The sequence below is a fragment of the Sceloporus occidentalis genome, unplaced genomic scaffold (genome assembly GCF_023333645.1).
Source record: "Sceloporus occidentalis isolate IW3139 unplaced genomic scaffold, rSceOcc1.0.p SCAF_5, whole genome shotgun sequence".
Lineage (NCBI taxonomy): Eukaryota > Metazoa > Chordata > Lepidosauria > Squamata > Phrynosomatidae > Sceloporus > Sceloporus occidentalis.
In genome coordinates, this window is record NW_028316985.1 from 139,235,348 (window position 1) to 139,343,075 (window position 107,728).

The window sequence follows — 107,728 nt, forward strand, 5'->3', positions numbered from 1 at the left end:
CCAGTGAAAAGAAGGGTAGAGCTAGTGGTGGTCTAGGAATCCTTGTATCAGCTACATTAAAAGGCAAACTAAGGCCCCATACAGACAGGCCAAAATAAAGCTGCTTCGGGTCACTTTGGAGGTATGCTGTTTAAATGCTGCATGTGTCCTAAGAGTCTAGAAGCTGTGCCAAAGCTGCGCTCTGGTCCTTAGGACTGGATCGTGGCTTTGGCATGGCTTTCGGATTCTTAGTATGCATGCATCATTTAAACAGCATACCTCCAAAGTGACCCAAAGCAGCTTTATTTTGGCCTGTCTGTATGGGGCCTAAATAACCTATCCCCATTACAACCACTGGCAACTGCAGTACTTATAACTTTTAAAATGACATCCTTGATAATTATCAGTGTATACCTTCCGGTGTACCATATTACATTACAGGTCAAACAGGACTGGTTAAAATTGGGAGATTACATAGAAAAGCTTATTATTCAGCATCCAAAGGCATTTATTATAGTGGCTGAGAAGTTTAATGCCTAAAGTGGCCAAAATGATAAGGTACTGTTTGCTTACTTTCATGAAACTCTTCCTCTTATTGATGAGGCCAACCTATTCCAGTGAGATGTTCTAAAGACAAGGGATTTAATCATGCAGGGCGCTATTTAGTAGCTATGACTAAAAAACTTGATTTGGCCATTTTAAATGGAGGTACAGAGGAAGATAAACATGGAGAATATATCTATTTGTCCAGAAAAGGCCCTTCTATAATTGACTATTTCCTAGTTTCTTATAACCTAATGGGTCTGCTGGAGAATCAGTGTGACAGTGACCATCTACCCTTGGTTGCCCATCTGGAATTTAAAGTACAAAGCAATTATGTAATCCATAGCTCTCCTTTGAATATAACATCTGAGGTAAAGGCCTCTCATATTAGGTGATGGTTTAGAGAGTTTAATTACTAAATCTCTTAACTCTGAATATTATCTTGCTTTGCTGAGGACATATTAGCAGCTAATAACATAAAGAGTGTCATAAATTTAGTTCAAAATTTAGTGACGTCTCTGCAACTAATTTTGGTGAATAGCTCACCCCAAAGCTCAAGAGTGATAATGCAGAAATCCAAAACACAGTTTGATAAAGAATGTATTGATATGAAGAATTTACTTGTGGATAAATACCTGTATAGATTTTATAGGAAGTACAATCTGTCTACAGTCCCAGATGACTGGTCTCTTTTAAAGAAAAAATATAAAATCTTAATTAAAGGTGGGGGAAGAGACAACCTCAGTCTGATATATAGCATTGGTTAATTTGTGCTTCTAAAACAGGGGACTCCTCTGCTTTCTGGAATATAGTATCTGTGGATTCTCCAAAATTTAAATTAAGGGCAGATTACGTATTATATTTCTGCATCCACTTGGAAATCCTTTTTTTTTTTGGGGGGGGGGGGAGATTTCCTCAGTGTGGGAATCTGAGAATTATGATAAATTACTTGACAAAAGTAAGTTATCTGATTGGTCTCCAGTTACAGAAGAGGAAGTGCAAAAATTAATCTCTCAATTTAGATCAGGCAAAGCACCAGAAAATAATAACATCCCTCCTGAGCTTTTAAAAAAGAACATGAAATGGTGGATCCCAGATATTGCAGTTATTTACATGGACAGATCAGACAGCTATTTTTCCAAAAGATTGGTGATTGGTGATAATTATTAATTATTATTAATTATTCCTATTTATAAGAAAGGCATTCTGTTTAGATATTTGAAGGGGTCATATTGAGGAGGGAGCAAGCTTGTTTTCTGCTGCTCCAGAGAACAGGTCCCAGAACAATGGATGCAAGCTACAGGAAAAGAGATTCCACCTCAACATTAGGAGGAACTGTTTGACAGTGGAACACACTCCCTCGGAGTGTAGTGGGGTCTCCCTCTTTGGAGGTCTTTTAACAGAGGCTGGATGGCCATCTGTCGAGGATGCTTTGATTTTGAGTTCCTGCATGGCAGGGGGTTGGATTGGATGGCCCTTGTGATCTCTTCCAACTCTACGATTCTATGATTCTATAATTCTATGAACCACTCAGAGCCACTGAATTCTAGACCAATCAGTTTATTAAATGTAATCAGCAAGTTATATGTCAAATTTTTACAGATTAAATTATTGGATTGGATGGAACGGGAAAATATACTGGAAGAAGAAGAAGCAGGCTTTAGAACAAGATGATTAACTATAGATCAACAGCTTATCCTATAACATCTAGCTGAAAAATATGCCGCCCCATCAGGAGGAGCACTTTATGCAGCTTTCATAGAAAATCTTGGAGATTTTCCTATTGACACTGCAACTGATCCTGTTAAAGCCCTGGCTGATCTCTAGAATAGGGAAATAGCCAGAGATGTGAATATGATCACTCCAGAGCATCATAAAGTGGAACGAAATCAGCACCCAATGTTTCAGGGAGCTAGTGGGGATAAAATGAATAAGATGGCAACTAGATCTACATTGGCAGAAGGTTCATAACACATCTGAAAAGCATAGGCTACAGCCTATTTGAAAGCCTATTTTGTGGCGGTGTGGGGAGTGTATATATACATGTACTGGAGTAAATGGTGGCACCCCAGCTTCAAGTATTCATGGATGGGGTGGATTCTATAGATGTGTTTTAATCTGGTATCCAGGCTATAGAATAGTATAGAAATATTCACCTTGGTGGATGACGTATGCCAGCAAACAAACAGGAGGAGTGTGTCCTTGTTGTTCCTTCTGGACCTCTTATTGACTTTTAATACCATCAGTCAAAATATCCTTCTGAGTCTCCTTGTTGGGATGGAAATTGGCAATAATGTTTTACCATGACTATATTCCTTCCTGAAAGGCTGAATTCAAAAAGTGGTGCTGGGGACCTTCTGTTATGGAATGTCTCAGGATTTGTTTGATCCACCATGCTCTTTCACTGTTGAGGAAGGTTGTCCAGAGTTTTCAAGTCTGGTGCTAAGAGTGTGTTGGAACCTAATTGTATCTCCCCTTTCTGCCTAAATTCATAGAAGATGTTTTGGTTCTAAACCCACACCTGTCATTCGTAATGGACTAGATGGAGGTGTACAAATTAAATGTTGATCCAGAAAAGAGAGAAGTTCTCTTGGTTAGCCAAAAGGCAGAGCAGCGAATAGGAGTTAAGCCTTTGGGTAAATTCCTGTCTGAATTGTTGTGATGTACTCTCTGTGAACATCACAAACATTTTGCTGGTCAAAAGTTGCAGACAGACTGTTAACAAGGGTTGGTTACAGGGAGCATATGACATCTTTGTTTCAATTGCTCCACTGGCTACTGGTCTGTTACCAGTCAAAATTTAAAGGCATGGATGTGGTGTATAAACTCTGTGTGGCTCAGATTAATAATCTGAAGGACTATATTTTTTTCCATATAAGCCTGTCTTTACTTTGAAGTTCTTGAGAGAGGCACTTCTCTTGGTCCCACCACCCTCACAGGCACCTCTGGTGGAAGCACAGGAGATGATTTTTCGGTGGCTCCCCTCAGCTGCTGGAAAGCCCTTCCTAGAGAGACTAAGCTGACTCCTTCCTTGGGGTCCTTCCTTCAAAAACCGAATACATCAGCATCAACAACATCATTTTAACAAGCCTTTGGAAACTGAGTATTTATGGAGGTTTTGTTTTTTTTTTAAATGCTGTATGAGTCCTATTTCTTGTTTTTAATTATGTTTTAAATTACTTTTAATTATATTGGTAGGCTAATTATATTTTAACTTTTGTAAGATTTTACTGATACGTGTTTTTATCTGTAGCTTTTCCAGTTTTGGGGTAAAGGCCAGAAGGGGAAGGGAAGAAAAGAAGAGAGAATCATAGCAGTAGTAAAAAAAATCACTTAAGCATTTATGTCTAATAGACATAGATTTGGTTTGCCAATAAAAAGCTACTATGCTCCCTCTGAGGAAACAGGCTGAAGTTTACATAAGCTCATGCTACCAGCTTCTTTCTTTCAGTTATTTAGATTCAAAAGTGCTGCAGGATCTATATGCATACTGATGCTCCCTCTAGTGTCATCCAAGGAAATCAGCTTACAGTCTTAATTTTTTTTTTAAGAATAGCTGGAATCTTTATCTAAAAGGGAGACCAATTACAGTCTGCCCTTCCTTTATGCCGGGGATCCGTTCTGGACTCCCCCTCATAAAGGGAATTCTGCCTATGCTCAAGCCCCATTTAAGTGAATGGGGCTTGTGCACGCGGCGGTGCAGCGGCACGCACGGGACATGCCACCCCTTCTCCCAGCGCAGCTTTCAGCGTATGCTGAAAGCCGCGTATGACACGGGTGCACTGTATTTACAAGTGCTACAAAGTATACAGGACAAATAAAAAAGAATTGATTTGAAAAGGTCTAATTTGCTACAGTAGCTATGTGAACTAAAAACATAATGGGTAAAAATTCATAAATTCAGACAATGAAGAAATGGAAGTAGTCAGAGGATTCCCAAATCTAGTATCAAACACTGACCAGAGTGGTGACTGCAGTCAGGAAATAAGAGGAAGACTAGTAATGAGTAGGGCAGCTATGAAAAAATTAGAAAAGATCCTGAAGAGTAAAGATATACAACTGAGGCCATTGTATTCCCCATCATCATGTAAGGATGCAAGGGCTGGACAGTAAAGGAAGCAAACAGAAAGAAAATCAATGTATTTGAGATATGGAGAAGAGTGCTTAGGATACCGTGGACAACAAAAAAAGACAAACAAATGGGCCCTTGAACAAATCAAACCAAAAATCTCCTTGGAAGCCAAGATGATCCATTGAGGCTGTGGTACCTTGGCCACATAATGAGAAGGCATGGATCACTAGGGAAAGCAATAATGTTAGGAAAGGTATCGGGTTGAAGGAGTGGAAGACCACATGCCAGATGGATGGACTCAGTCAAGGGGGCCACAGGCATGGATTTGCAGAACCTAAGCAGAACAATGGAGGATAGGAAGTCTTTAAAGTATCTCATTCACTGGGTCACCATGAGTCGGAGTTAACTTGAGGGCAGCTAACAACATACAAAAATCTTCTAATATTTGCAGGGAAACTTTGGAGTGCAATGAACTGATGCAGTCCTCCCCCAATTGCCCCATACATATTGATGCAATGGATGGAGCAGAACAAGTGGCACAATGTGATTCCTAAAATATTATCATTATTCCAAATATGTTTCATTTGCTCTCTATGATGGCTTAAATAATTGTGTTAGTGCTGATTTGAGTAGACTGTTGAATAGACTGGAATTACCTACATGTTGATTCACCATTCAACAGCTGATTCAACAGATCTGCTCTAGTTGAGAGAGTCAGTGTGGTGTAGCAATTTGAATGTTGGACCACAACTCTGGAAACTAGGTTTCAAATCCCTGCTCAGCTATGAAAACCTACTGGTTGACCTTGAGCAAGTCACACTCTCTCAACCTGAGAGGACGGCAAAGAAAACCCCATGATAGGTTCACCTTAGGGTAACCATAAGTCAGATGCAGCTTGAAGGCACACAACAGTAAATTCTTGCTGAGATAAGCATGATTCCTGCTGATATTATCATTGAGCCAAATCTGATTTGCTGTGTAGCATTTTTATGTAATTATGTTCACTACAGGATATCTGATTAGCTACAGGATATCTGATTTTCACACAAGGAAAAATGACATAAGCTTTATATAGTATGGAAAAATATGAAGTGGTACCAAAATGCAATACAGTTGGCCCTTCTTATACATGGATTTTTCATACACGGATATAAGCATCCACGGTTTGAAAATGTTCAAAAAAAGTATACATTTCAAATATAAAACCTTGATTTTCCATTTTTTATAAGAGACACCATGTTGTTATGCCATTATATTTAATGGGATTTGAGCATACACGGATTTTTTAGATTGTAAGCCTGAGGGCAGGGAACCGTCCAATTAAAAAGATTGTATGTACAGCGCTGTGTAAATTTACAGTGCTTTATAAATAAAGGTTAATAATAATAATAATAATAATAATAATAATTTAGTTATTCACGGGGGGTTCCTGGAACCAAACTCCAGCATATAACAAGGGTCCACTGTATATCCATGTAGACAACACCAAGGGACAGCTGGTTGGGGGTGGGGTGGTTCAGTCTTTAAGTAGAAAGAAATCTAATCATGTTCCCAAGTAAGGTACTACCAAGTCTCATTATAGACACACCCACCCAGCTCCAAAACTCCCACATACTTATCACTGAGTTCTATGCATATCATAGGTTCACTATAGCTCTGTTAACATAATGTATCACCAACATTTTCACATCCAGTGTTCACATCCTACATTTTGAATGTTCACAAAGCTTCCCTTCCAACAGTACCAATTTGGTATGGACAGTTGTGATTGATTCTCTGTCATTCTACTGTTTCAGCTGCTTTAAAAGTAACCCATTTCCCCCTCTCCTCCTTCCACTTTCCCCCTTTGTCCTCAGCTTACTTCAAGCTGCTGCAAACTGAGTTCATAGCACAAAAATGGCTTGGTCTCAGTTGAGTTAGCAGGGGGGAGAGGAGAGATGGAAGTGGAATTTTGACCTTTCCAATAGACTCAAGTAAATGCAAATGGCTGCAGCCTCTCCTAGCTTGCATGTTCTTCCTCACTAATAACTTCAATCATCTTAAATACACTCTGATGTTACTAAACCAGAGATGTCCCAGTTTTCACCTATCAAATGTTGGTGGGTATGACAGAGATAAGGAGGCTGCATATATACAGTTGCATGCACTCAGACCTCTGCATGAAATCACTTCATAATGTGCATTTCCTCATTAATGCTAAACTAGCTGTAAACATATCAGTCTCTCTGATCATACTGGATACTGTTTTCAGCAGCTGCAAATGCTGTATACAGAGTAAAGCCTGTCAGAATGCACAGTTCAGTTCACATGAAAACTTTCTCCACAATGACCTGGAACAAATTTCTCATGAGGTGTGCAGTTTGAATGGACAGAAAAAAAGTAGAAAATCCTACTCCTGGTCAAAAGTAGCCACTTGCACCTTTAAAAGTCCTCTGACTCCAAGGCCTGTCATTTCAGGGGTTAATTTTTAAATTCCATTGACTCTCCACTTGTATCTATAATATGTTATTAAGCCTATGCATTTATTCTGTTTACTTTTTAGAAAATGCTACTAGTATAGCAACAGAGGTAGGTAAATTGCCTCATGATGTGCATTTAATTTAATTTCCACCCCCTTCCTTCCCTTATAAAAGCCATCAACTGCTGGTGTTCTGTCTTCTAATATGTGTCCAATGGAGCAGCTTAAAAAATTAAATGAATTGCATGGCAGAGGTATGTAACCAGAACTATTGCAATTCATTACCTTACATTTAATGATACTGTCTTGGTGGTTGATTATTTGTTTTCTTAAAATATAATGAAACTATAATGAAAAGAACAAGTATTTTTCTTACTTAAAATATGCATATGAATCTTTTGAATGCAATTTAGGTCTAAATATGTTGCAGCTGTCACAGGAGAAATTACCACTTACATCTGATTATCATAGATACGATTGGGCTTTGTAGAACAAAGCCAAAAAATGAAGCTGAATAATATAATGTAAATGAATGGAGTAAAAAGGAATCATCTCAGTGCTACTTCCAAGATTTTGAATAACAAATGCTAATATTTTTCTCTCCTTCTGCCAACTTCAGATAATCTTCCAAAGGCATTACATACTCCATTATTAATTTTTTTGCATGGAAAGCAAATACCTTCTCTAAAGTTGGTGCTTCTTCAGTTAACTACTCAAAAGCAACTTGTTACAAGTAATGACCTTACTTAGAATGCCATTTTGGGGGGGAATAACAAAGTCATCATTGCATTCCTTCCCTGCAATAGAAACTGATAATGTTATATTTTTAATATGAAAAACAATGTTTTCTTATTGTATTATTTCATTGCTTTTGGGAAAACAAGTGTTATTGTCTTTTCTAGTGAGTCATGTCCAACATATGACAATGTAAGTTCAGTCATCTTGGCTTCTAGGGAAAGTTCAGGTTTGAGGTACTCTACAGTCCATTTATTTGTTTAGCAGAACAGCGTAGCCTCTTGCAAATCCTACCACTGTCGAAAGGTAGTGCCATTGATAGGCTATTCTCTTTACATTATTACTAACATTCCAGTAAAATAATAGACACATAAATATTTGAAGGTGTTTAAATATAATATTTAAACCCACTGTGTTAAATTAGATAATACTGTTTACAGCATATGGGGGGGGGGGGGGGGGAGATTCCCTGAAAGTGTTCCAAAAACCTTTTCGGAAAATTTTCTAATTCTAACCTTTCAAGCAAATCCACATCAATGGCTACAACATTCCTTTGTATCTTTTTATAGTGAAACAAACTGACATAGTTATATCCTTGAATATTTCCAAGCTCTGGTTCATAATATACGATTAAGTAGTGTGTATCAAACATGCAGACCTTTATAATAAATTAATGAAAATTGGCAACAGTACCCAATGGGTTTGTTCTTTGAAAGGGACAGAGTCCACCTTCAGGAGTCCTTCTCATCTGATCTCATAGGGAAACTATTTACTAATAATTTTTCTTCTTGTCAAAATGTTAAGTGCTATTGGAAAAGGCCAGGCTGTATTTTACAAGAAAACCACTGCCAACTTTGGAAGAAAGGAAGAAGTATGATTGTGAATTTGCAACTTCCACCTCATTCCATGGAGTGCATAATATTATTCGCACCAAAAGCAAGACACGTAAAGTGCTATGGATGTTGATAGTGGTGGGCTCAATAGTCCTCGTTTCCTGGCAGATCCGCAGTCGTTTCATCAATTATTTCAGCTGGCCTACCACAACATCAGTAGTAGTTCAGTATGTGGAAAACATTGAGTTTCCTGCTGTAACATTTTGTAATCTGAACAGGTAAGATACCCTTCACATTCGTATGTGATAATACTTTCAACTTGCTACAAATACACATTAGTTTTGTATATAACATATGTAGAATGCAATTTTATGATCTGGAAACCTGTTCTGGCTTCAGTGAGCCATTGGTTTTAGAATGTGTTGAGAGCTGCCTTTGGACTATATAGAGGAAAGTGAGGTTTACACTATATTTTTGATCTGCAGGTTCCAAACCCAAGCAGTTGCTAACCTGAGCATCATTGTCTTCTTATGGAGCATAGTGTCTGAAGTTCTTCATATGTTTCACATTGGTGATACATTTGACCAAGAGCTAACTAAATTCCTTCAAGGTAATCAGAATTTCAGCATCAAAGAATTTACAAGGAATAATGGATTCTATCTCAATGCTAGCACATTGCTGGATTGTGAATTTTTTGGCAAGCCATGTTTTCCAGAGGTAAGGTCTTCGCTTTATGTTTTTGGTTTTTTCACATGCCTTTTGTTTTGGCTTTTACCATATGAGGAAATGTAAATACTGAATTGGGTTTGAAAAGGAAGGAAGGAGAAGCAAACATAGAACTAACTTTGGCCTTGTGATCTTGGAATGATATTGGAGCAGTATAATGAACCCTCATGTCATATAGGAAGGGAAATGCCTATGTGGTTTTCAGAATACATAACTGGAAAGACTGGAAAGGAATCATGCACTTTTGTTTTCTGAGGCCCATTATTATGGCAATAACACTTTTACATGGAGTAGTTTGTACTGGCCAAATAAAGCAGCTTCTAAGCACTTTAAAGGTGGGGTGTTTAGACAATGCACAAGGTGAAACTGGGTGGAAAGTGAATTGCAGTCATGCTCCATGGCTAAAAACCAGATACTCCGACTCAAGGCAGAAAATGGATTTCACTGCACAAGGGGATATAATCAGCTTGGCGCCAGCACAGGACTGCTGCAAAGCAAAAACATAATTGCTAATAATGCAATGGATGTAATTACAACATACACAACTCAGACAGTCCAACAAGGGGGGCATGGGGTGAAGGGGCATGTATGGGGTACCCTCCAACTGAGATATATGACAACCTGCCATTGGGTGTAGGAAGAAACTGAAAGACAGATAAATCTTTTCTATCATTTCTACTCAAGAGGACTTAACACTCTTGCTAATATGCTATCAGAAAACAGAGATCCAAAGTTTAACAAACAATTGGGAGGGGAAAAAAATCAAGCAATGATATTAATGTGGCCTGGCTCAAATCCAGTACATAGTTACTTGAGAATAAGCTCTGCAAAATCCAGTAATACTTTCTTTCAATTACATTGGTTCAGCTTTTAAACCAGATTGAGATTCAACAGAAGGTTGAAATGCAACCTTTAGTTCTTAATGAGAAATAGAAAAAAATATCACACAGAAGTTAAAGTCATACTCCCATGAAGCAGGAACATTTATCAAAAAAATGACGATTGATTGATTGATTGACTGATTTCTTCATTCTCTAACTTCCTCCTTTTCCAGTAGGAAAATCTAAAAGCATTGCTACAGATCCATTTGCCAGAACAAGGAGGACCTCTCAGTTCTCTAGGTTTTTGGCAGATAAGATCTTTGATTCAGTTCCAAAACAAAGTCCAAAAGTTGTTCTCTGTCCACTCTGTCATTGTCTTCTGTTCTCTATAAATAATGTAATTAGTTAGTTATCTGTGGATTTTCCAGGCTATGTGGCTGCATTCTGGAAGAATGTATTCCTGAAGTTTTGCCTGCATCTATGGCTGGCATCTTCAAAGAGTGGTGGCATGGAAGTGTGTGGGATATATATACTTGTGTGACCCCACACACTTCCATGCCACCACCCTTTGAAAATGCCAGGCACCAATACAAGCGAAACTCCAAGAACAAATTCTTCCAGAACATGTCCACATAGCTTGGAAAAAACACAGAAAGCTATGGACGTTGGTAGTGAAAGCCTTAGACTTCACAATATAATTAATTGCTTTTCCCATATTCTTTTGCTTTCTTCATTAAAGGACTTTGAGCATGTGTTCACTGAATATGGAAACTGCTTTACTTTTAATCATATTAATGTTCCAGCAACAAGAAGAGTGACTCTCTCTGGAAGGGGCTTAAGTTTGCTTTTTGATGTCAAACAGGTATGGATACTGCAACATATTTTATCTCTTACTACCCAACATTTTCAGTACCCCACGCCAAACCCTACAACAGGGTTGGAAAATTGCAGTCCTCCAGATTTTGTTGAACTTGAAGTCCCAACAGCCATGGTCAGCAGAGTTAATGCTGAGAAATATTGAAGTTGCAATTCAGCAACATCTTGAAGCCATATTTTACCCAACCTTGCCCTACAACACAAGAAAACAAAGAAAAGCACAAAGCAACAAACAAACAGTTTCTCAGGCCATTGAGATTCTGTATCTGTAGCAGCGAACCTATGACCTCTCTGGCATGCAAAGCCATTTCTGAGGGCATGTGGAGAGTCAGAGGAAGAATAGATATGTTCCTGTTCCTTCTCTTCCTTCTGCCCTCCTGGGCCTTTAGCTTTGGAGAAGTACCACCCCTAGAAGCCCTGCCCTTGGAAACCAGAAGTCCCGCCCACCAGAAGTCCCCCCTACAAAGGGCAACACCCATTGCGGGAATGCCTTTGAGTTTGGGCACTCGGTCTCTAAAAGGTTCATCATCACTGTTCTATATCCTTCCATTAAAGCTGCAGAGTTATTGAAATCTATGTCATTTATATTTTTCATTAGAAGTTGATGTTTTCTCCAAGAAGAGCCAGTGTAACCCACTGTTATCCCTATGACTCTCAGTTGATAATTTCCCACACCCACAAAGGAGTAATTAGAAGGAAAGAAGAAGTGGATCCACAGGGTACTTTATTTATAAAAACGTTAGTGGTAATAGTAAAGATATGGAATTTATACCACCTTTGCTGCTGCATCTCTTGCTTTCTACACTAGGCACAGTTCACTGATGACCCTGCTCTTGGATTTGTTGATGCTGGCATAGCCTTTGCTGTCCATTCACCAAAAGCACCTCCTAGATTTGATGGTTTAGGTATAGCTACACCAGTAGGCATGCATGCTCATGCTACAATTCGTCAGGTAAAGGTAAGGATTAGAAAAATAATAAATAGAAGGAAATTATTTTGATCAATTGATTGACTGCATTTTTAAACCATTCAGTAATCAAAGTTAAAATGCTCATCTATTTAAGAATCTCTCCTCCTCCTCCTCCTCCTCTTGTATACGCATTCTCCATCACCATCACTCCTATTGATCTGTCAATTTACTGTATAGAGCAGTGTAAAAGATAGAAATTACAGCCCCATATATGTAGGTTCAATGGGACTAACTGCAGAGCAAATATTCATAAGAATCTATGGTTAGACTGCACTCAAAAATTGAAAATTCAGTTTAAATCAGTTGGCCTTACTTTTGAGTAAATAACTTAGTATTGCATTATTAATTTGATGTGCTTTAGTAAATCAAATTAATCTCAATAAGAGACTACTGTATTTTAAAACAAATCTAAAAGAGGAAATAATGAGTGCTCCATCACCCTCACATCTGGTGGAAACACGGGAGAGGAGCTTCTCAGTGTCTTCATCAAGGCTCTGGAACTTCCTTCCCAGAGAAGTTCAACTGCCACCATCCCTTCTTTCACAGACAAGTAAAGACTTTTCTGTTTAGATAGATGTTTGATGATTAACTATATAAGGCCCATCTCCTACCAAAATAATGTGCTGGATTTTGCTAATTGTTGTGGAATTTCTGTTTCCTCCCTCATTCAAGACAATTATCCAAGAATATCCTTGGGGAGAATGCAACCCAAACATCAAACTTCAGCACCATAAGCTCTACAGCACCTATGGATGTCTTCAAGAATGCAAGGCTCGGTATATACAGAAGTGGTGTTATTGCTTACCATTCATGCTACCAGGTATAACTTGACACGTGCTGCACTTATTTTTCAAAAGGTGTTCAAAGAAGTCTGTTGAGATGGTAGGAGTCTCAGTTTGAGGAAAATACATTTATCTAGTCTTTCCAAATTTACATTGTGTAAGAAACAATGGCTGGCACCTTGTTAGTGAGCTATCACAGTGGGTATCCAACTTATGATATAGTAGCCCAGGTTTTTGCTCATTGCAGAGGTCAGAATTGCTCCAGCCCACTTGTTAAGCAATACACACACACCCTTGCACATATACAGCCACTTCTGTGTCACAGATGTGTGTGGGATCAGCAGAGACACAGCCAGATATTTTCCTGTAGCTGGACGCAATGATCTGAGATCCCTGCAAGTGCCTGTTGTAGCATGTCTAGCTACGAAAAAGAAATAGCTGGCTATTCGTTGGCTGGTTACCCCATTCTCCAATGGCACGTGAAGGGGCATGCATTTTTTAAAAGGTAGATTGGGGATAGTATGAGAAGATATGGTGATAGAGACATAGCTACATGCCAGACTTAGGTCTCTCAATGCAAGATCTCAGCCAATACCATTACAGAAAGCACAGCTGAAGAAAGAGACCTATTGCTGAGAACATAATTATTTTTACATGTAATGTATCTATATGGCTTCAGTTCAAATGAGGTGGTTGATGAGCTTTCAGCTAGGGTAACACAGATATTCAATTCTTTTTGTTATGCAACAGAGATGTTACATGCTGCCTTTCAAAAGAACACACTGTGAATGGAAATAGAAGTAGTATTTTGCCAGATAGTTATGTAAGCAGAGAAAGAGATTCAAATGTGTGTTATTCATACTATTGTCTTTCTTTTCTTCCTGCTCTCAATCTCCTTTTCGCTTTCCCTTCCTCCACACCTCTTCTGCACAACTGTTGGCAAGGTAATGGCACTGAATGTGACATGGAAAAATTTTACAACTGTGTTTCTCCTGCACTGTGTGAGTAAAATTTAAAGTTTTGACCCAACAAATTACCAGAGTTAACCATCAGGCTGTCATTTTTGCAGCTGCGGTGTCTGCAGTTGGCAACTACATGAATCAAGTGGCACATACATTTCATTTTGGCCTCAATGCCTTTGATCACTAGAGCTAAAACGTAGCAGCAGATTCACAGCTGTCATTCAAAAGCAGCAGCCACACTGTGCCAATGGGAAACAGGCTTAGATTAAACAGCTCTTGGCAAAGTAAATTGCATGAGCTCATAAGGCTAGTTTCTGCAAAAGTTTAGAGTGAAGCAAGGTATGAATACTTGTCCCTCTATACATTTTGATTTTCAGGGTCCATATTCCCTTATCATTGATCATGCTGGGCAGGGCTAATGGAAGCTGAAATCAAACCTTTCTGGAAAACATAGGTTCTCCACTTTATGGGGAGTAGATGAAGAGCTTGGTTGTTCCAGAGTAAGTTTCATTCTCCCAACTCCCAAAACAAATAATTGATTAAATCTGTACCTTCATAATCTATCAATTGTATGGTTTAGTTTTGATTTCATAAATACCAAATAATAATAATAATAATAATAATAATAATAACAACAGGATTTATTTATATGCCACCCAATCATTGGGAATCCAGGCAGCTTACAACAGAGGGGATACTACAGAGCAGGGGTTCCTGAACTTTTTGACTCATGGAGCCCTTATTTCTATGGCGAAGCCTATCCTGTGTCTTACAAGTTAGTGGTGTTTCGGATATATATAAGATTACATTTTTGTCCTTTAATTTCATCCTATTTTTATTTCTTTATTTTCCTGGAGCTGCCATGGAGCACCTGGGAAGTGCCTGAGGAGCCCTAAGGGCTCCTCGGAGCACAGGTTGGGGACCCGTGCTCTAGAAAATTAAGTGGGAAATACCAATAATTGTTTTTAATAGAAACCCCATACTAAAATCTTCCTATGATTTACTGTGAGGTTTCTGATACGGAATTTCAAAACAGAACAAAGTAGCTTCTTGGGATGTTTTCAAAAAAGCTCAAGGAAATTAACTTTTGAATAAGCAGAGTTTATTACTTTCATACTGACCGCTCGTCATACTTTTATCTTCTAACATTGACTGGTCTTTGAACTATTATGGCCAGGGTTACCCTCTGCATATTTCTGTATCTTATTACACTTATAACATACTCATTGTTTCATTAATAACATATTCCACCAGTGTATCTAAGAAAATGGATTGAAATCCATGAAAGTTTATGCTAAAATAAATCTGTTAGTCTTAAAGGTGCTGCTAGATTTTTCCCCACCCCATGTCCTGTTCTATGCTGAAACAAATTACTGTGGCTCTCGCTGAAGCAAATCCCAGAATCCTGCACTTGAGAAAATATTCTAACCAAAAGATATGCATTATTAGATCTATCACATAAGAGGAAAGATCCAGTCACTTAAGATGATAAGATCTTTTGTCTGGTTGAATTCATTAACATTTTGGGGGGAGAGGGAAAGATAATAGTGACTTTTTCTTTTGAGCAGACCTTTCTTTATGAAATTGTTTCTTGTTCCAGATAAAATAGAAATTACGGGACTGTGCTCAGTAGGAACTCATAATTCCACTTGTCCAGTACCATGTGAGGAAACAGATTACCCAACCACCATCTCTTATTCAACTTTTGGAAGTGAAAAGGCTTTGAAGTATCTTTCCACAAAGTTGAGGAAAACAAAAGACTATATTAGGTAAATATGTGTTTATATGTGCCTTCATGTCACATGTTAAGTATATGTTTATATGTACCATCAAGTCAGTTGTCATGTTATGGCAATCCCATCAATTTCAGTGTTTTCTTAAGCAAGGAGATGGTTTTACCAGTCCCTGCCTCTGACATATAGCCTACAGTACCTGATATTCATTGGCAGTTTCCTAATCAGGTACCAACCAAGGCTGACCCTACTTAATGTACAAGATCAGACAGGATCTAGTGCCTTTAGGACCCCCTGGATGTCTGCCCCTACCAATTTCTACTTAGCACCAGACTCTCTGGTTCAGTGTGAAGATGTCTGTAGGAGTGTTGTGCTTATGGAATATAGGTCCACCAAAAAGCCAGGAAGGAGGAGAGGAATGAGAGATTGTGATGTACTTGGTCCCATCATGCTACTGGAAGCAAGGCAGAGGGTGCAGTGCCAGCATTATGACTCATGAACCTTCTTGTTGTACATGTTGTTGCAGCATTTATGTATGGCCTGGCACAGAAATTCCATAAAGGTTGTTGGTGAGCCTTCCTATGGTCTTGAAAGACTCCATACATGTCCTACATGCTGTAGGCATGTCCTGGTGGGATGAAAGCCTTAGTGGAAATGGTGTTAACTGATGCAGCAATTGGACAACATTTTTCACCTGTCCAGCCACACCAAAATCAGGTTCAGGTTAAGAAGAAATATTTCCTTCACCATCTTTCCAAAGAAAGTTGATAGAGAAGGAAGATGGAGGACCCAACAATTCAGGAGAAAAATCTTTAAGTGAGTGAGTTTCCCAAAAGGGGGAGTGATCTAAATCACATGGTTGGTTTGAATGAAAGATTGAGAGCAAGATCAGAGTTTGCATGCAGCAAATCCCTGTCTATGTAAGGTGGGGGGAAGCTTCCAGCACCTATGTAAGGAGGGGGGAACCTTCCAGCACTTTCCAGATTGCCATAGTCACTTGAACCACTAGCAGTTCCAGCCCATCTCTTAGTCTTTGCCTGCCCTGCCTATCTGGCATCACAAGGCTACCTCTGTGCCATTTCGGACCCGCCTGAGGTTTGGGTAGGGATGTAAAGACTACTCTCAAATTTTAATTTGTTGATGGGAAAAGGGTATCCCTATGCCTATCAAGACACCCACTTAAGAAAAGAGCCAGCTGCCACAAGTAGGTGTTGAAGGGTTTTTGTTTGTTTGTTTGTTTGTTTGTTTGTTTGTATTTCAGACTTTAAGTAAAGGTAAAGGTAGTCCCTTGACATGAATGTCTAGTCGTGACTATAGGGGGCGGTGCTCATCTCCGTTACTAAGCCAAAGAGCCAGCACTGTCCAACGACTGCTCTGGTGGTCATCTGGCCAGCATGACTGCACAGAACACTGTTACTTTCCCACCAAAGTGATATCTGTCTACTTGCATTTGCATGCTTTCAAACTGCTAGGTTGGCAGAAGCTGGGACTGGTGATAGGAACTCACCCCATCATGCAGCACTCAGGCCTTGAACTGCCAACCTTCTGATCTTCTGATAGTCAGAATTGACATCTTAACCATGAAGCCATCACATCACATTTCAGACTTTAGTTTGTGTGGAAAAAAAGCAATGTTTTGCAAAGAAAATTATATATTTTGTACAAAAAACACTCTATCTGGCATTAATTTTCAAATATTTGTGAGATTTTAAGCTGGACTTATGATCTCATAACTTTTAGAATTTACATTTATGATAATCAGTGACTGAATCTCCCCCCCCCCCCCCAAAAAAAAAATACCCACTACTGCTTAAGCCAAGCAATGCCCCAGTTGAGAGTTTCTGAGTGTCAGGATCCAAGGCATGAGAGACCTAGATTCCAAGGTGGGCTGCCAGGGCTAAAACCATGGATAGTGAACTTAGAAAGTCCAATGCCCAGAAGCAGAAGATACAGTTAGGAAGCAGACCAAGGCAGAGTTCCATGAGTCCAAGGAACCAGAGGCAGGAGACAGACCAGGTCTAAACACAGCAAGGCTAACCAGGCAAGGTGAAATTCAACCAGAGTAGGTACAAGCAGCACAGAAGACCATGGTACTGAAGCAAGGACTGAGTCCAATGCAGTCCTTTGGCTGCTCCACCTGTCCTGTCTGAACAGAACCAGCTGTGCCTGATGGCTTAGCCCTGATCTTTCCAGGACTCTGGCAGCTCAAGCCAGCTTGGGCCAGCTACTGAAAAGGCTTTGGCAGCAAGACTCCAGAAGCCAGAGGCCCCATCCCACAATGACTTACGCAGGCAGATCCTTACACTGAGATGCTGCCAATTGGTGAGCTGGAAAATCATGACTGCAGCACTTTCCTGGTTGTAGGATAGAAGTTGTGGCTGACCCCCAGGATGTTGTGGCTGAACCCCAAGGGATCTCTCCTTTTACCTGTCTCAATATGCAATCATCATTTCCCAGTGCCCTAATCTGTAGCACCTCAGCAACTCTTTCGATGGGGCACTGTTGCATTACAAAGTAGGCTGGGGTGTGTGTACTGAAATCAGCAGAAGTAACTAGGATGATGGAGCTTCATTATCATAGCTACATTTGAGGATCTCAGCCATCACTGAAAAATGCACAAAAACTTTCACGCATTTGGAGAAAAAGGATATATTTGCTTTTTTATGCAAGAACAAAATAAATGTATATTCCCATATCTAGTTTCAAGGAATGATATGCTACTGACCTGGCAAGCATACCTGAATGTGGAGGATTATATATATATAAACTAAAGATTTCATCAATAATTCATGTTTAAACAAAAAATCATGCTTCACCTGCCATGTCTCACCTACTTGTTGTATCTGCTTTGAAGATATATAAGACACCTGCAATTCAAAATTTTGGGTTATTGCTTGATGCGTTGGTGATGGTGATCAAGTAAAGGTGGACCAGGTCACTAAAAGTTTTCTCCAGTAAGTCAAATATGAAGGGGGATTCTGGGGTGTGTGAAAGCAGAAAAGGTGAGATATAAATAAATATTTTATTATTATTAAGTAGCTGTGGGATACAGACTGAGAAAATGATAATGGAGAAAAGGTACCCCAGTGTCACCACTCTGATGAAAACATCAGATGCTTTAAATAAAGAATGAAAAAAAGACAAATACCCTGGGTCCCCTACATTTCTTGTAGTTTGGCTTTCATAACAACATTTTTATTTAGCCCTTTCGCCATTGATTAGTTGTCAGAAATGGGGCACTATCTAGTAATTATCCAGTGAAGCACAACAAATTGCAGGAAGATGTTTCTGTTCCTAAGTGATTAACCAGTAGGAAGCAAGCAAACATATTAATGAGTGGACATCATAAATGATCTAGCGGAGTCATCAATTGATTTCTCAAAAAAGTAAAAAGGTGGATTCAATGATGTTAAAGATGTATAATATCTGCCTTTTATTTATGTCTGGAAACCTAATGAATACGGCCCATTAACAAACTCATTTAGGGAACTATAACACAAAGTGTTCTGAATGAAAAATGTCCTTGAAGAAGGATGCGGTTGTATCAATCAAGCCTTCATTTTCAAAACCAGGTAAAAATTAGATGACATTGTGTTGTCCAACAAGATCCAATAACCAGACAAATAGGATTAAGTGTAATGGCTCTGAATTCAAAATTCAGACAAAATGTAAATGATGGCTTGGAACCTGCATTTTTAAGAATGGGTTTTAGATAAAGGACATCCTGCTACACAAAAATTGTCACCAACAGTGACACATTGTCACTGTCACCCAGTGACACATTGGCAAAACACAATCATAGAGTCCCTCCCTCCCTCCCTTCACCCCATGCCCCGCCGTTGGACAGTGTGGTTTGTATGTTTTAATTACAGCCATTGTATAATTGGCAACCTGTCATGCTCTGAGTAATTTTGCATCATGGGGTATGTGATGGATTGATGGTGTGATGGGTCGATGGTGCAGCTGGCCATACATGCACTTTTACACTCAACAAACAAAAAATGTATGGCACCAGTAGCTGTGTCTCACCGGTTCCAGGCGCATGCTCCAGACTGCTTCCATATGCTGTCTGGGCTTTCCTGCATTCCCAAGCTCACATAGTGCTGTTTATGGTGCAATAATGTGCACTTTATGGATTAGAGCAAAGTGATTATTTTTTTTTGCCTCTGTTTTTTCACTTTGGAGAGTGGCTTCCTCCCAGATTCACTCCGTTTCGGCCTCGTGCATCATCTAAACAGCTGAGGTTGGAAGCACAGTGAAACCACTTTATTTTGTCAATGTGGACAACCCCTATGTAGCCTTATTGAACAGATAAAGATCCGTAACTCTGGGTTATGAATCTGTAACTGCAATACTGAACAACAACAACAACATCTCATACAATGAACCTACTCTTTCTGGGACTAGCAATTGAATTTAATCAGTAGTGTCAATTAGTTTGCTTGATTTCTCTGTGTATATTTTTTAATAAATAATAAAAATGAACAGGAATGACCACAGTGGAATCATGTTGTAAATAACAAAAGTTACAACTATGTAATTAACATGTCTTTATTACCCTAGGCATAACCTTGTATATATTGACATTAAATATCATGACTTGAATTACAAAATGACCCAGCAGCAGAAGGCATTGAGTGTATCTGAGTTGCTTGGTAAGTAAATCATAATCAAAATAGAAAGAAAAACGTGTCTATTCAAAGCAGTAGTCACAGACAAAACTATTTATCATCTGGTCCTCACTGTTTTCCAACAGAGGGTGAGTCTGGATATCCTATTTTATTATAATTTCTGTACAGTAAATTTCAATTTGTTTGCTAATATAAAATCCAGCCTTTAATATTACTTCAGATCCAAAGCATTTGGATCTGTGTTGCTCTGTTCCACATCCAGAGCAAGTTAGACAACATGGGCCCGTTACAGACAGGCGTAATAGTACGGACTGGGTCCGTACTAGGGTTAGAAAGGGGCGTCACTTTCGGACGCCCCTAACCCTAATAAGGACAGAGTCCATACAAAATGGTGGCGCCTGTTCCACACAGGGGCCACCATTGCTACGTCACCACTGCGCCACCAAACGAGGCGGCGCGGTTGTGATGTACTGGCGCCGCGCCAGAGCGCATAGAGCGCCCTTTCCGCGGCGCCAGAAGGAGCTCCAAAACAGAGCTCCTTCCGGGATTTGCATCACTGGCGCAGCCTTTAGACAGCTGTGCCAACGACGCAAGGCATGATGCCCCAAGGACACCCCTTTCCAGGCCGCGGGGAAGTGGCCATTTGCCACTTCCCCGCGGCCTGGAAAGCAGCAGATTGGGGCCCCAGAGGCTGCCGTTCTGGCAGCTGAGGCCCTGATCCGGCGGGGAAAGGAGCACCTACAGGCCGCCCCAAAGGGGCGGTCTGTAACGTGCCTTGATTTCTAGTGAAATCAGTAGAACCTAAATTGGTTCTTGCATTTCAGTGGGATCACCTCACTTGCACAGGATTTATCCCATTATGTGCACGTCAACATGAGAGAAATGGCCCTGCCTGCTACATATTTTTATTCAGAATCATAGACTGCAATATAAACGGAGCAAATGACTTCAGGGCTGTCCCAATCCTCAATACATATATTTAGTATAAAATTATACTTATTTCAGTGAATTTATTCAAAGCAAAGATGGACTGAATCCCTCTGTTTTTCAAATAAACCAACCAAAAGCTTGAGGGGTAGTTGTGAGATTGATGTGTTTATTGCTTTTGTTGCAGCTGATGTTGGTGGCCAACTGGGTTTATTTTGTGGAGCCAGTGTCATTACAGTCATTGAAATTGTGGAATATATTTTCACAAACTGCTGTTGGATGTGTGTCTTTCTTCTTCTGAAAGCACCGGAGATACCAAACTGGAATACTTCAGATGAAAATCAACAAACCCAGAAGAGAAAAATACAAGAATGCTAAGGGCTTGGAGAAAAAGAATGAAAGATAAATCTTTCTATTTTATAAATGGCACTCATTTTGAGGATAAAACAAAGAAAATTAGGAAATGATTCAACAGATGATATTAGGTCATTCAATTTTTTTGTGTGTGGTGAATCAAAGCTTTGCTTGTTGTAGCAAGGTGCTTTGAGGACATGGGAAAGATAGAACTATGCAATTTGGGCATTGGCATATGTGGGAAACAACTTGAAGGCACACAACAACAACAAAATTGTACACTAGCCTTACAGGCTGTTGTGTATATATGTGATGCAGACAGATCTCAAGAAAGTTAACTTCTAGGCTACCACTCTCAGAATTCTCTAGCCAGCCTGAGTCTTTCTGGGGGACATCATCCAAATTTCCCACCACCACCTCTGGGTTATGGGCAGTGCTGGCATGACGGAGTAGACATACATATTTGGAGAATCTCTGCCATGAGAGTGTGAAATGGCCACCAAATAATACATTGGCATCTGTTATTCCCACTAAATGTGGGATTAAGGGCAGACAGGAGGCCCAATGTCTTTTTTCTTAAAGAATCAGTTATTTCACCTTTCTTTGCGTCAGCCACATAGTGGTGAATACAAATCAGCACAGCATATTTAACTCCAAACATGGTTTTGCCTTTGTTTCCCCCTTGCCTTAAAACAGATCTGCAGAAATATCTGAAACTGTACTACTGTATGCAAAATAAATAAATGTTAGGCACATTCATATATATAAAGTATTGAGAAATATGGAACATGATGTCTTGTGTGCTATTTCAATGCAATTTTGTCTGTTAGGATTACACTTCTAAATAAAATTAGACGATACCCAGGATCCTGCATTGGGAAACATAGCCAAAGTAGTCTCCCATTCAATCCCTCCCTCTGCTACTTCACATCTATGCGAGTTCAGTTGCTCACATCTGTCAGCACTCTTCAAGATGGAGTTGGCGATGCAAATGTATTTGAAATATGTTCATGGCATGCAGAGTTTATCCTGGGTTTAATCACATTGGTCACCCACGCTAATGACGATGTGACTCTTTTTTTAAAACTTAGGGAAAAACCTGAATTGGTTATCCCGGGTTAAGTGGGGTTTTTTGGAAGCCCTCCTCCAATTTAATTGGATGTATTCAAAATGCATGTGAAAAAAAAAGATTCAACTCGAATTCATCCTGGATTATTTTTACCATCTGAATTGGCCCCAGGTGGTTGCACTTAGCCTATGGAACTCGCTTCTGAGGGATGCTTGGTTGGCCCCCTCCCTGGTCTGTTTTCAGTAGCAGTTTCCTATTTAAACTTCAGCCTTTACCTGGTTGTAGTAGCAGGATATGCAATGGGTATGCTGTTTTTTAATAGGGAATATTACAGCCATTTATTACAGTTAATAGGGAATATGTGCTTTACATGTTTTAATTGTTTTAAAATTAATGTCAGTATTTTAATTGGAATGGTTTTTTGTGCTTTTTAAACTGTTTTTATCACATTATTTTAGCTATTTTGTTTGATTTTATAATGTAAGCTGTTTTGAGTCTCATTTTTGGAGAAAGGTGTGATATAAACCAAATAAACAGAGTTTGCAGTAGTAGCTGGTGGGTTCCATGTCAGTGGAGTGTTGAAATCTGCTCTGAGCTTTTGTATTTTTTTAAATATTTTTTTAATTAGAAAACAAAGTACATAATTACTTGGTTATGCCTAGAATAATAAAGACACTAAGGCGGGTTACAAACTGCCATTTTGTACGTATTCATTACGTATTAGGGTTAGGAAGGGGCGTTGCTTCCGCACCCCCCTAACCCTAGTATGTAGTGAATATGTACAAAATGGCGGCGGCTGTTCCACATGGCCGCCGCCATATTGACGTAGCGGACGCTGTGCATCCGCACGTCGCGCGGCGCTTATGACGTCGCGAGTGCGCCATTGGTGCCTTGCGGCGTCATAACTGCGCAGCAGGAAGAAGCCCCATTTTGGAGCTTCTTTTTTGCTCCGCGTGGGAGTCGCACAGTTTGGCTGCTGCGGCTCCCTCGTGGAGCAAACAGCAGTGCTGGCAGACCGCCGCAAAGCGGCAGTATGTAACACACCTAAATTAAATTACTTATAAAAGCAAACATTACTTTGATTGGCAGGGGATCACTATTACATATTACATATTACATGATGATGCGCACGTTTATTAATGTTACAGATACTCTTCATTCATTCCTCACTCAATAACTAGCAGGAGGGAATAGTTTTCTCTAGTTTGGTATCACCATCCATAGCAGCTCATCACCAGCAGATGTCCTACTTACCTTTCTCTTTTCCAAGCATAAAAAGAAATTATTTTCTGAGATAAGCAGACGCTGTCAGAACAATCCTCCATAGGATGATTAATGTGTTTACTATAATGACCCCAATCTAGTGGGGCCAAAGTTACATGATTTATCAAAGAGAAGGACAGGTTGCTTACCTGTAACAGTATTTCTTCAAGTGGTCATCTGCGAATACATACAAATGGGTTGTACTGCGCCTGCGCAGTGCCTTCGGAAACTTCTGGACTCACTAGGCAAAGTACTCTTTGCAACATATAGAAACTTTTTGGCGGTAACTCCGCCCATCCCTTATAAAGCCCCTGCTTTCCCGCTCTTTCTCCAGTTCCGCAATTTTCCGCCAAGTAGGCGATAAGAGTGAGCCAATATAGAGCAGGACACTGAGGGGAGGATGGGCGGGATTTGTATGTATTCGCAGATGACCACTCGAAGAAATACTGTTACAGGTAAGCAACCTGTCCTTCTTCGTGGTCTCTGCGAATCATACAAATGGGTTGAGACTAGCAAGCTAAGGTAAACGGAGGAGGGAGTGTCATATCACCTGTGTCTCTAACACTGTTATTACATTTTAATAAAGTGAAGAAGAGAAACAAACCCAACACAAGGTAGTGGTCTAAGTGGTGTTGTTATTATTATCACCATAAAATTAGAGGTAAAAAACCAAACCAGAGCTCCATGAACTCAAACCAATAGGTCCATGAGCACAAAACCTTGCAGTTAGAAATAATTATCTTGGTATGGAATGATGCAAACAGTTAACACAACATAATGCACCCAGTCCAAGTCAGTGTAACCCAGACAGTAAAACAGCCCTCCCAAAAGCTGCATCCCTCCTGGCCCTGGCGTCCAACCTGTAATGCTTGATAAAGGTAAGAGGTTGAGACCATACTGCAGCCTTGCAGATGTCATCCAGGGGCACACCCGACAAAAAGGCAGAGGATGCCGCAACTGCCCTCGTGGAGTGAGAACGAACCCTAGCAGGCAAAGATTTACCCAAAAGTTCATAGGATAAACAAATGGTGTTAGACACCCACTTAGAGAGTCTCTGAGCCGAGACTGGCAGTCCCTTTTTGGGGTCCGAATAGCACTGGAACAGTCTGTCGGAGCGGCTAGAGTCTCTAGTCCTGTCAAGGTAAAAAGCCAGGGCTCTACGAACGTCCAGGGTGTGCAGTGCCCGTTTGGCATCGGTAGTCGGGTTCGGGGCCAGGGTCGGGAGAATAATGTCCTGACACATATGGAACAGAGAAACAACCTTAGGCAGGAAGGTAATGTCTGTTCTGAGGACTACCTTGTCCCAGTGAAACCTCAGGTATGGTTGGTCTCGGCGGAGGGCACAGAGCTCGCCCGCACGGCGGGCAGAGGTGATGGCCACCAGAAAAACCGTCTTCCAGGTTAGGAGTCTGATGTCCGTGGTGGCTAAAGGTTCAAACGGTTTAGATTGCAATGTTCCCAATACCACATCAAGGCCCCAGGCCAGGGGTGGTGGAGATGCCTGCGGATGGAGGTTGTTGCATCCCTTAAGGAAACTCTTCACCAAGGGGTCCTTGAAAAAAGAGGGCCTTCCATCGAATTGGAAGAAGGAACAAATGGCCGACAAGTAGCACTTGACAGAGGTGAGGCAGAGGCCTGAATCGATCAAAGACATCAAAAAGTCCAAGACCACCGGTGTCGTGACTTGGGTTGGAGACAGTTGTCTGTCGGCCAGGAACCAAAGGAACTTGTTCCATTTTAGAGTGTAGGACATCCGAGTAGCTGGCTTGTGAGCAGCTAGGATGACTCTGCGTACGGGAACCGGTAGTTGAGCTAGGGATGGATCCTCCATGCCACCAGGGGAAGGGTCTCGATGTCCGGGTGTCGAACCCGACCCTCTTGAACCGTGAGGAGATCCGGTCTGTGTTCGATCTGGAGAAAGTTGGTCCGAGAAAGGTGGAGGAGGCAAGGGAACCAAGGCTGTCCCGGCCACCATGGGGTGATCAGGATGGCATTGGTACCATCCGATGTCATCTTGGAGACTGTCCTGGTGATCAGCGGGAAGGGGGGGAAGGCGTAAATCATAACCCCCGACCACTGGAACCCGAACGCGTCCCTGAGGGAGTGTTCGTTCGGCGTCCGGGAGCAGAACCGGGGACAATGGGTGTTGTGGACAGTCGCGAACAAGTCTATTTGTGGGGTTCCCCATCGACTGAAGAGGTCGAGCACCGTGTTGGGGTGCAGTCTCCATTCGTGGCATTGAGACGGAGATCTGCTGAGAAGATCCGCCAGGTCGTTCTGGATGCCCGGCAGGTGTACTGCCTGGAGGAGAATGTTCCGATCTATGCACCAGTCCCAAACCTCGAGAGTGATGTCGAGGAGAGTGCGCGATCTGGTTCCTCCCTGTTTGTTCAGGTAATACATAACGGTGGTGTTGTCCGTCCTGAGCTGAACAACCTTGTTGGATAGGGAGGACTCGAATACTCTCAGAGCCTTTTGTACTGCCACTAGCTCTAGGGCGTTGATGTGTAGCAACTTCTCGTCCTGGGACCACTGGCCTTTGGCCCACAGGTCCAGGATATGGGCTCCCCATCCGTCTTCTGATGCATCGGTGGTCAACACAACCTCCGGTTGGGGTTGCAAAAAAGGCATGCCGGCGCAAACGTTCCGGGAGTCGAGCCACCAGTGGAGGGAGCGGGCGACCGGCCTCGGGATCGTGAGGCGACGTGATGGATGGTCTGTCTCCGGGTCGAAGACGGACAGGAACCAGGACTGGAGGGGCCGAGACCGAAGTCTTGCCCACGGCGTGACAAAGGTTGTTGATGCCATATGTCCTAGGGCTACCTGGATGTCTCTGGCGACGACCCTTCTTTGGCCGACACACCTGCCTATAGCTCGGGCGAGAGTTCGGAAGTGGTCGGAGGGCAAGGATGCTACACAAGTGTTTGAATCGAGGGTCGAGCCGATGAACCTTATGCGCTTGGTGGGCAGTAGTTGGGACTTTTCGAGGTTTACGACCAGTCCCAGGCTTTGTAGGAGCTCTAAGGTTTCGGCAATGTGACGACTGAGCTCTCGGTCTGAAGGCGCTACAATTAGCCAATCGTCCAGGTACGGAAAAACTCTGATGCCGCGGCGATGCAGGTGGGATATTACAGGCGCCATGCATTTGGTGAAAACTCGAGGAGCTGTGGACAGACTGAACGGGAGGACGTTGTATCTGTAAGCGTCGGTCCCGACGGCGAAGGCTAGGAACCTGCGGTGGCTCTCGCGGATGCTCACGTGGAAGTAGGCGTCCTTTAAGTCGATCGTCGCAAACCACAAGCCCTGGTACAACAAAGGCAAGATAGAGGCAAGCGTTACCATACGGAAACGTCTGTAGGACATGTAAACATTTAGAGCTCTCAAGTCTAGTATGGGTCTGATACCACCATCAGTTTTCGGGACCGTAAAATAACGAGAGAAAAAACATCTAGGAATGTCTCTGGCGTCGACCGGTGAGATGGCGCCTTTGGCTAGAAGGGTGCGTACTTCGTCGAGAAGGGTGTCCGAGGGTAGGGTGGAAAGGAAACCCCCAGTTGGTGGGAGTTCTTCGAATTCAAGGGCGTAACCCCTACGGACGATGGTGAGTGCCCAAGAATCGGTGGAAATTGAGGCCCAGACGGTGGAAAATGGCCTCAGTCTATCCAGAAAGACAGGGAAGGAGGGAGCGACGGAGTACGCGGCGTCCCTTCAGTTTCTCTTCTTACTTTGTTCGGGGTCCTGTCTCCTGTAGTTCTTTTTATATTTAGAACCAGAGCGACGGCCTGAGGAAGAAGAGGATTGCGAGGGGTAGCGCTGCCTGGACTGGTCCTGGCGTTGGAATGGACGGTCCTGCTGATAGGGCCTCTGGCCCTGGCCATACCACTGACGGATGCCCGTAAAGCGTTTACGGGAAGTTTGAGGGGAGGCCGACATACCGTGTTTCTTGGCTGCGGTTCTCATCCTGTATTTGAAGTTCAACTTCTCATCCGTCTCACAGTGGAAGAGGCCGTCTTCGTCGAAGGACATGTCCTCGATGGTGGAGCGGGCGTTTTGGTTCAAGTCGGAGGACCTCAACCATGCGTGTCTCCATAGGGCGATGGCCGCCGACATGGATCTTGCGGCGCAATCAGTGGAATGTCTGGCCGATGTAATAATCCAGCTTCCAATTGAATGTGCCTCGTCTCGGACCTCAGAGAGGATGCCCTGGGAGTCGTCCGGAAGGTCCGGGATGAGGGGGGAGATCTTCTCCATAAGCCATTGTATGTATGCGCCCATACACGCATTGTAATTGGCTACCCTCATCCCCAGAGCCGAAAAAAAATAGGCCTTCTTAGCGAGGGCATCAATCTTCTTAGCCTCTCTATCCGAAGGCATCAGGGAAGCTTTCGGTGTGGAGGTACGCTGGGAACCCTCCACGATGGCCGAGTTCTGGCGCGGATGTTCCAACAGCCATGTCGGGTGTGGGGCCACTCTGTACAGGGATTCAATCTTCCTGTTGCTAGCAGCTGTCGATGCGGGGGCTGCCCATGAGCGTTTGGCTAGCTTTTCCAAGGAGGGGAGAAGAGGAATGGCAGGCGGTGTGGGAAGCTTGCCGTGAATTCTCCTCTCAATTGGATCCGAGGCCTCATCCTCCGCCTGAGAGAATTGGATGTCCAGAGCATTTCCCATTTTGATCACATGCTCGGCAAACGTGCGTACGTCGTCCGAAGGGGACACTGCACCCGGCTGGGCGAACTCCTGATTAGACGGCCGGTAGTAGTCGTCCGACGAGGCCTCCGAGTCGTCCCTGGGATGGTAGCGAGCCTGGGAGGATGTCTCCTGTCTCGAGTCAAGATCAACGACCTCGAGGTCGGTGGCTGTCGAGATGCGGCTAGGCGGAGCTGTAGTGGCGCAGGAGGGTCTGGAGGATGCACGTGGTCTAGATCTCTCGACAGGTGCACCGAAGCGGGATCTGATGGAGTCATGGGAGACCGCCATGTAGTAGGTGTTAGTCTCCTCGTCATAAAAATAGTCGGGCTCCGAGGGGCGTGGAGGAGATGGTGAGGCGACCCGATGTACCAAAGCACGGTGGACCACCGACGTGGGCATCGGGGTGGGGGATCGCCTGTCGTCTCTCGGGCTGGCAGGTGAGGCTGGCTCGGAGAGGTCCATAATGATGTCCTCCGGAGCATGGCGGAATGTCGAGAGAGGCCGGGACCCAGATGGGGAAGAGCTCCGACGCCCGGGACGGGTGTCGATGGCCTCGGAAACCGGGAGAGCTCTTGCCGCGGAGCGGGGATCAGAAGGCCTTCGGTCGACATCCAATGGCTCTCGGGGGGCCTCCTTGTGTCTCGACCCATCCATATCCCGTTTCTCGGAGCGGTGGCGCTTGGCGGCCGAGTGTCCTCCCTCCGGGGACCTCGTACGGGATTTTTTGGAGGCCGAAGGCACCTGTGGCACGGTGGCCTGGGCCTTGGCAGGGTCTGGAGATTTCACAGCCTTGGCAGTAGAGGCTTGAGAGACAGAGGATTTCGAGGCAGAACCCTTATGGGAGCTCGAATCCTTGTCTGAAGCGCGGCCCTCCTTCGAGCCCTTCTTGCGCTTCTCCTGCTTGTCCTTCTTCGAGGATCGAGGGGCACCTTCCACCGGGGCCTCAGTCTCCGGAGCATCCAGGGAGGTTCGGGGCGCAGCTGAAGAAGTGGTGGCGACCTCCCCAGTCATCCCAGCTTCGGCGGGCACAAGTTGGGCCGGAGTCTCAGGCAGGGTCGGCAGTGGGTTTACGGCCGTGGAAGAAGATGATAAGGAGGACATAGTGCCCGCGGTGAAGACCTTCATGTAGATAGCGGCCTTCAGTCTAGTCTCCCTATTTTTCCTGGCCTGAGGTGTTAGGGATTTACACAAGGCACAGGATGAAGGAATATGTGCCTCGCCCAGACAGAGAAGACAAGCGGAGTGAGGGTCTTGGCCGGGGATCTTACCCCCACAAACAGAACATTTCTTGAAGGGGACCGATGGCATGGTCCACTTACAACTCGTAGTCAGACAGTCCGATGGTCAGTGCCGGTCCGGGAAGATTGCCAAATCAGAAGGAGCGGGCAGAACGGGAAGTCCAAAGTCAAAGCCAAGTGGTCAGTTAAGGGTCAAGCAAAGAGTGGTCTAATAACAGTCCGAGGTCAGTTTCCGTGATTCCAAACTGAGATTTCTCAAGAGCGAAGTTCCCTAAGCAGCTAACGTGGCGGAAAAAAGGAACTGGGGAAAGAGCGGGAAAGCAGGGGCTTTATAAGGGATGGGCGGAGTTACCGCCAAAAAGTTTCTATATGTTGCAAAGAGTACTTTGCCTAGTGATTCCAGAAGTTTCCGAAGGCACTGCGCAGGCGCAGTACAACCCATTTGTATGATTCGCAGAGACCACGAAGAAGAAGTGGGAAATAACTGTGGTTCCCCTTCTGCAGAACCGATGGACACCTTTGCTCTTTTTAAAGAGGATTCTGTAAACAGGGTCTTGCCATCAGATTCTAGGCAGAGAAGCTCAGGCATTCAAAGTACTCACCTGTGCATGTAGTAGTTTTGCATTCAGGCATTGGTCAGGACCAATGTGTGACAGCAGAAGAAAAGTGTGCTCATAAACAGAGTCCAGGCTTTTATAAAATATACCTTTTTGCTCAGATTAATTTCATGAGGTGAGAGATCAAGATGGGTTCTGCCACTGAAAACAATAACACTTCAGGTTTTTCACTCTGCCTTTTTTTAAAAGATACTTGAATTCTGTCAGTATCTTATGTATGCATACATTTCCCTGCAGAAGTGGTTGAACATTTTTGTTTGATGAGGAAAGTATGCATTCAGTTCAAACCAGGGATAGCAAGAATCATTTAAAATATTTGATCTATGGACCCAACAAGAATTTCCTCTCAATGACAATCTTTGCTGTTTGAGACTCTTCTATAAAAGGAAACCCATGTGATAATGAATGTGATTCAATCCCTTGATGTTTGTTTACACAATATGGAAATGAACACCATTTTAAAACAGGGACATGGAACATGGGTCCCTCCATATATTATTGGATTGCAACTCCCATCACTTAATTACCATAGCCCATGGTGAGGGCTGATGGGAGTTGTAATTCAACAACTTCTGGTGGGCCACATATCTCCCACCTTTGATTTAAAATAAATTAGCTATATTAATGAAGAAAAGACCTGCTACTGTGATCAGTTAGTACGTAGAGGGATCTTGTAGCACCTTGAGACTAACTGAAAGGAATTGGCAGCATGAGCTTTCGTAGACTTTGGTCTACTTCCTCAGATGCATTTGGTGGAGCGTTCTACAGATTAACACAGCTATATCTTTGAATTCTACCAATATGATCAGTTAGTTGCCTCTGAAAACCCTACCAGGAGAATATGATAGTGACTGTGAGCCTTATTGCACAATGGTGTTACAGTGTCATATCAATGTATCAGCAACACTATTGCCTTCCAGGCATTGTTGCATTGTAGTGTCATTGCAAATATGTTTTATTCACAGTCAAAATAATCTGTTAATTACTGCCTTTCCTGCTACAATTCAGTAACCCTTTTGCCTGAAGATATCCCATTGTGTTTACATCAATGAAAGATCCATTAGTGGATGTGGTGTGCATCACCCTGGCCACACTGAATTGCCATTTAATGGTGAGGCATCCATGTTTTGTGTTCCAGGTTACACCCTTTCCCCCTGCTCCCCATCATTGCCATACACAGTTTATTCGGAAGATGGTTCATTGTGCTGGGTGGTGACTCAGATGGGTTCTTCAGCAATGCCTTCAGTTTGCACCTTTCCACACACCTTGTAGAAGACATTTTTTTTTCCTTTTGCTGTGTGTTGTCTTTTACTTTTTTATTCATTTTGTTTTATGTTATTTGTTTGGGCACAGCGCAATTCCACAGAGACCCATGCCCATGCTATCTTTTGTTGGAAAGCTCACAAATATATTGGCATGGGAGTGCCCTTTGCATTGTGTTTTTAATTTCTGGGAAAGAGTATGCGAGTGAGAAAATTACCTTGAGGCTTTTATCTCTTTGCAAACCAATACTTTCATCCATTCCACTGGCCATTTAGGTTGAAAACTGCACGTAGCTGACAGAGCACCATGCTGGCCATTCCCTGGTGCACAAGCTGGTGTCCCACATACTCTCCACAATATTTTTTGCTGTCTCTTGATCATAGTTTTTTTCCTGACTACTGGGTGCTCCAATATGTGCAGGAGGGAATGCTCTCTCCACTGCAGAAATGGGTGCCTGGCTATGCACACAGCAAGATACTATGCAGGTATGTGCACAGTTCAGCCTCTGGCTAATACTGATTTCTGGGCACAGAATGCAGCTGGAAGGCTGTGTTAGTGCATTTTCTTTTACCTGCAGTCAGCCAGATGCAGGTTTTTAAATCTAGCAATCAGCACATGATGATATCACGTAGCCGTGTGGTTTTGTTGTCATGACCTTCCCCCATCTTTCATTTCTAGGCAGTTGTTCCTGTTACAGCCAATGCTGCATGCCCATACAGGCAAGAAGGAGCATGGGCAGCATACATTTACTCACTGCACAATTGGAGTGGACAGCACTCTCACATCATGTCTGGTTCTAATTAACATTGCTTGATTTGTTGAAGAGATCCAGAAAAAATCAGGTGCAGATTGGCCGAAACAGTGACTCCAACCAATCAATGTCCTGGGAGGAATGCTGACCTTCTTGAACACGCTTTAGGAGACCATTGCTTTTAAAGGTTTTCACATGTGGAATATGCACTAGTTCTTAAAAATGTTTTTGCATTATGGCTTTCTGTAATAATTCAGCTAACTCAAGAATTCACACAAACACAGTCTTCAAAGGGTTTTACTGTTCAGTAATGACTTTTCCAAGACCAGGGGTAGGCAACCTTTTTGAGCCGGGGGCCGGGTTGCTGTCCCTCAGACAACTGGGGGGCCGAAGCCAAAAAATAAATAATTAGATAATTTTTTTAAAAATTAAATAAATAAATAAACCGGGATAGATGTAGGACAACATTGTCAAATAGTGGACACTTTGCGTGGAGGACACGCAAAAAACATTGCTGATTTTTAATTTTTTTAAAATATAAATGCATGTTTCTGAGGCATCTATAGACAATTGCCCCCCTTGCCCCTGCACACGAGAGGCCAAAGGCCCCGGCGGCAATCGACGGCAGGACTGGGCTGGGGCCGGTCCCAAGGCGTCGCCGGGCCGCATCCGGCCCACGGGCCACAGATTGCCTACCCCTGTCCAAGACAGACAAATAGGAGTTCAAAGTAATGAAGAAACCTTCCACCTGGCTCCCCCCTGGGTTGTCTTACATAGGTGCAGTACAGACCGCCCCAAAAGGGTGGCCTGCCGGCGCCGGTTTTTCCACCGAAGGGAAGCCTCAGCTGCCAAACCGCGAGGCTTCACACCCACTTCCATAACCCAAAAAAAGCAGGTTCTTTTGAAGCTGCAGTGGCAGCATAACAAGTGCACCACTGATGCACTCGTTACGTAAGTGCCGTGTGGTGCTGCGCAGCACTTACGTAACAATGGCAGGGCCCATGTATACAGGGCGCTGCCATTGTTATGCCCTCGTCATGTGCGAGGGTTGCAGGGCATGTGGGCGCTCCACCCTCAGCCAACCCCTAGCACATGACGAGGACACCTAAAAGGCTCGTATGTACTGGGCCTATAAGAAGTTATTTTCATATTCTTAAGTATTAATCTTAAAATTTGAAGTACCTTTAAGACAGAGGTTTATGCAATGTTCCCTGGAAGTATACAAAGTAGCCTCATTTATAAGGTTCCATAGTTACTCACAAAGATTCTTTGCTTTCTAGAAATCCTCCATGTTTATACTTATTTTTTAAACAATTTTTTTAAAAAATCAGATTCTTAAAAGCTTCCAAAGCAAGAAAATGGCATACAATACTTAATTCTGTTTATATGATTATCTTCGTGACACTATTTTAAATAATAGTATCAACATCACTCCCTGTATGTGATTTTACACAGAGCTGAATTAAAAATCTGACGTAAGTAAAAACTGGACATGCCATGACTGTATTGCCTTAAGAAAAACTTGTTTCTTTTCACTGGACATTTAATGGAAGTTTCTTTGTTCTTGTGTGTGTGTGAATGTGTGTGTTTATAGACAGACTGAAAATGATGACAAAACTATAATGACAACTTAGTATTTCAGACGTGCCTATTTCAAAACATATTGATTTTTCCCTTTCTGGGATAGCATGGAGCTTTAAAGAGTGATTGTTGGTACTGAGCTCTTTAATTATATAATATCATGGTATGGAGTCAGTTATACACCTGTCCTTATTTGGGCATGAGCATTATGAGCATAAGAACTGGTGGGTAGTGGTTTTTGTTCCTTTTCCTTTTTTGCTAGGATTAAGCAGAACAATCTGCTCTACATGTGTCTTCAGAGTATCTGCACTGGAACATAGATTATGGTTCATATGTTTTTTCCTAGAAATTATTGAGAGCAGCCAGGAAATGACCTTTTAAAGATAAAACGTGGTGAGGAAGTGATAGAAGCACTTTTTATTATTAGCCTTCCTCTCTGAACTTCTATTTTCATACCAGTGACCTAATGATCCCCCATATCCTTCCTATCTAGAGATCATTAGGTTAAGCTCAAAGAGTGCACACCAGTAGCATAGAGAAAAATGATCAACCATGCTCTGTATACACACAAATACAGAGAGCGTGAGAGAGAGCTTGATCATTTTTCTGTCAACAGAGTATGAGCTGAACCAACTGTATTCAGTTTTGGCAAGCTGTCTTGACATTAGTTTCTGCATAATTCTACAAGCTAACTTAGATACTAGTATACTATCATTTTTAATTCTTATTTTCATACCCCACTGTTCAACTGACAGTCAGTACTCCTATTGGTAAGCACACATGAATCTACCTGTGAAATTTTGCTGAAACGTGAGCAGATCGTCTTATGAAACGGCTTCTATATGTGTAATATATACAAACCCAGGTCCCTGTTCAAAAAGGAGCCCCGTTAATAGTTCTGTGATAATGCAGAGAAAAATAAAAGGCAAACTCATCAGAGGGGATCACTGCTATGATGCCTGTTAGGGTCAGTAGCAGGACTGGTTGGCTCAGGATGGGGCACAGGATTTGGGAGGTAAACTGGGAAGGATAGTTCCTCCTGTGCTTTGTCTCTTGAGTTATATAACAGCCTAACATCCACATAACCCAGTCTGTGTGCTGGCCCAGCCTTCCTCCACATTCCTCACACATAAAATGCCCTTCCCCTTTAGATAACTCACAGAAATGGAAAGGGCTTGGAATTTTACCTATAGAGATAACTGGGTGTGGGATGCCCTCTTCATTGCAATGTCTACATTCTTGTCATTTTACACTTCTTGTTTAAATATCACAACTTGACCGAGTATACACAGTGGGACCCTTCCCTGGGACTCTCCTTGGGCTAGTCATAGGCTGACAGGGGAGTTCAGGAACACACATACACACTTAAAAGATGAATGGGGTTTTGGTCTTGTGTTGGTCTGGTAGAACTCATCCCTTTGATTATGGTTTCTGTCCCCAATTCAGCGTGTGTGTGTGAGAGAGTAAGAACAGCTCTTTCCCAACAACTGTCACAATTTCCCCCACATTTCCCACATGACTGGATTTCCATGCCAAAAACCATTTTAACCAATGTTGGTGCTATGGATGTCATCAGTTTCCACCCACTAATGCAGGCACCTGATTGTTATATCAACTTCATTACTGTATTAATAAATGCATCACGGGATGCTCAGAGTATTACAGACACATCCTGCAAAAAGCCTGAATTTCTCAGAACTGTATGTGGCAGGATCACATATTTGAACAGAATGAGGAGTATTTTAGGGTAGACAAACCCTGAGTGAGTCAGCAGAGAGGCAAGAAATTCAGAGACAACTCCAGTAGCCCTCACACTGATAATTTGTGCTACTCTATTCAAATGATGCTTGCTGGTACTACTGCTTGTTACTGAACGATGCAGACAAGCCAGGTAGTGTGGTGAGATGCTGGAAGACAGAGGTTACAAATACTTATACAAGGGACACTGTTCCTGTTAAAGTAAGGATATCATATATTTATTGTGTTATTTTCAAAAATTAAAATACAAGTTTTCACTGGGAGAAAAATCCTTCCAAGGATTACTGAAGTGGGAAGAATCCATAATTTAAAACCTTTCCTTGTGCACACATAAACATAAAACATCTATACATATATTTTGTATTGATTTTTATATATATATATATATATATATATATATATATATATATATATCCAACACATTTTATACATAACAATTATATTTATGTATATATACATATATGTACAGATTTATATTTTATAAAGACAGGTATTTTTTAAAAAGTTAATAATGGATGTATTATTCCTATAATATATCTAAAACCAGACTTGACAGTTTGGGTATATTTAGAACTCAGAGCATATGATAAGAGCCGAGGTTCATAAAAATACAAGTGTTGTTTACATGACAGTTACATTTACACAGGTATATATATATGTATTTCATATATGTATGAAAACATGATGAATTGGGACTGTTTTGCTCCTCCTCTCCCTGTCATGCCATCTTGATTCAGAAAGGGCCCTTTCAAATTGCATGTGGGATACAGCCTTTGTCAATTCCCCTTTGTAGGCTGGGTGGGGGGTTTCCAATACTCTGAAGAGCTGTTAAGCTCCACTGAATTCTACATTTCAGGACGACTCCGTTAAGAGACCGGGAATTTCCCATTATTATGGCATTCAAGGCTGGATACCCAAAATTTTGTTTAAAACTCTGTATGACTGTACACACTTGTGCACAGGCAGGAAATATTGTTTCACATGATACAAAAAGTTGTTCAGCAACAGATTATGCATGAATCACCTTTTTCATTTGAAATCAGTAAAAGAAACAGGAAGGAATATGATTAGATTTAGAGCAGTAATTGGCACATACTTCCCAAGAACTTTACATTAAACTGCCTAACTTTCTCTTCCATGTAGAAAATCCATATGTTGCATATGATGACAGCCAATACATAGTAAAAGAGCAACTGATAGTGCATTGAAACTAGCTTCTAGAACAAATGACAATGTCTCACAATAGCAGACTTGAGGGAAGCAGATGGATGTGTACACAAAATACTTTACAGCAAAATGCCAATCATGGTTGTAAAAAATTTCATTCTCTGAGATCATGATTGCTATCAATTAGAATCTCTTTCCTCACAGAAACAGCTATGAGTCAGACCATTGTAAAGATCATGGAGATTAGTCAGTAGATATGAAGATGAAAAGCATATGGGTGATGCACCATATTTCTCACGGTTAGCTAGCACACACATGGCTTAAAAGTTCTCTTTTATGTTAGGATTTAAGATATAGAAACAGAGACACAGGATCTTTGGAGACACATACTCACGGCAGATATACTACAATATCAAAAGCTAAATGTGAATAAAACACAGCAAAGGAACATGAAGAAGGCAGTGATCACATAAGCAAATGGAAGAGGTACAAAATGTAGCAACAGCAGTCACATCTAATTGCTACCAGACTATGTTAGTGGCAGGACACAGTGTTCGACTCTGTTCTTTGTCTTCTTATGTTTCACCTGGTTCAGTTAGAATCGTGTGTTACTTCCTTGTAGGCATGCAAGAGAGGTTTGGAAAGAAAGGAGATGAGCTTACAGTAATAATGAGCAGTGTGAAATATTCTCATGTGAATTGCAAAGAATTAAAACAATGTAAGTATCAATGTTAAGCCATTATCATAAATGCTATGTATCTTGATTATAAAGGATAGAATGACAGTTCAGGTTTGTATCCATAGAATATCTTGATTCCTATGAAGAATACTTTCCCACTGAGAATTGTGTTATGAACTCTGGAAGACTGCAAAATGAGGTTCGTGGAAACTGACAATGTGCCACTTCTGAGAGAAACTCAAATATGGAGCCAGACATCATTCTTATAAATCTGCAATGTCTTTATTCCACAATATTGTTGTGAGTTAAGAAAAAGTTTGTAAAGATATTGTTGAACTGCCAATTTCAGTATCCCTAGCCAGTGCTAAAGGTTTCTGGAAATGCCATTGCAGTGCAACAATATCTAGATCCACTTTATCCATCCTGGCATAGAAGCTACTGCTGCTAATATTTCTTCAGCAGAGATATCCAAATACAGTGTGCCTGCGTCATACGCGGACGCACCATACGTGGCATATACTGAAAGCCACAGGGAGCCCATGGGAGCAAGGGGCGGCATGTCCCATTAAGACTAATGGGGCGCGTGCCCGTGAGCATGTGGGCTGCGGCATGCATGAGCCCCATTATTTTCAATGGGGCTCAAGCATACGCTTTTTTTTACGCGCATGTGGGGGGGGGGCGTTGTCCGGAACTGATCCCCCATGTAAAAAAGGGGCACACTGTATAGTGTCCTTTTATAAACTCTGTTTATTAGAAATTATATCTACTATACACATCACTACTAAAGTAATATGGAGTGAAGTGTTTTCAGCATTAGGATTATGACAAGCAGTGGCCTTTAATTCTATGTCAATTAATGTGCAAATATGTTTTGTTAAAATGGAACTTTAAAAAAACCCAAACCTTTCTAAAGGGAGACAGTGTATAGAATCCACTTGTTGCAATGCTGCAAATGGTGAACAGATGCAAGACTTTAAGCGTCAAATTGTACCTATTTTAAGCTACACCGACACTGTATAAATTTATACTGTAGGGAAGAGAACTGGATCCATGCTCGTGTGGCACAGGATGCTGTTGGGAAGAGTTGACGTTGTTGCCATCCAGTGGTGAGGAGCACAAAGCATTATGATGTGGAGCATGAGAAAGTGGAGCTGGACAATCATAAGCTCCAACCACCCCTTTTCACTTTCTTTTGTCAAAAGTGCTCAAGCAAGGGATATTGGAAATTAGAGCATGAAACTGGTTTACAGTTGTTGTTTGTAAATAGATGGTCACTCAGCAGGTAATGGGAAGAGAAAAGAAGAGTTATGGTGAAAACCTCTGGCACCCATTTGGTGAAAGGAAGGGATCTGGATCTGCCTCTTTAGGTCACAGAACCAGGGGGATGGATAAAGGGACCATTCCAAGGGCTGGCCTGGAGGGGCTGAGTCCTCACTTTAAGTTGCAGGATTTGCAGAAGGTTCCTTGGGTTTGTCTTCCATTAGTGAGTTTGCTCAGGAACAACTCAGCTATTCACTTGTCCCCAGAGCCCAGGTGTTTCACCCAGGAAAAGCTGAGGTGTAGGTTTGGGGGTGACCCCCTGCCTCAACTGCTCCTTCACTAGGTTGATCCCACATCTGGTAGCTCACAGGGTTCAATACAGTTAAATAGGTTAATAGTTAAGTAAAGCAGCCCTTACTCAACCCAATTCCTGTGTCTAGTCTCTTTATTTCCACTGAGGGTCAGCAAAGAGTGTGAAATTAATTGCTTGGCACTGCCTCAAGGATCTTCTGAAACTGAAAAACTGGTTTCTAACATATGCATAAACACCAGGGACAAATAACAGTCATTAATCTGCTGTCATGATAGCAAACCTATTAAGGTAACAATGCTTTGAAATGGTTTGTTTCTTCTAGGGAACATTCAGTTTTTCAAGTCAAAATGGCCCTTATGATTTAGAATGCTTATATGTATTCCTTGAAGGTTGTTTTTTTTTTTTTTTAGGGCACAATTTCATTAGTCATACCTCCGTCTCTGTGCACTTTCTGGACAAAAACCAAACTTGCATTGGTTCTTTTTTACCCTTCATGGAAACAGGACCTCTGTGTTCCAAGTGAAATTGTGGGTCTGAATTTTCTGGAGTCATTAAACACCTACAATTAAAGAAAGGCATAATTAAAACATTAACAAAAATGATAGTCTGGCAAAGAGCATCCTGGTCCAGACTAGCAAGAGGTATATAATGTAAAGACATCAGAAAAAGACTGCAATAGCCTATCATAAGTACATTATTTGAAACTGGTTGTGTTCCAAGCGATTCTACTACAGTAAGTTCTATTAGGTTTTTGCACAGCAACATCTAATACAGCATGGTCTATAAAATGAATGAAAGAATAAACATGTTGTCCTAAAAATAAGAAAGCTGTGGTTTAGAAAATGGTCAGTTTCTCACCTGTATGTGTATTCTGAGACATTGATCTTTCCTTTCTCTCCAGTGGTTTCTGTCCTGCTTGTCAGATTAACGGTGTTTCCAAAAAGACAATAACGGGGCATCCTTTGACCAATGACACCTGTGACTACTTCTCCTGTATGAATGCCTATTGTTATCTTTTTAATTTTAAAAATAAAAAAGAGTATGTTACCATGATGATTTGCGAAAACCATTGCAAGTCACAACCTAGGATGCTATAAACAAGGCATTAAATCATTGTATTCCTTATCCAAATGATTTATAAAGCATCTAAGAAACATAATATATTCAGCATCAGTACTACATATTTTTTATCCATGTAATTCCTGCCTTACTATTTTGCCCCATTTTAAATTTTATAAACCTGAAACTTATTCTTAGGACGTATTAAGAAAATCCAGGGCTGAACTTGTGTGGCATAACATCTCCATCCCCACCAATTACAAAAAAATAAAATAAAAAATGTCAAAAACAAACCTGTACAGACTCTCCATCAACTTGAACCTGTCCAGCTATTTCCATCATATCCAGTGCTAAATGGCAGATAGAACGTGCATGATGGATGCATGGCTCTGGCAAACCACTTACTGTCATGTATTTGTCTCCAACTGTTTCAACCTAACAAAAATATATTAAGAATGGTATTAAGAATAATATGCATTATCTTCTTTGATCAGAAAGCAAGCTATTAATATTGATATAAAAAGTGTGTATAAGGAATGTATATTAAGCTAAGCCTTATCGTTGAATATTTTCCCAAAAGCAACTTGTCTCATCACAGTGATTCCTGCCCCCCAAAGCAATATATGGCATAAATATATATCAAAAAGAGTGAAATATAAAAGCTGGTAGTTCTAGATTAGTACCAAGTTGTTAGGGCTGGAATGATTAATGCAGAAGAAAGAGAGAGGTAGCAATGATATGCCAAAAGGTAGAGGAAAGGGAACCAAAGGCAAAATCACAGACTGCTCCTCAGAAAGTATTGATATTATCATGTATGATATGCTCAACAAATTTAGAAAAGAATCTTCAGGGGCAAATATTTTATTTATTAATTGGATTTATATCACTGTCTTTAACACTGTCTTTTACTCTTAGTGACCTATATTATGAATTAGATTAGCCTAGAGCTCAATTTTTGTTGCCTTTTGCTTCTTGGTGATAATGGGGTACATAAATACCAGCGATGGAAGGAATTACCATATATACTCTACTATAAGTCAACCACATGTATAAGTTGAGGGTAGGTTTTTGCGACAAAAATTATTTTGGATTTTGATATGACCTGTAAATAAGCCGAGGTTAAAACTTTGGGGCATGTAACAAAGCAAAGTTTCCAGGAAAAAGGCAAAGGAAAACAATGCGAAAGAACTTACAAAAGTTCAGCAGGCATAACTGTTTGTAGTCACACTAAAGGCAGGACGGAACAGAGAGTAGAGCAGGCAGGTCAGATTATGTTCTTGCCTTTCACCAGGAGACGATTCCTCTTTTTATAAGAGTTAAAGTACAGTATTTACATTGACCCATGGATAAGTTGACTCAGGTTTTTGGAGTCAATTTTTGACTAAAATTTCTAGACTTATATATGGGGATATACAGTATGTTTTTAGAGTACTGCTCCCAAACACCAGTATGGCCAATTGGTATTCTGGGAATAATGGTCCAAAATTTCCCATCTGTGGTATGCCCTATACATAACTAATAAAGCTGAATGATAGATGGTGGAGTAAATACATGAAGTTGCTCATGTATGGTTCCTACCTAGATTTCATGAGCAACTCCAGGAAAATGTTTTGGAATCAGCTCTTTGGTGGATATTTACACAAAAATTTTGTCTCCAGGATACTTTTATCTCAGAGCCTTTTATGATCATATATTGCATCTTACTATGGTTTGAGTATTGGACTATATATTAAATGCAATAGCAAGTACATTTCTATACCGCTTATCAGTGCACTTAAGCACTCCCTAAGCAGTTTACAATGTGTAAGCTAATTGCTCCAACAAGCTGGGTACTAATTTTAGCAACCTTGGAAGGATGCTAGGCTGAGTTGACCCTGAGTCCCTGGGTGGTACTGAACTCACAACCTTGTGGTTTGTGAGTGAGTGGCTGCAGTACAGGGATTTAACCACTGTGCCACCAGGGCTCCTATAACTCTGGAGATCACAATTTGATGCCCTGCTCAGCCATGGAAATCCATTGGGTGACACTGGGTGAATCACACACTTTTAGCCCTAAGAAACCTTATAATACATTTACCTTAGGGATGCCATAAGTCAGAAATGAGTTGAAGGCACACAACAACAATTCAAATATTCTGAGATCTAAGCTCATGCCATTTTACAAAGCTTTTCATAATCCCATAACTACACAGTGTTGTTTCTTTTTAATTTTTTTGGTTCAAGCTGCAACAGCTAAAACAGATATAGTCGGCCATCAGTATCCACAGAGGATCTATTTGGGAAACTGCCCCCCCCCCCCCCATGGATACCAAAATCCATGGATGGTCATGTTTTGTTGTCCCCAGTGGCAGCATGTGCATGTGGCTGCACCACCATTAGGGAGAATGGGACCTCAGTAGCAGCACATGTACATGGCTGCACCACCATGGGTTGTCATCCATGGATTCCAAGGGCCAACTATAGTTCAAAAATGGAACTGTGGTGCATACCTTATAAACAAAGGGATTTTTCCGTGAATCAGTCAGAATATCAAATCTTGTGTAAAGGTCATTTAAGAGATTGACAATTTTCATGGCTCCCTCTCCAGAAGCATGTTTACTGCAGAAGGCATTAAATCCAACAATGCCACTGAAAAGTATGGTCACATTATCATAACGCTTTGCTGGTACAGGACGCTTGTGTCTCAGCTCATTGGCCACAGATGGAGGAAGCACAGAATACAACAATCTACACAATGTTGGGTGGTAAGGGGGCGGGGAAGAAAAGGAGTGGAGGGGGAAGAAAGTCATTTTTTTATTGCAGTGAAATTGTAATACTTGATGACTAAACACATTCTAGGCTTCCAACATTCAGCAATTACAGATATTAATGGTGCTAAATAAATATTAATGGGACTTAATAATCCTTAAATAGTAGACACTAGACTGCATTAGAAATATTCCTAGAGTAACCAAATACCATTTAAAAAATCATAAAAGAACAGGGCAAAATCCAGACATGGTTCTGTATTTTAAGTCCTACTGAATAAACATACAGTGTGCCTGTGCCATGCGCAGGTTTTCCATGCATGGATTTGAGCTTACGCATACAGCAATCCGTGGAGAACAAAATGGCTTGAGCACCATAGGCGCCATAGCATATATAGGGTGTGTGTGTGTGTGTGTATGTATTTGTATTATATGCGCCACCATAGCATATAAAGGGATTTAACCTTACATGGTTTTTCCAATACGTGGGGGGGGGGGGGTCCCATATAGGAAGAGGCCACTGTATTTTTAAATCCCTGCAGTTGAAAACGGATAAAATTTTAGTTGTTGTTTTTTAAAGTTTTTTTTAAAAAACTTTAATTTTGTTGGAAGTCTACCCACAATCTTCTCCATAGAAGCCACACACAAAAACCTAATTTATTTTATCAAGATGACAACAATGGTTGGATAAAAATAGTTTGATGGACCTTTTTATGAGGAAAAAACAGCATAACAGAAGCAAATATCTATGATACAAAACATTCATTTTGCAAGTTTCACTAATCCCAATGGACAAACGGTGGTATGACAATGAATGTGTACACTACACACAAACAATGGTGATTGCTATTCTAAACTACATATATACAGATTTATCACACATCCCCAGAACCAGCTATTTTCATATGTTTCTAATAATGGTGAAAAATATTTGGTTACTTTGATTGTTAACCAGATAAAATTTTACTAAATTATGTTCCATTAAACAAACATTAGTGTCCAAGATTGAGGCATAAAAGCTAATGAGACAAGGAAGATCAGAAAGGGAGATAACAATAAAAATGCATGTGTTTCCTTCAAAGACTAGGACATGAAGTCTTGAAGAATGCCTTCACATCCGAGTACACCAAAACACACATTACATAAACACTCTGATGTGGCCTGTAACCATTTCTGTAACCATTTACCTGATAGCAAACACTGGTGAATTATCTGGACTTACTGCTGAGTAAAGATGTGCAGGACAGAACTAATAATATAGTTTTCTAGATGAGTGAATATTGTATGGATTTATTTTCAATTAACTAGGCTTATTTTCACAGCCAATTTTCTCAGCGAATTGTAATTATATTCTGATTCTCAGAGGGCATATATTAATATGGGCCAGTTACATACATCATAAGACAAAAACCAAACACGGTAATCTGTTCCCTATCTATGAAGTACAGTAAAGTTTATAACATTGGTTGCCAAGCTCAGAATCAGCATATCCTAACACTTCTGGACATGGTTGGTAGGTGATGACTACTTTTCATAGTATCCCCATAACAATACAATGAAGACAATCATTTGTACAAGAGAAACAGAATTTAAAAGAGAAGCCTAACTGCTAATAGAGGATTTAAAGGGATTTGGTTTTCATCATGTGCATAAATTCTTTCCCTCTCAAGAAAGGATATTCCATTGGTACAACATTTTATTAAATGCAGAAACTCCTAATCTGAAATGTAATTGTTTTAGAAATATATTTCTTAAACTGTCATTCCATGGTCAAATAAGCTCTATATAATTTTTTGTGGGTTTTTCGGGCTATGTAGCCATGTTCTGAAAGAATTTATCAGTGATGTTTTACCTGCATCTGTGGCTAGCATCTTCAGAGGTGGGGTATATATACTGTGTGACCCTTGGTTGGGAGGAAGTGATTTACATATTAATCTCGTCTGTTGTTGAATGGCAAGACCTCAGGGTGGGAGGATATGTGGGAGAATATGTGTGTCTACTTTATTAGCAGCCCATTGTCTGTGGGGAAAGCCCCTGACCGTGGACGATGTTCATTTTCCTGTTTTGAGTCTTGACTTTGGTGTTTTTCAGGACTGGTAGCCAAACTTTGTTTACTTTCAGGGTTTCATCTTTCCTGTTAAAGTTGTCCAGGTGTTTATGGATTTCAATGGCTTCCCTGTGCATTCTGATCCGATAGTTGTTGGCCTGGTCCAGAATTTCAGTGTTTTCAAATAGCATTTTATGCCCAGGTTGGTTTATAACATGTTCTGCTACTGCTGATTTTTCTGGCTGGCCCAATCTGCAGAGTCTCTTGTGTTCCTTGATTCGTGTTTGAAAAGGGTCAAATGCCACCAACTTCTGAAAATGCAAGCCACAGATGCAGGTAAAACATCAGGAATAATTTCTTCCAGAACATGGCCACATAGTCCGAAAACCCCACAAAAAAACTATGGATGTCAGCCGTGGAAGCTCTACATAGCTTCTAACAGAGTGAAGAAGGAAAATATAGGGCCATGAATGGACAACTGTAAAAGACCAGAATCAGCTTCTATTGAACAGTTAATACAGACATCACAATATATCCAGCTTCCAATTATGATTTGACAAGGCAGCTATTCAGTCTTAACATATGCTAACAAAACCGAGCAAGAACAGCTCTATAGACCAGTTTTTGCACTGATAATCCTCGTCATGCCCTCAGGTCCAAAACACAGTTTGAGGCTGCCCTGGTTCAATGTTAGGGAATTCTGGGAATTGTAATTTTGTAAGACATGTAGCCTTCTCTGTCAGAGAACTCTGGTGCCACAATAAACTGCAATTCCCAGGATTCCCTAGCACTGAGGCAGGGCAGTTAAAGTGGTCTCAAACTGAATTATTTCTGCACTGTGCTTTGGACCTTAGATGTTGAACTGCAATGCGCAACATTCCAATTCAGACTATGTTGGCTAGCACAGCTAGGGGTTGCAGTTTAACAACACCTGGTGCAATTACCATCCTTGACCTATGTGAACAGCATACATGCCAAATAGCCTGTATCTCTACTTTCAGAAGTTTAAAAAAAAAACTGGGGGGGGGGGGGGGGAAGAAGCATCTTAGGTTGATCTGCAGCCAGATTGCTAACTGTGGCTGGCTATAGGAAGTATTCAACTTCCTTTTTGCAATAGCACCACTGGCTGCTAGTCTGTTTGTGGGCACAATTCAAAGTGCTGGTGATGACATATAAAGCCCTGTATGGCTTGGGTCCAGGCTACTGAAAAGAGAATTTTTCCCTTTATGAGCCCATTAGATGTCTAAGATCTTCTGGAGAGGCCTTTGTCCCATCTCAGACTCATTTGGTGGCTGCTGCCTGTCTTTGGGCCTCCCTCCCTAGGGAGACCAGGATAGTTCCATCCTTGTTTTCCTTACATCAGCACATGAAAACATTATTGTACCATGATTATAGCGTTAAGCTTTTCGAAACTGAATGGGATTGGCTTTTCTTAATGTGCTGTGCTGTTTTATGATTTGTATAGTCTTTTAAATCATTGTAATATTTTTAAATATTTAATGTTTCAATTTTTATAAATTGTTTAATAGCTTTTCAAATAAAGTTTATATTTTTATTGAACTTTTCATCATTTTTAATCTGTAATTTTTTTGGGATATGTTGTTGGTTGCCTTGAGACCCAATACTAGGAGAAAGGCAGGATATAGACTCATCCCTCCACATCTGCAGCTTTGAGTTTTGCGATATTGATTATTTACCGATATTGATTATTTACAGATTTTGCTAATATGTTCTCTCTAGGAATATCTAGGTCTTCCAGTGCAATTCTATGGTCAACTTTAACCAAAAGTGGCACTGAAGGACCTAGAGATTCCTAGAGAGAACACTCCACTAGGCATTCATAGCTCCTCCAGCCCAATTCTATAGACAATGTCTTGCAGATGTTGACCACAGAGTTGCACTGGAGGGAACAAAGATTCCTAGAGAGGTGTTCTCTCAAGTAAAAACATATTTTTGTTATTTGCAGTTTTTCCATATTCACGTGGGTCCTGTGCCCCCAACCCCACCTAATGTGGAGGGACAAGTGTAAATGAATATAATAATAATAATAATAATAATAATAATTGGTCACAATGCTGCAATTATTGTGAGAAGTGGCAAAGAAATAATATCAGCAGACTAAGATAGTAATAATTATTACGGTAGTTATATAATACCACTTCTTTGCAGTTTAGCCTTGAATACATTACAAATAAGTGTTTTAAGACCTTTTTGAACCTTGCCTACTCACAATAAAACCAATTTTTATTTGTTTATTTAATTCCCGCCTTTTTCCCAGTTCAGGATTTGAGGTGGCTTACAACAAACTGTTAAAATTCACTGCGTATGGAAGTTAAAAGTAATTAAATGTTTAAGAAATAAAATCAGTTAAAACAAACAAACAAAAACATTAAAAGCAACAAAGAAAAATCCAGCACATTTATACATGGTGCGTTTCCTCTAAAAATCAATTCACAAAGGTCTACCAGAATAAAACATCTTCACCTGGGTGGAGAAAGATAGTAAGAATGGTATAACCTCTTTCAGAAAGGAGTTCCAGATTCTAGAGGCAGTCACAGGGCCATGAAGGCCCTCCCCAGTGTTCCCTGGTGGGAACATGTGAGAATGGTGCGACAGAGAGAAGGGTCACCTGAGAAGATCTCAAAACATGGACAGGCTCGTGTGTGAAAATACAGTCGTTCAAATAACCTGGACCTAGGCTGCATAGGACTTCATAGGTCATTATCAGCACTTTGAATTCTACCCAGAAACAAACTGACAATCAGTAGAGCTGCTGCCATAGGGGAATTGTGTGTTCCTTGCAGCCAGGCCCAGTTAACCATCTGGCTTCAGCCTTTAAAATGAGCTGGTTCTGAAAGCTCTTCAAAGGAGTCTCACACAGAGCACATTAGCATAATCCAAATGAGATATAACTAAGGCATGTTTCACCGTGGCTAGGTCTGATGTCTCAAGGAAAGGGCACAGCTGGCACACAAACCTTAAATGTGCAAATGCACTCCTGGCCAGACTCAGGTTTCAATCCAAGAGTACATACATTTATATATGTGAATGATACCCAACTTTATTCTTTCCACTTGAATCCAAGGAAGCTGTTTCAGTCCTGAACTGGTGCCTCTCATCAGTAATGGAATGGATGAGCATAAATGTACCCCCTAGTTTATATGGTTGAAAAAACTGTTGGCTGGCTTTAGCTGTTCTTTGTCATTAATGGGAAAGGCTACACCTCCTGTTCATTTTGGTGGTTACCATTTATATGTCATTGGATAATGCAGAATCAAACGAAGTTGTGAATCTTCAAACATACAGGACAAGAAGACTGAAAATATCATTTTACTATTTTCTTATTCTTACTTAAAACTGGAGTTTTAGTCTTACGTGTCTGTCTTTTTCTTTTCATCTTCCAGTGCTCTTAATGTGTGCTGAAGCCTGTCTGTTAGTATCTCCAATTCTTGTGTTAGTTTGTATTCCTCTCTAAACTGCTCCCCCAAAAGGACCAAGTCACGGGTGGCGTCATGCAGTGGAATGTCACTCAAGTACAGCCCTCTTCTGGTTAAATCATCTAAATTCATTACACTGTAATACAAGAAGACAGTTAAAGACAATAGAAAAATGTTTGAGAAGATTTGATCTACACTGGCATAAATATTACTGATTATGTTATTCTGGGAGAGCCGGTATAGCGTAATGGTTTGAAAACTGGACTACAATTCTGGAGACCATGGTTAAAATTTGTGCTTTGCCCTGAAACCCAGAGTGACCCTGGGTGTCCTATTCCCTTAGCCTGAGAGGAAGGCAAAGGCAAAACCCCTTTGAACAAATCTTGCCAAGAAAAGCCCATCATACAGTTACCTTAGGGTCAACCATATGGAGGGACAGAAAAACAAACATTATTTTGGAAGTATTTAAAATTGCCAAAAAGTAACTATCTTTTTTGCCTCATAACTTTAATATCCACTTTCCTACCTTACTGCCTAGGATGAGGATTGACCATACCTTTATATACAACTTTTTAAAACTAGTTAGAGTTAGTAGAAAAAATATGTATCAACTGATGCAACACACTCCAATGTGAATTTACCTACTGGCTAAAAAATGAGATGAAAATCAATCATTATTTTACTGTTTGAGTTGCAATAGGCATTACAGAAAAGAGGAAGCAAAGATACACAGCTTAATATGTCCGTCAACAATCAGTGGATTAGCATTGCTATAGTAAAAGAACAGTGTCCAGAAAATGTTCACATGAAACAGCAAAATAAATGGGATGATCCATGGCTGGATTTCCATCAGACTAGTTGGGTGTGGTAACAATTTCAATTTCAAATGCAGACAGGACAAGATTAAATACTTCTTCACCAAGCACTGCTGCTCTGATCAAAATTAAGAGCCCTCAAATGTATGTATTTCAAAGCAAAATGAGTGGACGTGTACACACTGCTTGCATCATGACTGTTGGATTCTTAAAACACTAGTTTTAGTAATAATGCAATTCACAGAAATTTTGTTCACTTACCTGGGAGAACAAAGAAAGAGAATACTATCTGCTTCAGGTAAGTAGATCATTTGACCCTTGAGCCGCAAGCAGCTGATTTCTGTACCAGTTAACTCATCTTCACATTCCAACTTTTCCACATCCAATAGCCCTTCCTTGTAATAAAACAGAAAGTATAATTTCAGCTCAATGATGAGTGTATATGCTTTCCTATGCTCCTTAGAAGCTATTTAATGTGTTAACTAGAAACACATCAAGAAGTAAAGAAAATTGTTTTCCCCATTATTTCAAAATAAAGGTGTGAGATTCTGTTGTTCATCCCATTAAAGCAGGACTACTTACTGAAACATTTTGGGTGAACAGTATTAATTACCTTGCTCCTCAGCACAAAAACTGTGTTGATATGTGAAAGGATTCCATGGAAACTAATGTCAATATGAGGCCGAACCAATGAAAATACTGACAGTAGATTGCAGTATCCTGGCTGGAGCTGAAAGAGTTGTAAAACATGAATTTCAGTTAAAAATCTGGAATTATTTATGGTCAGTAATAGTGATTACATAGGGATTACATTCTGTCTCCCTCTGGTGTGTTAATTTGTAAGCACAATTTTGAAAGTTGGTTCCACTTCTTTGGTTCTGGATTTTAGTAAAACATTGTATTTTGATCGGTGGGGAATGTGATGGCAGTATACTAGGCAGAGAATGTTTACTCTTCTTTCAGAATGTAGTAGGTATTTTGCAATGCTAATAGATGTTAAAGTAACAAAGCAATTTCAAAAGATTGGTGGCTGTTGAAAGAGAAGTTTGTGATGCAAACAAACGTTCAATTAAATGAAGGCATAAATGTGTGTGGGTGTTGTTTTTTGTAACAGCAAGTAATACAGTTCAAGATAATACAAATTATTAGCTTACACAGGATATGTACAAAATCACTATAAAGCAATGGTTTGTAATACATGAGAATAACGTTGTGAGAAGATAAAAGGGGAAAAGAAAAATTCTCACCTGTGGAAGGACTCTATATATTGCATTGCCACACTGAGTGACAACTAGATCTCTGTCAAATATAATGTGAAAAGGGAAAGCCTTGCAAAAAGTATACGGGCTAATCCGTGACTCTTGGGTGCCATTCTCTTCAAATCTGTCCAAGTCTTCATAAAAATCCTCTTCCTTAGACTCCTTCTCTTCAATTAAAAATTGAATATGATCACAATCTTCATTTCTTTGCTGAATAACCTGAACATGTAAAGAAATACAGACAAATTATAAGCCTTTTTACTCATTATTCTCCAGAGGATAAAAAGAGTTCCTCCTGAATTTCAAAACCATTTCCTTATTTTGGTACTCGATTTGAGTATCCAGACTGATAATCATTCTAGCTGCTTTATCACACTAGGGGGCAAACAGGATTTAAACAAGAGTTAAATGAGAGTTAAACAGGAAATACCTGATGTTTATCACATGACATTTCCTGTTTAACTCTTGTTTAAATCCTGTTTGCCCCCTAGTGTGATAAAGCAGTAGATGAGAATGAAACTTACAGCTGATCCAAAGTAAAACTTTAAGGGATGCTATGTTTATCCAGATTGAAGACTTTATGCCTTGACATGACGTGATGACTTCAATGTCATGAGAGCTTGAAAATCTGAGGCCTTCTGAGGTTTCCTCAGACTTTACTCAACAATTCTCAGTTCAGCAAAAATAGTGGTTTGAATGTTGGACTCTGGAGACCAGGGTTCGTTTCACGGCTTGGCCATGAAACCCACTGGATGTCCTTGGGCAAGTCACATGCTCTCAGCCTCAGGGGAAAGCAATGGCAAACCTCCTCTGAACAAAGCTTGCCAAGAAAACCCCACGATAGGTTCGCCTTAGGGTCACCATAGGTGAGAAATGACTTGAAAGCAAACAGCAACAACAACGAAAAGGACCATGTTTAGTGGGCAGAGGTCACCAGGGTTGATGAAGTCCTTAATACGCTAAAACCGACCTCAAAACATGGCAGTTGTCATTCCCATGATGCTCCGATATTTCCTGCCTCTCACTCCATTGTTGTTGTTGTTACTGTGTGTCTTCAATTTATTTACATTGGATTATTTCTGCCACCTAGACTGATACCCCAATTATCAGAATCTTCTCCTTGGACCCACAGTTCAATTACATATGAATTAAGGATTTTAATAGGAGAAATTGGATTTATTTATAATTATTTAATCTCAACATAGAGTTCAGTTTATAATTTTCAACCATTTTAAACTGCAATGCCATCATTCTGCTTTCTGCTGCCATTCTTGACTATTTGGTTCACTTGATTATTTGCATATTTATTCATATTATTTCTACACTGTTTTTCAAAAAATGGTTTCTAATATTCCAATTCAGAATAAGAGGCAAAAGCACAGCAAACCATTATTAAAGAATCATTCAACAGAAAGCAGCCTTTACCACTGTTGGCATTGGATATCGTAGCCCATTTAAAGGTTAGGAATCTATCAAAATGGAACTTACTCAACAGGCATTCTGAGAACCAAGCTTCCCTTTTTCTGCTTCATGAGAAAATGTCTAAATTGGTAAAAATTACATAGGAGCCACCTACATAGATTTGGGCCTGTGCCTTTAGCTCTAATCACTGCTGAAATGTGATCCAGAACATTCTTCCCAGACCTCATTTGGCCTTCAGACTGAAAAATGTTAACCATACGTACAATAAAGGGCTGAAAATAATGTCTGAGGAAGGGGAATTGTTATAGATAGGAATAGGATTTGCTTTTTGAAATAACTAGTATAATATAATTCTTGCTTTGAATAAAACAGTAAACAGTAACCACAAAGAAAAAAGCATTTGGCAGCAGATTTCTATATTTCTATATTGAGACTTCCTAATGACTTTTCCCCTGGCTATGGCCTCCATCTTCCATGCATATATCTGAGTGCTGGGGAAGCTTTTCCGATCACTTGGAGGAGATTTGAAAGGAGGACAAGAGTTGGAAGAAAAGGAAGAAATTAGCGATACATTCCTATACAAACAGGCATGCTTTGGCATGCACAAACAGCAATCTGGACACAAACCAGCTTTGCAATTAATTATTGTGGCTATTTGGTTGTATGAGAAAATAGACCAAATCTATGAAAACTTATGCTACAACTTCTTTTGCTCATTCTCCAAGGTGCTACAAGATTCCTTTGCATACTGATATTCTAGATTTGCACAGCTGTTTCTGAATTCTAGTTCTACCTGTGTCTCACTGTTATTTAAGCAAGTGATTCAGTCACATGTTCTTATGGCACTCTATGTGATTCTCATTGGTTTGACTACAAGAAACCACACAAAGGATTTGACACCAAGTAATTCATCTTCTAGTAATATTTATAAATCTCCAAATAGCAAGACATAACTGCTTGGAGAAAGCTAATTCTTTTTCCACTCCTGTTTTAATAACCCATTAAAATTAAGAATTAAAGAAATTTTAGTAAAATTAATGTAAAAGTTTTCATCAATTAAGTGATCAGGAGACTTAAATCAGCATCAGTTTTCATATTAATAAAAATTATATTGAAGAAATAATTACTGTATAATTTCATAGCTTTTAAACAACGTCATATATCAGAACAGACACCATTTTAGAAGGTATGTGGAGGGGCAAGATAAAAGCTGCTTCTAAAATGGTGCCTGCCAGCCTCAATTCTTAATTATTTCAGGAAAAAAACTTTACATAAAAAAAGTCTGCTGCCTCATTAAGTGGGTAACTTGTTAATGTTCCTTCTTTTACTGACAGATATGGAGGTTAACCAATTTATTTACAGGTTAACTGACTTACAGCACTTATCAAAACAAAGCAAAATAGCTGAAATGTTTACATTAGCGAATATTGCTTATTATAAGTGATGAATTAGGTTCTCTTTCCATCCAGAGACCCTTGGGTTTTCTCAGCATTAACAAGTTAAAATTGAAAATGTAATGCGAGAAAACAAGCATAATGAAGACACTGAACATTATAAAAATCCCTACATAAAGACAGAGAAAAAGAAAAAGTAACAGCACTGTCTGTCTGCCATTTAACCTGTGAAATTGCCTAGTACGGAAAGTCAATAGGATGACACTACAGCTAAGTCTGCATAGTTTCAGAAAACCCATCTAGTTTCATTTAGTTTCACTGAAATACTCCGCCATTCTCCTATCCTTTTCAGAGTGAATGTGTGTCAATAATAGCACAGTTGCAACTGTCATTCGCAGCACTCGCTTGGAATGAAAATTAGTGTCAGTCAGCACTAAGAAGGGCAATTGTGACAGAGCAGGGGAACAAAAAATATGAGTCAGAAAATGGAAAACGAAATAGGTGCCTGAGCAAAAGTGAAACTGAAATCAATGAAAACATTTTAAAGCATTTATTTATCATGGACAAGAAAAAATAGACAGAATTTAGTTGTGTTTGTTATAAGAAGTGGTAGGCTTAACAGAATATCCATTGTATGCGTGGATTACCATGTTAAAAGTATTTTACCTTGAAATATGTTAATGTGTGATATAGAGAACAACCCAAGTTAAATTCAAAAATGCATTCCAAATGCATATCTAAATGTCTTCCTAAGTTTGGTGCCATCCAGATGTTTTGGATTTCAAGTGCTGTGGTCCCACTAAATACTGGTCATGTTAATTGGAGAGGATGGGAGCTGCAGTCCAAATATTTGGAGGGGGAAAGGTTTGGGAAGGCTTCTCTAAATCATTCTTAATTACAGTATTTGTTCCCATTGAAATCTTCCCATTTCTCCTTCAGTTTGTTATCAAAACTGTCAAATAGTAATGGAAAACCTCTGAGTGTGTCCATGCCCATGTTTGGTCTCTAACTCCATTATTTCCTTCCAGCATAGCCAATGGTCAGGGATGGTGGGAGTTGTTGGAGTACAGCCATCCTTCTGAACAGGATTGAAGAACTTCTGACCCAGAAGGTTTCCCCGGTCAGCCTGCACACTTTTTCTGTTTTTTGACTGCTGACTGGAGCAGAGCAGAGGATGCTGTTGGATAGAGATGAACTAGAACTGTCAGCCTGGGAAACTGCTATACTTGGATTCCCTCTTGAGCAGACATGCATTAAATTTATCTTTTGGGTACTCCTAAATGTGTAACTGAACCAATTCTTAATCTGGAAGTGAGTTGATGCTCACTAATAATCTTGACCTGTGGCAATGCCCTCTGTTATTGGGCCATTTTGAAAGACCCACATATCTCCTCTTGGGAGAAAAAAGCTACCACAAAAGATGTCCCTGCTTCACCAAGTGTTTAGCTGCACAGGCATAATAGCTTGTATGCCAGATTTTTGAGCCAGCTGGAGATTCTGACAGACAGAATATATTAACTTTGTCCCCATCACCTCTGGCCCCTTCTAGTTTCTTCTAGTAATTCATGAACTCTCTAGGTTGTCACAGCCTAAACACAGAAGAACATTTCTTCTGGCAAGGGTCAGTGCTATGCTGTCTGTGATGAAGAAAGGCTATTTTCAGTAAATACCTGAGGCCATTGATTTTGGTCCATGTAGTTCAGGAGCTGTTGAGACCATTCCTCACATGTGTCTGTATTGTTGTTTTCACAAGGGTGTGAGAAATAGAATACTGCAGCCCTGTTCTAGAATAGTTTCCAAGTAGATCTGATGAAGCCCTTTGAAAGGATGTTTAAACGGAAATCTTCCTTCTGTCACTGTTAATGTTGCCAAATTCTTAAACACTGCAATAAGGCCTAAATGCTGGATTATTTATTTATGTATTTATTTAGGAGCTAACACTCCTGTTTGGTTTCTTTGTTACAGTCAATAGTTCAATAAAAATGTTGTGTAAAAAAGTGAGCTGTGTGTTGCATGGAAGATGCTGTACTTGAGCTCACCTCTAAAGTGAACAGACATACAGTGAACTGTGCTTTGTATGTTTTGTAGGAAAATTTTAACAATCTTATCTGAATTCATTACTTCTTTTGATCCCAACCTGTTTCCAACCTTGAACAGACTGGAATCTGGAATCCGGTCTGTTCAAGACCCTTCCCAAATTAGAATTTGGCCAAAAAAGGTCCTCTCTTACAGATATAGAATATAATCATTTTCACATTTACTTCATCCTCTTGAAATGATAGCCATTCTCTTCATTTTTAATTTGACAAAGCTTCTAAATCAGTAGAGAACATGGTACCCAAAGGTGATGGTAGGATATAAACCAGAACAAGTCCATGAAAGAATACCTAGGTAACTTATCTTCATTGAAAATAGAGTAAAACAAGCAAACCAGCTCCCCCACATTCCATGTGTTCTGCCATTTAGGTGGTTTTATTAAGCAGCAAGACTATGAAATACTTAGTAAATGAAAGAGCATCACCAACAGAGACACAGCCAGGAATAAAGTTGGGATTTGTTTCCACCTGTGGACCTAGCTAGCAAGTGACGTCAACCAGCCATATCTACGAACTCCTTCACCATGGTAACACCAGTAAAAATTAAGACAAATTGCTCTTCAGGTTTCAAAGAGGTATCTAGCAGATTCTGCCTTCCACGATTTGCAGCTTAGTAGATGCTTCTGCTCAGCTATATGAAAAGTAACTTCAACAGGAAAGCAAGAGTTTTGAACTGGTTTATATAGGACTTCAAAATTATTCTGTATGTGTGTATGTGCTTTTAAGTAACCTGTCCACTTCTGGCAACCCCATGAATTTCATACGGTTTTCTTAGGCAAGGAATACTCAAGAGATACTTTTGTCAGCTCTTTCCTCTGAAATATAGCCTAAAGCACCTGGTATTCATTGGCAGTCTCCTTTCCAAGTACTAACCAGGATGGACCCTGCTTAGCTTCCAAGATCAGACAGAATCCGGTGCATTTCAGGTATTTGTTGTTATCCTCTGTATGATCAACTTCAACTTATGGAGACCCTATGAATGAGAGACCTCCAAGTTAACTATTATCAACCACCCCCATGTCTTAAAGACTCAGAGCTGTATTGTTTCCTAGACTGAATCTATCTGGCATGTGGTCCTTTTCTTTTTCTGCCTTCACCATACTAAGCATTATTGTCTTTTCTAGTGTGTTGTGTCTTCTCATACAATATATCCAAAGTATAACAGTCTCAGTTTAGTCATCATGGCTTCTAGAAAGAGTCAGCCTTAATTTGCTTTATAACCCTTTTATCTATCTTTTTAGCAGTGTATCCACAGAACTCTTCACTAGCACCACATTTCAAATGAGTTTATTTTTTACCTATCAACTTTCTCACTGTCCAGCTGTCACAAACATACATAGATAGAAATTGGAAATAGGATGGCATGGACAACCCTAACTTTAGTATTCAATTATATATCCTTACATGTCAGGATTTTGTGTAGTTCCTTCATAGTTGCTCCTCCAAGTCCTAGCCTTCTGACTTCTTGACTGCAGTCTTCATTCTGATTAATGACTGAGCCAAGGTATGGAAAATCATGAACTATTTCTATGTCTTCATCATCTTTTTTAAAAAGTTATTTTAATCATCTGTGGTCACCATTTCTGTTTTCTTAATATTCAGCTCTAAACCTGCCTTTTCACTTTCTTCCTTGAGTTTCTTCAGTAACTGTTCCAAGTCTTTGCTATTTTCTGCTAGCAGTATGGTGTCATCCGCATATCTTAAAATTACTGATGTTCTTTCCTCCCATTTTCACGCCTCCTTCCTCCAGGCTTAACATATTATATGTTCAGTATACAAGTTAAACAGATTTGCAGCTTTGCCTGAACTCACCAATTACCATTTCTTTTCTTTGTATTCTGTCCTCAGAGTAGCCTCTTGTCCTGAATACAGGTTATGCATCAGATTTTGTGGCACACCCATTTCTTTAAGAGTGATCCACAGTTTTTTATGATCTATTAGCAATGATTAAAAGGCTCTCCCCATCAGAATGTTTCTTAGGGTTGTCATATTTCAGGGCACTGGCTGAAATACCAAGAAACTGTTGTGCTTCTCTGTGTCTCCAGGCAGGGAGATAAATTTCATAATAAACATTGCTAGAGCAAGTGGGTGGTTTTTTGTTGTTTTTGCTTTGTTTTTTAATGCTATTGTGTGAAGAGGCCTTTAAAACATTCATTTCTCCCCATTCCCTGCCAGTGCTAGTACAATGTTCTGCTTGTACCAAAAAGCCAGGAATGAACGCAGGGAACTCAGGGCCCAAACAAACAGGCCAAAAGAAAGCTGCTTTGGGTCACTTTTGAGGTATGCTATTTAAATTACACATTAGGACTGGAGCGTGGCTTTGGTGTGGCTTCCGACCTCTTAGGATGCATGCAGCATTTAAACAGCATACCTCCAAAGTGACCCAAAGCAGTTTTATTTTGGCCTGTCTGTTCAGGCCCCGAGTCTTAACATTGGGGCATACATGCAGGCCCATTATGTCATTTGGAGCAGCCCAATAGCATGGTATAAATAATGTAACTGTTTATCAACATGCTGCTCTCCAACATTTTTGCAGTATATGCACATGCTACTGGTGTGAAAACCATGTGGAACAAGCAAATCTGAATAGAGCAGTCATCGATTAATTTATTGAAATTACATTTCACTGCTGCTAAAAATAGACCAGCCATAAGTTGGAAATGTCTTGAAGGCACACATCACACCCAGAGTTCACAATCTTGTTAACTACTAATAGTACAACTACTAGTACTAACACTAGCAGTATTAGCATTATTATTACTTGCTCATGTAAGTACTATTTTTTATATCAAAGCAAGTGAAGCCAATTCAGTCTGCAAATCTGTTATGTCTCTGGCTTAGACAACTGGGACAAAGCTCCAATCTAAATATAATTCTGCCCTCAGTTATTGCAGTTTAAATCAATGGCAGCTTTTAAAACGACAGAATGCAATGGAAAGTTTCATCAAATGCCACCAGAGATGCATTCTGCAAATTTTGTTCAGATACAGAATAATGCCTTCCCCTTTAATGTCTTATTCTCTTAGAACACAGCTAGTTTGAAAAAATTTGCTTCTGCATCAAACTGACAAGTACCTTTAGAGGTTTTTACTTCTCCATAGCACATGTCACAACTTTCTGGCTTGAGATGTTAGGCATGCTTCTACATGACCTCTGTGTTTGTGGGCAGACTGTCATCTGATTTAATCATAGTTGTCTCCCATGACATACAATTAATGTAGTGTATAAAATCTAGCCTTATGATCTACAAGTTCTTCTGCAGAAGTGTTTCAGGTCTTCCACATGTTCTCTCCTTTGTCATACAGTATGATTTAACAGATTACACACATTCTCTCATATTAGCAATTGCACCACATTTTGTAAAGTTACAAAGCAATAAAACATTGGGTTTTGATTATTTAAAGGTAAAGTTTCCTCTTTGATGTGATTATCAAATCATGTCCGACTGTAAGGGGAGGGGATGCTCATTGGTTGCCAAGCTGAGGGAGCCAGCGTTGCCAAAGATGACCCCACAGTCATGTGGCTAGCATGACTGCACAGAATGCTGTTATCTTCCCAATGAAGCAGTATCTATTTATCTACTTATGAACTTGAAGGCTTTTATGGCTGGCGTCTGTAGTTTCCTGTAGTTTTTCTGGGCTATGTGGCCGCATTCTGGAAGAATTGGTTCCCGACATTTTGCCTGCACCTGTGGCCCTCTGAAGCTACCAGCTACAAATGCAGGAGAAATGTAAGGAATAAATTCTTCCAGAATGTGGCCACAATGCCCAGAAAACCCACAGAAAACTATACAATTTATTACACCAATTTGTCATTTTGAGGGTTCAAAATGTTCAGAGCTCCCTATCTTTGTATTTTCTGGAAATGCAGTTTGTTTGTTTTCCTTGTTTTTAAAAGCTGGAATTTAGTATTACAGTGCACCCGCATTATATACGGGCGCCTTACACGGCTTTCAGCATATGCTGAAAGCTGCTGCGGAAAAAAAGCAAGCGCGCCCTGGAAGGGATAATGGCATGCACGCACCGCCACATACACAAGCCCCATTCATTTAAATGGGGCTTGACCATATGCAGAATTCCCTTTATGCTACATAGGGAATTTCAGTCCACTAGTATTCTATTGGGGCAGGCAATTGAATGAAGAAGGAAGATGAGGAGTCATGACTTTATCCCATCTCTATCCCTGAAATAACAGTCCTTGAGAACTAAAGAGTGCTACAAGTCCCGTTCAAAATTATCTGTTCCAGCCACACTTATTATCATGCACACCCCTCTTGTTAACACTGAAATCCTCAAATCACAGTTTATTTGATTCAGAGTTAATATAACTCTGTTAGGTATACTGAAATCTGTGGCCCGCCTTGGATTCCTTCAGGGAGAAAGGCAATTTATAAATGAAATGAAATGACAAATCCCAGGAATCCACTGAGCCATGGAAGTTAAAAGCAGTGTCAAACTGCATGCAGTGAAGATGCAGCCTTAGCTTTGTTGCTGCCATTTGGGCTGACTTCTCCAGCACAAACGAATCTATGTTCCACAATGGTGAGTTGTGCTGAACTGACAAAATGCCGTAAGTAGATAACCATGAAAAGTAACATCCCATGTGAAAGAAGTCCAAATTGTGAGCATGGAAGAATATGAAATGTCCACTGTTGGTATTATTTAATAAATAAACAAATACCGAAGGGAAAAGCCTCTATGACAGATACATGAACCAGAAAAGACCATTACAAAAACATAAAGAAAAGGATATTAAAAAATATATATAAACAATATATATAAATGAGAATGATATTTACATCCAATATGGATAACCAATGAACAGGAATATAGAAATGTACGTTGTTGTTGTTGTTGTTGTTATATTTATTTATATCCCGCCCTTCTCCCAAAGCTGGGACACAGGGCAGCTTACAGCATTAAAAACACCACACAGTTAAAAACATACAAAAATAGTATATTAAAATAGAATTTAATCACTACAATAATTAAAACAAATTCAAGGCTAAAAACAAGTTTAAAAAGTATTAAAACAATATAACAACATTAAAACAATGAAATAACATTGTGGTATTCTATTTAGTTTTGAATGCTTCTATTCCTAATCATTCTCATTTTTGTTCATATATTCTTTAACCTTCTTTTCTCTATGCTTTTGTACTAGTTATTTAGCAAATCAAATATAAATCAAATTCTAAGATTTTTAAATAACAGAGTCGTGGGGAGGTTTACATGTCACCATGTTTTATGTGTTTAACAATGGGAAAATTGTACGGCAAATTGGGAAGGTTGGTTTTTTTAATGTAATAAGTAGGAAAATCTACAAAATAAATAACTGTAAGGTAAACATGATTAAGAATTGACTTAACTTCAAATCTTACCTTCATATCTATTTCTGTGCCATGGATTTGCTGAGCAACTGTTTTAATGATCCCAATGACAATATCCTGGAGACCTTCTCTCTCTGAGTAGTAATGCAGAATGAGTCCCTTCCCTTTTTCTGCATCAGTGCATCTAAAGGAAGGGGCACGCATGCCTGGGTATATTGTGGCAAGATGGTCATGCAGAGCATCAAGGTTCTGCAACAAAATTATTTAAAACAGGAAAAAATTAGAATCTAATACTCTTATCATTTTCAGTAGAGATCTATGCCCATGGAGAGATAAATACAAACAATATGGTTGATGCTTATAAACACCTTTAAAACACAATTAAGGATAGCAGATTAAAAACAAATTGTGGGAAAATTTAACAAATCTGGATCTAAAAAGCTGAAATTATAAGGAAACAAGTGAAGAAAATTCCAATCTGGTACCCAAAACTATTCATTCTCCAGATCCACTAACAACAAAAAGGAACCAAAAGCAACATACCATCTTGAAGAATATTTGTACCAAATCTGACCTTTCACCCAATAGGTCAAGCATTACTTCCCCATTACTCCTTTGATACAGTCTAATGCCATATTAGTTACTGCTTAGATGTTGTTCTGTATTGAAGAATGAAGAGGTTTTAAAAGTGCAAGATTTATCATGCTCTCTGTTGGCATCTGCAGATCCTCAAAACTCTCTAAACAGCTTTGGACTTCATTTCCCATGAGTTATGAAAAGTCTCAACAGCTGCTTCATCTCTAGGGAGATTTATGAAGGAAATGAGTGTCTAGTAAATTAATTCCTGAGGCTGTACACAGCCTAGAACATCCTCTGAAAACTTATTTGCTTTATGTTTTCATTGAGCTGATAGTTTCTCCATTTTTTTTACCTTCTTCTGAAATTAAATGCAACCAAAAGGAATACATGCAAGAATACAAGAGCACCAAAGACATTTAAAAACTCAGCAAATACAGGAAAAGATTCTATCTAACGCAAGATTAAAATTCAAGTTACAAGGCATACATTAAGTGGTGTGTGTCTGGGTGGGTAGGTGGATAGGTGGTTTAGAAGAAAACCAAAGGTTTGAACACCTTCCACACATGAATTACAATATGAAATGTGGTATAATTACACACACAAACATGCACACATCAGATTATTGTGGGGGTATTATGTGTGTATGTGTGTCTATAAATAAAGTTAATATAGGATTACTATTATTTCTTACCGCCTCTCCCCAAGGATTCCTTGCTTGCAACTTTTGCTGATGAATTTTACACAAAATGATATTTTTCAGTCTGTATAGGGAAGGGAGCCAAAGTGGTATAGTAGCTTGAATATTAGATTAGGACTCCAGCCATGGAAGTCCATTGTGTGACTTTGAGCAAACCATACCCTCTTGGTATTACAGGAAGGCAATGGCAAACCTCTGAATAAAACTTATCTAGAAAAGCCTATGATGGTGTCACTCTAAGGGCCTGAAGAGACAGGCCAAAATAAAGCTGCTTCAGGGCACTTTGGATGTGTGCTGTTCAAATGATGCATGCATCTTAGGAGGCTGTAAGCCGCACCAAAGCCATGCTCCAATCCTAAAGACTGGAGTGCAGCTTTGCCACAGCATGTATCTTTTAAACAGCATACCTCCAAAGTGGCCGGAAGCAGCTTTATTTTGGCCTGTCTGTTCAGGCCCTAAGTCAGAGTTGATTTGAAAGAAGGTAACAACAATTTTATCAATCTACAGCCAAATATGCTTAAACTTTTGGAGCAAGCAGGGGAAGATACCTCCTTCCAACAACTCTTTCTAATGGACAAAAGAGGCTGTTTGCATAAAATATACCATACATACTCAACTATAAGTCAATCTCATGTATAAATCGAAGGCAGGTTTTAGAACCAAAATTATGAAGCAAAGGATCTTAAGGGTGAAGCAAACAATGGCAAAGAACTTATAAAATTCCAGCAGGCATAACTGTTAGCACTCACACTAAGGACTGGATGAATGACAGAGCAGAAGGGGGACAGTGGTTTCATAACAAGTTACACTCTTGCCTTTCACCAGGGGATGGTCCCTTTTTGATAAGAGTCAAAGTACAGTACTTCCATTGACCCATGAATAAGTTGAATTAGGGTTTTTGGGTTAACTTATCGACTAAAATTTCTAGACTTACACATGAGTATATACAGTAAAGACATGCCTCCTGACTATGGGCCCATACAGACAGTTCAAAATAAAGCTGCTTCGGGCCACTTTGGAGGTATGCAATTTAAATGACACATGCATCTTAAGAGGCCAGAAGCTGTGCCAAAACTGTACACCAGTTGCTTTGGCATTGCTTCTGGCCTCTTAGGATGCATGCAGTATTTAAACAGCATACCTCCAAAGTGACCCAAAGCAGCTTTATTTTGGCCTGTCTGTCCGGGCCCTATTTTAGTAAAAAAGGGAAACTGATAGGGAAATTGCAAGGGAAAAGATAGATGCACTATTACCATTTGTCCATTAAAACCACCATTTCTAGTTCCATTTTCCCATATAAGCAAATGGCAGCAGAGACAGAGTACAGCAGCACTAATACTGCTTTTCAGTCAAAAAGTATTAAAAGGGGAGCAAAATCCACAAGCAGTCAGAAGTCTTGAATCAGGTTGATGTAACAGTTATTAGCAAGGATGGTAAATAGTAGGTTCAAATTGCTGAGGAAGCAATTGGGGCAATGAAGTATCTACAAGATAATCTATTCCCGATACAATATTCTATGAAGATTGTGAACAGTGGCGATTGGTTGGTTGGTTGGAGTGGAAAAGTGTGTCTTACACCCTTACAGAAAGTATAACACAGTTGCATGAGGCAATGGCTAAAATATCACAAAGCATTTAACTGGCTGCCAAAAAAATAGTAAATGACACTTCTCAGTAGGTACTGTGATAGCCTATTGCTTTCACATTTGACAGAAAATGAGGAAAAACACAAAGTAACTTCCCCCAGTTCTAAATACACCATAGATTCACCTATTTAAGTAAAACACTGGGATATGTTGGTGGGGGGGGGGTGCTCCTGCACTTTTAATAGATGTTTAGATGGTGGAAATTTAAGCAGATGCAGTTTGTCATTATGCCAGTGTATATGAGGAATGTTAAAGAATAGGATCTCCATTATTTTAAAATAAGATACAGTATACAGGACAGATATAACGTTTGTTACTGAAGGCAACATTCCCCTGACACTACATCTCCCAGAATCTCCCAACCAGCATGGCTACAGAAGATTATAGGAGATGTGGGTCAAAATATAACTTTCATTAGCTATTGGTATATTTAATAATAATAATAATAATAATAATAATAATAATAATAATAATAATTTTTATATATCCCTGCGGATTGAGGCAGGAGTACAGCACAATTTTAAAATTACAGTTAGTTAAAATATATAGGCATATTGATGGACATTTTCTCTGTGTGGTTCTTTTCTGAGTGCTATAAAATGTCAAGAAACATACTCTCTGTTGCTATTTTAAAAATATGAGTAGGCAAATAAAGCACTCCCTAAAGTATCTTAGATTAACCACCACTTTGTGTTTGATTGATTTTGGGGGCAGTAATCATGTGAAAGACACTCTTGGGATTTCTCAAATTGCACTTATCTACTAACTGCCTTACATTTACATGTTGCATTAGTAATATTTTCAGCTTCCCATTATACAGAAAGGAGAAATTACATCTTTTAAAAAGACAAATTATTTTTAATTGTCTCCTTTTACTTGCTTTCCAGATAGGTTTCTCACGTTTGTATCCTTGAACTAAAGGTGTATTCTTTAAATAAAAGTCATTCCAATACTTAAAAGTTGAAAAAGTATAAGTATGCCTGCTACAGCTTTGAAATGTTTGTTCAGTCCATGCATAGATATTGACATGGACATATAAATTCTGGGATCCTAGTCAGCTTGGAGCCTTTCAGCAATTTTGTATTATGAATACATCAGTAATACTGTATCTACAAGGGCACAAAGTAATTGATTCTGGATAATTAATCAGTTTAAGATGCTTCAACATCTCATCAATACAAATAAAGACAATCCTATTTCTTTCCTGATTAATCAAAATACATAGAGGGTAATAAAATCAGGTTAAATCGGGTTTCTGAGCAGATGATCCTGTGTGCACTTGTATGGAAGTAAGACCTGCTGAACACAGGGGGACTTGCTTCTAAATAAATTATTTAGCATGCTGTTCATGTTGACTTTACATCAGAATCCAACCACTGATGGTCTGTCACAGATCACTTACCTGCAAAAATTCTCGGACATTTGAACCCAACACACGCAGGATGGTGTCATAACCAGATTCTTGGCAAAACACGAAAAACATTTTCCCAAACATCTGAAGGATTTCTCCAGCATTAAGGTCTAGAGAAAACATGAACGCATTTTTGATAGTTTGAAGATATCAAGAGCCCACTTCCTTTACTGAGCTAACATACCACATTTGTTGCTTTCTAATAATGTTAATATAACATTAGGAGACCAAAGACATGGCAAATTTTAAAATGAACAAGACAAGCAACACCCAAAGGAAATCAAGGAACATGATATCCTAATTGCTTGAGCTTCAGGTTTTCTTCAGAATTAACCCTGAAGGAAAACATGATTTACTTACTAAGAACTTTGCTTGCTGCAGCAACCAAATCATATGTTTTGGAATCATCGTAAATAATTCTGACTAGAAACTGCCCTTCTTCATCCAATTGGGCCTCCCGCCTAGAAAAAAAGATATGAAACAAAGATGCATATAGGTGAATGTGTCCAAATATTCAGAGTTATCAGTGCTTACTTAGTAAGTGAAAAAAACTGGAAAGTGGTAGGAGTAAGAAAAAGATTAGTTTTATATCATTTAAATGATACCGGAATTAAATTGGGGAAGTGAAATTTCATTTCTTATCAGCAGCTAAAATATTAACTGGAAGCCCTCAAAATAATATCACAGGAATTTTAATATTGGTCTGTGTTTGAAATTCTGAAATTTACCTATTTATTAAAATTTAAGGAAGGCAGGGTCAGGTGTTATGTACATTATTGATACAGAACAACATTCTTTATTGGCATGAGAAATAGACAATATTAGAATCTGAGTTGATTTTCAAGCTTACATTGAATGGGAATGAAATTTTATATGCATAAATTCACTTTGGAATCATGTTTTAATATCATTATGTATTAACCCTCAGCTACTAGGTTAGAAATTGTTTGCATTGTGCGAGGGCTGAAACACACGACTGCATTAAGCTAGTTTCACACTAGCTTAGAAGTGTGATGTTTAGACATGTCACTCCTCAAGCTGCCAAGAATTTATGCTGGCGATGACATGCTGGCGGCTTCTGGGTGACTCAGGGGTGGGGCGTTTAGATGCCACTTGCCCCAGAGCCAGCAAAAAGCTGGCTCTAGAGACAAAGGGGCAGCTCCCTCCCCACAAAAAATCCACTCCTATTTGGGTTGGAAGCTGGCTGGATTAGGGCCATCGTAGGGTTGCCATAATTGTCCACTATTACCAGGGACAAAATGTAAGACAAATACAAGACCAAACTGTAGGACAACTGCAGGACAAAACTCAGCCCAAAATGTAGGACATTTAAGGTCCTCCATTTTTCTTAAATGTCCTAATATTGGGCTGAGTTTTGTCCTGCAGTTGTCCTACAGTTTGCTCTTGAATTTGTTCCACATTTTGTCCCTGGTAATAGTGGACAATTATGGCAACTATGCATCTGTTTGCTGCAGCCCCAATCCAGCCTTAAATGGCGCAGCTCCAAGCTGCCCCATTAGGGCTGTCTGTTTCGCCCTGAGTTTTCATACCCCAATGAGAATTCCATTTTATTGATAGTTAAAGTAATTAGGTTTAATATATATTTCAACAAAAATGCAAATATACTCTCAAATAGCTTTATGGTTAACCAGAACACATGACTAATGCTTTGCTACATCACAGTACAACAAAAAGAAAGAAAGAAAGAAAGAAAGAAAGAAAGAAAGAAAGAAAGAAGAAAGCCCTGTCCTTTTAATATTGTTTTGGCTATGTGCTCCTTTATTTTAATTTAGTCAAGAAAATCACTATTTTTAGAATTAAAGGTAGATTACCATCCGGAGTATATTTATGTGAAGCTGTGATAATCCTGAAAAAAGGAAATGTTTCTAGACGATTAGAAAATGATATTGTGCCTCCCCTTTTTATTTTTTGAAGAAATTATTTCAGTCACAAGCAATGATGAATTTAGCCTCCTCACGGAGGATGAGAAGAAAGAAAAAGGAAAGGAAGAAGGTGGTAACTGGTTCCATAACTGTATTTCTTAAAGGATGTTAGAACAAGGGCGACAATAAATGCAGTTAAATATTAAGCCAGCTATATTTGCAGTCTTCCACACCTGCCTCCATTGTTGTTTCTCCTTATAAATCAGCACAGTGGCATGAAAAGTTACAGTTTTATTCATGTAAACATTTAGTCTGAAAGGCAAGGAAGCAATGAACCCTGCAAAGCATGTCACTCCCACCTGCAAGGAATAAACTGTAATTATGGGAACCAGCAGTTTGGGAGGCTGGGACATATAGGGACCAAACAGACAGGCCAAAATAAAGCTGCTTCGGGTCACTTTGGAGGTATGCTGTTTAAAGGATACACACATCTCGAGAAGCCAGAAGCTGCGCCAAAGCATGGCTTTGGCGTGGCTTCCAGCCTCTTAGGATGCATGCATCATTTCCTTTCTTACAAATATGCTCTCCTTTTGCTGGGAAACCAAGTATAGTATGTTCCACCATCTATACTAACTTGAAACTATCACAAAACTATAAATCTCAAAATTCCAGAGTACTGAGCCATGGCTGTTAAAGTGGTGTCAAACTGCATTATGTCTACAATGCAAATTAGACCTGAGTCTGACATAGACCAAGAAACATACTGTATATAAAGTCATATACAAGTCAACCTCATGTATAAGTCAAGGGAAGGTTTCAGGGTCAAAATAATGGATTTTGGTATGACCCGTGGATAAGTCTAGGGTAAAACTTAGGTGGTTATAACGAAGGATGGAAATGGGAAAATACCACTTCCATCCTGCCTTCTCCTTCTCTGGACCTCTCTCATCCACCAAACACAGTTTCCCAGGTGCTGGAGGAGAGGTTTTAACATCCAATTGAGAAGGGAAGCAAATGGTGTTAAATCAGGTGATTCTTCCATGGAAAGAGGAGGCTTGCAAATCAGACTGGGGAGGGAAGCAAGTGGTATTAAATGGGGAGTTTCTTCCATGAGAAGAAAAGGCTTGCAAATCGGACTGGGAACCTCTTTCACACACATACACACACACTGAAAAACACATGCCTTGAGGCACCAAGAGTGGAACAGTACTAGTTATTGACCCATATATAAGTCAGCCCAGGATTTTAGGGTCAATTTTGGCATATAAATTTCTCGACTTATAGTCAAGTATATATAGGGCTGCCATAATTGTCCACTTTTACCAGGGACAAAATGTAGGACAAATTCAAGACCAAACTGTAGGGCAACTGCAGGACAAAACTCAGCTCAAAATGTAGGACATTTAAGGTCCACCATTTTTCTTCAATGTCCTACATTTTGGGCTGAGTTTTGTCCTGCAGTTGTCCTACAGTTTGGTCTTGAATTTGTTCCACATTTTGTCCCTGGTAAAAGTGGACAATTATGGCAACCCTAAGTATATACGGTAGTTTTAAACACCTCTCTATGTGTTTACATTTCTCTAAGATTAAAGAAAAATTGTGAAGGTCTGTCTTCTCTATTTCCAAATGACAGGTATACAGCAGTAAAGATATGAACAAACAACTAGAGTAATGATGGAGTTAAAAATAAAGCAAGTGACTTGAAAGACTCATCCTGTTGAACATATGCTTAATGTTTCCTCCCTATGCAGAAAATGTATCACAGGGTCACACCTCATTTCCTCTGTTTATTTGTCCTTTATCAGATCCAAAATACAGTACAGGCACACCAAGAAAGCACACTTAAAAACTGCTTGTCTTTATAAAATTTCTCTGCACTTCATTACAATGGAAGTTATAGCACTGAGATAAGCTGATGAACGTGTTCTTCCTAAATTGTACTTTGTGTCCCCTTTTAATCTAAACATATCTAAGGGTAGTATTTTTCATTAGAAAATAAGACCAATACTAACAGAGGGAGTGACCTACCTGAAGTAAGTAATTTTTAATTTGCATTAACTGCCAAACTTAGACATCTATGAAGTTTTTAATGTATAGCTAATACCCATACCCTGTTCTTGCTTCTCCATAGTTAAATCTTCCTTGTTGTGAAGACTAGTATTCTTAATAGCTGTTACCAGATTACATGTTTTTATTTCTTCTTCATCATCATATTTATTTTTATATAAACCATTAACACATCATATACCCATTGTAGGAAAAACACATATTAATACAACTACAATAGCTTTATAGATATATTTCATTAAATATAATACAGATCACATAGTCATAAGGGATCTAGTTAAAACAGACCAATTAAAAAACATAGCCACCTTTCACTTCTTTCAACTTCATCTTCTGCCTTGCTTATGTCAACAGCTTTGTGCATTCTTTTCAAAAAAATTAGCACTGTCTTTGGCAAAGGACAGTTATTTCCAGTTGTGAAGGAGTGAAACAAACCTCTTTTACTTTAATATTATACATGTAGATTTTTTCATATGAAAGCAGTTTTAACATGAACAATTTTGACATGAACTGTCCCAACCTGGGTTGTGAATTCTACATTGTCCCTTTGGCTCTTTGTTTGGTATGTTTCATACTAATGGTATACCTCAGTTAACAAAATATTGTAGATGTATTGCTGTGCATTACTTCTTTAAGATAATATTTGGTATGAAAGGCAGAAATAACACAGAACAAATAAGGATACCGGTAGTTTTTACACCACTAAAAAGAAGAGCTGTTCTACATGTTTCAGCAAACTTTTTCTTCAAAAGTAATAATGTGCACATGTGAAATGACATGGAACCACACCAGCTCCTGTGTCTTTTATCCATATCACTTCCACCAGAAAAACCTACGTCTCACTGTTTAGATTGTGAAAATGTGGGCATAGTTGGTTTGAGGGCATTTTGCCTCAATCATTGCCTGATTCCTACTTCTTTCAACAGAGTTTAATTTTTTTAAAAAAATGTTATCCATAAGCTTGTAAATCTGTCACAGAAACATTTTACATTGCTTTTTTGAAATAAATGTATTTGTTCATAGATCGATGAAATTATTTCCTCTGTAATATAAGACAACTTTCTTAGAATATCTAAAAAGTAATGGTCTTTGATAATGATAACATCAAATAAATTGTTAGCCTTGTGCAGATCTTCTAGAAATATAAAAGTATGCAAGATGTGACTCCTCTATATAAAAGATGCCAGTCCTTTACATAAGAAATCATAAACTAAACATTCATTTTAAGTAATTCCAAAGGAATAAAGAGATTCTGCATTTGTCTGAAAAGAAAAACATTTAGGCATGTGTCCCTAAACTGAATGACAATCAAAAATGCTATTAAGGTTAAGCAATAATAATAATAATGATAATAAAAAATTTATTTATATACTGCCCTTCTACAAATCAGGGCGGTGTACAACAATCCACAAGATACAATACATAAAAATTATACATTCAGATTAAAATCCAATAAAACACTCCAGCCAGCTTGCCACTACTGACGTAAAGAAGCAACTGCAGTACACATTTTTAATTTTATTAAAAATGTTCTTAGCAATTCTTAAACAATATAAACTGTATTGTTATTCTATGAAGAATTATTCTAATCACAAATCATTTAAACAAAACAATTTATCTAATAAAAGTTAATGTACTTTGGATCTATTTTACTTATATGATGGATTTTCCTCCTTTAATTATTAGACATTTCTTTCTTATATATAAGATGCACAGCTATAATCTAAGATAATATAAATTGATGTCTAATCCATCGAGCTAAAGGGAAGAAAATAATGATAGAGATACAATTAACTTCTCAGGAACATCGGCAGTCCTCAAAATATCACAGTATGGGTTCCTATGGCACTGCAGTTAATAGCCACTTCGGGAGGAGAATTAAAATGACTATCAGGGTCCCATGGATCTGATCTAAATTATATACAATGGCTATTTTTAATGAAAGATAAAGGCATATGAAATTTCATTCACAGATCTGGTTTGAACCTCATTTGCTTTGTACAACCAAAGGATAAATTCTTGAGCCATGTGGCTGCTGATTTTTACCCTATTTTAGATTTTTATCTTTCATGTTTTATTTATGTTCTTTATCACTTACTTATTTAACCTGCAGACCACCCAGAAAAATTTACTTATTGGACAGTATAAAAAAGTTTATTGAACAAAGACATTTGCAATGTGAAGAGGGAAGTAGCTAGCAAGGCTGTTTATATTTAGCATATTGGGGGTTCCCAGACATAATGGGACAATAAAATGACACAGTCCCACCTCCCTTCTCCATAAACAATTTGGGCTAAAAAAAACATCTTAAAGGTCCTTATGTTAGGCCTGTATGTTTGCCCAAACTATTTACAGTCAAGGTGGGGGACATCCAAAAATGGCGGGAAGGGTAGGGGCAGGAAAGTGCTTTGTCGAAGTTTCAGGATAGGGAAAATAAAATATTTATCTTGCTTTAACTTTATGAACTGGCTGAAGATTTTTCCGTTTACTTTTCTAACTTGAAAAAAAAACCCTCTTGTGACCACTGAGGGGTCTAAGGAGAGGCCATATTTCCTGTGATTTGGTTTATAGGTAAGGTAACTTTGGGCCTTTCAGGTATTTTTGCAACTAACAGAAGCACCATCCAGCACTGTCATTGGTAAGTGACTGTGTAGATCTACAGTCCGAAACATCTGGAGAGTCAAAAGTGTTCTGCCTCTCCCATGTGGAAATTGCAATTGTTAAATAATGTACCAATATTTCCTGTAATCAAAATTTAGTAATTTTAGTATTAATTATTAATAACGATTCATAAAAAAAGTTTTGTTACACTAATTGTTATTAATGAAAGCCAATGTGGTGTAGTAGTTTGAGCCCTGGGCTATGAATCTGGTGATCAAGGTTCATATCCCCGCTTGGCTATATGAAGAAACTCACTGAATGACCTTGGCCAAGTCACATGCTCTCAGCTTCAGAGGAAGGCAAACCCCTTCTTAACAAATCTTGCCAAGAAAATCCTATGATAGGTTTACATAGGATCATCTTACATCAGAAACAACTTGAAGGCACACACCAATTATTATTAATATATTACTTTAGTCATAGGGGCCAGGGGAGTTTTGTCTGTTTCCTTACTAGAAATCCAGAGGAATCCCTCTCGAAGTATTTTTAAACTTCTAAAAAAGAACAGGACCCTTCTTCTTCCATCAGAAAATAAATAGTAGAAAAATTAACAGCAACTGCAGGAAGTGAGTTTGGCAGCTGCTAACCACACTTCCTGAGTGGGTTTCAAGTTGGTTGGGCACTCCAAATGGTTATTTGCAAACGACTCTTCCAATTCCTGTAGTAATAGAGAACTGGGTTTGCAAAAATGCAGAAAAAAATCTCACCAAGTAAAGTTTGCAAACTTAGCAAAGAATGATTAAATATTCTCTGCTGTCTCTCCCTCTTCCCGCATTCTTTCCCTTGCCCCTCTCTATCACTCTCTTCTCACATGCACACACTTTCTCTGCTCCTACAAATGTCTTCTAATTTGTAGTATTCATGTGGCAACATTACCGACATAACCCAGTAGGAAACACACATTCCATTCACTCTGAATTCTGTCACAAGTAATGAATTAAAGAGATACTTCGGGGGATTTCTCTGTAGACTACACTGCTGAGAATAACTTGAAATAAATAAAGATGACAAAAATATAGCTTTCTTGCATGTAAAGTGGCACATAAGATGCTAAACCCAACAGAGCCCTTTAATTTTTATTGCACATACTGTCTGCTTGTTAACTTTCCATGGGAAAGGGTTTTTTCATTTGTTTTTAAATATAGTGCACATTACCAATTTTAAAAGGCAATGATACTGAAAAGCTGCTCTTGGGAACACTGCAAAAGTACTTCAGTTCCCAGTGATTTGAATAGGAACTGCAGATCAAAATTACCAATCTGGCAAGATAGATGATCGTCCAAAACACACTTTAGAAATAATTAAGTTTGAGACTGCTTTAACTGCCCTGGCTCAGTGTGAGGGAATTCTGGGAACCGTAGGTTTGTGAGACACTTAGCCTTCTCTGTCAGAGAGATCTGGTGCCACAATAAACTACAATTCCTAGGATTCCCTAGCACTGAGCCAAAGCAGTTAAAGCAGTTTCAATCTGGATGACTTCTGCAGTGTATTTTGGACCTATGTGATACAGTCAGCCCTCCGTACCCATGGATTCAACCATCTATGGCTTGAAAATATTACACACGCACACATTCAAAAAAGCACATCTTGATTTTTCCATTTTATATAAGGAACACCATTTTACTTTATCAGTGCATATAATGGGACTTGAGCAGCCACGGATTTTGATATTTACAGAGGTGCTGAAACTAAACCCCTGTGGATACCAAGGGCCCACTAAATTGTTATGAGTGCAATTGTGTAGTTAAGAATAAGAATTTCATAAGGAACCTGGACTGCTGTTCTGTAGTTACCTGGGTGTACTTTCAATTCAATCCAGTAAAGCCTACCGTATATATTCGACTACAAGTCAATCGCATGTACAAGTCAAGGGCAGGTTTGGGGGCCAAAATATTGGATTTTAATATGACCCATGGATAAGTCGAGGGTAAAACTTAGGGGCATGTAACAAAGGATCTAAATGATGGAGCAAAAGTAAACAATGCCAAAGAACAAAATTCCAGCAGATACAACTTTGTGCTTACTTTAAAGGCTGGATGGCTGAGAGAATAGAGGGAGGTAGTGCTTTCAGAACCAATTACACTCTTTCTTTTCACCAGGGGATGGTTCCTTTTTTTTAAAAAAAAATGAGAGTTAAAGTACAGTACCTACATTGACCCATGGATAAGTTTACTCAGTTTTTTTGGGTCAATTTTTCAACCTAAATTTCTAGACCTATACATGAGTATATACAGTATGTCTCAGTAGAGAGTAAGAGTGGAATCTATAAATTCCACTCTTACTGCGGCGCGTTACAGACCGCCTAAAAGCGGCAGTCTGCCGGTGCTGCCAGTTGCTCCGCGAGGGAGCCGCAGCAGCCAAACCGCGCAGCTCCCTCACGGAGCAAAAAGAAGCCCCAATATGGCGCTTCTTTTTGCGCCCTGGAAGTGGCGCCGTGAAGCACTAGTCGAGCACTCGCGGCATTACTTCCAGGTTGCGATTTCCGGATGCTATGCGTCTGCGACGTCAAGATGGCGGCGCCTGTGTGGACAGGCGCTGCCATTTTGTATGGACCCAGTCCATACTAGGGTTGAGGGGCGTCTAATACCTAACCCTAATACGCCCCTTCCTAACCCTAACACGTACTTTCGGCACATGTGTAACGCGCCTGAATGAGCCTTTGGATGATGCTCAATTCAGGGTAAAGAATTTGCAGACCTCCCATGGTTGGGAAGGTCCTTAAACTTCATCCAGACCACAGCAAACAGTACATAATCAAACACAGAATTATGTTGGCCTGTTACAGACTGCCAAAATAAAGCTGCTTCGGGTCTCTTTGGAAGTATGCTATTTAAATGGTGCATGGGTCCAAAGAGTCCGGAGGTCGCGCCAAAGCCACACTCCATTCCTAAGCACTGGAGTGCAGCTTTGGCGCAGCTTCTGGATTCTTGGGGTGCATGCATCATTTAAACAGCATACCTCCAAAGAGACCCGAAGCAGCTTTATTTTGGCTGTCTGTAACAGGCCGTTATGTATGCTCCTTTGTATACGTTTACCTAGCCTAAAACATTAAAAAGGAATATATTTTTCTTGTAAATTTCTAAAGTCAGGCAATTTGTCCAAAGAAGTTATAAATTATATATTTCATTTTTTAAAAAGTAACAGATCATTCATATTTCATTTTTCACACACATTGCCATTCCTTCCCCTCTGAAAAAAAATGATGGGGAAAAATGATGTTCATGTCATTTCAAAATATCTGGAAATTATACATTATTAGGGGAAATTTGGGGCAGCTTTTGGGCCAGAATATTTCAGCAGCATCCCAGAATATTCTAGCTAGTGTTGACCTGCCTGTAGATTGGCCCAAAAGGTTCACACCAATCAATAAAATAAAATAAAGCTCAAACCAACCTAATCTACTGGGTTCGTTTGCTATGGGATCAGATTTTTGTCTGTGTTTCGTTTTAAAACAATATTTGTTTGTTTCATCTTTACAGCTACTTTCTATCTTGTGACTGCTTTAAACAGGCAGTCAAAATTTACTGATAACTAGGGTGAAGTATTGGAATTCTTATACAAACTCAAGGTTTTAACCACACAGGTATTAGCAACAGAAACTGTGGTGTAATTGTCTTAATATGCTGGTTGGAAACTAGCCTAGGGCTGCAATCTTTGAAAACTCCCATCTGCAGCTGAGACTGGCTTCTCATGAAGTTCATGTAGCATAGTAGCAAGATTTTAAGGTCTGTATGTGGGAGGTTTTCTTTGAAAATGGCTGCCAAGTCAAACAAACAAAAAAGCAAAGTGATTTTCAATTGATGTCATCTTTATCCCTTTCTTCTCAAAATAGGGTGTGCTTCATCCCAACTAGACTGTAGAAGACATAATAATGCTTGATACTGTCTATAGAACAAGAGCTTAGCTATATCTCATTCTCCATAATTCACAATTCGTTTTGTGAAAATGTACCAGTTTTGAGAAAATACCATATTGCTATACATACCATATGTGTGTTCTAACTATTCTACCAAGTGCTAAATTGCTGCAATGAAATACCCACCTGACAAGTGTATGACCACATGAATTTTTTGTGGTGTGCCTTCAAGTTGCTTCCAACTTGATACTACTGTGACACTAACGCAATGTGTTTTCTTGGCACAATTTCTTCAGAGGTGGTTTGCCCTTGCCTTCCTTTGGGACTGAGAGTGTGTGACATATCCAGGGTCACCCAGTAGGCTACCATGGTTGAGTTGGGTTTGAAGCCTGGTCTCCAGAATCATAGTTGAACACTATGCCACTTTTATACATATATGTATGAATATGTACATACATATACATATATATCTCCTTCTTATAACTGGTAGTGAAGATAATAATTTATAAAAATATATAATGCTTGAGAACTCTTTACAGATTCTAAATGTCTTAATTCATACACACACACACACACACACACACACATTGTCAGAATTAAAAACAAAACAAAACAAAAAGAATAGTCCAGCTCTTTAACTTTTCAACTGGAATTGGCTATTAATAGGATATCAGATTAGCTACACTAAGAGGAGAAAATTAATAGGCTACAGCTGACCTTTTAAGGAATTTTTCTCCTGGTCCACCCAGCTCCTGTTGCTTTCCCCTCTCCCCCTTCCATAAAACAGGAAAAAATAACTATTAGTTCAGCTTGGAGCATTTGAGAAGCCAGCTTTGTTCAAATATAAATTTGACAATGCAACATTATTGCAGACAATTATGATTTTAGGTTGCAAGCCTACTTTCACTCAACAGGAAATAATTCCCAAGGAGATTTTTTTCTTCTTCAAATCACCTGCTCATCCTTTCTTTAAAGTACCCATTACTCAATAGCAGCAAATGTCATTTCAGTGCTTAGACATACAATTGTAATGTCTTCTGGAATTATTCTGACAATATTTACTACCATGAACTATTCTCCTAAATTCTACCATGGAAAGCAGCCCTTTTCATCTTAATGAATGGTAGCAATGGCTGTGTTTCCATCAGTTTTATCTACCTCGTCTCATCTGCCACCAAGATAATAGCTATGCTTGGACACCACAATAAAACATAGGCCCCATATAGACAGGCCAAAATAAAGCTGCTTCAGGTTACTTTGCAGGTATGCTGTTTAAATGATGCATGTGTACTAAGAATCCAGAAGCCGCACCAAAGCCACGATCCTAAGGAATGGAGCGCATCTTTGGTGCAAATTCCAGACTCTTATTACGCATGCATCATTAAAACAGCATACCTCCAAAGTGACCCGAAGCAGCTTTATTTTGGCCTGTCTGTATGGGGCCATAGTTTATCACGATAAGCCTCCCTTGGGCTTGTGCATCTCCCCTCCCCTTTCTTCCTATGGTATAATTTAGAAGCTAACCATAGTATTTTGAAACAACACAATTGTATAGTTGATAGCTTTACACTGTCTTGTTTTGAACAAGTGAATGAAGAATAACAACTGTTTGTTAGGTTCAGGAAAATGGCAAACCATGGTTAATCAAAAGAAGAAAAAGCTTTCATTTCCTCCTCACAGCCAGGCTGAAGAAAAGTGAAACAGTCAAGTCCAGCAGGAAGATACTCTCATCTCAGGCACTTTCTACACAGGACAAATAAAATGGCCAGCCCAAACCCTGGTTCTGATGCAAACGGACAGGATGATGTCTGGCCCATTCAGCACCAGAACCAGGGTAAACCTCACTTTATATTACAATAACTCTGTTTGGCCTGATCTTCCCAAAAGAACCAGAGCCCTCCATTCTGACACTGGATGGCTCTTTCAAATGTGTCCTGCTATGCCTATTGCCATCACTACTGCACATCACGCAGTCTGAGGTCAGAACCAAGTGCCTACCATGTGCCCAACATTGTTCTGACCTCAGAGAGAAGAGACATGCTGCGGCGATGCCAGGTGGCACAGCAGGACCTGCATGCAAACAGCCAGCCAGAGTGAGAACAGAGGGCTGAGGTAATGGGGGAGGTTGGGGCAGCTCCAATACCCAGATACTGCAGGCTGCCCCCCAGAGTATCCTGGCCAGTGCAGACAGGACCTCAATTAAAGTATACCATGTTGATTTATTATGAAATTGGTAGTTTACAGCCACTGCCTATCTTTTCCCTCATTTACACAGGATTGCTAGCAGTACTCCAGGTTAGACACAGAATTATAGAGTTGAAAGAGACCACAACGGCCATCAGCCCAACCCCCCCCCCCCCCCCGGCCATACAAGAACACAGAATCAAAGCACCCCTGATATGACCATCCAGTCTCTATTTAAAAGCCTCCAAAGAAGGAGATTCCACCACTCTCCTAGGGAGTGTCTTCTGCTATTGAGCAGCTCTTGTCAGGAAATTCTTCCTAATGTTGAGGTGGAATCTCTTTTCCTGTAGTTATAATCCACTGCTCCGGGTACTGTTCTCTGGAGCAGCAGAAAACAAGCTTGCTCCAGCCTCAGTATGTTACCCCTTCATTTAAATAAGGCTATCATATCACCTCTTAACCTTCTCTTCTCCAGGCTAAACTTATCCAGCTCCCTACATAGAGGGTGTTTTGCTCCTTTGGGTCAGGGACAGAAGATAGCTGGTAAGCCATTCAGGTATCACTGCTTAAACAATAGATGTGATCCAGATAATGCTTAAGAGCACTTAAGTCATATTAAAGAAGAGGTGGATCCCTGTCAGCATGGTGGGGGAACCATTCTGCATTTTGAACATGGTGGAGGGCCACAACATTGTTTTTGTTGTTGTTTAAAGAAAATGATTAAACATTACTTATGTTAAAATTTCATTTACTTTAGTTAGGAACATTTGAAGTCCCATTGTTTTTTTGGTAGGAGAGGTAATCGTATGTTTAAATCTCTTCCTCTGGTGTTAATGATTAAAGCCAGTGGAAGAGATTTAAATGTATGATTACCTTTCCCACAAAAAACAATGGGGCTTAAAAAAATTCTTAACTTTGGTAAAATGATATCGTGCAAAAGTATTCTGTAAATCAGATTTCTCTGATTAGAAAAGTGATTTACAGCCAAACTTTCAAGAAAACAAACTTTCATAACTCAATAAATACTATTTCCAGATGGGTCATGCCAGCCTGAACCTTTTCCTGTTTGTTTTAACCTCACCATCAACATTGGTATTTAAGAATTATCCTGCTTGCCATAGATGTGAAGCAAAGCACATGGAATTCCAAGAAGGTGAATGAAAGGGCAGGCTGGCAAAGAGTGAAGTACTCCATTCCTCCTCTGGAAACACCATAGAAATGAGAAATGATGCCACAAGAGAGAATTCTTCTTCATGCACAGTACAGAAATACAGTTCTCCATCCTCCTTCGGCCAGCCACCTACAGAACAATAACTTTTGTGTGCTTATTCACATGGCTGTTTCACATATGCAACTATCAACATAACAGCACACATCAATGTGATTGTTCTTCTGTTTGGTTGTTGAACTTTAAAGTTAGCTAGCAGCATTTCTCCATACAGTGATTTATGGTTGTGTTAGAAGCTTTCGATCTTGTTCTGTGGAACTTTGACATTTTATCTAGATAATGCATTTTCTACTCACTATTAAATTCTTTGCCATGAATTTTTAATATAAAGAGGAAGAGCTCATTTGTCAGGAATGCTCTCAAGAGAACAATTGTAAAAGTAGAATGGATACAATGGAGGTGGGTGGGAAGAAAGTGCTATAAATCATCAGAGATGTAAATAACATTCAGGCTTCTCTGGAACAAGTTATGTGTCAGGCTGTCACAAACAATGAAGTATGGGAACCGAAACTGTGTCTCTTGCAATTAAACTTTTCCTGAGTCTGTGTTTACCACTTTAAACACATCCCATTAAAAACAGACATCTAAGGGAGGCATTGTTTCTGTTGGGCTGTTTGCCACTATTGTACATAAGTAGCCATGCTGTTCAATGGAATACTGTCAAGCAACCATTTCAAATGAATATTTTAAAAATCACCTTGATTCAAATTAATGTTAATCCACAAACAAATCCTAACATATCTGGCATAGCAGCACTGATATTGTAATATGGTACCTCTCATTTCCCTGTCTTCTGGCATATAAACCAGTAAGCCAAAATTATGGAGGAGATATTATTCATTTAGAAGACACAAACCCTGGGATAGAAGGATCTGAGAAAACCTTAAGCAAATGTTAGTTGATGAAGTTCTTTCTGCGTTGACTTTTAAAACATCAGGTGATGTCTTTATTACTATGGAAATACTGTTAATTAGGAAAGAGCATTTTGGAATACTGTTCTGAAACATTGTATCTAGTATGAATAGAAAAAAAAGCCAAGTGCTGAAGCCCACTCTCAAATAAAAGATACAAAAAGGGTGTTACCTTTCCTGGCATTCACTACAGTTTGGAAAAGTTACCAGAGGGCATGCTGGCTGGATATAATGGAAGTTGTAGTCCAAAAAATCATTTTTCTACTGAACTCTAGCAACTATATGTTTTGCTATATGTTCTTCTAAGATGGGGCAGTAGCTAAGGAGTTGAGCTACTACAATAAGACACCATGCTTGATGAATCTCACTGAGTGGTCTTGGGAGTCATCACCCTCTCAACCCAACTGGTCTCATAGTGATATTGTAAATACGGACACTTTTTCTGAACAGACATATCCTGTTCTCTGACAAACCTAAGTGAAATATGCAAAAATATCTATGCGCAAGAGCCACTAATTACTAAGCAGTTCCTGCAATATAACAACACATAGCTATGTATGCAGTGCCAGATTTGCACTCAAGATATACAACACAGATGGTAGCATGGCCTTGAGTCAATACCATGGTCCACTCTAAATAAATACCTATTGGTCAAATATAATGATTAAGATGTGCACCAGGACAGATACTTCAGCTTCTCTAATACCCACATGAAAAGCTGCACCCATGTCTGTCCCTCTTGTGTACTTTTAGGTGTGTAAAACCCTTCCTCTCCTTTGCCTCTGATCTCTCCATCACATTTTGGCATCACCAAGAAACACAGTAAAGATAAATATTCACATGAGTGTTGCCTGCTTCATTCCTAAAGGTTCTGCGAATATTATAAACACTCAGTTAGTGGAAAAAAATTATCATGAGTAACAAAATTAAATAAAATGGGAATCTGTCCAAGGAACTAACTTTCTGTATAAAGCAAACAGTTCTATTTATAGGACTCTGAATGTGTAGCTATTTTTTGCTAGTTCTGTGGATGAGCGTGCTTAATGTAGGATTTGAAAAACATAGAATCTTCTGAAGATCAAATCAGAATTAACACAAGGCAGAAAAACTAAAAAAAAAAATGCCACATGGAAAACACATTTATATGCTTTTTCTCCTAACAATTGGTCTACAAACATAGAATATTTTATCCAATTCTATTCAACATTTGAAGATTAAATCAACTTTCAACATATAACCAATATATACTTGTTCACAGCCTGTTTAGAATTGTCAGAGAGCATGCAACTGGGGTGTTTCTACATAAGCCCCACCTACCTTAAAATGGATGTTTCAAAATCTGTATCCAAAGATGCATGGCAAGTTTTCATCACAACATAAAATTAAATAAAACTGGGCATGTTCTGGATAAGAATCATTTTAATTCTTGACAGTTGGTAAGATCAGCTCAGTGACATGAAGCTATTTCCCTGTGTTACTATATTGAGCTAAACTCTAGATATTAGTCCCAGCTAGAGTGAACCCAAAGAATCAATGAGCTTTAATCATGTTGATTTATCAACGTCTCAGCAACTGAATGTGTCTGTTCTAGCTGCCTACAGATTTGCCCTTCAGAAAGGGGGGGGGGAGATACTGTGTGCTTTCAAGTCGTTTCCAACTTATGGCAATCCCCAAGCAAACCTATCACGTTTGGGGGTTTTTTTGGGGGTAAGATTTGTTTAGAGGAGGTTTGCCATCACCTTCCCCTGAGGCTGAGAGAGTGTGACTTGTGCAAGGTCAACCAGTGAGTTTCATGGCCAATCAGGAATCAAGCCATAGTCTCCAACACCCAAACTACTACTTCACGCTGACGGTACAAAAGTTTAAACAGCAGCCTTCCTTAGCTTGCAAACTCCTGCCATGTTTGTTCATAGTAGATACTTTATTTAATAATGAGGAAAAGGCCAGGGGGTTCTAGTGGCACATTGATTCTTTAAGGTGCCACGAGATTCCTCCCTTTTTTCTTTTTATAACGAAGTAGGTTTTTCCTCCCAAACACACACACACACACACACACACCTTTGCACACCTTACTTCAATTGTTATATGTTATGATCCTGTCATTTATATCTTCCTTTAGGGTAGTTATGCCAGACAAATCTAATCTCTTTCTTTGATAAAATTACCAGCTTGGTAGATAATAATAATAATTAATAATAATTTGTTTTATTTATATACCGCTATTCCAAAGATCATAGCGCTGAACAGCAAGTAAGCTAATTAGCAAGTAAGCTAATTTGCCCCCAACAGTCTGGGTACTCATTTTAGCGACCTCGGAAGGATGCAAGCCTGAGTCGAGCTTGGGCCCTTTTGCTGGTCTAGAACTCACAAGCTTGTGGTTTTGAATGAATGGCTGCAGTACAGGCATTTAACCACTGCGCCACCAGATGAAGGGAATGATGTGGATATAGTATATCTTGATTTCAGTAAGGCGTTTGACAAAGTTCCCCATGATATTCTTGCAAACAAGCTTGTAAAATGTGGGCTTGACAAAGTAACTGTTACATGGATTTGTAATTTGTTGACTGGCCGAACCCAAAGGGTGCTCAACAATGGCTCTTTTTCATCCTGGAGAGAAGTGACCAGTGGGGTCCCACAGGGCTCTGTCCTGGGCCCAGTGCTATTCAATATCTTTATTAATGACTTGGAGGACAAAATTGGGGGCATACTTATCAAATTTGCAGATGACACCAAATTAGGAGGAGCAGCTAATACTCCAGAGGACAGGATCAAAATTCAAGATGACCTGAATAGACTAGAAAGCTGGGCCAAAGCTAACAAAATGAAATTCAACACGGAGAAATGTAAGGTACTGCACTTAGGGCGGAAAAATGAAATGCACATATACAGGATGGGGGACACCTGGCTGAATGAAACTACATGTGAAAAGGATCTAGGAGTCCAAGTAGACCATAAGTTGAATATGAGTTAACAGTGTGATGCGGCAGCTAACAAGGCCAATGTGATTTTAGGCTGCATCAATAGAAGTATAGTGTCTAGATCAAGGGAAGTAATAGTGCCATTGTATTCTGCTTTGTATCCAGTTCTGGGCACCACAATTTAAAAAGGATGTTGAGAAACTGGAGCGTGTCCAAAGGAGAATGACTAAAATGGTGAAAGGTCTGAAAGCCATGCCCTATAGGAACGACTTAGGGAGCTGGGGATGTTTAGCATGGAGAAAAGAATTATTATTATTATTATTATTATTAAACTTTATTTCTATAGCGCTGTAATTATACACAGCGCTGTACAAAGTCGGTAAAATTAGGAGTAAATAAAAGCCTGCCCAAGGCGTACATTCTAAGATAATAACAATTAAAAGAGGAATAGATAAAATTACCATATAGAAAGGAAAAAACAGATTAAAAACATCAAATATCAAACAAATCACATCACATCAAATATTGTCAGACAGCCAGATAACAAAGAAGGTTAAGAGGTGATATGATAGCCCTGTTTAAATATTTGAAGGGATGTCATATTGAGGAGGGAGCAAGCTTGTTTTCTGCTGCTCCAGAGACTAGGACCTGGAGCAATGGATGCAAGCTACAGGAAAAGAGATTCCACCTCAACATTAGGAGGAACTTCCTGACAGTAAGGGCTGTTCGACAGTGGAACAAACTCCCTCAGAGTGTGGTGGAGTCTCCTTCCTTAGAGGTCTTCAAACAGAGGCTGGACAGCCATCTGTCGGGGATGCTTTGATTGTGATTTTCTGCATGGCAGGGGGTTGGACTGGATGGCCCTAGTGGTCTCTTCTAACTCTACGATTCTATGATTAGGGGAGGGGGAAGCAAGTTCTGACACAGAGGCTCATGGATACTATGATGAACACATGGAATAGAGCATCAGAGCTATAAAAATATGCATCTTGTTACCTACGTGCTTAAAATGTTGATGAGGTCACTAAACAATTGCAATACGTTTCCTACTCCTGTATGAGGTTTAACTGCCTGGCTAAAATATTAAATGCCAGTTCTTTTTTTAAAAAAAGAAAAGTAAAGGTGACAACACAAATACCACCATAGGGAAGCACAAACACATTTTTGCAGCACTGTGGGAGATTCAACTCCATGAATCAATCAAGTGCTTTTGTGGCCACAGTGAAGTGCTATGTCTGTATTAATACTTACCATTTATATGCAGTAAAACATAGCCTTAATCTATATAGTAAGCTACTGATTGTTAAACTAGAACTAAACAGATTTTAATTATGATCTAGTAGTGGGGTTTATTTTTCTGGTTCATTTCAAGGATGCTGTTATACTATGCAGCACATAAAATGGGTCACAATCATTTAAAATAAAAAGCAGTAAACCCCACATATAAGTTAGAAGAAAAAGGTTTTGCTATCTTTCTAAAATGAAAGGACTGGATGATGAAAGCAACTCTACAATTGCAATGCCATCACAGAACAGGTTCAATCCATGCATTTACAGATCTGACATCTCAGGGTGGGAACATGGAAAGCCCAGCTGTTAATCATACCAAGGGAAGCAATCTAGCAGATGCCTTGTTTTACATGACATACCAGGCCCAGATCAGTATGAGAGATTTAAAGATCAACATCAGTACCCTAAATTGTATCCATATGCTAAACAGAAGCCCGTGCAGTCAAACTACATGTACAGTATAATACTCTCTGTGCAGCCTGTACTAGTTAAATTCAGAACTATACAAGATATTCACATGTGGATGTGAATACACTTCCAGGGTCTCCAGCGGACTAATCTTCTCCAAATTAGCAGGAGGAATGGATGAATATTTAAGTGTTTGGAAGGGAAAAATTAAGATGGGGGTATTTGTAAGGACATAATATGAAGGTTGATGCTTTTAATTTCCTCACTTCTATTTTAAAAAAATAGCAACTTAGAAGACCCACCAGCCACATGGCTGGGAAATGGGGCAGATAATGTGCTAAAGAACAATTCTGAGTCTTAACAGCAGTAACAGTTGTGGAAAAGATGGCTAATCCTATCAGGGCAGCCTTCTTCTCTCCCTGAACAATGCCATGTCACCATAAAAGAGCTCTAGTAGCCACCTTTTTGGTTAATTGTTATATTTCAGCTTTTGTGGACTCCAGTCCACTTTACCAGATGTTGAAATGTATCAAATTTTAAAGGGGCTGCTACAGCTCTTCCCTTTCCAACCTTCCTTCCTGACACAAACATGGAATACATCTACAATGCAGAAATAATGCACCATCTTAACTTCCATGGCTCCATCCTAAAGAATCCAGGGACTTGCAGTTTTGTGAGGCACCAGCCCTCTTTGGCAGAGAAGGCTAAATACCCTGTAAAACTACAAATTCCAGGATTCCATATGATGGAGCTACAGCACTTTAAGTGGTGTCAAATTGTATTATTTCTACAGTGTAGATGCACCCATGGTTATTTCCTTGAAAACTGTCATCACAGAGTGTCATTCCCAAGGGCATTATTATTTCTTTTTCACAGCCAAGCACAGCAGCTCTGCTTACATCAAGCTACTGCCTTTTTATCAATTAAAAAGAGAAAGAAATGGAAAGAAAACAGAGAAAGTTATTTGATCAGCTTGTAAAAGAAAGCCCCCCACTCACACTGAAATGTCATTCTGCCCCCCACACCTTTGTTTATGGGAAAAGGATAGCAGACCCTTTCTACCATCCATCTTTGTTTTCCTGTCCAAAAACTAGCAGAGATGTTTGTGCTACATAATCTGCCAATCTGGAAAAGTTACAGTGTTAGCTCCCACACAATTGACTGCAGTAATCAATTCAGAAGGTACACAATGCATGGATAATTGTAGAACAAAAATTAATTTAGGATTATAAAAGGAAAAGTGGAATTAAGCAGATTAATATAATCATTCTTTTATCACTGAGGAAATGGTCCTGAATCAGATTTTCAAAACTCCAGCAAAAATCAATTAATTTAACCATGCCTTTCTTACCTCCATTCTGCTTTTCTAGGGTCATTATAAACATATGATATATCTTTCTTTTTCACAATTGGAAAAGTCAGTGAGAATTAATTTTCTAAAACAACCTCACTAATTATATTAAGCCTAGATATCCATTCTTGAGGATTTTTGCAGTTGATTGTTATGATGAAATGCAATTTAAAGTGACTTTCTGCCTGACACATAAACATAATGAATACATCTATTGATGTATTCTTGGATAATACTGATAGCCATTAAAACTGCATATAAATGATACATTTTGGGTCAAGAGAACACAAAGAACAATTAAATAAGCAAATTCCCTACTCCCTCTCCCAATGACTGCAAATCATCTATACTTATTATTATTATTATTATTATTATTTATTTATATAGAGCTGTAGATTTGCATAGCGCTGTACATAAAAACAATAAATATAGAAGAGTAAACCTGCCTATGGCGTACAATCTAAGAAATAATAGGATAATACATATAAAATACATAGCAATACAGGAAATGGTTCAATAAAACAAACAACAAAAAAGAACATCAAATAGCAAGTGACAATCATGCAAAGCCTGGGAACGCTTCTCTGAACAGGATGGTCTTCAACTTGGGAGTGGAAAATTAAAACAATATTTCTCTTCTAGATTTTTATTTTATATTATATTATTATCAGTCAGGCTTTGGGCAAGTAAACTCATTTGCTGTGTCTTTTTTCTGATTACAGATTTCAAATTGTGTGGGTTTTTAAAATATTTTCCTTCCATTCATTTTATACTATTTGTACTATTTCCTTGTTGCCTACTTTGAGTCCGATCTGTGGGAGGAGGGTAGCATTGAAAAAATGAAAAAAAAGTTTATAATTTAATTATTGCATATTAAGCACATGTAACAGTAAAAGAAAATGCATGATTACAGTACATACTATCTTAGTTTGCCTTGCGTTGCAGAGCACTTATTCACTGCTTAATGTAATTTATCTTATTTCCAGTTTAATTTCTGTTTACGGACAAAGAACTAGCAAACCCATATACTACCTTTGTTGCTCTATCCCGAGGAGACAGAGTAAGGGGAAAGAAATTCAAAGTTAGTCAAATAAACGAAATAATAATAAAGGAATTAGATGTTACAAAGCTCAAGCTAAGCCAGGTTCACTCCCTGTCATCTGAGCAGAGCTATACTCCAGTGTGAAAAACTGGAAAACAATACGAGATAGAAAAAAATGGGGAACTGGGAGAAAATTAAGAGAGATGGGATAAGAAAGAAGAAGGTTAAAGAAGAATGGGGGTGAATAAGTATGTGATATGGTCTGATTTGGTTGTGCTGGTAGAGTGTGTTTTTTGTTGTTGTTTGATAATTGATGGAGTGAATGTTTAATTTAATATTGTTTTTAAAAAAAGAATACAAAATTTTTCTGGGTTTCTAACTGCATAGCTTACAAACAAAAGCCTTCTGGTATCACAAGTATCACCTTCTTTACACTATGCCCATATATTTAAATTAAATGCTATAATATTATTAACAATGCACAAAACATGCCCAAACACTTGCAAAGGTTACTACTGCACTATCAACTCCTCTCAATCTCTGAAGTAGCACTTTAATGTTTAAGTAAATCTGAAGCTGAAGTGAGACTAAGGATTGTTATTGTGAATAATTCATCGTGCAAACACCAGCTTGCATCCTAAAATTCACATACTGATATCAGGAGATCACTACATGCCGCTGACCTACACATAAATGTTGGCTGAGTCTATTCCAAGTATAGTCTTAGAGAACTTGCATGTACAAATTACTAAACTGAAACTGATTAATGAAATTTTCCTGGAACAGTGACTGTTTGTGTCTCACAGCTTTATGTGACATTTTTCTAATGTTGCCTTGCCTTTGCAAAGAAAAGAAAAAGTTGGTAATTGCTCTTGAAAAGCTTAAGACATGACAAGCACAAAAGCAAATACCATCATTCCCAAGCCCCTTCCACCCACAAGTCTCTGTAGTCAGTTCAGAGCATCACCTTGTCAAGTGCACATTGTGAGGTTTGTAGAAAACCAGAATTTGTTGTGACAGCAAATCTCTGAAAAGCTAAATCCAGAGCTGCTTTGACTTTTCAGAAAAAGCAATTTTCTAAATATAGCAGCCTAAACCTACAGACTGTTACAAAATTATGTATGAAGCCCAACTCTCTGAAGACAAAAGCTTACCTGAAGAAAGCCCCAGAAATATATTGCTTAGAGCAAAATCCCACTATGAGAATCTCTTAGCTGTCCTGGAAAACTTAGACAAAATTTTATATATTTTTATTGCCAGTGTAAATTTAATGCAGATTTTTTAAAAAGGAAAAAAATAGGTTTGCCATGTGAAAACATTTGAAACAACATTTAGCACACATTGTACAAACTGGCAAATTAAGTTGGAAATAAGACAAATTAAGTAATGAATAGGTGTTCTGCAACATAAAGACAGGTGTTTATACAGAATATAAAAAGTTTAGTGAATTCAGGGCCTTTTCTTTCCCATATAACAAATACACCATCTGCTTTTTAGAGAAAATAAAGTTTTTCCTTAGTGTCAAAATTATTTCATCTGCTCAAGGGAAAAAGTAGATTTTAGAATGAAAAATGAATTTTAGTATAAGTCACTTATCCAATTTATATAGTCAACTTATATAATCATTATACTATCGCTGAATGGAAACGATAGTACTGACCAAATATCTTGTTGGTAAGCAAAGTACTGTACCATTATCCTTTATTATATTTAAGGGAAAACAGACAAAAATAGTGCCTTTAGAGATTGTACCATTTATGGAAACCACTGCTTCAGACACGTGCGGAACTGTCATGATATTTAAAGACCAGAATGATATGTTCCATTTTAAGGAAAGGGGAATCTTGATAAAACTTTAGTTCTGAATTTCTGTGATGTTTAAAGCCTATAAAAAGAGCAGAATGACATGTTCCTATTTTAAGAACAGGGGGAACTTAATAAAACGTTAGTTCTAAGTTTTAAAAGGGAAGTAAAACTTGGATTTGAATGAGAAAATTTATTATTTTTATCTTGGGATCACATTTTGAAATTTCTAAATTCTGTTTCACCTCTGACTCAATCTATCAGTATTTTGGGTGAGGTTTTCACCCTTAGTTTGACATTATAGTGAGCCCTTGGTAACCGCAGGGGGTAGTTCTAGGACTCCCCATGGATAGCAAAGTCTGTGGATGCTCAAGTACCATTAAACACAGTGGCATAGAAAAATGATATCCCTTACATAAAATGGCAAAATCAAGATTTGCTTTTTGCAATTTATATATTTTTTTTAATATTTTCAATCTGTGGCTGCTTGAATCTGTGAATAAATAATCAGTGGATAATGCGGGCTGACTGTATTTTCAGCTAATTTATGGCACTGATTTGTGACAGCTGCCAAGACTGATCTGGCTTCAGGAGATGGGTCAGTAGCTAGTACTGTATAGTGTGCCCGCATTATATGCAGGCACGCCTTAAGCAGCTTGAAATGGCGCCGTGCACTGGAAAGCCGAGTCCCGCATGGCCATGGCTGCCTGGGATCTGGAAGACAGCCTGGGGTGTACTACCCCACCAGGTGACACACTCCTCTATGGTGTCATCTTGTGGGATCCACACCACCACAGATACACACCACTGGAAATATTCTTCCCTACAGACTCACAGGTACAGAAATTATTTTCCCCTGAAAAGCACAGGTGCATTTTCATGGGCAAAGACTTATTTGGCCACCTGGGGAAAGTGAACAAATAAGGATATGAAGGAAAGATTGGCAGGTCAACTTAACAAATTCATACGGCTAACCAAGGACATGTGATAGGTAGCAGGGGCTGGCATCTCAGGTAGGGTTGCCACAATTCTCTACTATAAACCGGGACAAAATGTAGGACAAAATTTAGACCAAAATATAAGACAATTGTAGGATAAAATTTAGCCCAAAATGTAGGACATTTAAGGTCCTCCATTTTTCTTAAATGTCCTACATTCTGGGCTAAATTTTATCCTACAATTGTTGTACATTTTGGTCTAAATTTTGTCCTACATTTTGTCCCGGTTTATAGTAGAGAATTATGGCAACCCTAATCTCAGGCCAATAAATTGTAATGCATTAATGCCTACATTGGCTGGATTGCTAGGCTGCTGTTTTTGCTTTCCATTCAGTTTTGCATTGATGCTTGTAAAAGACCTGTCTGTAGCCTCCACTCTGGTAAAGAGCATAGAAGAAACATTTGGTTTATTTCATTGTCATGTTGAGGGGTACAAATAGAAGAAAAGATCTCTTGAAAAACAAATATTTGCAATTGGTATATGGAACAGACATGCTAAGAGAAGCAGCAACCAAGTGGCCATGTCCTGTCCAGGAGAAGTGCATTGGAGTTCCACGTTACACGTCTGGCTCTCTGCTTGTAATCTGGCTAACTTGAAACGTGAGTGTTGGAATGGGTGTATGTTTGTGTGTATTTAATTTTTTTGCTTCTATTAGCCTTAAATCCCACTGCTATACCCTCCTCTAGAAAGGCAGCCAGAGTAGACCTATTGAATCAATTACTGAATAGTAAGTTAACATTTAAGTAAATCTCATTGATTCAGTTGGTTTACTCTAAGTGGGACTAACAATTTGACTTAGGCCTTTGATTTTATGTTGAGAATGTGATAAAAAGGCCCAATACTTAGGAGGAAAGGCAACAAGATTCACAGATAACATCTGTGTTGTGTGGGTATCAGAAGTGCTGGTGGCCTCTGAGGACTGTGAGAGATATATGGACCACTGAGAAAAATTGCTGCTGTATGTATGCTAAACATAGTAGAGTACTGGGAGAGTTGAAAAAAATTGCAGTCATGAAAAGCAGTTTAATCTGCTCTGCTTTTCTGTTAATTAAAAACTTCTGTTTTTACTTATTATTTTTGTTATTTCTCCTTTAAAAGATGAATGCAGCTTTGAGAAGAGACATTGTGTTTGGTTTTGCAATAATTGTGGTAGTTGTGTTGGGTCTCTTCCAAATTTTTGTGCAATGAAACTGAATGTGTTAGAATCTCCCTGGATTGGAGTGTGACACTGACTTGTGTTATATGGTGGTGATTTACCTCTGAGTAAACAATTTCAAAATATCCCTTGCCTAAAAAAGCCCTAGAAATTAATGGGGCCACCATAAGGCTACAGGCAACCTGAACACACACATCTGCACAGGGCTGGGTAGTGCTGCTCGTGTTGTCCTTGTTTGGGGCAGATGAAGGTTAAGGCTGTGACTGCCCCTTAACTGACATTGCATTGGATTCCTTTCACAAGATCCCTGTATCTCTTTCTGCTGCATGCCATGTTTTCATCTCTACGAAAATGAAGCAATGCCACAGCTGCACACCCACGGCTTTAATTACATAGTAGCAAGAGTAATGCTCTGGGGTCTTTCATCCTTTCCATTCCATCTTCCACCAGCTTCTAAAGTATATGCACTGCCAGATCATGACACAGACTTCTTGCCTGCTGGAGTAGAAGTCCCCAGATACTTGATTACTTTACACAGTGTTTTTCTAAAGATAATAGGCTATTTATCAAACCAGATAATTTTGATAAATCCTTGATTCGATTACAATGAAATCCTATCTGTGTTGTCTCAGGAGCCTTTGTGGGCTGGGAGGTTGTACAAAAATACTTTAAATAAATATGTCTACTTGTAAATAAGTTCTATTGAGATCAGTAGAGTTAATTGCCAAGTAAATGGGTACAGTAACTTTAGCTTATTAACATTTAAGCCTATTTATGTAAATATTTCCTAGAATTTGTTTCAAAATATGCTGATAGCAACCTTGATTTTTCATCAATATGTGGTCTAGAAGCAACCATTTCCACTCTTAACTAGTGGTTAGGGCATGTATGTGGGTGAAGGAGAGCTAATAAACAGACAATAAATCCAGAGAAAACAGATATCATTTCAGGCAAGAAAATTTTATATCCAGTTGTGAATTTTCAAGGAATGTAGGCTACTGTCCTGTATACACCTGCCTCAGAGTAAGCCTCAGTGAACTCAGTGACTGTTACTGTTTTTACTTATTATTTTTGTTATTTCTCCTTTAAAAGATGAATGCAGTTTTGAGAAGAGACATTGTGTTTGGTTTTGCAATAATTGTGGTAGTTGTGTTGGGTCTCTTCCAAATTTGACTTAGTGAATGCAGCCAGGAAACTGCCGACCTGGTCATTATGCATACACAATAGTCAGCTCTGGCAGGAGTGTTTGAAGGAGAAGGCTCTACACCAGTAATTCTCAAACAGACGGGGATGGGCAGTTGCTCAAGTGGGGTGAGAAATATGTAGGCCCTGATCCCTCCCTCCTCCTCTTTCCAAACATTTTTATGTGTAAAATTTAAATATGTTGAATTAAATACTAAAATTACTTAAATAAAACTGTTCTAGTTTTTTTAAATGTTATTTCCTCATAAAATGTTAAAATAGGAATATACATGAATGTGTGAATGAAAATATGCATTCTAAATAAACAAAATATTTTTTATTCATATGCTGCATCGAGGGGGCGGGGTGCAACATACACATGTAGATGTAAAGAGGTGTCCCAAAGGTAAAACATTTGAGAATTAATGCTCTAAACCACCCATCAATCCTTCCATGTTTCTTCCCAACCACTCTTGATAGTCCCTTAATGGATAACAAATAGTGTGTATATCTCTGGAAATAAATTTTGGAAAGCAACAGATACATTTGGGTGGGACTACTGTTTTGTCCTTTGACTCCTCATTAAGTGAAAGTAAAGTAAATGTAAGCCTGACAATACCTGAGGGAAGATATATTAGTCAGCAGATGAGTTCTACATCTACTTTACAAGTCTGCTGCCTGCATATTTTAAATGTGCTGATTTTTTTGTCAAGGTAGCATGGGCTGGGTACTGGTTACTCACTGGCACAAAACATGTATTCTGCACATGACTGTAGATACTGATCCAATTAAAGCCTTTAAGTAGTGGAGAGGAATGTTAAGAGATGATAAAATCTAGACCATTATATGCATACATATTTGGCATGATATGGAAAGCCATGTCTTTCCTCTGCCACACTTTTCTTTTGTTTCTTTCCTTTTTTCCCCCCAGGGCAGACTCAACATATAATCATAATTTGGGAGAACCTACACGTTTCTTTACTTCTTCTTCTTTAGTTCACCGTAATAAAGACAGACCTTACTGCATAGGTGTGATCATGATAAAGGTATGCTTTGTTTCTTTGTAATGGGCAAAACGGGGCCACAACTGCTTATATTTTTATTTTATTTTCCAATTCAGTACTCATTCATGCAGAGATCTAGTCCAACAGAGCTCCACAGGCCTTTCTCTCCAAGTGAGAGAGGTTGGGTGGCATCCTTAGTTAATGGGACCCTCAGCATCTGGCCTGGATGGGGGCCTTTTCTCATTACAAAGCTCAGGAGCTGGGAGCTGAAGGGATTTGTTTTTTATTTGTTTGTTTGTTTACTTTATTTCTGTGCTGCCTTTCTCCAGGCAGGGGAAGGGTGACTAGATACCCTAACCACAGAGGGCAAGACACCACAAAATGTAGGGCATTCAAGAAAAACATAGGACCAAAGCATAGGACCAAATAAAAGCTAAAAACACTCATATAAATGGACATTCTTGCTTCTTAGTTATGCTCAAAATTGAGGACATTTTGAAATTCCACCTGGAGAGAAGGTTGAAATGTAGGATGTGTCTTGGAAAAGGAGGACATCTGGTCACCCTGAGCGGGGACCCAAGGTGGCTTCCACGACAACAAATTAAAACATTTACAAAAGGTTTTTAAAAGAACAATTTTTAAAAACCGCTACTATAGCACTGATTAAAAATCAGGGAAAAGTTAAAAACAAATAAAACCGAAATCATATCAAGAACTATCCCTGCTTAAAAGCACTGGAAGAGTCAGAAGGAAAGCAGCTGTGGGAAGTGAAGAAACCTCATCTCCTCCTTCCTGGCCCTTCCACCCCACTGTGGTTCTCACAACCACAGCCTTTCACTTTTTTTCCCCACAAGCTGTTCAGCCAGAGCCCAGCAAGGGAGAGGAATACTGGGCTTGCCTCCTTCCCACGGGAGCCCAGGGCTGGTTGCAAGAGAGTGCAGGGTGACCAGAGTTCCTCCGTTTCCAGGACATATCCTACTGTCCAGGGCTACCTCCACACTGCAGAAATAATCCAGTCTGACACAACCTTAACTGCCATGGCTCAATGCTATGAGATTCTGGGAACTGCTGGTTTGTCGTGGCACAACAAACTTGGCTGCAAGTGGCTGAGAGAGAACAGGTTGACCAGAGTTCCTCCTTTTCCATGACATTCCCTACATTTCAGCCTTTTCTGTCCAAGTCTGCATCCAACCTGCAGAAATAATCCGGTCTGACACCATTTTAAATGCCACGGCTCAATGCTATGGAATTCTGGGATTTGCAACTTGTTGTGGCACCAGAGCTTTGCTGCAAAAACAAACTACAGGTCCCAGAATTTCATAGCACTGAGTCACAGCAGTTAAAGTGGTGTGGATGTAGCACCGGAGGAGTTCTAAAATGTCCTCCATTTTCAGAAGCAAGAATTGATATTTCTATGAGTGTTTTGAGCCTTCATTTGGTCTTGTCCTCCGTTTTTTCTGGAACACTTTGCAGCGCCTTGTCCTCCTTTGTGGTTAGGACATCTGGTCACCCTGGGAGGGAGCTGTCCCAGCCACCTCTCCCTTGGCTCTGGGGGAAGAAGGAAGGAGGTGGTTTCCCTCAGCCTCCCACTGGTGCCTTTGGGAGCGTGAGAACTGGGTGAGACTGGGCCAAAACTGGCCTGGGAAATGGTCTGGAGGTCAGGCTGAGGGTGACAGGCTCTCCTTCCCTCCTTGACCCAAATAGGCAAGAAAAGAAAAGGGGGGGCATTTGGGAGTGATGGGGGGGGGTCCTTGGTGAGGGTCCCCACAGAAAGGGCAGGGAAATAGCCACAATTCCCATAGCAGCGGATGAGAACTGAGACAATTCAACACCAGACAGGTGAAGGTAGCTGAGGCCTTCTTGTTGTTGTTGTGTGTCTTCAAGTTGTTTCTGACCAGGTTGACATCCAGGACATGTTCTCCATTTCAACCATTCTGTCCAGCAGGAATTTCAAAATTTTCTTCATTTTGAGCAGAACTAAGCATGGATTTATATTTATATAAGTGGGTTTGGTGGTTTTTTACCCCCACTTTTATTTTGGTCATGGCCTTCCTCTTTTCTTTTGGAATGACCTACATTTTGCAGAGCCTTGTCCTCCTTGGTGGTGAGGACATCTGGTCACTCTGTTTCCGACTGACCAAGACCCTAAGGCTGACCCTATCCTGGGCCTTTCCTTGGCAAGAATGGTTCAGATGAGGTTTTCCCCTGAGGCTGAGAGAGCATGACTCGCCCAAGCTCACTCAGTGGGTGTCCATGGCTGAGCAAGAATTCGAACCCTGGTCTCCAGAGTCAACATCAAGCCTCCTCCTACTTACTTGATATCCTCCCAGACTTCGGGGCCATAGTTCCGAATCACCAGCAGCTCCAAGGCGTGGTTGACGAAGCCGTACTGTCAAAAGACACAGAAAAGAAGAGTATTATATGTACATGTACCATCCAGGATCGGAGAAGCAGGAGAGAGCGAAAGGCCAGGCTGGGCACCTGAGGAACAGGCAAAGCAGGGCAGATGAAGAAGAACCAGGCTGGGATGGGAGGAAAGGATGGAAGGACAGCACTGCCTTCATCCTAAAACAGCCCCCTCATTGCAAATGAATGATGCTCAAAGGAAGCAGCTGAAAGAGCAGCTATGGAACCTGTGGCAAAAAGGGGTGTTTGGGGATGGAGTGGCCAAAGGCAAGGGATCAGGGTGGCCAGACGTCATCCTTTTCCAGGACTATGTCCTCTATTTCAGCCTTTTCTGTCCAGGAAGCATTCCAAAATGTCCTCCATTTGGAACAGGGCTAAAAAGCATGAAATTACATTTACGTGAGTCTTTTTAGCTTTTATTTTCTGTTAAAATGTCCTCCATTTTTGACTATGACTCAGAACCATGAATTTCTCTATTCCTATGAATATTTTCAGCTTATTATTATTATTATTATTATTATTCTCTCCAGGATGAAATTCCCAAACATGTCCTCTATTCTGTGACCATGACTCTCTGAAGCATTCATTTCTATTCCTATATATATATATTTGTATGTATATATCTGTATATATACGTGTGTGTGTGTGTGTGTGTGTGTGTATTCATCTTTTTTATTCTCTGCCCTGGAGGAGGAATGCCCACAAAGCCCTCCATTTATTAAACATGACTCAGAAGCATGGGTTTTTCTATTTAATATTCTATTTTATATTCTATTTTATATTTGATTTGGCCATAAGAACCCCCCTCCCAAAAAAAATATCCTAATTGTCCTGGGATGTCCTCCATTTTGTCCTCCTTTGAGGAGCGGACCCCTGGGAAGCCTCCGCCGAGGAGCTCTCCAAGGGGAGAGAAGCGCCCTCCGCATCCCGCCTCGCCCCTCTCTCACTCACCATAATAGCTCTTTCCTCGCCGAAGACCAATTCCACTCTGATGCCTCTGGAGCCCTGCACCCCCGCCGCTACCACCGCCTCCTGATCGACACGCGGCGCCAACCAATCACAGCCGCAGTCCGCAGCCCGGCGTCCAATCGGGAGGCGAGGTGGGGATTCGATTGCACCGACCACCGGGCAGGGAAGGGTTGCGTTTTTAAAGGGATGGAGGAGAAAGAGTACCTGGCGCGCGAGGAGGATGCGGCCCTCTAGTCTTGGCCAAAGGAGGGCGGAGGGACATATATAGGCAAACATGCAAACATGCATATATATAGACACACACATATATCAAACATATATATATACACACACACACATACAAACACACACACACACACATATATATACAAATGCACACACACATACATATTTACTGTATATATAATTCCAAAATGTCCTCCATTTCAAGTATGACTCAGAAGCATGAATTTATCTATGAGTATGAATACACACACACACACACATATATACACGTGCACACACATACACACATATATAAAACACATAGAAACACACACACACACACATATATATATATACACACACATATATAAAAGTGTGTCTATGTGTGTGGCGGGGGGTGTATCTTATGTGTGTGTGCTTGTGTGTGTGGTGTGTATCTGTGTGGTGTGTGTGTCCATAAAATGGGGGTGTACGTGTGTCTGTGTATGTGTGGTATGTGTAGGGTGTGTGTGTGTGTGTGTATGATGTATGTATCTATGTGTGTGTGGATACTGCTGCTTCTCAGTCGCTAAAGCTGCTTCACACTGCAACAAACTACAACACTACCGCAGTAGCCTTACATTTGTGAGTGTGGTGTGTGTGTGTGTGTGTATATATATATATGGGGGTAACTGCTGCTTCTTGATCCCTTCTTCCACACTGCAACAAACTACAGCAAAACAACAAACTACAGCAGTAGGTATGTGTGTGTGTGTTGGAAAATTTATTATCATTATTATTATTATTGTTAACCTTTATTTATAAAGCACTGTAAATTTACACAGCGCTGTACATACAATCTTTTTAATTGGACGGTTCCCTGCCCTCAGGCTTACAATCTAAAAAGACACAACACAAAGGGAGTGGGGGTGGGGAGGGGGCCTCTCTAGTAGGATAATACATATAAAATACATAGCAATACAGGAAATGATTCAATAAAACAAGCAACAAAAGAACATCAAATAGTAAGTGACAATTATGCAATGCCTGGGAAGGCTTCTCTGAACAGGATGGTCTTCAACTCCGTTTTGAAGCTGGTTAAAGAAGTGATGGCTCTTGCTTGTGGGGGAAGAAGGTTCCAGGAGTGAGGGGCAGCAAGTGAAAAGGGGCGAATCCGGGATGGGGCAGAGGAAATCCTGGGCTGAGACAGGAACCCTTGACTACCAGAACGGAGGGCCCGAGTGGGAAGGTGAGGAGAAAGAAGGTCTGATAAGTAAGGAGGGGCCAGTCCATGGAGGGCTTTGAATGTCGACAGCAGGAGCTTATACTGAATGCGGAAAGGGAGGGGGAGCCAGTGAAGGGATGCCAACACAGGAGAGATATGGTCAGAGCGGTGGGTGGAAGTGATAATGCGTGCAGCTGAATGCTGAACAGAGATTAAAGGACGGAGGTGACAAAGAGGAAGCCCAGCCAGGAGGACGTTACAGTAATCAAGTTGTGAGATCACTAGGGCATGGACCAGGATCTTGGCAGTAGAGGAGGAGAGATATGGTCGGATTTTGGCAATATTGTATAAAAAGAATCTACAAGCCTTGGCTGTGGTCTGGATCTGAGGGATACACGACAGAGAAGAGTGAAAGATAAAACCAAGACTGCGGGCTAGCTGGACTGGTTGAATAGAAATGTTGTCCACAGAGACAGAAAAGGAGAGTTGAAGGGTGGGCTTAGGAGGAAAGACAAGAAGCTCCGTCTTGGTCATGTTGAGCTTCAAACACCGATGGCGCATCCACTGCGAGACGGCTGTGAGGCAAGACGAAACTTGCTGTTCAAGCCTTGGAGAAAGGTCAAGGGTAGAAAGTTACAACTGGGTGTCATCAGCATACAGATGGTAGGAAAAACCAAAAGAGCTGATGAGTTTACCTAAGGACAGTGTGTAGAGAGAAAACAGAAGGGGACCCAGAACAGAGCCATGGGGAACTCCAACAGATAAGGGAACAGGAGATGAAGTGAGAGCTGTCTCAGTAGAATGCCTTGGGCGGAAACCAGACTGAAAGGGATCGAGGATGGAGTTGGCTTCAAGAAACTCAAGACAGCGTGAATAAACAACCCGTTCCAAAACTTTAGAAAGAAAGGGAAGAAGAGAAATTTGAATAAAATATTTACACACACACACACCTATGTCTGTGTGGGGTATCTGTCTGTCTGTCTGTCTGTCTAGCTATGAGGCCACTGCTGCTTCTTAGTTGCTATGGCTGCTGCTACACTATAACAAACTGCAACAGTAACACTACAAAAAAACTACAGACACACACACACGGCTACTGCTGCTTCTCAGTCACTACAGCTTCTTCCACACTATAACAAACTACAGCAGTAGCCATGTATATGTGTGTGTACGTGTCTATCTACTGTTGTTTGTTGTTGTTGTTGTTGAGTGTGTTCAAGCCATTTCCAACTTATGGCAACCCTAAAGGTGAACCTATCATGGGTGTTTCTTGGCAAGGTTTCTTCAGAAGAAGAGGCTTGTGCCATTGCCTTCCCCTGAGGCTGAGAGCGTGTGACTTGTGCAAGGTCACCCAGTGGATTTCATGGCTGAGCTGGGAATCGAACCCTGGTCTCCAGAGTTGTAGTCCAATGATCGAACTACTGTGCCACGCTGGCTCTCATGCCCACTGATGTGTGTGTGTGTGTGTGTATGGATATAGATAGATAGATAAATATAGATAGAGATAAATATATTTGGCTACTGCTTCAGTCTGACACCAGTTTGACTGGCTCCATCCTATGGACTCCTGGGACTTTTACTTTGTTGTGGCCAGGGTGACCAGATGTCCTCCTTTTCCAGGACATGTCTTACATTTCAGCCTTCTGTCCAGGAGGAATTTCCAAAATGACCTCTATTTTGATCATGACTGAGAAGCAGATATTTAGATTTATATTAGTGTTCTTAGCTTTTAATTCAGCAGTGCCTTACATTTTTCTTGAATGTCCTACATTTTATGGTGCCTTAGACTCCTTTATGGTTAGGACATCTGGCCACCCTAGTTGTGGCACCAGAGCTTACCTTAGAGAGAGAAGGCTAAAGACCTCAGAAATCCCAGGGTCCAATAGCCTTGAAGCCGTGTCACCTTGCATTAACTCTGCAGTGTAAATGCAGCTTTAGTGACCTGTTTGCTTACCTTTGATTAATTCCAAGGCTTTTTTTTTCTGGAGCTTAATTGTTCTAAGTTTCGTAGGTTAAATGTTTAACCAGTGTGGTTTCTCCTCACAGCATTTCCCGTAAACTTCATTATTTTGGTCCATCAATCATGTCTGTATTATTGTGCATTCTTTTTAGAAGGGTTTGACCATCTTATTTTGCTTGAGTTCATAGCAATAACTCAAATTGTTGTCAAAATGAACTCATGGCCAGGCATGGGGCATCATATTCATAAGCCTTTCAGTTGTGTTTAATTTAAATGAAATCCTGTTACACAAATTGTAGATATCTTTTCATTGTGGCTCTCTCTCTCTCTCTCTCTCTCTATATATATATATATATATATATATATATATATACACATACATACATATACACACACACACACACATATATATACACACACACACATACATACTGTATATCCAACCCTAGATATCCTTAAGACTCGGGTTATATCTACACTGTAGAAATAATACAATTTGACCCCATTTTAAGTGATGTACCTCCATGCTAAGGAGTCCTGGGATCTGTAGGTTTGCAAGGTCTTTAGCCATCTCTGTCAAAAAGTGCTGGTGTCTTGCAGATCTACAAATCCCTGGATTCTATAGGATGAAGCCATGGCAGTCAAAGTAGTGTCAAATGGCATTTCTACAGTGTACATGCACCATCTCTTAACATTGTTATGTGCCTTTAGATTGACTCCAGTTTATGGCAGCCCTATCATAACGTTTTCTTGGAAAGATTGCCTTTGCCTTTATTTAAGGCTGAGAGCGTGTGACTTGTCCAAAGTCACCTATCTCCTTATATGAATAGGCATTTTAACCAAGTGCAACACTATACTGGCACCCTCACTTTAATATTTGATATTATGCCCCTGTATCAGATGGCATGTTAGGAAGATAAAGAGTTTCTCTTTCCACCAAAGTGCTTCCTTGCTTCAGCTCAGCTCACTTTTATCTCCATCAAAAGTATTGGCTCTGATTGTTTTCCATTCCATTCGCCAACAACCAATTCCAAGAGGAAATATTGGTGTCGAATGACTTGCCTTTAGTGGACTGGCAACCCTGGCATGGGTCTCATATAAAAAAATGAAAATAAATACAATTTCCAAGTATACTTGATCATCAACATGACCATGAAAAAAACCTCCGTTGATAATTATTCCATCCCAAAAATGTGTAGTTATCTGTATAGCCAAGGGAAAGGGTAGAGAAATGACATACGTTTTAAAAAGATTTCCTTGAATTTGCACTTAAAAGAAGTGAAAAAGGTCTTTGGGGACAATGAAAAAACAGGATGCTCATCAACCAAGACAGACTTTTAAGGCGAGGAATTAATTACTGTTTTCTTGCAATACAGACCCATAAGCCCCCAGAGGTTTTCATGATTACAGGGAAATGAAGGTTAAGTAAACTCTTATCTTGGCAGAAGGATTCTAATTGGGAAAAGATCCAAACAACTGGTGCCGTCCGCTCTTTGCATTTAGCAGATAAAGGTAAGAACTGCAAGGAATGGTCAAAGTTAAGAAATGTGAATTCAAAGGCAAATTCAAAGGCAAAATTCATTGCTTTAAATATTGGATTCTCATCTGAAGTGGAGTGATAGATATTGTGTGTGTGTGTCTACATAGTAACCCTAATTAACTAAATTATCCAAATATCTCCTAATCTGAATTTGTTTGCATTATGTAGATCCATATCATTGTAACTACATTCTATGTCCATAAAAAAATTATTATGATTGGAAAAATGTGAAAGGTCTTTCATTAGCTGAAATTATTCATTTAAAATTAAAACAAAGCAGGAATAATGGTTCATTACACTTGGTGGATGAGTGAAATTTTAAAATTGTTAATTTGTATGCTCATTCTACTCCCTGAACCACCTTAAAATCAATGAGACTAATCTGGAAGGAATGCATTTCAAGATGGCAATTAAATGCTATTAATATTTAAACAAAAGTAATTTCCCCTAGTTTCACTGGGACTTTCTCCCAAGAGGGTGAACACTGAGTAGAAATTTAAGGCTGAAATTCAATGTATATTTATAGTTTAGCTAGCCACGTCTAGACCCGAATCGTAAGATTCATAAATAAATGAATGGGAACAGGCATCAGATTCTTACTAATTTTCAGAGTCCTCAACACAGTTCTTTTAGCCCTCTACTCCATTACTCTGTCCCAAATTTAGCTAGGGATTATTCCAATTGTGGGAGTTTGAAGTGATGGTGGAAATAAATTTGTTCATTGAACATTAAGATAACAAAAATAATGCTTATATATGATCTGCATAACTTTAAAGCGAATGAAGAAGACATTGACATAGTTGAAGATTTTCCCTATCTTGACTCAGTCATAAATCAACATGGAGACTAGTCAAGAAATCAGAAGACTTCAACTTGGAAGGGCAGCTATGAAGGAACTACATAAGATTCTGAAATATAAAGATATTAAATATCAAAATCAGGATAATCTGTGCCATGGTATTTCTGATATCTATGTATGGTTATGAAAGCTGGACGGTAAGGAAAACAGACCTGAAATGTGGTGCTGGATGAGATTTCTGTGGATACCATGGACTGTCAAAACAACAAGGAAATTGTTCCCAGAGAAAAACAAGCCTGAATTCGCCCTAGAAACCAACAGAAATGAAGTGATGCTATACTACTTTGGACATATTATAAGTTGACGTGACTCATTAGGGAAAAGTGGATGGCAGTAGGAAAAGAGGAAAAATCACATTACAGGTGGATGAAAGATGTTATAACCCTGAGTTTGCAAGATCTTCGCAGGGTTTTTATAAAAAAAGTTATCTTGAAGGTCTCTCATTCAAAGGGTCACCATAAGTTAAAGCCATCTTGACAAGAGTTTACCTAAACAACAATAAATGCAGTGAATGATATGGGGGTCTTAGGACTTTATCACACTGGACGAATCCCGGCAAAAATTATATTTAAAAGTAGGGAAAAATGCAAATGAGGGATGTTTTTCAGACAATGTTTGCCTGAAAGAGAAATAACGTGCAAATAACCCAAATGGAAACTTGACAAAAACGACTCCTTTTTACTTTCTGGATATTGCGAAAGTAAAAAGGAATAGTTTTTGTCAACTTTCAGTTCGGGTTATTTTCACGTGTGATAAAGTCCTTAGGATACACCAACTGGCATGGCAACTGCATATTCTAGGAGTTGTGGTTCAAAAAATAATGTTTTCTATTTCAGTGTAATACATATAGAATGTACATTGCAATACTGTAATTAATTTCAGTGTCATGAAAAATAAAAGCCTCGATTAAAACATATCAAGTTGCATTTTTTAATTTGTATGAATGTGAATTGTATTTTTAGAGCAACTTTTAATACACAACAACCTTCAGCAGATCACAAATAACATGCAACACCTTCGAAAAGACTGCCTTCCAGTGTATCTGATGTATTCAGCAAGAAGCCAAAATAGTTACTGCTGAAATGCTTGAGAAAGCACAGTTGCCAAGTCAATTACTTTTCTTATATAGATAAATCTCTGCCTGGTAATCTGTACCGGATGGAAGATGAATCCATTCCAAATGAACTTCTAACAAGAGAACATGCAGATGTTCAGGAGCTCAGGTTTTAAAGGATGTTTGCAAATAAGAAGGGCCCAAGGCTGAAAAAGAATGTTACAGTCTGGGAAATTTCAGATGGCAGTACATGACATAAAAGGTCAAAATGGAGCAGAGAGCTAAAGAGGCAGCAAAAAAATAAAATTAAAAAAAAATGGCAGGAAAGCAAAGAGAGCACAGAGGAAAGTTCAGGTTTCTGCCCTTTGCAAATAACGTCCAATTCCAGCTGAGATTACAGCAGGAAAGAGAAAATACCAGGGGGGGGGGGCTATGCCAGAATCTGATCCCCCACCCCCCAAACCCTCACACTGAGATTTCGATTTAAGAAAATCCAACAACTCGGGAGCAAACTGCATGACAAATATCTATGGTGTAAACAAACTATGGTCTAAGAAAAAAGTGTTAACAGAGTAAAACATATATTTAAATGTCTAAAATATTCTTGCAACTTGAGAGCCTTGCCATTTGTTTGAGCATCCCGGATATGGAATTATTATAAGCCTGATCTAGCCTACTTACATATACTGGATGACTCTTTGGCAATAGGATGATTGTTTTGCTGCTACTACATCTTTCCTATACACTGAGGAAGACTTTTGTTGAAACACGTTTGGATGTTTTGATACTTTTTGCTTTTAATGCATTTTGGAAGTTTCAATACTCCTTGTCTTTAATGCATATATTGCACTGTTTATACACTGCTTATTTTGATATAAGGGAATGCTTTGTCATTTCATCATCAGAATATTTTAGACATTAAAACTATTTTTAGGTTTTACCCTGTTAACACTTTTTTCCCTAGACCTTTCTGTTTGTTATACTGTTTTGGGTTTTTTTGGTTTAGGCTAACACTTTGTTGTCTTATCAAATATCCATGGTGACCATTAATGGCGACTTCTTTAACAAGCAGTTGATTTTCTTATAATTGTTTTATTCATATTTTTGGGCCCAAGCATATTCTGGCCTTTTAGGATTCTATTGTTATTGAAATTGGGTTTTATTGAAACCACATAGACCTCATGTAGGTCTGATTAAATTTGTTTCAGTGTCTAATGAATACTAGGTGCTGAAGGTGGTATTTCAGAGGAAGGAACTGGCAAAACCACCTCTGAGTATTCCTTTCCTAAGAGAACCCTTGAAATTCATGTGATTGTCCTAAAGTGACTTGAAGACACATATACACATATGGTGTAGATAACTTGAACAATGATTTTGGGTGACAGGTTTCATAAACCTTTTTGGATGGATCAAGGAGGAGGATTTCTTCATTCAGTAATCCTTCTTTGCTTACAAACTTTTACATTGGGTCCAAATCATATTGTCCTTTATTTGTAACAATATTTTGGTTTTCTCACAATTGTATTTTTTTCCTTTCCATATATTTTCTTTCCATGTATTATAAATATTGTGGTACATAATGTGTCATTTATTTATTTATTTAAAGTTGGAAAGACTGAATAGCTGTGCAATGACTTTTAACTGGGATCATATGTCTGAAAGCACCTCTTCTTGGCAAGGTTTTTCTGCCTTATGACATTCCTTACTGCTCTTCTTATGCAAGTAATACTCAAAGGTGGCTTTACCACTTCCTTTCTCTGAAATATAGCTTACAGCACCTGGTAATCTTTGGTGATCCCCCATTCAACTACTAACCAGGGCTGACTCTGCTTAGCTTCCAAGATCAGATAGGATCTGGTGCCTTCAAGGACTTACGATACCTCCCAGGAAATACTTTACTAGCTGGTATCTAGATCAGTGGTTCTCAAACCTTTTACCCTTGTGAACCCCTTTATATCTACATGCAGATACCATGCTCCTCCTCCTCCACTCAGTGTAATGCATCAATACTTTTAAAATACCTTTTAATCATACCTTTGTTCTGCAGGGCATCTGTTTCATTTTCTCTTCCCCCCGCCACACCACACAACCAGCTCTCCCAGTTGCTCTGTGTCCATTTGATCTGCATTGTATCCTCTTGATACTATAAATCTTGACTCTTGACTACTATAATCTGGCTCTCAGTGGCTGTCTGATTAATGCCACGATGTGATTGTTAGCAAGAGATCCAAAAGAATTCTCCAAATTCACATGGTTGTGTTAATAGCTTTAAATCAGTTGCATATGGGTTTCTTTCTCTTTCACTCTGAGGCTTCCTATGGGGAATTCTTGTCTTGCAAATGTAATGTTTCTTCTGAATGCCAAGTATACTTTCAATCTATTAATCTAAGCTTAAATTTTTTCCTTATCAGTACTGTCAACAAACTGAAAAGTATTAAATACCTCTCTTGTAACTTTTCCAAGCTTTGCTTGTGAAACACTTTGGTTTCTAGTGTCATTCTACTGTGTTAAGCAAAATGTTCTGGCTGGAGGATTCTGGCAATTCCAGTTCCCAAAAAAGTAACTTTTTTGAGCTCTATTTTGGTTCCTGGTACCATTCTACTTAAATAAGTAATGAGCATGGAGATGTCATGGCTGATTTTGCTCTTCCTTGTTACCATGTGAAATAGATTAAAGATGGAGAAACTGCAAGATTGTCCAAACCTTTCTTATTTTCTACATGGAAGCCCTCTGAAGAGCAGAGAGCTTTGCTAAACCTGGATCATTTATGTTTCAAGTAGTCATTATGTGCATGCTATTAAAAAGGTATACAAATGTGTGTGAAATTAAGGAGGGGGATTTCACTTTACCCTATCCAGAACATAAACTTTTACAATATCTGAAAACTATACTGCGATGAAGATTTTAGCAACAGAAAAGTGCTCATTTCCATTTGCTGGCACTAGCAGATCAGCTGCTTTGCTCTCAACGCTAAACCCCTGAAGCCCATGGGACATATATCTTTAGAGGTTTGTTTATTTTATTCCAAATTCCTGCACAGTTTATTATTTCTTTGACTGTATGTCTAACCTCATGTTCCAACAGAACTACATATTTAACATTCAGATCCACCCTTTGTACTTGGGAGAAAACAAATCTCACTGCTGTATCTGAGAGCAAGTGAGAGGGTCCAGCACAATGGATTGTACACACTATTGTACACACAATGAATTGTACAGAGTTCAACATCCTAAAAAATGAAGTATTACAGCTTTAAAGAAGCAGCTAGATACATCATACAAAGGAAGAGACATTCTGGATGGTATCAAGAGAATCTCCAGTCTGCTGCTGCTTAGTGGCGGCAGTGATAATTTAACATCTTCAGAATAGCCATACTCTTGGAAAGGGCCATCATTTGTGTAGATTTTTGTTGACAGTAAGAAATGCTTTTTCTCCCCCACCCCCCTTCCTCCTTTTTATGCTTGAGTTCAAAAGCTCTGATGGGGAGAATTGTTTAGCTGCATGACGGATTGTAAAGACATATGCATCCATATATGTAGCGTACTATTGTCTCTGTTTGTAGTTCATACATCTGTTAATTGGTTAGATTTTGTGAATATAATCCAATTCATCTGAAAATTTGCAACTCTGACCCAACCCCAAGCTGCCAAACAGACACTGTAGTTGATATGTGCCTTCAAGTCATTTTCCACTTGAACCCTGATGTGAACCTATCATGGGGTTTTCTTGGAAAGATTTTGTTCAGAGGTTTGCCATTGTCTTCCCCTGAGGCTGAGAGTGTGTGACTTGCCCAAGATCACCCTGTGGATTTTCATAGCCGAGCAGGGATTTGAACCTATGTCTCCTGAGTCATAGTCCAACCCTTAAACCATTATGCCACACCAGCTCTCTGAACAGACACTTAGGGAAGTATAAATTTTTGGAAAGTTCAGGTCAAGAGCAGAAAGTAACAATTACATTAGGATATGAAAATACAAAAACAGATCTGCAGTGGCCATTTATAGTAAAGCACAATCAGGGCTTTTCTTCACTTTTCTTCACTTTTTAATCTGCTGTGAAGAACAGCAACATGCTACAGACTGTAGTTTAAATATGACCATAAGGTCAAACACTGTATCTTCCTTCTTACTGCAATGAGATAAGAAATTCAAAATGTTTTTTTAAAAATATGGCTTGCGTTCCAGATTTTGTTCTGTGAATCGAAAGACCTGATTGAAATGAAACTGTGAACTGAAACAAAATGTGGCAGCACCTTTAAGACCATAAGGTCAAACACTGTATCTTCCTTCTTACTGCATATCTGGTTTTTGTTTCAGCATAAGCTTTCTTTGATATAAACACACGTCTTCAGATAAATAGAGATATTAAAACCATAGGTATAACACATATTTTTACAGTTGTGGGAGTGGTGCCACTGCTTAATAAATATTCTTTATAACTTGAGGTTATAATATCACTTTACTGCATCTTTAGTGGGTTTATATCCACAGCTACATCTCTGAAAAACACCTGAACTCAAAGGAACTGACTGGTGGATTTATTGCTTTCTCACCTCAGAACTGTCTGGGAACCAGCCTGACAGACCAGCATCACCTTACATGA

At 39.6% G+C, this 107,728-nt stretch overlaps 2 protein-coding genes across 3 annotated transcripts; one reads left to right on the forward strand and one right to left on the reverse strand.

Annotated features, from left to right (window-relative positions):
* The first annotated feature begins 650 nt into the window (after positions 1-650).
* ASIC5 (acid sensing ion channel subunit family member 5) lies at positions 651-21,426 on the forward strand. The gene is made up of 11 exons (XM_089527231.1): positions 651-893; positions 7,228-7,306; positions 8,592-8,898; positions 9,106-9,337; positions 10,907-11,029; positions 11,852-12,001; positions 12,686-12,833; positions 13,740-13,796; positions 15,358-15,526; positions 20,054-20,145; positions 21,236-21,426. The coding sequence occupies exons 1-11, from the start codon at positions 651-653 to the stop codon at positions 21,424-21,426; spliced, it is 1,791 nt and encodes a 596-aa protein (XP_089383357.1).
* Positions 21,427-36,036: 14,610 nt separating this feature from the next.
* On the reverse strand, positions 36,037-96,334 carry GUCY1B1 (guanylate cyclase 1 soluble subunit beta 1). 2 transcript variants are annotated; one of them, XM_089525621.1, is made up of 14 exons: positions 96,288-96,334; positions 95,246-95,319; positions 65,348-65,448; positions 64,979-65,097; positions 60,707-60,904; positions 50,403-50,633; positions 49,769-49,885; positions 49,417-49,550; positions 48,279-48,476; positions 42,599-42,836; positions 40,404-40,544; positions 39,909-40,063; positions 39,483-39,609; positions 36,038-37,413 (listed from the first exon to the last, which is right to left on the reverse strand). In XM_089525621.1, the coding sequence occupies exons 1-14, from the start codon at positions 96,288-96,290 to the stop codon at positions 37,390-37,392; spliced, it is 1,860 nt and encodes a 619-aa protein (XP_089381747.1). In that variant the 5' UTR covers positions 96,291-96,334; the 3' UTR covers positions 36,038-37,389. The 2 variants fall into 2 exon arrangements, with proteins under 2 accessions (XP_089381748.1, XP_089381747.1); XM_089525622.1 differs by lacking the exons at positions 64,979-65,097; positions 96,288-96,334 and having other exon boundaries at positions 36,037-37,413; positions 95,246-95,318.
* Between the last annotated feature and the right edge of the window lie 11,394 nt (positions 96,335-107,728).

Coding starts and splice junctions, on each gene's coding strand:
- ASIC5 (XM_089527231.1), top strand. CDS start 651: ATGACTAAAAAACTTGATTTGGCCATTTTAAATGGAGGTACAGAGGAA. Junction 11,030..11,851: donor TGCTTTTTGATGTCAAACAG/GTATGGATACTG, acceptor TTTCTACACTAG/GCACAGTTCACTGATGACCC. Junction 12,002..12,685: donor CTACAATTCGTCAGGTAAAG/GTAAGGATTAGA, acceptor CCCTCATTCAAG/ACAATTATCCAAGAATATCC.
- GUCY1B1 (XM_089525621.1), bottom strand. Junction 50,634..60,706: donor GCACAGAAATAGATATGAAG/GTAAGATTTGAA, acceptor TTACATGTTCAG/GTTATTCAGCAAAGAAATGA. Junction 49,886..50,402: donor TATATAGAGTCCTTCCACAG/GTGAGAATTTTT, acceptor CAACTCTTTCAG/CTCCAGCCAGGATACTGCAA.